The 125,602-nt window shown below is 38.2% G+C and overlaps 1 protein-coding gene across 6 annotated transcripts; it reads left to right on the top strand.

Annotated features, from left to right (window-relative positions):
* Nucleotides 1-4,508: 4,508 nt before the first annotated feature.
* Nucleotides 4,509-81,403, top strand: LOC126416070 (far upstream element-binding protein 1). 6 transcript variants are annotated; one of them, XM_050083550.1, is made up of 17 exons: nt 4,509-4,665; nt 15,354-15,426; nt 15,846-16,088; nt 18,692-18,821; nt 21,623-21,728; nt 22,011-22,181; nt 22,452-22,499; nt 22,634-22,747; nt 23,528-23,737; nt 25,288-25,504; nt 34,624-34,781; nt 39,338-39,399; nt 39,509-39,594; nt 55,315-55,652; nt 73,088-73,250; nt 79,844-79,959; nt 80,324-81,403. In XM_050083550.1, the coding sequence occupies exons 1-16, from the start codon at nt 4,582-4,584 to the stop codon at nt 79,945-79,947; spliced, it is 2,307 nt and encodes a 768-aa protein (XP_049939507.1). In that variant the 5' UTR covers nt 4,509-4,581; the 3' UTR covers nt 79,948-79,959; nt 80,324-81,403. The 6 variants fall into 6 exon arrangements, with proteins under 6 accessions (XP_049939507.1, XP_049939506.1, XP_049939505.1 ...); XM_050083549.1 differs by having other exon boundaries at nt 39,494-39,594; XM_050083548.1 differs by having other exon boundaries at nt 39,320-39,399.
* Nucleotides 81,404-125,602: the final 44,199 nt, after the last annotated feature.

Below are 125,602 nucleotides of genomic sequence, written 5' to 3'. Positions count from 1 at the left end.
CCTACCACCCTCTAGTTAAAGGACAGTTCATGAAAGTCCATGATTAAAAACTCGGGCGTTCGGAATATTCAGTCTACTTGCAGAAAGTAGATTAATTCTGTTTTTTATTTATATATAGGCCTGACGGGATGACGTGTACTACATCTGATGGTCACCTGATATCACTTAACATCTGCCTTGTTACAAGACTCCTATAGAGACAGAGGAGGAGCTGCTGGTATGAGATCCAGCTGTGCAGTAGAAACTAAGAGACAGCAGGTGGGATAGAGAGTGTGTACTGGAACATGCTTCGTACATACAATGTCTGTAACAACGTTGGTGGTCGCCACATCAAGGTGCCATTGTAATGCACCAGTACTGATGTGTATGTACTGTATGCTGGGTTCTTTTTTGCTTTGGATTAATGTTAATGCGTAATAATTATGTGGCTAAGTGATAAATGAATGTTTTCTTTCGAATTGTTACCTAATAATTGTACAGGATCACTCCTAACTCAATTCCTCAACAGAAGTGGATGAGTTATACATCTGAATTGAAACTGTCATATAATGGAAATAGTATGTTTCCAAGGGTTAATTCTAGTGTCCGATTCCACTCATCAGCTTTGAGTGATGATGTCATATCTAAGGTGGAGACGATACATAGGGGCAATCTTTGAAAGCAACTGGTCATATTCATAAACAAACGAATGTAGCATTAGATAAAATTACAAACAAGGTTCACATGATTAATTACTTAGCCACAAATTACACCAACAAGAATTAAAGGTAACGAAAATAAATAAGAACAGAAAAAGAGAAGTATATATGTCTGAAATAAAGTAATATCGTAATTTATACGAGTAAGAAAAGCACAAACAATTTTTAAATCCAGTACAGTATAGCACATGATGAAGTCATAACTTTTAATACTAATTGTTAAATCTAACAGGACCAATAAGCAACTAACAAACACTGACAAAAAGTAGAGTCTAACAAATACTGGAATCGATAACCGTAACTGACCTATATAGGTTAATTCTAGTTACCGATTCCAACCATTTCACTGTTTATCATTGAGGTCGTTTTAACATCGAGTGTGTGCAATAAAGTCTTACAAGATTTCTGCATACAGTATTGCCCTCTTCATTGCTATGAAAAAGAGAAAAATTTGGAAGCTGTACCTACAATATTTATTAGTTTTTTTAGTAGTTTTGAGATCGATAAGAGATCTAGAAATCCTACAAAAACAGATTTAATGCAAAAATGTCCAAAATTATGAACCATCGAATAGTTCGTGTCAGTAATTAGTATTGACCTCCTATATTTGTCAATTCAAATCGAATGGCTGGAATCGGTAACTAGAATTGACATATATAGGAGGTCAATTCTAGTTATCGACTGCAGCCATTCGATGATTTTTTTCATCACTTGTGTGCAATGAAGTATTTGTTGTCATTCGTTTCATTTTCCCGTTTTTCTGATACATTTTAGTTTCTCTCCACCCAAAACCGCAACTTTCCTGCGCTTCTCCTGTTGGATTCAATAATTAATAGTAAAATTAACACTATGGTGTAACGGTATGACTTCATCATGTGTTTTACTGTAATGCAATTTAGAGGTTCTCTGTGCTTTTCTAGTCGAGAATAATTACGAGAATACTTCTTGCCAGACATGAAAATTTGTTTTCAATTCTTGTTCTTAATTATTTTCGGTACCTTCCTTTCGCTTCGATATAAATCATGACTAAGTAAATAACTGAGTGAATGTGATTGTAATTTTATCATATGCTACATTCATTTAATTACAGTATGATACATTGCTTTCATTAATTGCCTATACGCAGTATCTTTGCCTTATGTATGATGTCACTGCTCAGATCTAACGAGTGGAATCGGACACGCAGAATTTACCACATTTCCAGACATCGGTTCCTATTCAAAATATTATGTACTCACTGCCCTCTGCGTGTCCTAGAAGTTTGTAGCAGAAATTTCCTAACACCCTGTAGACTATGGCCATGACCTTGCTGCAGTGGATACACCGATTCACATCAGATCACCGAAGTTAAGCGCTGTCGGGCGTGGCCGGCACTTGGGAGGGCGACCATCCAGGCCACCATGAGCTGTTGCCATTTTTCGAGGTGCACTCAGCCTGGTGATGCCAACTTAGCAGCTACTCGACCGAATAGTAGCGGCTCCGGTCAAAGAAAAAAAACCATCAGAACCACTGGGAGAGCGGTGTGCTGACCACACGCCCCTCCTATCCGCATCCTCAGCTGAGGATGACACGGCGGTTGGATGGTCCCGATGGGCCACTTGTGGCCTGCAGACGGAGTGTTGTAGACTATGAATCCCCATTTAGAATTCAGTGTAAATTGAATAAATGGGAATTTAAAATCCCCAGACACTCAGCAGTAAAGTAAAAGAAACCTTCTTGGCCACTCCTATTACTTGTTATTGTATATCGATTTCAAAACAAATGTAAAACTTTTAAAATATTATCTATAACTTTGCACAATTAACATATTACATAATTGAAATATTTTACATGTCTTCATGAAATCCTTCTCCAGGACAGTAAACATCGCTTAGCTTGTGACAGTTATTATTTAGCTAGGTACTCCTTTGGACATCAGCATCAGTGTCGAAAACTGCGAAACCTTTTAACTTCTTCCTTTTGTCAGGAGTCGGAATATCGTTATCAGTCGTTCATGTAGTGAAATTACTCTCCTCATACAAGTATTTTGCGGTGTTATATGAGGAATTACAGGTCTCAAAAGACAACTATAACAATCCATGTCCATTTGGAAATAATTTCGCCAGTCATCAGGTTCGCTGTGTAACTCTTGAAGTAAATTAATGTATGTATACTGCCGTTCATTTAAACCATTCTTTCCTCTTCCGATACACTGTTAGCATTCTTTAAGTATAGTTGTGAAAACAGCAGAATTACCTGCATTACGAGTTGAGCCGGATTCACATACACGCAATAAAAGTACCAGCACAGCTAGTGGCATACTGCAGTTGCAGGTGTGGGCTACCAGTTTTTAATGGCGCAGCTTAAGAGATGGAATTTATGTCATACCATAAAAAGTTCAACTTTGTTGTACTTTGTTGGGCCACTTTCCTTCCATTGCTGCCCCCTGGTGGCAGTATTTCAGAACACGAGCATCCTGTCACGGTACCTTGGAGTAATTGCTGTTGTACTCCATTCGATTTCAGCATGTTTTCATTTTATCACTGAAAAGAATAAAAAATGTTGGGCGGGTACACTTTCGCAACTTTTGGAAAGACAAGAACAGTAATCTATGTTTCATTTTCTGCAGCTGTATATGAGTGTGTATGTGAAATAAATAATCATAATACATGTAACCAAAAAGGTGAGTAGTATCAACTTTGTGACACCAATCGTTGAATGAATTGTGGATTATATGCAGGATATAGCTCCTGAGTGTGATGTAGCAGCTATTAAACTAAAAATTAGTCATTCGAAATGCCTATATCAACGAATGCAATAAAATTTTAAAGTCTTGGAAGAGTGGCGTGCCTGCAGATGATATTTACTCGGCAGCTGTTGGTTAGTTTGCAATGCAGACAGCAGTTTCGGCTCCGAGTGTTATTTCTTTTATAAATGTGTTTGTGGCCCCTGATTTCTCTGGGTGCAGAATCTATTTTCGGATCCAACGTTTGGTTTTCGTCTTCTTTATTCGTATCTCTTGTCTAATACCATAACCTTCACACGCTCATATGATTTCAGGTGACATCATATTGAAAGCTGTGTAACTACGTAGAATTTGTGGCGTCCTGTGTGAAAGGCAGCTGACGATGCCACTACAGAGAGCCACAAACTATGGCGCTACATTAGTTGCATGTGTGAACCGGGCTTTAACTCCTGGATGTCCTTTGTTAAACGGTAGCCACTGAAAGTTTTTTCCTGTACCAACAAATGGCAGGCCAGCAGTAGATTTGCACTTTACCGTTTGGTCGAACGAGATTCGCGATGATTTATTGCATGCACAGACTCCGGTAGAGATAGATCCTTACGTGTGGAAATGCCAATGTGAATCGACCTAAGTATTTTTATAATCGATGTGTGACTATTATCTCTGCACAGAATGACATACGTAGGCAACATATATATTCTGCGGGTTCCAAAATCAATGCGAAATACAGCGTAATGGCAGCTTATGAAAAGAGGAACTCTGAAATGTTTTTTAAAGTAAATGCATTGTAATATGTCACCTTAAATGAATTGTCACCGTACTGGAGTGTTTATGCCACTGTTAGAGTAATCTCCACAACTTCGCAGTGCCAATAAAGCATGGAAATACCGTTAAGCATTTCGATAATTGTGACTCACAAGCGGAAAAAGTCTTACACGGTATTACACAGAATGATAACACAACTAATTAGTTCTCGCTACGTGAGTCCATCAGCATGAAATGCATCGCATCATGTCGGAATTTGAAATGGGCGGCAACTGGAATGGCGGCTGATCACGTGAGGTGATGTTGGCGTCATGTTAGCGCCCCTGGCGGCAAACAGCCTAGATCGGTCATTGAGGAAGGCGCCATTTTCCCTATTCTGCTTCATGGTTCAACATGAGTGATTATTCAGCGGTTGCGCCGCCATCAAATTTCAGTCAAAGTTCAGCTTTTGCTGCCGCCCTTCAACGTGCGAGACAGGTACGAATTCAATATAAAAATAAGCAGTAAATGAATTATAATAACTATGTTTTTCGTTCGATCTTGTCGTTTAAAATGGGTACCAAGTGTGGCTGAGCGCCATGCTTTTGTGTTGCATTGTTTGCTTGAGTGTTATCGTAATTATTATGTTTTTCTGTGTTTTAAATCGTCTTTTGCCATAATCGTCTAGGAGTGGCGTGCAGTAATAATTATATTAATACTTATTCGTGTCGCTTCAGCTGGAATGGCCGGCCTTGGAATTTGTAATGGAGGACAGCCACCTTAAGGATGAGTGTAATTTGTCGAATGTGATGTAAGGAGTAGTGGTTCGGATTGTAAGTAGGGTTCACAGTTTGCAAGTGTATCACTTCTATGTATTTCGGCCGTCACCGGCCATCTTTCAGGTCTACTCGAGCAAAATCGATATTTTTTGCGTAGTCCTTACCGCGGCGCGAATACAGCAGAGCCATGGCCCTGCAGTACACGACGCTGAATAGTGTGTTAATGTACACTGACAAATTTCACTGTGATAAATAGCATTTTTAAGACTTGTTCGGATATTCATGTACTTCCGTTACACTGAAGATAAATGTAAGCTGTACCTTTGACTTGTGGAGGACTTGCACTAAATTCCGGCTCACAATGGAAAATGCGCTTCAGGTATATTACTTGCTTAGGTTGGTGTTGACGCGTAGTTTCTAATTGTTACAAATAACTAATACTACAGGGAATGGCTGATAGGGGGCGTTGCAAGTCTGCACCCAATCAGCTTACTAAAATTTACCTGAAAGTAATGTGAAGTTTTCATAGACTACATAGTCATTTGTGTGTTCCTGGTGATTTGTATTAGTTGTTTTCACATTTGAGCGTGTGTAACTAAGCATGGTAATCTTCGTGTATTTGAATGTGTAACAATGAGCTATGGTATTGCACTTCTCATTATATGTGCTGAATGACAGATTGAAATCTGCATGCTATCTCCAAATGTTACTGTTGAATTAAATGATTCCAGTCCCTAAAGTCGTTTCTTTAGTTAGGAGACTGATTAGCTTAATAATTTATTAAGAGATTAACCAGGCTGCATCATTTTTAGATGTAAACATGTCAGATATCCAGTTGTTTTGTTTTGATGTTTATAAGTGTTTAGTTTTCAACCTACTTTTATTATGGTCCTGGAGAGCGGATGTGCTTTCACATTTGTTATATTTTGTATATTTTTGTTGTAAGATGTCTAATTTTCTTAGTTTCTTATTTGGATGCTCAGTTGTAGGTGGCTGTTTAAGCAGTTGTTTCGTGTATGCTCTGAAGTGTAGAAGTGTTCTGGTGTTAGTTAAGACGTGGATAACTGAATGTAGACATTTTCCTCTCTGCAGAGCGTCTTTTTGCAGTTTACTTATAGTATTGACTACTATTTACACAATGTAACAAACTAGTTTGCATTGGTTAAAGGTTTGCATGGAAATGAATGGTTTGAAAGTTATCAACACACAGGTTGATCCTGACCGACAGAAATCGTCAGTAAGCATTGTCTCTTAAGAAACTGTTCAACAGTATATAATATTGAGGATGGTAGTGTAGTTGTGAAATCTTTGACTGCTGTAGATAGTGAAATTTTCATGCTCCGCCACTCTACAGATGCTGTTTGAGGTAGTGTCTGCTCTTGTTTCCCTTCAGTGCTAATGCTGAGTTAACTTGGGTGTCCTTGCTGATCCTTGAACTTCACCACTCGGGTACTTCAGTGCTGTGATGAGTTCAAGCTCACAGTGCCTGCACCATATCTCAATAGTTCTGACCACTAGTTGTGTTTTGGTCGGTTTATTGTTGTGATCGTGTGTTGCGTCATTAAGTTTTGATTTACATCTGTTTGTTACTCAGGATTTGTCTGTTTTTCATTTCCTATAAAGAAAATTAGGCATCATGGTTACACATGAAGAGATCATGGATATATGAACGAGTGTGACAGTCTGTATGTATTATTTGATGTTGACATGAGTGGTAACTCATCCATAGGTTCTGAAAGTTGCAATCCTAAATTGCCTGCATCAGCAGATGTGGTGTAGCACTCCTGTCTCAAGTTTCAACAAGTGTAATTAATAATTCTTGTGAATATGAAGACTCAAAAACTGATATAACTTTTAGAATGGAACACCAAATCTTGTTTAATTTACTGAAGGAAAAGCCATCTTTACATCTGTGCATTTGTAACAATTGTGAATTTGCAGCTTAGCTTTGAACTCAGAAATTGTTTGCCTCAGTGGTGGCATATCTGTGAAGAGACTTTGTGGAAAGCACTCTAGTGCAAAAGATGAGGGAGGGCTCTTGGATAACAACAGCCTGGGTAGAAAAATATACACAGGCTCCTATGCTGTCTGAAATAGCCTATTAGGTGATTGTCACAGTTCTCAGCTGCTACTGTAGCAAGCATGTTTGCAGGAGCCAAAGGGTAAAGAATTTTTCTGAATTGACAAAGTGCATTTAAGTGTGCTGCAAACCTGGAGTTTATGCTGCGTTACAGGTAACTTCATTAGAACCTTTATTTGGTATTTACATTTGTTGGCTTCGCCAACTCGCAGTTTGCCACCTTCCAATCTGACCTAGACCTTGGGCTGCTGTTCAAATTAGTCTGCCAACACAACCAAGATTTGGGGGGTTTGCAATATTACACTCTACCAACTGATTTTAATAATTTTGCATTTGAAGTGAATGACTTTCAAACTGTGGTAAGCATATGACAGGGTGCAAATTATTTGAGGGGAATTGAAAGGCTTAGTGAAGTTTGCGATACTGCCATAATGGCTTGACCACGGATGATGCTGTTGGCACTTTTTTTTTAAGAAGTTTGTGGTGGTGGTATGCAGTGTAGTCAGGTATCTTGTTACCGTGGAAGGGGGCATTTTGTTTAATGTGATGATTTGTGTGCATTGCACATTGTGTAGTTGTTACCATATGTGATGGAAACCCATAGTTTCAAAATGTGACCTGATATTTTCAAATTTTAATGTTTAAAGGTGTTAACATCCTAGGTTCCAAGTAATTTGATTTTTAGAATATGTTTGACTGTGCCATGTATGTCTGTATTTATGCTATGCCTTACATACAAATTACGTGGTGACAAGCTTTTTGATGGCTTTGCCTGTATACCCATGGTCTTTGACCTGAAAATGTGTGGTTGACACATTGAACATCGTTAGGGAGGCAGATTGTGCTTAATACTCTTTAAAGTATTCAGCTAACTGAGCACAGGAAAGAAACAATGAGATTGTTTTTGGATGTTTATATGTGTTACTACTTCTCATCTCATACCCAGCAGTAATAGGGCTCCCACAGTATTTGTATGCAAATAATGAGTGTCACATGTACACTATTTTTTTTAATTGCTCCAGGTGTTCCAGTTATACTTCAGTCATGTCTTTTCACTGCAGACCCTCAGCGTTAGGGGTGTCTGTTTCAGCACACTACTCGCATTTGGGAGGACAACAGTTAGTTCTCTGCAATTTCTCTAAATAGTTCCAGGCAAACAGAATGGTTCCTTTGAAAGTGCACAGCCAGTTTACTTCCCCACCCTTAACACAATTCAAGCCTGTGCTCCGTCTCTAGTGACCAAGCTGTCGATGGGACATCAAACCCAGTCTCCATTCCTTTTCCCATCTGAACAAGCCTCTGTAGTCTCACCAGTGCTGACCGACTGCAGTGTCACACTCGGCTGATACATCTGTCACTGGATGCGGGTATGCAGGGGCATGTGGTTAGTCTACCACGCCCCTGTTTTCATTTCTTGTGACTGGAGCCACCACTTTTCACTGAAGTAGCTCCTCAGTTGGCCTCACAAGGACGAAGTGCACCCTGCTTGCTGCCCACCACATCCAGTCTGTCACCCATCCAAGTGCCAGCCAAGCCTGACAGCACTTACCTGATCTGAAGGGAGCTGGTGTTAACCACTGTGGCCAGGCAATTGGCAGTAAAATGTTTAGTGACCCTGGAAGTATAATTTGGCATTGATATCTTCAATTATCAAATATTTTTTCATATCATGTCGTCCCACCCTCGCCATCATGCTGTGGGATGGTTGGGATATATTACCCCCAAAATATATTTACAGAAATAATTATTCAAATATTGATTCAAGTATATACAAAATTTCATTGCTTAACTCTAGAACTGGAGCAATTTAACTTCCACAAGTACAGTGATGGTAGGTGATTCTTACTCCCAAAGAAGCCATTATAATTGGGTGCATGGTATAGGAATCCATAGAAGATTAACAAACATGCATCAAAATACTTGGCGGAGATTTGTTCATTATGTAATACAGTTCTGAATTTACGTTGTGCTTTATTTATAATTGTCAAACATGGGGCGAAGAAAAAAATATTACATTTTTTAACCTATATGCTATACATTGATAGAAGTGCCGTTACAGTGAACAGCATTGTTGCTTTCTTTAAACTGCAAAGCACACAATGCTGTTGGTGGTACCAGAGGTATGTGACTGAAAACAAGGCATCTGTAAAGCTACAGCAACAATGAAGTTGCTTTACATGATTGGAGATGCAAGAAGCAGCTATTCCAAATTAATTTTTGTCATGGCACCTTTTCATGTACAGATTGCAGGGGCAATGCTGTGCCCAGGCCATTAAAATGTTACACTTGACATATGTGTTTAAAGTTGGTAGCGTAACAGGTTAATAAGTGAAGTACAAGAAGCACGAGGTGTTGGATGGGGGGAGGGGTCATGAACCAAGCACAGTGTGGTTATCTCTGGCGGTCGTGATGTCAAAGCTCGCATGTTTGCCGGCCTCCTTTGCTGTGAATATAAACTATGTGCATTGTGTATGGTTTCTACCGTGTTCTTGCGTTGTACTGTGCTATGTTTCACTGTGTTTTAGAAAATTACACTGAAAAAAATTAGTTGGCCCAGTGACAATCCTTTGCGTCAAGGTGTGCTGCTATACAGCGCAGCACCGAAGTTGCTACGGAGAACTTGTGAGCTGTAAAAGCAGGAGGAAGAATATGCAAGTATTCATGGACAGCTATCAGTTCCTGCTGACAAAGTTGTGGAACAAACATCAAAAGATCTTGGAATTAGTGCAAAAACAGTAGTAAGCAAGGGAATGTTATTGTAAAAGTAAAAAATATGTAGATGTGAGCTGTAATGATTCAGAGCCGTCCTGATCAGATAATATATTTTTAGCGAGCCCTGGAAAGTAGGAAAGGCAGCCTCGCCCTGTCACAGGCACGGATTCTTGCAAGGCTGATGCAGTTTGCAGGCATATTTATGCTTACTACAACATGAGAGTATCCTACAGTAGCAAAGTTAACTAGTATCATTAAAAGAAAGTGAACTTTTCAGGGGTGAAAAGTTACTGAAAATTGTTCTGTAACTGAAAATTGTTCTGTAAAGTACTGGCTTCTGTAACAAAACATTAAACAAATGCAAAGTCCTGTTAGAAATTGCACATATTGTTACACCTTGAACCATATTTTTGCACAAAATTGCGGCCAAAAACATTAAGTAAATTTTTGTTTTTAATGACCATGAATACGGTTTTGGTGCTGATTCCGACTACAGTGACGATGAGGAGCTGGATAGAATTGCACTATTGTCACCATAAAATGGTGAACGGAAATCTATGAATATCGGTTATTTATTCCATCGATGCCATTATAAAATGTAGTGAGATATTAGCATCTCGGTTATTATTTATTTTGTAAACTATGTACTGTATATTTTTTCAAGGTATCGGTCATCGTTAAATGTATATTTTCTGTTTCTTTATGCAGTTATCGAAACCGTGTGCTGTATTATGAATATTTCTGCATTGTTATGCAGTTGTTCATTTGCTGTCATTGTGGTACTCATAAATTAAGGATAATCGCAGAATGTGGCGCCACACAATGTGGCACTAAAAAAAACTGGCGTCAATAGCATAGGCACATAGGGAACACACACGACAGGTCTGTAAGTCCATGGTATTGGTGATAAGTTGAGAAAACAGTCACAAAACAAAAAATGCCACTGTTTCCTGCGCATGTACTCAGACATCAATATGGGATATGAACACCATGCACATGTATGCAGGCCGCACAACGGGTTGGCATACTCTGGATCAGGTGGTCGAGCAGCTGCTGGGTTATAGCCTCCCATTCTTGCACCAGTGCCTGTCTGAGCTCCTGAAGTGTCCTGGGGATTTGAAGACGTGCAGCGATATGTAGACCGTGAGCATCCCAGACATGCTCAATGGGGTTTAGGTCTGGAGAACAGGCAGGCCACTCCATTTGCCTGATATCTTCTGTTTCAAGGTACTCCTCCACAATGGCAGCTCAGTGGGGCCATGTGTTGTCATCCATCGGGAGGAAGGTGGGACCCACTGCACCCCTGAAAAGGTGGACATACTGGTGCAAAATGACGTCCTGATACACCTGACCTGTTACAGTTCCTGTGTCAGACATGCAGGGGTGTATGTGCACCAATAATAATCCCACCCCACACTATCAAACGACAACCTCCATAAATGTCCATTTCAAGGACATTAAGGGGTGGGTATTTAGTTTCTGGTTCACGTTAGATGAAAACCTGGCAAGAATCACTGTTCAGACTATACCTGGACTCGTCCGTGAACATAACTGGGACCACTGTTCCAATGACCGTGTACTGTATTCTTGACACCAGGCTTTAGGGGCTCTCCTGTGACCAGGGGTCAGTGGAATGCATATTGCAGATTTCTGGGCGAATAAACCATGTCTGTTCAGTCGTCTGGAGACTGTGTGTCTGGAGACAACTGTTCCAGTGGCTGCGTTAAGGTCCAAGGCTACCTGCTGTACTCCGTGGCTGTCTGTGGGCATTGATGGTGAGATATCGGTCTTCTTGTGGTGTTGTACACTGGACATCCAGACTTGCTTGCTTCACTGTACTCTGACATGCACTAGCACACCTCTTCGCATGTGGACTGCTGCCAGCATATGACGACCGCAGGTCAAATGCACCACATGGTCATACCGCGAAGTGATTTGAACCCGCAAACTGCCTACCAGAGCGTTGTTTCACTATGTGTCAGCATTATCGTTAGGTTATGAGCAGGAGTATAAATGGGACAAAAAACTGTATTGTCTGCTATGTGTATAGAGGCTGCAGTTGCAACATCACTATTCCAGTATAGCCATTGTAACTTGATGTTGTGTGAACTGTTAAGTTGAATGTTTCTCCAGTGAGGGTTTAAATACCAGTCTTCTGCTACAACCAAGTTTTCAAGTGACACTGCTATGCGAATTGTATACATGTGGACTAATGTTTTCCAGTATCAATATTTTGGAAACAGTGTACATGTGGTTAGCCTGCCATGTGATTGCCATTTCTAGTTCCAATGTTCAGCAAATTGACATTTCATTGAGTTGCGGCAAATACTTTCCAGTTTGTATGAAATGTTCAGTTGCCAGTTTACATGTCTTACTCCATTCGTAGTGGAGTAGGTCAGCATTGCATTTAGCCTGATAACAAAACTTTTTCTCATTTTGTAGCCGTCATTAAAAGTATTGATTCTTGCTGTCTCGTAGTTTTTATATGGATGTTGGAAGAATTTACTTTTGAGTAAGTATCACTAAGCTGTGTTTGGTCAGTTTGAGCGTATGAAATTGTTAAACTAAATGGTGTTAGATGTAATGGAAAGTTCATTTGAAGGAAGGGTATTATGTAAACATAAATTTGTCATTGTGCGAGGATTTCTTTTATACTGATCTGTTTCCACAATGGTAACAATTAGCAAGTTAGGTGTCATGTTAGTAATTCACACTATTTACACCAAATAATGTAAACCATGTTTGTTGTTACTAATGTTGTCACACACAAGTTTTTTAGGCATTCATTGCCTTGTATCTGAATTATCTGAATTTAATGTAGCTGTATTTCTGTGGCCTTCCTTGCATTTTCAGCAATTTGCTATTCACAAATCATTCACTTCCTGTAAGTTTCCAGTAGAGTCATACATATTGACTACACTGTCCTGTCACAATAATGTGATGACCATCTTTGTTAGAAATCGGTGTGCAATAACCACTAACAAGACTGCAGGTGTCAGCACAAGCTGTGGAGGGTATAAGAATGAGGGGATGTGGGGAAAAAATGCAATTGTCGTAATGTGGAAATGGAGTGATCTGTCTGACATTCTAAAGGGCATGAACATTGGCTTTCACACCAGAGGTGGAAGCATATCTGAAATGGCAAAGTTTGTAAACTGTTCGCATGCCATTTTGGGCAAAGTATACTGTGCCCGGCAAAATGGAGCTATCCAAAACTTGTGCTGAGGCAAGTGTGGTGCACTATGGGCCTTAGATGACAGGTGAAAAACATGGCAATCTGTATTTGCAAGTGGTTGTTAAATTCTTGAGTAACTGAGTGCCCAGGTGAAGTGAGGGGCTACCAACAGTCTCCTCAGTGACCATTCAGCGAACATTGCATGTGTGGGTCTCCAGAGCAGGTGCTAGTTTCATGCACCCCTGCTGACTGATGTTCATTGGTGACAAGGCTGGAATTGGCACAGCAATTCTGCAGTTGGCCTTTTTAGGTGAATCAAGTTTGATCAATGGACAGATTGCTGTTGGCATGTACAGCGTGAAATGCCTAAAAGTAAATGCCTTGCAACAATCGTCGGAAGGGGCCAGACTTGGGGGTGGCAATTTTATGGTCTGGGGAATGTTTTCGTGGCATTCTGTGCGTGATCTCACCATGCAGTGGATCAACATAAGTGCGCATCTATCCTTGGGACCCATGACCACCCAAACAGGCAGTTTGTTTTCCTTTGGCATGATGGCATCTGCCAGCAGGACAGTGCACCATAGCTCACTGTTTGAATTGTACGTGTGTTGTTCAAATAGCACCAGGATGAGTTTACCATGCTCCCCGGATTGAAACCCAGTCAAGAATCTGTTGAACCAACTCAATCATGCTGCATGCACCATGGATCCACATCCTTGTCAGTACATTCCAGAACATCATTGACATTCTTCCTGTGTGTGTCATGACAGTCAGCACTTGACCTTACGTAATTTATTCATATTGATACAACCTGTGTGTAGTCTGTGAACTTAAGGGTTAGTGGTGTTTAATGTATGGTTCTTTGATAGCTGTCGTAGTTCAAAATTTTTCACAATAAAGGATGGCAGCCAAAAACAGTTGCAGGATAGAATTTTTTTATTAAAATTCTTGACCAAGGTTTCGGTACATATAAATATACCTTCATCAGAAGTAAACTTCCTGAATAGAAAGACACATTCATTAGAAAAGCCATATCAACGAAAGTGAGAAACAGAAGCTTAAATAACGGTGAAATTGCTAAAGTAATACAGGCACACAATCTTTAGTACTTACTAAAATTACATCATGCACTGGAGAATAATGAAACAATTATGCCAAAAGGCGTCGTCAGTAATTAAAATATCATCTCCATTTGTACAACATGTGTAATGGGCACAGGATCAAAGCGAACAGTTTAACAATGTTACTTCGCCTATGAACTGTTGAGACACGAGTGTGAAGGCACTAGGTAGATTGTTTCGCCGAGAGAGGGCACTTGCATGTGCCAGACTCGCGCATATTACAATCCATAAATACATACATAAGCGCATCAAAAATTACACAGCACTAATCACACTATTGTATCCTTCTGGTCAAGAATTGAGTCAGCTTCATTTATGCAGTTAATAAAATCAGTGATCGGCTTATGTTGATAAGCTTCGCGTGACATTGCCTGAAGCAACTTTTTTAAGGCTGTCAATTGTGACTGGGACACTAGTCATAAATACGGAGCCTTTTTCTGTATAATGGTGTAGTGTAGTGCTTAAAGTATAAACATTGAGTAGAAGGTCAAAGGTTCAAATCTTGTCAAATACTGTGCTGCATCATTTCCATCATAGTACTGGTTTTTTAGTTGCTCTTCTTTTTCATTTTGTCGGTCTTTTTTGTTTGGAATCTACTTGTGTTGCCTATAAACAACAATCAAGTGACCACATGAACTGCTTATTGATTGGTGATGTGGAATTCCATGTAGCCAATGTGAGAACAGTTTCGTGTAACCAGTGACAGCGGGAAATTAGTTAGTATTTATTGCTAAAACTGAAATTCTGCTGCAGACGATGGCTATGCAAACAAACATATTGTGTTCATAGTCAGACATTCAAGTTTTTGTCTTGAAATTGTTCGTAGGGTTAGCTTTAAATTCCGTGAACAAAGTGAGCATGATTTTAATTCTGCTGCAGATTGTTGATTGCCATTTTCTTGGATAAATTGCACATCATGAGGCTGTGGTTAGTTTGGAACAAGAGTTTAAATTCAGATCTACAAAATCTGTCTGCCGTAGTTCAGTCATTGATCACCAAAAATCAGCTATCGACAGAGCATCTTCCATTTTCATCATCCCTTGTGATGGCTGCTTCCACCAGTGCTCCGTGTTACACATCAACTGCATTTGTGAAGTGACCTGCTGTGTGTGTGTGTGTGTGTGTGTGTGTGTGTGTGTGTGTGTGTGTGAGCGCGCGCATGCATGGGGATGTGCGTGCCTCCTGTAATCAAGCGGGCTTGGCAGGATATTTAGATATTGTTTTATCTTGTTGTAAGCTCTCAAACTAGAGCATGTAGGGTGGTGTTGTAAATAGCAATGGTATGTTAATTTATCTGTAAAATAAATCTCTGTTTACAGATTGCAGCCAAGATCAATCCTGGTGGCTCAAGTGAGAGCACTGGTCAAAAACGGCCTTTGGAAGAGGGGACAGGTAAGACTTTCCAAGAGTGTAATATCAAACTTGTCAACTATAAATTAAGACTGAAACATACAGTTTCATTCATGTGTAATATATGTGTATTGTTCCACTATAGCAAGTTTTGTTGAATGGAAACTCTTTCCTATTAATTTATCTAATCACCTCTGCATAGTACATATACTTTTACATTTTCATCAGCGGAAGTGTGTTAGCAGAACTAAATTTGCAGTGTGTTTGGTGCTTGGGTGATTAAATGGTACAGCAGGAAAGGAAAGCTGTACACTGTGTGTGTGTGTGTGTGTGTGTGTGTGTGTGTGTGTGTGTGTGTGAGAGAGAGAGAGAGAGAGAGAGAGAGAGAGAGAGAGAGAGAGAGACACTTAATTCTGTTGTGTGACTCTGTGGAACAAGTTGAATGGGGAAAACAATTGCAGGGGAGCCCGAGGCCAAGAAAGCGGCCACAACTAGTGATCCGCAGATAGCGGCACTTCGGGCACAGCAGACTACTTCACAACCAGTGAACAACGCAGCGGCAGCTGTTCAGGCGGCTGCCGTGGCAGCCAGGGTGGCGGCGGCTGCAGCAGCTGGACTCCCAGGCCTGGGGGGCGTTGGTGTCCCAGGCCTAGGAGCTGTTCAAAATGAAGACATCAGAGTGCCTGACAAAATGGTTGGCCTGAGTAAGTACAGTGTTAAGCAGTTGCTACTTATTTATTTTGTAAAATCTGTAGGACACTTGATAGTTTTTTTTGACAGAACAGAACTTTCCTAATAGTTAAATTACATGAAATGGATGTGGATATTAAATTTTTAAAGATAGATACATGATAAATGGCAAACTTATTTGCTGAGTTCGTTATGAATCTAAAGTTACTGTAATTTGAGAATATGAAATGGTTATTTCCAGTTTTTCCGTAATGTGATATACCGTAGAACCAATTTCGGTTTGAATGACACAATTTTTATTACAGTGTTAATTGTTCACTTAATAAAGGTAATGAATGCTGAGCTATAAAAATGAACTGTAAGGATTGCTTCCTAATCTCCCTCAAACCGTAATGTTAAAGACAAAAGACAAACACTATTTTCTGTAGAAGGGGAGATGGTTTTGGGTAAGCAGAAAAAGGCTGTGTGCAGGGTGGAGCAATTGAAAAGCAGCTCAATGGGCAGTTGGTCTGCATTGGCAATGGGTTGCTGACCAGCTGGCAACACTGCTCTGCACACGGGGCAGCGGCGTATTGGCTTGTTGCACCCAAGCATGTTCCTTTTACACTCGTCATGTAGAGGATAGATTCAGGCTCGGAGGAAGATGTTGTCCCTTGTTGCAAACTAATAAGGAAATGATCAACATTCTGGATTCATTGGTTCATCCAAAGAAATGTAAACTTCAGGCTATATGTAGCAGCCAAGGAGATGTAACAGATTAGAAATTTCTAGCTCTTTATAGAACAACTAAACAGTGCTACTGTGATTTGGTGCAGTTGATTTCTTGTGCCGTGACATAATGGTGGTTTTATAGCCCAAATATTGAGAGATTTATATACATGGAAATGTGCTGGTGGTTTGTGCTTATCAAGTCGGTTAATGTGAACACCATCGTATTTACATTTGTCGGTGATTTGTCTTTGCACTGTTAGTTTCTGCTTGACAGTGTAATTTTGCAGAATGATGAAGGGTATTTAGTCACATAAGAGAACACTATCGGTATGATTTATAATTCTTTTGCACATTTGCTTCCAGTGACGTATGGGTAATTTTACTTTAAATAGTGAATGTTTGGTACACTACATATTTAATATTATAAATTCCTTTTTCCATTTCACACCCTGCTTTGTCTGTCAGATGACTCCTACAGTAGCATAGGAGTTTGTAATTGCATAAAATGGGATGGTTTTAGACTTCTGTACACACCTAATGTTCACAGCCTGCTCGTTCATCTTGAAATGCTGCAAGTTTGAGGCGCCATGTCACGAATTGTGCGGCCCCACCCGCCCGAAGTTAGAGTGCTCCCTCCCTCACGCATGCGCGCGCGCTTGTGTGTGTGTGTGTGTGTGTGTGTGTGTGTGTGTGTGTGTGTGTGTGTGTGTGGGGGGGGGGGTCGGTTGGTCAGTCCTTGGCATAAGTTAAAGTAGTGTGTAAGTCTAGGGACTGATGACATCAGCAGTTTACTCCCTTAGAAATTCACACATATTTGAACCGCTTCAAATTAAACTGGCACACAGCTTTATTAGAGACATGACACAACTCAAATCTCGTGGTAACAAGGGCACCGAATCGCTGGGAACTGATTCGCAACAGGTTGGAAGTGATTGGCTGAAGTCGCTCCAGTCATGCAGTCTGTAAAGGTGCATTAAATTACACGGTTAAAGATTCACTGCCAGCTTATGCGGACAGTGTTGCTTTTGAATGACTCCTTGTTTGGAGGGCCTTCGTATCTTTTCTCCAATTGATTGGAGATTGGCATTCAGGATGAGGTAAAGGAACTAGTTTTACAGCTGTGTGGTCTGAAAGCCAGTGTGTTTTAGTAGGGGTTTTAACTAACAATATCAATACTGTGGTGATTATCTTCATCCAATTTTAGTATGCTGTTATATAATACGTTGTAGTGTAATCTTCTGTTAACATTTTACTGCAAAAACTTTCATTTTGTTTTTTGATCAAAAAGTTCGATGATATAACAGTACACCATCATGAAACATACATTTAATTGAAGTTTTGCATTATTAACATCACATTTTGATTCTGTAGCATTCTTTAGTTTGTGGATTGTCATTGTTTGTGAATATTTGTATTACAAACCATTAACAAGAAGTGTTCAGAAACATTAATGCATTTAGAAGCTCTTGTAGGGGATTATAAATTCATGAACTTCTTTGTTAATTAAAGATCCCTCACTTCCATGGCAATCTTTAGTGCCTCTCTTTTTCTTTCGGTTTTTTATGTTTTGAATATTGCTAGAAAGTATTGAGGGAGAAAGAAAAGAAATTTGATCAGAAGTTACTGTTAAGAAAGAATTCTGAAGGTTGTTGATACTGAAAATAGGTAGTAATTGTTCTCAATACATTTTTCCATTCAGATATTTCTTTAAATCAGCAGAATAGTTCTTATGTCTAATCTATCCAGTCTTATCTATAAGAAACGCCAGTTCTCTGATGTCATTGGTTGTGATGATTGTGGGATTTAAAGTAGACTTGGATTCAAGAAAAAATTTTCGTAGTTTGCTTTCAGTTCTATAACTATAATAACTTGGTAATCTAATATAACTTGTACTATTAATTTACAGTTATTGGAAGAGGTGGTGAGCAGATCAGCAGATTACAGAATGAATCGGGTTGTAAGATACAAATGGCTCCTGATAGTGCTGGTATGCCAGACAGAACATGCACTCTCACAGGAACACGGGAGGCCATTAAGTAAGTACTTCAGAACTATTTTGGTGCCCTTTGCTTGACTGGAAGCATAGTATGTGCTTATCAGTTTTCTATTGGGCAAATAATAAGAGATGAAATTTCTCAGGTGTGAACCAATTGTTCATTACACCTGTAGCCCGATTCATCACACACTAGTCTTTTTAAAGAATTGTTCGTTCAGGTACATTGTTCAGGGCCTATTTTCTTCAGTTTTGAGGCTTGTCCCACTTTTTGTCCCAACATATTTTTATTGAAGTGCTACAATGAGATGTATTTTTAAAGTATTTGTAAGTGTATTGTTGAGGTTGATTGGTCAGATATAATTGTTATAAACTTTTTGTTTATTAAACTCGACTATTTGAGCAGTGAGTTTTTTTTTTTCCCCTCTCTCTTTAAACTTCATCACATTGGTCATAGCACAAACCAAATTATTGTGCCACTGCAGAAGTAGCTTCTGCAAGTTAGTGGAAAAGAGTATCTCACCTTGCTGCAAGTAGTTGCAAGATGCTGGAAATTCTTCTCAAACTTGCAGTAGTTTTGTGTATTCAGTACTGTTACGAAAATGTGTCGAAAAGAATGGGGCAAAAGCAGTGCTGAGATAAATGCATTGATGCAACCCTTAAACATTTCTAGTTGGCCAATGCAGCTATCGAAGCTAAAATGAATTTACCATTTGTTTTACCAGAAGGGAAAGTAGAATGGCAGTACAGACATCTCTAAATTTGAGCTGAATTTTTAAGGTTGGCAGAAATATCAGTGTATTACAATCGTAATGAAAGTAATAAATACTGTTTGCGAAAATAGAATGTTTAGTAATATATTGGTTATATAGCATGCCTCACGTTTGGCTCCAGTTTTCGAATACTTGATGGTATAATAGAAATGTCCAAAACTGGACATGACATCCTCAGAAAATTTCTAATCGGTGTGAAGTCCACGGATTTTATTTCATTTAGTTATTGAAGCTGAAATAGGTATGCCTCTGTATGCATTTTCACCCAAACATTTCAATTTTTCCTAATTATGTTCTTCATAATAATTTTTCTTGCCAACGATAACTTCAGCAGATACACTTCTGCAAGTATGTGCAGTGAGTTCCTGAAATTAATTTGGCAAAAGAACTTGCAGAAGTGAGCTTCAGCAAGTTTTTGTTCTTTAACATTTCAGAATGTGGTTGCAAAAGTTACTTGCTACTGTACACTATACTTTTCTTATAGTACTCATCATTAATGGTAAAAAGGAAGTGTAAAGTGTTACACAAAGGAGCAAGACATTTAGTGTTCCCTCCCTCTCTCCCTCTCTCCCTTTCTCCCTCTCTCCCTTTCTCCCTCTCTCCCTTTCTCCCTCTCTCCCTTTCTCCCTCTCTCCCTTTCTCCCTCTCTCCCTTTCTCCCTCTCTCCCTTTCTCCCTCTCTCCCTTTCTCCCTCTCTCCCTTTCTCCCTCTCTCCCTTTCTCCCTCTCTCCCTTTCTCCCTCTCTCCCTTTCTCCCTCTCTCCCTTTCTCCCTCTCTCCCTTTCTCCCTCTCTCCCTTTCTCCCTCTCTCCCTTTCTCCCTCTCTCCCTTTCTCCCTCTCTCCCTTTCTCCCTCTCTCCCTTTCTCCCTCTCTCCCTTTCTCCCTCTCTCCCTTTCTCCCTCTCTCCCTTTCTCCCTCTCTCCCTTTCTCCCTCTCTCCCTTTCTCCCTCTCTCCCTTTCTCCCTCTCTCCCTTTCTCCCTCTCTCCCTTTCTCCCTCTCTCCCTTTCTCCCTCTCTCCCTTTCTCCCTCTCTCCCTTTCTCCCTCTCTCCCTTTCTCCCTCTCTCCCTTTCTCCCTCTCTCCCTTTCTCCCTCTCTCTCTCTCTCTCTCTCTCTCTCTCTCTCTCTCTCTCTCTCTCTCTCTGTGTGTGTGTCTGTGTAAGACTAGCAGCTGAAGTATGATGTGTAGGGCTGACGTAAGAATCATGCAGTGCATATCCAGTGAAGTAAACAGTTGTATTAGTGGAAGTACATATTTCTAAATTGCTAGGGAAACAGTGCCATTATAACAATGAAATTGGTGATATAGATCAGTTTGCAACAAAATATTCTAGTGCGTAAGGAGGCTGCATTGTTACAGTTAGTTCACACAATCACTAGGCATGGCCTTTATTGTTCAGTGAAGTTACATTCAGTGCATCAGTTTCAAAGTTATTAGCATAACTTTTATGGACATGTCAGTGTTTTCAAACATTTGCAAATGAATTACTGCTATACATATGATTCAAATGACAACTTATGTCAACAGTGAAACATCCCTAATTGCTGCCTGTGAATGGTATTTTTTGTGGCTAGCATGTTGTCTATGAAAACAGTGTTGTTCAGCAAGTGTGCAGTGAAGAAAGGAAAAGTCGTAACTAGAGACATTGATTTATTGCTGACTTCACATCTGGGCCAAGAAATTGATGATGAATTAACAATTGCTGTTGATTGTTAGTAATTTGACCTAATATTTTTGTTAATGAACAGCCCAACACTCTAGCACTTCAGAATTGGATTTTGATTTGCTACTAACTTGTCTAAGTTGGCTCCCATTACTTAAAAATATCGTGAAGGCAGTTGGAGGGCATTTTACTTGGTGTCAGAAATATTTCTTAAGTTCATTGTAGCTTAAATGGCACTTAAATTGTTCACTATTGCAGGATGTGCTGTAATGTCATTTGCAAAATGTTTGTCAATGGTGCGTAATTGTGCTGTATTCTTCCAGTCGTAATTAGAATTAACATTAAAAATATCCATTTTAAGTTCCCCACTTGTTGTGTCCTAGTAATTTCCTATTTTCTTTCCTATAGTCGTGCGAAGGAGCTGATCATGAATATTGTCCAACAACGCAGTAGAACTGAAGGAACTGGTTCTGGTATGGGTGATATGAACATGGGCTCATCAAACCATGCACATGTAAGTGATAAATCAAATTTAAAACAAAACACCACTTGTAACCAGGAAACATAGATTTATAATTTCATACTTTCTGCACTTTGCTGAAACAAGAGGAACATTTTTGAGGTCTCTTTAATTTTATGCCAAACTTACTTTCACCATTCATATAAAGTAAACTTACTCTATTAATTGTGAGCAAAATTTAAATTTTCATTTGAAGAAACAAGCTTGTAGAAATATTTTGAGAGAGTGAGAGAGGGTAGGGTAGTAGAAACTGGGGAAGACTATCATGTTGTACAGGTGGAGATCATGGTACCTGGTCCAAAAGTAGGACTGATTATTGGGAAAGGCGGTGAAACAATCAAGCAGCTACAAGAAAAATCTGGTGCTAAGATGGTGGTCATCCAAGATGGCCCTGCTCAGGAGCAGGAAAAACCACTGCGAATCAGTGGAGATCCTCAGAAGGTGGAGGTGAGCATTGCAAGAGTTGACTTGTTTAAAAATAGTTGGTGTGATGTTCACTGCTGTGAGATGTGTATTATTATCTTCAAATTGTTGCTTTTATTTTTATGTATAAGAACTATCAGAATGATGTTCCATACTGCAGAGCATGGAGTGCTTGAATTTAATCACTGCTGGATTTTATTACTTCAAATCATGATTAGAATTCTTTAAAAAATAAGATTCAAAATACAGCTGAATTTTGAAGACTCGGTGTTACATGAATTGGTTTCATTTCAGTATGCGAAGCAGTTGGTGTATGACTTGATTGCTGAGAAAGAGATGCAGGTAAGCATGTCAAGTTGCAGATTCGGACAGTGTTTGATATATCAGTAGTTTTTCTACTGGAATCACTGAGAAATGTCGTAAGAAATAAATTGTTTGTGAAGCACTGAGTGACTTGCAAGTGATTGACATGTCAGCAGGCATTCAGCCGCGGGGGCGGAGGGCAGCGTGGGGGTCAGGGGGGCAACCACAACTACGATGAATATGGTGGAGCTGGTGGGGGTGGTGAAGCAGGCGGAGACACAGCTGAGGTTAGTTTTGCCTTCACTTTGTCGAACCCTTAGTGTCCTTACTTAGAAGGCCTTTTCACAACCTGTGGATATGTGCCTCTTTTCAAATTGGTGTTACCAGCATCATAGGAGACCTAAATTTGTTCCTTGTTCTGCATTTATTTGGAGACCTCATTTTAATAATGTTCACATGGTTACAAGTGGTGCTTGTTGCTGGACATGGTTTTGAATGTGAAGAGGCCTCCTAATTCTTAATTTTCCATTATTCTTTAAAATTGTATTGTAATTTTGGGTGATAAGATTCAGGAGATATTTAAAGGACACTCATTAAGACAGTCTCTTGGAAGCATGCATCAGTTGGTTTAAGCACAATTCAATATGCTATCCCCAAGCGTCTGTATTTGTGTCGGTGCTAAATTTTGTGACATAATAAATGGTGTGCAAAAGTTTACTTATTGAAGTTCCCCAGCATGTGCAACACATTGCATCAGTACATTATTGTAACTTGAATTACATCAGACCTGGATGTTTTCTTTACTTTGACTATCCAAACCAACTGATGAAATGCTTCTTGAGGACTGAGCAGCTTGGTAGTGATTTTTGCGTTGTTTCCAGACACAAATATTCTTTAATTTCGAAGAATAAATAGTCCTGAATCATTAAATCACCTGCTGCATGTACTTGGATACTTGGGAATTTATAATGAAATCTGCATGGTTGGATTGAACTAACTCTTTTGATTAGTGAATTTAAAGCATTCAAGTAGTTCTGTATTGAAGGTTTGTTGATGTCTATTTTCAGGTTGCAGTGCCAAAGGCAGCAGTAGGTGTTGTTATTGGGAAGGGGGGAGATATGATCAAGAAGATCCAGAATGAAACGGGGGCTCGTGTGCAGTTTCAGCATCAGGGCCGTGACGAAAACCCTGGAGAGAGAAAGTGCCTATTAACAGGCAAACCTCACCAGGTGGAACAAGCTCGTAGAAGGATAGAGGATCTCATTGAGAGTGTCATGGTGAGAAGTTTCCTTCCGCTTCTGTCGTGTCTGTCAATATAGGCTGATTTGCATATTAGTACTGTGGCTTACCACTATGCTACCACTGCACCTATGCCACCCTTTAGGGACATATATTCATATTTGGCTCTGCATGTTGCTCTCTTCCCCATTTTCTTGGGATTTACTTATTGTCTTAACCTAAATTAATACATAAGATATCCATCTACAGTTTCAACATATAGGGCTCTAAATCGCTGCTACATGCGTCTAGTTCTTTAGAGAAATGATAAAGTAAATTTCAGCTTAGTAACATAGGACTTCTGCTCCATGAATTACAGTTAGCACAATGTTCTACATAAATTAATGTAATGCACTAATTCATGAAATTCTTAATTGGCTATTAATATTGGGCAGAGGCAAATTCCTACTTAACGCAGTAGTTTCTGTTGATGGAACGAATTTTTGAAATTGCGCATGTGATGAAAATGAAAAGCACAGCTTCAGACAATTGAGGTTTCTCTCTCTCTCTCTCTCTCTCTCTCTCTCTCTCTCTCTCTCTCTCTCTCTCTCTCGACATAACTGTTCTTAGTTATTGCTTCTGTTTTGTCTTCTCTATTTACCTTAGTGGGGAAAGTCCATGAAAAGTAGCTGATGTTAAGTCTGTCCTTGGATTAGTAGCAATGCAGCTGGATCTGATAAAAATTAGGTTTTGGTAGTTTTCCCTTCAGATTGCAGTTCTTGAATATGTATGACATAGAGGTTTAACATTAAAAATAATGAATTGACGGTTTATTCAGAATATAACACTTAGCTGTCTTGATGCAGGTAAACATTTGGAGAGATTGATACAAACTAAAATTGCTCTTTTCATACCGAAAACAGCCAATATCCTTCCTCAGTCATGTCTTTACTGGTTCCTTCATGCTTTTCTAGTTGGTAGTTCCTTTGCATTGCAGTACTTGTGAGCTGTGGTTGTGGAGCTTTTTTTGGCAGCCTTATTTCAAATACAAAAGGGTGGTATAGATTTGAGGTGCTGTTGATCTAATCCTTGGCAGGGCATAGTTGGATAATTTCCTTGTAGGATGCGAATAACATTCAATGCTCACAAACAGTTTATTTCTTCTGTGTGTTTTAATTTTTAATAAACGGTTCTTAGTATAATAAAGTTAGTTTATTGCTATAAATAAGTGGTAATGTAAGAAGTTTCTCATCAACATAGGGAATAATGTGCGGTGCTAATTAGTCTACATTAATGTAAGAACAGACGTGGAAGCTCATTAAATGCTTATATATATATATATGCCTATTTTGGCAATGACAGTGTCGGTATACTCATCTTAGAGAGCAATTTCTTACTGTTAAAACAGCATGTGCTATATCGTTTTTAAAGTGCAAAATTCAATAAGATAATCCAAATCTCTGTGAAGAGTTCAGTTAAAATGTTGGCGTAATGCCTGTGGTTATGCTAATTTAGGTATGTATATCTGCCACAACAGGAGCCATAGCTTTTCTTTTGAGTTTACAAATCCACTTTTAGCATCATATTGACAAAATATGTGTGATTACAGCGTCGTGACAATGAGATGGGTCGCGGGCGGGGCCGAGGTGGTCCAGGTGGTGGGGGCGGACCACCTTATGACAGAATGGGCATGCGAGGGGGGGGTGATTTCAACAGTGGTGGTGGCTGGGATCGAAGACCTGGTGGGATGCAGCAAGGACAAATGGATAAACAAGAGGCTACATTCAGTATACCTGCTGCAAAGTGTGGTATTGTGATAGGTAGAGGTGAGTGAAGTATTTCTTTTAATACCTATAAGAAATTGGTTTGTCTTAAATTTTAGTTTTTTTAGGGTACTGGTGTAATTTGAAATACTAGACTGTGTTTGCAAGTCATACAAGAAATAACTGTTAACTTGTTAAGCATAAGGAATGGAAGCAACAGGATGTGGGAAATGAAACTGTAAAACAGTGTGCAGTGAACTTGACATTCAGCTTTTTGGTTGTCGTCTAGTCAGTAATAGTTAACATTTGCACTTATGAACAATGATACGTATTTCAGTATCAAAGGGAATGCTTATCTGGAGGCAAAATGACTTGCCAGTAATTGGTTTAAGAAGGTGGATTCAAAGTACAGCCATCTCACGCGCGCAACATCTGCGTGCACACGTAGACAAAAATTGTCGGTAAGCCCTATCATCTCCAGATTGAAGCTGGACCAGTGCTGCCTCTGACCTCTGTCCTTTAGTCCTTTATATTGCTGTCTCACACCCCTAAGTCTGAGTGATCTGCGTGTCCTTAACCCCTTCCTGTCTCTCCTCGTTAATTACGTAATTATGAGAGTTAAAACTGTTCTTTGTGTTTGCATGTATGTCTACTTAAAATTTCACCTGCTGGAGATACTGGCAAGTCGTCTTGTTACAAACATGAACATTTTCTCAGGTCGGTTTCTCCTTCTATTGCAAGAGGAATGATTTTCACATGCAGATTAGGTAACTTTGGGAAGAGAATCGCTGTTTTTGTTGGTCCAAATATTTTTCAAATGATTTTTCTTCCTAGGACTTGAAGATTGTTTAGTACTGAACTACAAATTACACATTCACTTGCATAAAGATATTCTGGTTTTACTACTGTGTTGTAGGGCTGTATCTTCAAATTTTCAGACAGACACCTTTTGTTGTAGACATTCCTAGTTATTCCATAAGCTTCCTCCATGTTATATACTCTTTCTTCTATAGTGAATTTTTCTAAGCCATTTTCTTGGATAATTTCTCCCAAATATTTAAATTTGATTACCCTCTTTATCTGGCCAATATCTTTTGCTATGGATTCTGGAGCATTTTTAATATTTGTCATATTTTTTTTTTCTACAGATATTCTTAAACCTGCTTTGTTGACTGTTTCTTCTAAGAGATTGATTTGTATTCCAGCATTTGTTAGATTTTCAGAAAGAATGGCAAAATCTGCAAATGCTAAACAGTGAATTTCAATACCTTTGTTTTTAGTTCCCAGTTTTGATTGGTGATTGCTTCTCTTCTTTTAGTTTTTGTTTCCATTCTCTACTATTTTCTGTAGTACACAGTTAGAGAGGAGTGGAGACAGGCCATCACCTTGTCTTAACCTGTTTTTATGTTCAATGCCTTAGATATTTCACCCTGTAACTTCACTTTTGATTTGGTGTCTGTGAGTGTTTCACGAATAAGGTTTGTGCTAATTTAGATTTGATGCCAAATTCTCTGATCACTTCATCTAGTGTTACCCTATCAACTGAATCAAATGGCTTTTTAAAATCTATAGATGTTGCAACTATATCTTTGGAGTTTGTAAGTCTTTGGCGAATTATAGACTTAAGGTTGAAAATTTGTTGGGAGCAAGATTTGCCCTTTCTAAATCCACTCTGATACTCTCCCAGTTGGCTATCAAGTGGTGTTTCTACCTTGTTCAGTAGTATTGTTGAAAATATTTTATAACCCACTGGCAACAAAGATATACCTCTGTAGTTATTTACATTTTGCTTATCACCTTTCTTGTGCAAGGGGTGGATGAGAGCCACTTTCCAGTCTTCTGGTATCTTTTGTTTCCCATATTTCTTCAAACATGAGCTGAAGGTTAGCTATAAGTTTTGGTTGAGACCATTTAATAAGTTCAGCTGTAATTGAGTGTTCTCCACTGGCTTGCTTGTTTTTTTAGGGTACTTACTACTTTTTTCATTTCTTCAGCTGTAGGTGGTGGATCTGCTTCTGTATTTTCATGGGGATCTGAAAATTCTAGTTTATAGTTTGGTTCTTCACAGTACAATAATTTTTCAAAGTACTTTCTTAGTATTTCACAATTCTGGCTGTTGCATAGACCTACTTTACCATTTTCATCTGTGAAGCAAATGCTTGGAGCTTGGTAGCCCTTTAGATGACTTTTAAACATCTTATAGAAATTCTGGAAGTTATTTTTTACAAAATTGTTTTGTATGTCAAGAAGTTGTAATTGCTCAAAAGATCTTTTAGCAGTCTTTAATTCTTGCTGTTTCTTTCCTTTGCATTCTAAATGAATCAAGGTGTTCAGGCTTCCCAGAACATTTCCATTTCTTCCACTGCTTTGTTCTTTCTGTAACTGCTTCTTCACAGATTTCATTCCACCTGACTTTCTTCTTCATTTTGTTGTTCCAAATACATTTTTTGCTGCGCTTTTGATTTCTTTAGATATTTCTTCCCATTTCCCTCCTTTAATTTCTTCCTGAAAATTTATTACCTATTTGGTGATGTTGAGCCTGCCTGTATTAATTGAATTTTTGCTGTCTCTTGGTTGTTATTGGAAAAAAGATTGTTTAATCTTAGTCAGGTAATGATCAGAATCAAATTCCTTGTTTCTTGCTATTTTTACATTCATGATTTCTTTAAAATTGCATTTAGAAATATCCACGTGATCTAACTGAAACTTCTCTAGTGTTGGATTTGGAGAGATCCATGTTTTTGTCTTTTTTGTAATTTTTTGAAGGAGGTTGACATTACCTTCAACTGAAATGTTCTACAAAGACTCATTAGTCTTGTGCCATTTTTGTTTGTTCTTTTATGGGCTGGATAATATCCTATTTTTTGAAATGATTTTTCCCTCCCTATTTGTGCATTAAAATCCCCTATTAGTATAACAACATTTGATTTTGGAATTTTTGATATTTCTTCTTCTAGAAGTTACCAGAATGCTTCCACTTTACTTGGATTTTTCTTATGTCGTCATTGATTGGACCATGACAGTTAACAATGGTATACTGTTTATTTTTGCATTTAACTGTGAGAAGAGAGTCTTTCAAGCATGTAAAAGTTCTTATGGAATGATGTCATTTTTCTTCAGTTACGCTGTATACTAGCTAACCATGATCAGCTGATCATCAGTTTTTGACAACGGAGCAAAGAACGTCCTTTTATGAAGTCTCTGATTTTCCTCTCAAGCAGTGTGATTTGTACATTAGTAATTGTAATACTTCTATTGAGTACCTGATATTGCACTTCCTGTACACTTAGGAACGGAGAATTCTTCTAATAACAGCTTAAACACATTACTTCAAAGTTATCGGTATTTAGATTGAGAGATCAGCCCATAGATTTACTGCCTTTGTGCAAATATAGGCCACATGCAAATAGTGGATGCAGCTGAACTTTTGACACAATATTACAGGAGAAAAGTAAATCTTAAATATAGGCCCCACTACTTAATTCAAAAATAACTTCAATTAGACAGTATTTTTGAGTTCTCTCTCGTTGTCCTTTTTCAATGCTAGCATAACTAGTGTAACTATTAAGTTGGCAGAATAGAAAGGTATGCTAAATTGTAGCTTCATCTGCTCTGCTGCTAGATGGCAGGCTGTCTAAACTCGACACGTGTGTTGTGATACTACTGGATTTATTGGGAGGTGTGGTGATGACTAATTCAAGGAATAGTGTTATGCAAGTTGAAGATGAGTGAAAAGTTAAGTGACAGTGGGAAAGGAGCATATTAGTTATGTGGAAAAATTTCAGATTTATCAGCCATACAGAGGAATATGGAAAGTGGAAAGATGGACCCAGATACGATGTTGTTGAAAAATACTTTTGTCGGTGGTGTGCAGCTGAGCTGAAATTCATAAGTACTTCGAAAGGTTGGTGTGCATTTTGAGGCAAAAAGTGCAAATATCCAGAGGACTTCCTTGACTTTTTACTTCAAAGTAGGAAATGTGGATAAACTGTTATGATTGAAATGATTCAAATTGAAGGCTGCAAAATAGCACGTAGTAGAAACATTGCCTGTAGAATTTAAAGTTTTGTGTGGAAAACAGTTTATTATTTTTTCAGTGGTACGTAATCAGACTAAGATGTGAAAATTGTAATTTACTCTCCCACATAAGGAATGTAGACCAAATTGCTGGTATATTTTGATATGCCAACTAGCACTGTGGTACATAGTGTGCAAATACGAACATTGCTGAAAAGCAACAGTGCATAGTTACGTTAAACATTATGGCTGATGTTTGAAAATTGCCACTGCATATGGTTTTAATTGGAACACCCTCCCCAAGGGAGAAAGCTTCCCACCTGTTATCACAATAAGAGCTTGTGATGGGTGGCAAAGGAACTGGTCTTAGGTAGAATTTCAGCTGTTTGGAATAAGTGGGGTGGGCTCTTCTTTGCTCAAAATCCGTGCTTATGTTGGAGAATTTTCATGGGCACACTGGTGATTGAGTGAAACTGAATCTGAAAGAAGGAAACTGACTTAGCCTATTTGCAACGTGCTTGTTGAGAAGTGTGCCATTGGATTTTGGCTGCTTGATAGTCAGTATTGGAAGAACTTTGTGTTAAGTTCTAAATAACCGAAATCTCTAATCATTTTGTTGGGGCTGGGGATATCCTTATTTATGATTGACTCTGAGCAGCATTCTGGATCATCTAGCAAGGGTGAAGATTCAGGTGCTCTTGATGCTGATAAGTGATTGTGCTTAATTTGGGTAAACTGATACTTGAGTAAACTGGATGCACTATACTCCAGTAAATTGGATGCACTATGTAATGTTTCAATGTCTTCTGATTTAATGTGCTTGTAGTTCTATATTTTTGGCAAAAACAATAAAGTTTGTTACTGGTAATCTATTCAATGTTACTTGAATTTTGACTCCAATCTTTGTAAATTAGATTTGATTACAATTCTTAGTTTGTGTAGTCACAATGTGTGGAAATGCTTCATGCTTCATGCTTCTTGTGGGCAGTTGAAATACATATTTGCAACTGCTAAAAATGAGAAAGTGTATGACATCTCCAGATGTAAGTGGAAATAGGACAAAAATGCCACAACTGACGTTTGCAATTTGATAAAATTGAGTACTTGAAGTAGAAGATACACATCTTTAGAAATAGGAAAAGACTTCCAATTACCTTTAATATTAAATTTGACTTACACAGTAACTACTACATATTTTGTAGGAAAGAGTAGAATTGTTGAACACGTATCAGATTTAAACCACAAAAAATTCAAATGTATTTAACACTTGTGTGTTGTTATGGAATTTTGTTATGTGTCTGCTTCTGTTTACAAGCACATATTGAACACGCTGCCATCTGCCACCTATGGTTGGCTGTTGGCTGCAGTGAAACAGCTGTTGGTACAGACTGAGACCATTTGATTTATATCGAAACATCAACTTGCATTAGGTGCCGTCCCATGGCTTTTAAGAAAGTGACCAAGTGGTGCAAACAAGCTGACACAGTTTTGCGAAGCAGTCAGTTCTCTTTAAGGACAGCTACTGTTTTAGGTTTTTCAACCTACAAGATACGTGTACATTTAATTTTGAAAGTGACGATTGACCTGAGTGCAGAAAATCTTGATTGTAGGCTGCATCATCATTTTTCAAACCAAAATCCAGGAAAAAAGTGTGGCGTGTATTTGTACAAGAATGGTATGCAGATAAGTTCATTGGCCTCTCATCAGTGTTTGATGGGAGCACTGAGTCTCAACCATTGACCTTACATAAATGAAACTAAGCTCTTTGCCATTGATTAGTGTGTCTCGAGTAGTAACAAATTACAACTTCATCCTGTGCATTAGACATAAGATGCTGGTTAGGGAACGAGTTGCTGAGCACATATCTCCTAATGACGTATTATTAAATTGGAACATGAGTAAATGCTGATACCATTGGAGAGGGATATTCAGTGATTTCACGTTTACATTTGATTTAATATTCTGTTTTGCAGTAACTTAACAGTTCCCAAAAAGCAGCAAATTACCATGCTCCTAAATGTTGCATAGTTTTTCCTTTTTTTAATTGCTTTTCTGTTTGCTGTGTACTTTACCTGAGTTTTCTCTAAAAGGCATACCAGTAAAAAGGACATTCCCTGAATAGCAGAATAATTCAGTTGTTGGCCACACATTAGAGAAAGAAAACTTGCTAGCTTTCAGAATAAATCCTTTATCATGCCTGGCAATGTACATACTGCCCAAGATACCTCCCAACCCGCATTCTGTCGCATACCTGATCTGCACATTGTAGTCCATCTTCTGTGTCACTCCCAACCCCTTGCCACTGGTATCTTATACCAGGGGAAGACCCAGGTACAAAACCTCACACTCACCCATCACTTCCTATTCCATTCTGTCACAGGAGTAGCCTATTTCATTAGGCAGGGCCACCTATGAAATGAGCCATGGCATACCAACTCTGCCACAATCACTGTACAGCTTTCTGTGTTGGTATGACAATAAACTGTCAGCCAGAGTGAATGGCCACTGCCAGACTGGTAAAGAGCAAAGTTGACCATCCATTGTCACAACATGCTGGAGTTCAATGGCTGCTTAACACTAGACCTTTCAGTCCTCCCCTTCATCATCAGCTTTTCTGAATTAGACAAACTTGCAACACATCCTTCACTCATAACCCTCCTGGCCTCAGTCTACATTAATTCACTGTCCCCACAAGCTGTACCCAACAGTTTCCCCTTGCTCTGTTCTGTGAACTCCTTCCAGTTCATGCTTCCACGTCACCTTCATTGTGTGCCACACCCCACCTGCTCACAGACCGATGTATTCCCCCTCCCTTGCTGCATTCCAAGGCAGCAAACTGGCTACATTCCTCCAACTCACTGGCTATTAATTCCCAACCCCTCTGCCTTCCCCCTTTCCCCTCTGCCCATCCCAGCTCTACTCCACCTGCCAAAATAAGTTACCAAGTTTTCTTCCTCGTGCGTGTGCGCACCTCATGACGACTCAGTGGGTGAGTGGTCACCTTTACTCATAAATTATTTATGTAGAACAAACACTAGTAACACCACCTGTTTGTCATAAATCTTCATTTTCCCTTGTCAGTATTAACTATTTTTTCTGTTGTAACGATCACTTAGTTTGGCTGCAAGGATTTTAGTAATTATTGTGGGAGGAAACACTTCCGTGATTCACTGCTTGTGATTAGCATGTGACAAATGGAACATCATATGAATCCTTGAGGATATCAGTCATTAGTAATTAGCCCCTGTGTAGTTCCTAATATCTTTGTGCTTACATGGCTGTGTCATTGCTTATGAAGGACTTTGATACAAGGAAAGGCTGGACATGTACCCGGGGGTGATGAATTCAGATTACTGTCGGACCATCCTGATCGGAAGACCATGGTTTCCTAAATAACTTAAAACGGATTCTGGGAGGATTGGTTTGAAAAATGACTAGCTGAATTTCCTTCCACATTGTTTTGTTTCTAATACCCTTGTCATTGACAAGGTGTTAAACAATAATCTTTTTCTTTTGGAACTGGAGAGAAGGCAAGTTAGATGCACTGAACTGTGATGTCCTGTAGTTAGACAATTTTTTAATGAACAGTCATTTGACTGTATTATTGATTATTTAATTACAACCCAGGATTTGCCTTATTTGATTGAGTTCGTCAATAACATATATTGCTGGACATCCAGCTTACAATTCTTCATACTTAGTGGGTAAAAACTTTGGTGTTGCTAACATGTATTAAGTTGTTAATCTTGAGCAGTTGTGACTATTCGTGTCGCCAATTTGTCAGAAGATAAACTGAGTCAGGATGTAGTATGTTTGTAAATAAAAGTAAAGCTTAACTATGAGTTACTGAAATGTCGTGTTGTGACACACTTGAACGTAAGGTGCATGTGTAAAGAATTAGAGGAAAACAAACTTTGCCATTGATCATCTTTGTGGTGTGTGTGTGTGTGTGTGTGTGTGTGTGTGTGTGTGTGTGTGTGTGTGTGCACGCGCGCGCGCAATGAAAGTTGCTAGTTAATGTTGTAGTTTGTATGAAGCAAAAACTGGGTATAAGAAACTAGTGTGAGAAATTCTGCGGCATGTACAGGTGTTTCAGAATTTTTGCTCAATCCTCCAGCATACCTTGAACTCCTATTTTTGTATTACGTGCCATTTTTCATGGCTTGAGAATACTGCACAGTAAAATAGTTGATGTACTTCCATCTTAAACCCCCTTTCTTTTGAGCAGGAATTGAAAACAAAAATGAGAGGAAAGGTTTAATTAAAGATAGTGTACAAAAACACACTTCCGATTTTTGTTGTAACTATGTTAATAATTTTAACTTGGTGTTCTGAACTATGCAATAAGCATTGTTTAGTAATTAGTGGTGTGTGGTAGCTGCAGTTGTCAAATGGAGTGTAAAACTGTCTGATGACAATATAGTGCCATCCAGTGCTCCAGTTGCATTGAACTCTTGTTTGGATAATTGTATATTAACCAAAGTGAAAACTAAAAGTTAAATTGACTATATTTGAAACTACTACTCACAGGATAGTTACTTTTGTAAGTACAAGGGATGAACCACTGATATGATAGTTATTATAGTTGCAGTCAGTATTGGGAAGGTAACATCTTGTCTCATTGACCTGAACATCTGTAGTAATTAGACAGGACTGAGCTCCATGGAAAATTGGAGACTTTTAACTGATTGATTGCGTGTAGGAATGAGATTAGTAGTGTTGGTTCCAGTGAGGAATTTTATTTAGACATACACAAGCATAGTTCTCGTGTATTCTTCCATTGTTTATTTCTCGACAATCCACGTCACCAAATTCCTTACAAGAGGACATCAGAAATATGTCTCAAGTAGTTAAAATGATTGCAGGATCAGTAGTTGTTTCCAGAATTTGTGCATTTAAATCTGAAAGCCTTTATAATTTTTTGTTAGCTTCTTTGAATGTTTTGGTAATAATGAGTTGGAAATAAATAACATAACTTTATTGTCAGAAATAAATGCTTGTTTTTGAATATTAGGTTATAATGCAAGTACATTTAAATGCTGCTTTTGTCTATAAACTTGTTTGGAAGTAGGCCTATTTAGTTCCTTTATTTTCACTGGGTTTAGTTATCAATTTACTGAACTCTGTCAGAAGTTAAGATTTGTTCAGATAGCTGAATTTTTCAGGTGGTGAGACAATCAAACAAATCAACCAGCAGTCGGGGGCACATTGTGAGTTGGACAGGCGACCGCCCCCTAATCCTGCTGAAAAAGTGTTTGTGATACGTGGGACGCCAGACCAAATAGAACAGGCGAAGAGAATCATTAGTGAAAAGATTGGAATGGTAAGATCTACTTTCATAACATTTAGTTTCGTATAAAAATAAGATATAGAATTATTATCCAGGCACTGAGTGTTGGCTAAGGAAATGTGATCTTTTGTGTTGCTAGACACTGTGAAGTAAAATAAGTTGCTTGCCAGCTTGAAGCGTGGAATAGTTAGTTTTGTACACATGGTACAAATTGAATTGAGTGTTTTGTTCAGATAAAGAAAAACTAGTGTGCCATTAAGATTTACGAACAAATTAATAGAAATGGTGCTTGCTTGATGTGTGTAGATACTGTTACCAAATGAGACTAACTTCAGTATACATTTACTTTAACAATTACCCTTGTGAAAAAATGAGCATCAATTGATGGAAACTTTGAGAAAGTGCTGGAGTAGGTATTTGAAGTGTGATGAGCTTTTGACACATAGGGATGAAGTACTTAATGATAGCTATTTTGGAGAAAATGCAAGAATTAATTTCTGATATTGTGCCACAATCTATTGTGATTGAAATGTGGCTTTCTTTTAATGTTTGAAACAGTAATCAAAGCAGTGATTGGTGCTGCATCAAGTGTCTGGCAGAGAAGAAAATTATAATTTTCAGAATATCAGAAATGTTCCGCACCAGCAGCATGGCAGAACAATGAAATGTCCTCTTACTTAAAAAGCTTTCTTTAGGGAATACATATGACTGCAAGGAGTTACGCCAATGTGGATGATGAGATACTTACCGCACTAATTATTGTGAATCAAACAATGGAAAAGGCATAATAGAACGACAATATTGTGAACAGGATGGAATACTACTCACCATATAGTGGAGATACTAAGTCACAGACAGGCACGACAAAAAGACTGTCAAACAAGTAAGCTTTTGGCCAAAAAGGTCGTCATTGAAATTGTGCGTGCAGCCCTTCCTGCCTAGTGTGCAGATTGGTAACAACAAAGCAATATTTGTCGAGTGTAGTGCATAGATTTGTAGTGCACACACGGGAATTTTATGCACATAAACCACACAAAAAATTTCACATTAGCTTTTTGAATAGCTTGTAGTTCTTATAGACAGCTTAACTGTTGGAGACGTAATTCTTACAAAGAAGACTGGCAGAGGAAATAAAATTGTGCCAGTGTTTGTAACTTCAGAGACTTGCACCAATTGGGACTTCAATCTGTTGAAGTGAGATTTCTTGTGCATATGTGATTTTATTAAAATTCTTGTAACACAGTTCTTATAACTGGTGAAAACTGCACATTTTGCAAACTGTGAAATGGATCCTTGTTCATTCTCCATTGTTCTCACAAAAATGCAGTGTACGTTGAATGCAGTAAACGTATTTCTTACACCAGTCACAGCTGACAAAAAATTAATGCATTGAAGCACCTCACAGTAATTACTGCTTTTATTTAGACAGTAAAAATGGTCCTGGACATTGTTCAGCATACTGTGCTACATACCAGGTTTACTGCACCAAATTTCAAAAAAATGGCAGGGCAAACTGATACACACAAACAGAAGTTTAAGGATACCGTTCTGTTGACCTGAAATTACGAGAGCTATTGGAAGTTACACTGACTGAAAAAAAAAATTGGAAACTGAATTACAGTAGTTGTTTGGATGGAATTACTGTAGTTATTCTGGATGGAATCTGTCAACAGCCTTTTCACTGTCCACAAAAACGAGGCAGCATTATGGCCAGGCCAAGAGTTCAACAAAAACAATGAATTATTTTCTGTAACAGATGGGAAGACATTAAGAATGAAATGTTGAAAATTCTTTCCTATTTTTCCTGATTTTTTTTTATGTTCTTTCCCAGATTTTTGCAGTTTTTTTTTTTTATTTTGGTGCTAATTGACCTTGAAGTTGCTGAAGACAAATACAAAGATAGAGGAACAGTAATCCACACATATATGCCACTGACATTACCATGTACATCACAGCATTCATTGATTGCACAAGTGACTTTTTTTTTTTTGCCCCAAAGACAAATCACAATTTGCATGCAGTTCTGCCAGGAAAACTAACTTATTAGCATTACACACAGCAGCTGTGGGAATAACAGCGAGCTTTGTCTTCAAATGAATTTCTTTGTGCATAATATTGCATATTACAGTGTATCCTTTACATGTTTACTTGAAGTAAACTTGTAATTTTATTATGTACTGTTCTGTATGATCGCCTAAACCTGTTCAAGGCTAGAGCAGCCTAGAAATAAGAAATTCTCATCTCTTGCAATTTGGTGGGGCCAGTCTCCTAGATATCCATCAGTAATGGTGCATTCTCTCTCATGAACGATTCCAAATCTTTCAAATTCTTTTTTTCCTTTTTTACCATTGGTTTCATTTTGACATGCATTTCATGTTACAAATTCCTTGAATTTATACAATTCCCGTTTACATTTTACAGAACAGAACCACACTAACACACAGCTTAATCCAAAGCATTTTCTCCCATGTTTGTTCAACAAAAAGCTCAGTTTTTTGTCACTGAAAGTTACTGCAATAAATGTTTTGTTTAGGCTAGCAGGGTGTTCTTTTTCCAGGCTCAAATTTGCACAACTACCTTCGATCGAACCACAATTCATGAATCATCAGAATTATTTCCTATTTCTTCCACAGTCAGGTGAAATGTCATCATTCAAATGAATGTCCAAGGAATTAACTAGCAAATAATTTATACGGTTAATCAGCAGAAGTAGGCGATGTTTACTGGATACTATGTTTTTGGTATTAAGCTTTGCAAGATTGAGAATCTCATTTGGATTCCAAATTACAGTGAAACTCCAGAAACTGCACAAGGGTAGATGTTATTAGTGATTATCAACATTAAATGAGATATAAACTCTGGCAAATAATTTCACTAACAGATGTTTGGGCACAATGAACAAAAACTTAAATTCGCGTTAGAAATTAAGATTGTCATGTTATCTGTTTATCGATGTGCTGTTGACCGAGGCTGTGTGTGTCTGCTGTGTTGCACACGCACAGTGCGCTACAGCCATGGTAGTAATTACTATTAAAAACAGTCTTGATCACGATTTATTTAACAAGGTGACCGGTTTCGACCACTACTGTGGTCATCTTCAGACCATTGAGTAGGAACCTCATTCTGTTGGAGTATCAGTACTGATTTCAGTAGTGATTCTCCAACAGAAAGAGGTTCCTACTCAATGGTCTGAAGATGACCACAGTAGTGGTCGAAACCGGTCACCTTGTTAAATAAATCGTGATCAAGACTGTTTTTAATAGTAATTATTTATAAGACATTGATCACTGCTGTTCCCGTAATGCATTCAAAAGTAAGCCATGGTAGTGTTGTACATTTCTCCATTCACCTGGTGGTCTTCGCATTTGGCATTTTTGAACTCTTAATGCAGTTCTTCTTAACAGTTGTAAAATTTTGACTGCTTTCCTTTTGCTGTATTTTTCCAGGGGACTTTTTATGTGTTGAGTTTGACCCTTCCCTTGTTAGATCATTTTGCAAGGAACAGATGGATAGTCTAAAAGTTGGGAGTTTTTGTTGTGGCTTTGATTCTGTTTGATAGTTTCTCCATACTTCCATAGTTTAAAGTATCCGAGGAACTAAACCTCTCATATGAGTTAATTTGTTTAGGTACTTCGGCATCTCTTTGTGCTTAAAGATTCTCAGTCCTGCCACTGGACCTCTAGCGGTCACACTGTAGCCTTTTTTATGTGATACAATGAGGAGGATGCTCACAAACATTTGAATTATGCCTTCAGTAGCAATTAGTTTTTCAGAGCTGATCCAATATGAAAGGAAAAATTCTGTAATATATATAGATTACTGTAATTATGGCCTTGCTGTGCAGTATAAAAACAGAAAAACCTCATAACATGTTTTCACAAGATTGAGAATATCACTATTTGGTCACAGCACATGGTAAACATGTTTTTTTACTGAAAGAGTGCTTCATTTTTCATTCCTGAAATTCAAGACCTGACAGTTAATTCTATGCAAGGAAAGGTTAAGCCCGAGGAGCGTACAGGAAGTCTACCCATTAACCTTGGATATGATCATCATTATATCGTACAAATCATCACATAACATAATTAGAGTTGTGCAGCCTTTTAATTTTGTTTTTGTCCTTTCTGTTCAGAAAGCCTGCCCAAAACTAAAATGCAGGTAGTTATTAAAATAATTATTCTGCTTGAGTTTATATTGTAGATGTCTTCAAGTTATGCAGATATTTTGCTAGTTATTTAGTATTAGATTAACAATAGGTTTTTATTAATCATTTAGATTGTGGGTAATTTAAACAGATGTGGCAGCATTAATACATTACATATCTAACTATAGCTTGTTCCAAATTCGATTCCTATTGTCAGCAGTTTGGAAGTTAGATTAAAACCTTTATTTGGTATGGACTGACCATAAAGTGTCCTCATTCTATTCATTTATATTACTTACACAGTTGAGTGTATTCTAGAACCTTTGCTGTAGTGTTAGAAATTTAAAATTAATAATGTTATTTGTTTTTTTATTTTGCTTGTATACTGTAAAGTCTTGCACGACAACATTAAACTATTTCGAGACAGCCGATTTATTTGTTTCAGCCACCTGGTCCTGGCGGTGCGCCCCCAACGCAGTACCCCATTGGTCAAGGCCCACCTGGAGGGTAAGTTATGAAAATATAAAGAGCATAGTTATGTACTTACAATATCTTTAATCTAATAAGGTGGTGATTTAAGCCTAAAAAGAACTATTGGTAGGATGTATTATTCCAGGCAAGGCCCTCCCCAACACTTCGCCCCGCAAGGATGGGGCGGAGGCTATCAGCCATGGCAGAATCAGCAACATCCCACTGATCCAAGTAAGTGAAACGTATGTTACAATCTACATTACATATTTGTCATTGCAAAATGACAAATGGCTGAATTTTAATATGTATATTGCTTTGGAAGAATTTGACATTTAAAAATATGTAGATTATGTTCATGACATAAAATTGAGCAGTGGACAGGACTGGTACTTGTATTTCCTTGGATATAGAATTTTGTAGAAAAATTTCATTATGTATTGGGCAAAGTAGGATGATATGAAAATGGTTCAGCTTTTCCATAAGCTACATGATGAGTCTAAATGTTGAATAATTTAGTTAAATTTTCAGTCGCTAACATGGTAATATTTATTTCTGTGGTTTGAGGTCAATTAGTTGGCTAAGTTGATGATACCAGTGAAAATTCTTGTGTGCATAGAATAAGAGAATACAAGTGGTTTACTTTATTGGATTGTATGCAAGTTAGTTGTATTGAATACTGAATGGTACACACACACTGGTTTTAAAAAATAATATTAAGTATGAACCCAGTGATGTGCTGCACCTTCGTTAGGTGGTTATCACTAGAAGGTTTAGCAGCCAGAGACACTTGTCGTTCTGTGTGTGTGTGTGTGTGTGTGTGTGTGTGTGTGTGTGTGTGTGTGTGTGTGTGTGTGTAATTTAGGACTTTCGGCGGAGACAGTCTTTGTCGCATGTTTTTGACTCTGCATCTCCACTATATGGTGAGTAGCAATCTAGCCTTTTCATAATATGACATTCCATTCTGGATTTTCCATTGGAGGTTTGTCTTTAATTTTTTCTGTGTTGTAGAGTTACATATTTTAATGTTATTAAATGCAACTAACATCTTACTGATATGGGGAGAACCTCAACTGATTTGACTTCTATTTGGTAATTTGCTTGTGTACAACCTAAAATGAGACGCAAAGTATCTTAACACCTTCCATTTTTTAGAAAGCCATCCTCAAATTTCGTGATGCACAATCTCCTCAAAATTGACGAGGTTGATAGATGATTAAAAATTGAGCATTTTCATCACATATAGGGTGTGCAGTCCTCTATTCTCCTATGACCAGTGTAAAGAAACTTGTTACACAGCTGTCCCAGTTTGCACGCACAGAGTAATGAAAGCATCACTGGCATGTTGGCATAGTGACAGATGCATTAGGCTGGGGAGCAGGAAACCTGTGTTAGATTCCACAGCAAATTATGCAGTTCATTTGTACTTTTTGCACATTTATTTTTAGGAATAGTAGGGTTCATAAGTTAAGCAAACAAATAAGAAATACGGTAGGCAAGTAAATTTCTCTAACGGCTTTGATTATTAAAGAATTAAATGTTGAGCCCGTATCTCGTGGTCGTGCGGTAGCGTTCTCGCTTCCCATGCCCGGGTTCCCGGGTTCGATTCCCGGCGGGGTCAGGGATTTTCTCTGCCTCGTGATGGCTGTGTGTTGTGTGATGTCCTTAGGTTAGTTAGGTTTAAGTAGTTCTAAGTTCTAGGGGACTGATGACCATAGATGTTAAGTCCCATAGTGCTCAGAGCCAATTAAATGTTGAAGCCTCATGGTATGAAAACCATATCGAGTAAGACTGGTGCAAATTTAATAATGAGGCACCACAGCTGTGTGAGCTTCTTTAGTCAAGTGTGGTGCAGAATTTTATTCTGAGGCTTCAAAATTGCAATGCCCTTAAACCCAGTCGGAATTGGCCAATCACGTGGATGCAGTCACGATTCATAACATAATTAATGCTGGACTGTTAGCACTAATTTTTCAGGCAATGTTAATGTGTCTGGCAATTGTCAAAATTACTTCTCTAAAAACAAATATTTGAAACGTTACCAAAGTTACTTGTTGGTTCTTCAGATGAAACAGCATAATTGCTCAAAGATTGTATTTTAGATGTTCTTGATGCCTTGAGTAAATTTGCTTTGAGTGTTCATGGCCAAATACATCCATGCAGTTGTTCAAAGGAAAATGGAGATATGGAACATAGAGTGAAAAAAGTTGTAGAGGTCACCAGGATAAAATTTTAGTTCTTTACCAGCCAGTCATTTCAGAAATTTATTTGCATACTTTCTCATTATTCATTATTGTTTTACTTGCCATATAAATCATCCTATTCCCACAAAATTTGATATGGAAGAAATATAGTTAAGAAAACCGCAGAATTAATTTTGAAAACGAATTTTTTTTCCATTCCTGGCCAAATACCTTGGTCACTATGCTAGCAGTCCTTCTGCTCACCAGCTTGGGCTTATGGATACATAAGCAACAGTCATAACATTTTCTTTTTTAATTTCTATGAAGTTTTTGGACCCTTTATATTATGATAAATGTTCAGATTTCAATTATTTATTGATCACGTTGATTCAGTTGTGTGTGCTGAGCTTTAGAGGTGCTTTTCGCAAAAAATGGAAGGTGTTAAGCTAAAATATCGAGTCTTACAATGTAGGTTGTGCACAAGCAACCTGCAAGTGAGCTGAATCAGTTGGCCATGTATGAGGGCTTCCACTTATGAGGGGTGTGGTGGACTGGTGGGACATTCACACTGGGTGGGTAGTGTCAGTTAGAACCTTTTTCCCACTGTCCAGAATTTTGTTCGGTGTGTTATCTAAATTGGTTAAGGTTATGAATACCAGTGTTGTTCTTTTGAAAAGCATTACTGATTTCCTTCCACAATGTGAGGTTGGTCTGTCAGAATCCTCCCTACAAACTGAAGTGTATTGGTAAATTGTCCATTTCCTGAGTAGTTGTTAAGTAATTCTGTTTCCTAAATAGTTGATTTCTGGTCTGTTCAAAGGACTTGCAGTGTGTTCAAAGCCACTATGTTGTGATATGCTGATGAATTCTGTCAGTGAACAGCAATAGGTATATAATTCAGTGTTGCATTTTTTCAACAAAATCTCCATTCAAAATGTTTGATTCAATTACAATGTTTCGTTTTTTGCCATATCCATTCCTCTGCATGCCATACTGCCATACTTGCACAATAGTGGTGATACAGTGATTAGAAGACATCTAAAAAGTGACATTGTGGGAACTGTTTCTCACTGGTAGTTGAACATGTTGAAATGTCTTGAAGCATTGTGTATACTCTTTTGTTTCAAGTAAAAGAATCTACTAATGTTAAATAGGTAAATAGTTGCTTTAAGAGCTATTAAGTCCCACAGAATTAAATATATGGTGGATTACTGGGTGCCAAAAACTGAGAATTCGGTTGTTGAAATTTCAGCCTTAAACATTTTTCAACATTTGCTTCAAGAATGGTTTGTCGAAGTCTATTGATACACAAGTTTTTTACGTGCTGTTGCTGTATGTTCAAAAAAAAAAAAATTGAGGATTGACTTCAATTTAATGCACATACATTTAAAATTTCTGTCAAGAGAATTTGATGGAGCTCCCTGTGCAGCCATGACTGTCATGTTTTGTTGCATCTGTTGTTCAGAAGGTCTTGATTTGACTATATAAATTCAACAATAATGTTAGAGGCCACGTTCTGCTCCTCAAGGATAAGTATGGGGATACAGTGTTCCTCTCTAATGATTGTTTAACTTGTGTCTCACAGCTGTAGTGCCAGCACATAAAATTTTGCCCACTGGGCTTTGTAAGTAGTCAATAGGCAGCATATTGCTCACATACACACTTGTGCTGGTCATACTGCATCCTGGCCATTCAGATTAGTCAGTAGCACACACGTGGTTGTTGGTGCTTAAAGGTTTGACACTTTATATGATTTTGATACAGTTGCATTGTTACCGAATTTGTCTAGATACAATCTTCATGTGAAATAAGACAGAAACATAACACATATACATTTCTTTACTGCTCCAAACAAGCACTTTCACCTACTCCCTTGTCAAACAATAGGGTTTTTCCTTTCCAGAATCACTTACCAAAGCATGTGCATCATAACAAATCCATGCCGTTGTAATACCTGTAAGTCAGCAGAGTGCAATTTTGTAAATCAGTCATTTTTAATTTCGTTTCCAATGGTGCAACTAAAAATTGTGTGCTAGATAATTTAAATCCTTATCTCAAAATTAACAGATCTGCACAGTTCAGTGGTAACAACAAAATAAATTAGTAGGTATTTTAATGAAAAGATGTTCAAAAAATTTCCCAAACCAAGCTGCCTAAAAGGGGCTGTGTTCCAATGGCCTAACAAGGCCAATATATTAAAATAGGGGTACCTTGTGGATAGCAGACTGCTTTGCCTGCTTTTTGATGGGGAAGATGCAGGTGTCATGTGTTTTCATTCATGCCAAATTAGAAGATTTCTCATAAAATGCAGTATTTGAAGTTGTCTGGCCTTTCAGTACTAGTTTATTTTGGCATGCTGTGAGGAAATTTTTGACATTATAATTCTTATGCGAGTGTGAATGGGTAGCTTGTAGAGTTTCTTTATTCCATATTACATTATACTTCTCTGTGAACTTCATTTCTGAAAATCGTGTCCTTGGGCATGTTGGGCTAGTTCACAATGCAAGCTCAATAGGTTTTTACAATTCACTGATCTTTGACAGTTCTTTATCTCCAGCCAAGAAATGATTGTTGCTGCATCATTGTTTTGGTAAAGCCACCCTGTCTCTCAGAATAAATATTAAAAATTCTATGTGTTGACTTATTCTTTGACAATTAGCTTTTGCCCCTTACTTCTATAGTAAGTATTTTGTGGGCCTGGACATACTATGCCATATGTACAGTGCAGATGGAAGTGTGATGGAATTTCATGAAAAATTTTTTAATGTCTATTTGGTTTTCATAGTGGGAAAACTACAAGCATTATTGTTCGTTCTTCAGGAAGACCTGTTTCTCTGCAGTTACTTACAGAAAGTGATTTTACAAATTCTGATGAAAACACAGGTCCAAAGAATAAGAGACTGAAATGTGGTTTATATACTTCATGAAATTCTTTTATTTGCTAGTAAAAAATATAAATCCTGAGATAGTTTAGACTGAGCAGCAGGGGGGGATAGTTTAGACTGAGCATGCAGTCTGTGAGCCATCGGTAAAAAACATATGATTGTTGCCAGGATGTTATTGTTATGGTAATGGGAACAAAAGTCACAAAATTTCATGAAATGTGCAATTTAACGAGTAAAAGTACATGAATAGAAGCAAAAAGTATGAGGTCTATCCAGGACGTAAGTACCACTTCGTTCTATCGCCAACTGCAGCACTAGTGTCACAGTTCTCCACCTTCACCCTCATCTCTCTTGTTTGTTGTCTTTTCAGCTGATGCCATTACAGCAGGATTGTGCTGTTTGCATTTGTTAGTGATTGTTCAGTCTTTGATAGTCTCTTGAGTCTGTCAACTGTGAAGTGCATTCTGTTCTATGGTTTTTTTTTTTTAAGCAAAGAATGCTAAGCCAGCCGAGATTAATTGTAAACGTGTAGAGATTTATGGTGGTCTGACTGCTGGAATGAGGAGGAGGGGGTGAGACATTTCAGTGGCCAACAAGCCAATGTTCATGGTGCATGGAGTGTTTGGCCTTCTATTGTCAATGATGACTTAGTAGAGAAAGTTAATGAGAAAATTTTAAAAAACAGACAATTCACAAAAATAGTTCTTCTTGATGAATTTCCACAAATTTCAAAAACTGTCTTGCATGCATCACAAATTGCCAAAATTGTTACAAGTTATTCTTGATGGATTCCGAAAATGCTTCTGGATGTACACAAAATGAATTGACTTTGCAGTGCTTTGACATTTCTTATCCAATGCCGTGATGAGGTTGATGAATTCTTAACCAGAATTGTGAGTGGTGATGACTTTGGTTTGTCTTGTCACTTCAGAATCGAGACAAGCCAGTGGAGTGGAGGCACTCACTATCCCTCAAAAACTAAAGTGTGCAATTTAAAGCAAAAGGTATGCAATGCTTACTCAAGGCATTGTGTTGCTTCATAACAGTGCACGTCCCCATTCTGCTGATGTCACTCGAAACCTCATTCAGCAGTTCGGTTGGGAGCAGTTGGATCACCTCTGTACAGTATCGATCTTACACGTTTTTTTACCATTTGTTCTTGAACTAGAAATGTGATTTTTGGGGAAAGGTGCTCTAATAGTGATTATGCAAAAAGGTGTTCAGCAGTGGCCATATTCACTAGTGGCATCACTCTACTAAGAAGAGGGCAGAGAAAAGGTGGTTTCTCGCTGTGACAAATGGCTGAACGACGATGGCAACCATATGGGAAAAGGTTTTAGAAATGCTCTTTCTAGAAAAATGTTTTTGTCCAAAGTGGTATATACTTAATGGACACGACTCGTGCTGTTGAAGCTAATGGGAAGGAATCCTGTTTTCAGTAGGAGTTTTTGAGCTGTTTTGGTGCAATGGCAATAAGTCGCAACTTTTGACGAGAAGACCACTGTTAGCAGTGCAGACCAATGGTGACATACCTACTTCCACTGCATAATTTTTGACAGGCAGTCAGCTATAGTAATTAATAAACAAATAGCAATACTTAACGTCCACAAATATTCTGTATGTATCTGTGATAATCATGTAAGCAATGAGTCACACTGCCCTATTTCTTTGACCCAGAACTAGTGTTGGAGCTGACAGAAATGATCTCTCTGATTTGTTCTTCCAGTAATCCTTGATTGTTTCTCTATCTTCTTGGTATGGCTCATAAATGGAGACCAGCCTGGTGGGGCAATGTCTGTTAATGGCTTCTTTTGTCAACATTTCACCTCACAGAGGTTAAAATTCTTATTGTTTCTTGTGAAGTAACTTTTCACCTGGTCATGGAAATGTAGTAAGACTGAAATGAGTATGGCATAGAGGAAGCCTTGTTATTGTATTTGTTTGTCGATATGGTGTGTGCATATTTTGACTAGTACAGCTGTAAAAGTTCCATTGATTCTGCCTTGCCCATGCGAGGTTCAATTTTTGCCAGAGGAGAGTATGTTTTCTTCCTTTGCATTATTGGAGCATCATTAACATAACATAGTAGTATGGTTTATCGTCCATTACTACTATTGTTGAATTCCGGGGAATACTTCATAGCAACAAGTTAGAAAACCATTCAGCAAAACAGTGGTGTTCATTTCTTCATGGTGTAATCCTGCTCTTTGGAATGGAATAGAAAGAATGTTTCAGAGGAAGCCATGAGACAAACCAGCATGAAGGACAGTCGTTCTGCTACCTTGCTACCTTCCTGTGTGCGCTTCTCGGCTCCTTTGCCTGTGCAATGTGTCCAGACTTCTCAGCAGCATTAACTTAAATTTTGTCAAACAATATGCTCCTCATAGTGTATGGGAACTGGCATCTCCAGGCAACTATCTCACTTCCATCATAAAGATAAAAATCATTCGTGCTGGAAACAAAGCTTGTGAAGAAAATTTTGAAGAAACACCTTCCATCTGTTAAACAACACTGCCTTTTTCAGGTTAAAATGAACTATCTTTAATGTAGTGTAATCCTTGTGCTGATAAGAACCATGTGGATATCTTTGTATTATTTCCGGATAGGATGCATCCTCTGAATTGCAGGGTCCGAGGTTCAATTCCTGGCCGGATGGGGGATTTACTCCACTTGGGGACTGGGTGTTTGTGTTTTGTCCTCGTCATTTCATCATCACTGGACTGTGAAAAGATTGAGAATTTGTATGGATACTGATAACCATGCAGTTGAGTGCCAAACAAACCAAATATAATAATCTGTTCCTTAAAACATCTAAAATTGGATCCACACTATTGTAGTCCAGTTCAAAGTACTCAACTTATAGAGTACAAACAATTCCAATCTTATCTGCAGACTGGAATTCACCTTCCAACTGTCTATAACTTCGAAGTTGGGCTATGTGTTGTTAGGTGACTTACTTTGTGGCAAATGTCGTCTTCACAGAGATAACATTGTTACTGAACAGTGCGAATACAGTAAAGCTACTTCACAGCAACAGCTGCTGAAAACTGATCAGTTAAACACACTTTACAAAACGCTGCACTTCGCAATGGGAGCAGAGGAATACGAAACAATGTAGGCTACCTAGCACTTACTACTGTTTTGACAGGATGGTAACAGGATAATAACTGGTTAATGATGTTAGAGGCTAAATATGCTCATCATTGGTGATAACTGAAAAATGGTGTCACGTCCCACCACTGAGTCAGTGTTCAGTCACAAGTTAATTAGTACAGTACGTAAGGAACTAAGTGGTTTATCATGATGCGTTTGCTTTGCCAACCCAAATCACTTTCCAGTGTAATCTAGCTCTTGGTCTATGCAGGCGTTCAGTCACACAGCAGATGTTATCAGTCAAAAGTCAAATTGTGGCAAGTATTGCTAAGTTCTCCTCATGATGGTATGCTACATCAGTTCATTGACATGATGTATTACAATGTACGGAATAAGCCTAGTAATAATGGTCACAAATACCAAAGTAGCACGCTAAACTAAAAGGAAACTTGTCAAGATAATATAAAACTTATATTTAAGAGAACACAAAATAGAATTTGAAGAATATGTGGGAAGAGATAATGCCATGTTGTAAATTGCCAAAAAAGAATTCAGTGCACTGACAACTCATTCTGTATTGCCACCTCCTCCATACATACTCAAATAAGGGGGAACTGAATTTGTGTGCAGTGGAGTGAGTGCTTTGCAGCATACAATGTCCTGCCTTGAAATTTCCAAATTTAACAAGTGTTCACACAGATGCTTGAGATGCTTAGTCTTCAATGGAGAGACCTGTGACGGAAGGCAGTTGTAGGTAAGCATTGGTACATGGGTAATACTTCATTAGATGCTTTTAGCAGCACTTCCTTAATTTGCATTCCATCCCACAAATGAATCATGTCCCACAACCTCTTAGCCTAAAAACTGGGTATCCTGTGCCTAATACCCTTCCCCTAAGCTTAGATTAATCTATTTTGGTCAGTGCATGTTTGCAGCCCAACTTTTTCAGTCCTGTGATAGCAAGCAGCAGGACACAACGTACAAAAAATAAAAATCTCCTTCATATAATGAATGGTGACAATTTTCTTTCATGTGACTCATTTCAAGTTTGACAGGAAGTAGCTAAGTTGTGAAATGTGGGTTGTATGAGGAATGAAATGTGGGTTGTATGAGGAATGAAATGTGGGTTGTATGAGGAATGAAATGTGGGTTGTATGAGGAATGAAATGTGGGTTGTATGAGGAATGAAATGTGGGTTGTATGAGGAATGAAATGTGGGTTGTATGAGGAATGAAATGTGGGTTGTATGAGGAATGAAATGTGGGTTGTATGAGGAATGAAATGTGGGTTGTATGAGGAATGAAATGTGGGTTGTATGAGGAATGAAATGTGGGTTGTATGAGGAATGAAATGTGGGTTGTATGAGGAATGAAATGTGGGTTGTATGAGGAATGAAATAATGGGTTGTATGAGGAAAACAGAAATGTACTTCATTCTCTTAATTTTGGAAAATATTCCAGGTTTGCACGACTTAAAGTAAGACTGAGAATATACTTCACCCGAGAATGTTCTCAGCTTGAGTAAAAGGATAGATGAATTTTGTCAACAAGAACAACACTCAGATTTCATATGAAATCCTGTTTCTTGAAGCGAGCTGTGTAGCGTACTTAGTGCTGAGTAAGTTGTGTTGAGGTTGAGTTCTGATATTTATTTTTCCTTTCCTTTTTAGTAAAAATGATAGAATTCATGTTGCTTGGGAGCAAAAAGGATGAAGGTAGCCCCAAGAAATACCGAAGAGAGAAGCTATAGAAGTTAAACCGTATAAACGTTATTTGGTTGGTGAACTTCCTTCCCAAAAATCATGAGAGGAGGGATGAGCTTTCAAAAGAAGCAAAAATGAGAACACTTTTGTGCTATTTAGCAGACACAACTTTTCAGACTGATGTACAGAAGACCTAGTGGGTACACATCAGACAACTGTGTCACCGACATTTTCAGAAATTCATCATGTTTTCTCACAGTATAAATCTTACATTTTGTTCTGTTAGTCTGTTAACGAATGACTGTGTATTTGAATGTTGAGCATGCCGATTCTCTGGCATCATAGTGTGAACTAGCATGTTGGGGAGTCTTGCCATTGTGTGAAGCAGTATCTAGCTTGTCAGAAATGTTGATCAATGAGATTGCAGAACATAATCTGTCACATACATGCTGTTGCCCCTCAGTACAGAGCTGAAAACACGCTGTTAATTATGATTTTTTAAATAAAATTATGAGAACCATCAAATTCGTGGTTAAATAATTATTGTAACTTGTGTATTATGAGATTATACCATTTAAAGGCAATGGCAAATTATGAGCCATCAAAAATGCATTGTTTTTGGTATAATTTGCCATAATTAAATTCCAGTTAGTAACATAGCTACGATTAAAGCATTCAGGAGCTGTAACATGCTAGGTATACTTGTCAAACTTTTGGTTGTTGCTTTAGAGCAGTAGGTAGCCTCACAGACCCATAAGCAAAAGTGTGATGTATTGGTGGTTCTTGCCTCAGTATATCCAGTTTTTCTTTACTAACCTTCATGTTTTTATAGGTTCTGATACTTTCTTGTTAGTTTAATATTTATCTGTACTACACGATTCAATGTTACGTAAATGTAAGTGCACTCTTTTTTTTTGAGGAGTGGGTTCATTTGATTGGCTTAATCTACAGGACTGCTCGCACTACTCGCAGTAACATATTTTCCCTTTCTCCTTTTAAGTTTTGTATTTCATGCGTTGCAAAGATTCTGATGCTGAATAGGAATAGTGATAAAGTAAGAACGACCTTATGGTTTTACTAAGAAGTGAGAATGATGAAATAATATTTAGCTCTTGTGAAGAGCTATTGTAAAGTTCTTGCACTGTTTCTGTTAAACTGAAGTCTTCATTGACTGGACATGGTACTTTCTTTTTTGCCTTATAAGATTTTCATGGACATTGAAGTCTTTATTTATGTATACTACAGACATAACAACCTGACTAGCATATTGGCAAGCTAGGAAATGTTTGTTTTAATAGAGCTAATATAGAAATTTTACACTCATAGATTTCATAAACAGTGTTATTTATGAGCCAAATACTGACAACTGCCATTGGAGTGCATTGCAATCACGAATACCATGTTGGGGACATGTATTGTATGCACAAGTTACATCGTTTCTGAACATTCAGCAGCACATTGAACTCTACACAATCACCATTGACGTTCGAAAGCATGGTCTGTGTGCACACAGATTTGGAAATAAGTTGGCAGATGAGGAAAATTAAATGGTTTATTACAAACCTAGCGATCTGTTTCTCCTAATGAAACGGCACGGGCAACAGCTAAAGTGCTACACATACGAGCAATTATGTGTTATATTTAACCAAAATTATCTCATTATAGAGTAGATAAAAATGTCTTGTATTTTTCAAATTTTGTGTGCATAATTTGTTCAGCTAATTTCAGTGGCAAAAGAAGTTTACCTTGTGTGAAAATCCAGTTATATTGTAAGAAAATACATTTTTGTAAATTGTAATTGTCTAAATAATTTGTTGCCTCACATAGAAGTAAAATACAAACAGTGCAATTCTTCCAGTATACATTGATGCCAGTTCCATATTTGTACATTGAATAGTTTGCCTGTTTGAGTGAGTTGAATAAAATGTAAGATTATGCGTATGTTCTGTGCTTGACACAGCCGATGACACGTCAAGAACCATCTCGAGGAGGATGGGAGCTTCAGAGAAAAAATCTGCGTCGTTGAGACTATACTTCAAATTTTATATTCACATGAATTTGAGAACTTTCTCAGAGAATGTTCTTTTCCTCTGAGAACCTTCTCTGCAAAGTGTTCTCTTTTTTATTCATACACACCAGTAAGGACATAAAACATTCTCACAAAAAATTACACTACGGGGAAGAAACACGCCCCAGAGCTGATCGGGTTCTCCGCATCATCTTAATTACATATCGACCTGTTACATTCCTCTTGACAAGTTGCATTTAAAATTTTAATTCTTCTCAGTGAAACCAGGCCCCTTACAGTTTTTCGCATTTCTCGTGAACTGCAGATGACGCAAATATGTTCAGTCAGTTTCTGGTTACTGTATAATCCATTTAAACATTCCAAAGCCAACAGCCCACAAAATGTACACACCAGACTAACAGACAGACAAGTGAACAACTGAAAAAAGATTATCAGTGCTTGATCTCATTATCTTTGGACACAAGGGAAACATTGATAACTGCAGTTGCATAAGACCATATCAGTAAGATATGTTGTCTTACAGCATGACTAATGTAGATCACAAAATGACCTGCTGCACTAGTAAGTAAATTTCTGTAAAATATGATGAAAGCTTTTTGACATTACCATCTTCCCTTGCAGTCAGGCTAATCCACATTCATCCCTCTGATTGCAATTTCTTGCAGAGTGGATAAATGTGCACATTTCGCACCTTTAGTGCAGCTCAAACTGGAAACAGTTTCATGAATTCCTATTGAAGTAGTTTGTCACATTGCCTATAGTGTCATTCCATGCCAGGTGGTCTAGAGGTTCCCACATGACCATGTATTTTGATGAAATTTTTTTAGTGTACACAGTTCCCAATGAACATTGGTAAAGTTTCACGATCACCAATACTTTGGCAATATTTTCTTGGAAGAAACAAAATGAGGCCATATTTTAGAATTTTATGCATTCTCTTGAGTGGAAAAATATTTCAACACCAATTTTCGTATAGGTGGTTTGAGGTAATGTATGTTAAAAATTTAAAATTTCTCTTACTGTTTTCCAGTAGTTCATAAATTGAGGGCAAAGTTGACAGTTTTTGGAAAAATGCAAAAACTAGTATTTTCAAACTACTTTCCCAAAACAGTATTTCCTGCAAAATTTTTAAAACCATTTTCATTAGAAAAATAATGTTAAACTATGTAATAAGTAAGATACGTTTTTACAATGCAAGCAAATAAGTCTCTAGAAGCGGCGATGTGAAGGTGCAGTGACAATACACCCATATTGATATGACATTTGTCATGTTTTACAGTTTAAACCTAGAGTGGGTGTGCCTATGAATAAAGTGCACCAACCACAAATAAAATTTCTTGGCACTGTTCTATTGTTTCACAGTTGCGAGCCCATACCCATTCCTTCATTATTGGTTCAACTAACACAGTGATGGCGTGTTATACATGCAAGTGAGCAACAGCAGTATAAAATAAACAGTGAGCTAGGCGAGAAATTTAAGATACGTGCTAAACAGTTATGAGGTAGCAACACTGTTCCATGATGAGGCTGTTGTAATGAGATAATTAGTAATTGAATTAGTGTTTGGCTGGGATCTGATGCAACTGCATTGTAGAATGCTTTGAGGAGTCATAACTGCAGGGTAACTCCTGTCCATGGCAACAGTGATATGTTTCTTAAATGATTGGCGCTTTAGCTTGTTCTGTAAGTTTGTCTTATTGTCATTTAGCTAAAACTGTTTTTGCTCATACATATTTAGCTTGGTAACATAGACAGCCATTCTTTACATTTGTATGAAGTGCTGTGCCGTGGACCTGCTAGTGTTATGAAATAGGTAATACCAAAATTCCCCGTGAATAAAGTGAGCTAGTTGTTACAACACAAAGTACAAAAAATGATTTTTGTATTGACTCATCATGACATATTTCAGCCAGTTTTTGTACTGTGGTAACTACAGAATAACACTAGCTGTGAACTTCAGAAGTTAACCGTGTGTTGCTAGGGTGCTGGAAATTATGGTAGTGGAAGTGTTGCAGAACTGAAATGCATGTTTTTTGCCTTGAAAGTTTTACATCATTGTTCTGTGTGTAAATTTTGGTGAACTTCATAGCAATCTGCCTTACATTTTTTGGGAAAAGAATGTGTATAATGGGAATTTCAAATTTATTTTCTGATGCTATTGATGTGCTAACTTAATTCTGGTCTACAGTATAGCATATTTTGCGCGATGGAAATTGTATTCATGTGTTTGTGTAATCCATGGTACAGCAACTGTTGCTTGTTTATTTTGAAGTGAGAAAACCAGCATCTCTGCAACTCTTGGAGACCGGCCTGAATCTGTGTAACAGCAGACATGGGTGGGTTTCTTCTCGACAGAATCCCTAGCCTGATAAGGGTTTGTTCCCACAGGCTCTCGAGCCTCATAATTCATTTCTTTGAGTTGTAGGCCAAAGCTAAAGAGGTTTCTTTTATGATTTTAAGCTTACATTTAATCCAAGCTACATGAATTATTTATGTACTTCATTAATTTGCTGTTGGATATCACGAGGAAAACAATACTGTTAGCCAGATGCTGTTGCTCATGCAGCTGATGAAAGTCTGATGTTAATAATTTTCTTAAGTCTCATTATTTTGGCCAGAAAATACAAGGCATCATGTCTTCTGTTGACCTGGAGTTTTCATAAATTGGAAAAAAACTTTCTGATACTTCCTGTTAAAGTGTGCTCATGTTTAAACCTATCTTGTTGTGGTGCTTAATTTTCAGTTTCTTTTTTGCTGATGGAAACAAATTTAATGCCATTAATGCTTCTGGTGCACTAGCAAACAGACCTATAGGTGGAAGAATTGGCTTACTAACAGGGCCTTGCAATCTTGCTCTTCATGCTTCATGCTAATTACTTCGCTGTCCCTTCAATCCCATCATGAGATGACTTTCTGTAACTTTTAGCAAAAATATATTTTTTCAATTCCAAACTCTCAAATTTTTGAAAGTTCTGTACTGTGTGTGCTGGAACACCATTGAAATAATGGATGTGGAAAATGTAAGCAAGCTGTTTCTTATCTATTTGATCAGCTCCTTGATGAAAACATGAGTTGTTGTTCTGCTGTGTTACAGTCAGTCAGTGATAATGTGAGAAACTCATTGATCCCACCTTCTGATTTTGGAAAAAGTGACAAATGGACAGATTGATGCTTCTGCTTTTCCTGTGGAAACCTTGCACTGCATCCAAAAGGATAAAATAATAATTTTCAGCGAAATCCATTAGAATAATAATCTTGTCTTCCTTTGGATCAAATTTAAGGGCTTTAAGATGCAAACTTGTGTTTGTTTGTAGGAATGTTATGGTGGAATTATACACTTTTTGGATGAAATAGGCCATCACTGAAAAGCGGAATGTCGAGTTGTCAATAGGCACAAACAAAACTTGCTTTTTGAGTAATCCCTTTTCAAGTTAGTCTTGCACGCGCGTGCAGAGAGAGAGAGAGAGAGAGAGAGAGAGAGAGAGGGGGGGGGGGGGGGTATATTGGTAGTGTGGTGTGAAAGGCCGTTTCCCATTCTGCAAGGGGTGGGTGTGTTTCTTCGACATTATCTGAATATAAGGTTTAATCAAACCATTGTGCTATTAACATTGTTATAAATTAGTACAACATTACACATTTGTGTCACTACTCACAGAATGAGTGTAGAAATCAGGCAGCTGGAAGAACTTAAATTTCATGCACATGGAGCACATTCTGTGGAGGGGACGCACTGGTGGCAGTTCTGGAATTCGTAAAAGTCGCAGTATTAAAGTCGCAGTATTGATAGTCCCATATTTCCACCTTTACAACTCTAGGGCAAGCATGGTTTACCGATGGATGACACTTGGTGCAACAATAAACAAAATGCATAGCAGAATTAGTAACACAGTCAGCTGCCACAAACATTCTTACAGCAGCTTGATTATAGTACTCACTATATTCAGAGATGAAGGCTACACATTAAGAGAGCTGATTGTGTCTTTACAACAGCTGGTGTAATTTATTGTATGTGTACTTGAGTTTCTTTGTAACATTATAGAATTTGAAACTGTTTCCTTACAGGTGCTGGGGCTGGACAAGTTCAGGTTAATCCAGCTACTGGCCAACCTGACTACAGCATTCAGTGGGCTGAGTATTACCGCTCTCTGGGTATGCATAGAGAGGCGGAAATGATTGAACAGCAAGCGAAGGCGAGCAAGGGGCTGGCTGGCCCTGGTCAGCAGCAACAGGGTGCTGGGCCACAGCCTGGTCCTCAACAGCAGCCTGCTGGCCCTGGCCCTCAAGCTGCTACCACTCAGAATGGTCAGCCAGATTACAGTGCGCAGTGGGCAGAATACTACCGGTCCATTGGCAAGATTAAGGAAGCAGAAGCAATTGAGGCGCAGATGAAAGCTGGGAAGGTGAGTATGTAGAGGGAAACTTCGTAATAGCTGTTATTGACAGATGTTTTGCTGAAATAAAAACTGAAGTTTTAAATCATTTAGACGTTAATGCCACTTGTTAAATGCCAGTAGCTTTCTAATTTTTGTCCTGGAGTACAAAACAGTAGTTCAGAGTTGTCCAATAGAACAAGTTAGTTCTATTAAGTTTACAAATTTAACTTTCATATCGCATAGCTTATAATAGTAATAAGTAGTAAATAGAAATTGATTAGTCAAAAGTAATAAATGCAGACACATCAATAATTTAACTTAAACTTAGGCTTCAAGCTTTTATGAAGCAGAAAGATACACAAAACTTTAACGTAGGCAGCAGATCAAACTCAAATTATGATCAGATATGTAGTAGGAAAGAAGATATGACCAGACGAGTAGCCTAAGCAATGGTTGGTAGTGTTTGCCAAGAATGATTTACTAATTTTACTACAGTGGAAAAGGATGATCTATTAGCTACCAGCTTGTATTTCATTCATTTTGAAAAATTACCAAAGTTCCATGGAATTTAATGTTGCAGGTTGTGTAGTCCAATACTAACAATTTTCCATTTCAGGAATACTCTCCATTTCCATATTTTTTAATTTAGCATCAATATTGAATGCTTACTTAATATTGACTTTCAAAAAGAGTAACAGTGTTCTGGTATTGTTACTTCAATAGTAAAATGGCACAAAGAAGTTGAATATAAGTTTACCATTATGAATGGAATGAAGTGCAGCACTTCGTTGATGTTGAATATCAATGTATTGTTTTTGGCAAATATGTGAATAAAAAGCATGTAACTGACACTTCAAAAGACCATTAAGATGTAAGAGTGCTTCGGATGTCCCACTTGTCATTGTCTTTAGTCTAGGCCGACTTAACACAGATCTCTGTCCCAAAATAACTACCCCTTCTTTTTGTTGGGCTATGCCATAAATTTCTTTTCCCCACTTTTTTATTACCTCTCATTAATAATTTGATCAAACCATCTCACTCAAGCATTCTTCTGGAACACCACATTTAAAAAGCTTTCACTCTTGTTTTGCCTGAGGGGTTTCATCCATATTTCACTTCAATCTCTGCTTTTCATACAGATACCTCCCCAAGACTTAAAAACAGATTTTTGTTCACAAATTTTTCTTTCTCAGAAAAATTTTTTCATATTGCAAGTCTGCATTTGATATCCTATTTGGCCATCCTAACTCAACTTTGCTACGCGATTAACAAACTCGACTACTACAAGGGAACTTGTTGCATATGTCATCTTGCAGTATGACTATTACACAAGAGTGGCACTTCGTTAGAACGGAGAGAGTAGTTGTTCTGGGCTTCCTGTGCACATAGTTCTGTTGTGGTATGAGGTGCTGGTTCATCAGTGTCTGAAATAGTGCTGTAGATAAGAACTTACTACAAAGTCATGGTGCAGTGCGGTTCACATGAGCATTTCATCTAAGTTGCTCAGATTCTCTATGAAATGCTGCCGGTAGATGGAATAAATACTGTATGTACATGAAAAATGTGTGCATATTTTTCCCCGTATTTAAGGGTGAAAATGGGTTTGTGAATTAATTATAACGACGTCGGTACTGCCCGGCCCATCTCAAACAGTAGATTCCCATTAGACAGGGAGGGTGTACGAAAAAGAATAATCAATGAAATCTCTCTTTTTTTTTTTCCCATACCTTTTCATAGGTCTTAAATATGCCCCCCTTGAGATGCACGATATGTCATTGCTGTATTCAGATTGTTGCCACAATACAGTTAGCATGTCTGGAGTTACAGCTTCCACCATGTAAGGCCGAATCATTTGGACCAGTGCGACCATTCCATCTTGTCATACACCTTTTCCCGTGAAACTGCACAAAACACATTGTTTTGGACAGGCCCTCTCATGTTGTAAAACTTCATGTATTCCATATTCTCACATTGATGGTTCACCTTTCCATTTAAATGGATGTTGCCTCAGCACTACACACTAAGAGTGGAAAAACTGTCGTCCTCCAACTTGCCAGGGATTGAACTATAGAACTCCACACAATTTCTGTCACCTTCACAAAGAGCTTGCAGTAGCTGAATTTTGTTTAGTAACATGTGTAAATGTTGATGCAACACATGCCAGATGGACATCGGGGGCATGTTGAGCTGCATGGCGAAAGAATTTTTGCGGGCTCCTTGTGAAATTATGGCAGATGCGTTTGTTCGATGTCTGTCAGACACTCTGAGAGGAAGAAGGAGGTACAAGATGATAGACGACGTAAAGGGAAGAGAAAATTACGCAAATCTGAAGAGGGTGGCAGAAGACTGGACAGCTTGAAGAACTACCATGTGAGAACCTGCCTTTTGGCAGAACACATGATGATGATGATGATGATGATGATGAACAACTATGCTGTAAATGGTGAGCTCGTGTTTTCCTCCTGCAAGCTTCTGATGGGTGCTCGAAACCAGTGACAATCTCTTCCAATCCAAAATCACACACATTGTTACCAATGTTAGTCACCACCCCCAGTTGGCTGTACCCTGTGCTCTTCATGGCATCTGGAAGGACCCCGTTCCACGTTTGGTATGACACCACCTTGTGTTTACTGAGAGTGCACATTGGTTTTCTTCCTCTGCATGACAGCCATGTCCCTAATGGTCCCCATACCACACCTAACATTGGAAATTCCAGCTACCAATAACCACACTCCGTGATTGCACGGATCTTGCAGGCTGAGATATTTCCACTGGTGAAGGACAAAGGACAAGTGACTGCGTCTGGCCCCTGTGCATGCCTGGGGGTTAGAATAGGCTTGAGGTATTGGGTTTGATTTCCATTTTTCAAAATTTTCCTTAAGAGCGAGCCAATTGGGAAATGACCATCCTTCCAGGTGGCCCTTGCTGTGGCTGGGTGGCGTTCGTGGTGAGGCCCCCTGGTCAGAGTGGGTGACATCAGGGTGGATAACACACCATGAAGGATAGTACGTCATGTCTTGCTGGTGGTCCGCCACCAGCAGTCTCTAAACGGGCGAAGTCTAACTTCAATGCTAAGAAATACGACCGCAAATCATTCCCCTCCCTGGCCACACCATGGGAGGAACACCAGGGTATTCAACACGGTACCTCATATGTACAAGAGTTGATGGTGAATCTTACATATGTTCATGAAGTGTGTTTTTTGTGGAGTGTTTGGAGGAAAAGTCTTTATAATAACAGCATCCTCTGCACAGTCATGGGCATTACTCAGTTGTGACAAGTTGGGGGATCTTTCTGTTACTATCATGCCCCATAAGAGCTTAAATATCATCCAGGGTATTATATTCCACAGGGACCTTCTTTTGCAGTCTGATGACGAGCTGCGCGCCAATTTAGAGCAGCGAGGTGTTCATTAAATGTGCAGTGTCCAACGAGGTCTGAGGGATAATCAGGTTGCCATCGGTGTCTTCATCTTGGCCTTGGAGTGTGACACATTGCCCGAAAAGGTCAAGGTGATGGTCTACTGCTGTGCCGTCAAGCCATATATCCCTACCCTGATGTGGTGCTTTAAGTGCTGGAAGTTCGGCCATATGTCTTCCCACTGTACTTCCAGCATCACACGTCAAGATTGTGGACGTCCATTACATCCCAATACTCCATGTGCCCTGCCTCCCATCTGTGTCAACTTCGGAGAGCATCATTCACCTTGTTCACCAGACTGCAGGATTTTACAGAAAGAGAGGAAAATCATGGAATATGACACTGGACCGACTAATCTACACTGAGGCTAAGAGGAAAGTTGAGTGCTTACATCCTGTGGCAATGACCACGTCTTATGCCTCCGCTATGAGAACAGTTGTCGCCCCATCAGTTCATGTTCCTGTCGCCTCTCAGAACCAGTAGACTACACCTGCCCACTTGATGTTGGGGGCACTTCCTTCCCTGTTCCTCTCGCACCACATTCTTCAGGTGCTACACCCCCCCCCCCAACCATCAGAGATTTCAGTACCCACTTCTGAGCCAGAGAAGCATAAGTCTTCTTCAGCTCCTCTCGCTAGGAAGGGGTCCCTTGGGTGACTCCCTTCCCAGGTGTCTGCTAGTGGGAAAGATGACACCTGCCAGTGGCTGAACAGCCCACAAGCAGCTGGTCGTAGGGGTTCACCCTCATCCTCAGTCCCTGAGGAGACTGAATCAGTGAAGTCCTCCCAGCCGGGGAAACCCAAGGATCAATGAGAGAAATCCAAAAAGAAGGTCCCCAAGACCAAGGGAATTGTGGTGGTACCCACACCACTGCTACCCACAAGCTCTGCGTCTGCGGATGAGGTGGAGATTCTGGTGTCCGCTGAGGACCTAGATCTCGCTGGACCCTCAGACGCAATGGATATAGATTGCTCAGGCAAAAAGTCACTGGCAGTAGGTGACCCTGAGGCATAAACTGCCTCATTGAATGTCCCATGCCTTCCCATTCTCACGACGATGTCATCTTCCAATGGAATTGCGGTGGTTTTTCCACCACCTGGCTGAGCTTATGGTGGCTGTTAAGCTTTACACCTGCTTTCTGCATTGCCCTCCAGGAAACATGGTTCCCAGCAATGCAGACTCCTGCTCTCCGTAGCTGTAAAGGATACTACAGGAACTGTAGTAACTATAATGGAGTGTCAGGTGGAGTTTGCATTTGTCCTAAAATCAGTCTGTAGTGAAACTGTGCCCCTTCAAACCCCTCCTGAAGCTGTGGCTATCAGAATAAGCACGACACAGGAAATAACTGTCAACAATGTGTATCTTCCTCCAAATGGTGCAATATCCCTGAATGTGTTAACTGCACTGATTGATCAACTTCCGAAACCTTTCCTACTTTTGGGAGATTTAAACACCCATGATCCTTTGTGGGGTGGCACCGTGCTTACTGGCCGAGGCAGAGATGTCGAAACTTCACTGTCTCAGTTCGACCTCTGCCTCTTAAAGACTGGAGCTGCCACACATTTCGGTATGGCTCATGGTAGCTACTCGACCATTGATTTATCAGTTTGCAGGCCAGGACATATCCCATCTATCCACTGAAGAGCACATGACGACCTGTGTGGTAGTGACCACTTGATCTTCCTATCACTCCTCTGTGTCAGGCCCATGGACGACTGACCAGACAGGGTTTAAACAAGGTGGACTGGGAAACTTTCACCTCTGCTGCAACTGTTGAATCTCCTCCACACAGTAACATCGATGTGATGGTTGAGCAGGTGAATACAATAATAGTTTCTGTGGCAGAAAACATGATCCTTCACTCTTTCGGGTGCCCCAGCGAAAGGCAGTCCTTTGGTGATCACTGCAAGTTGTTGAAGCAATTAAGGAATGTTTGTGAGCTTTACAGCGGCATAAGTGGCACCCTTCCCTGGAGCACCTCGTAGCCTTTAAAGGGCTCTGTGCCCATGTTTTCCAACTTATCAAACAACGGGAGCAGGAGTGTTGGGAGAGAGAATTCTCGACCATTGGGTGGCATACATCACCTTCCCAAGTCTGGCCAAAGATCAAACTTGTTTTCGGGTACCAGACCCAAACAGGTGTTCTCAGTGTTAACATAAATGGCGTGTTACCCCCCCCCCCCCCCCCCCCCCCCCCTTTTCACACTCTCAAACGGCAGCTGGAAGGAAAAGTCCTCTTGTTTACTACACGCCACAGTGCATCCTATAATGCCCCATGTACAGAGTAGGAGCTCCTCAGTGCCCTTGCACAGCTCCTGGGCCAGATCGGATCTACAGTCAGATGATTAAACATCTCTCATCTGACTAAAAGCAACATCTCCTCATCTTTAACCGGATCTGGTGCGATGACATCTTTCCATTGCAGTGGTGGGAAAGAACATCATTCCAGTGCTCAAACCCGGTAAAAACTCGCTTGATGTGGATAGCTATCGGTCCATCAGCCTCACCATCGTTCTTTGTAAGCTGCTGGAATGTATGGTTTGTCGGTGGGTGGGTTGGGTCCTGGAGTCACGTGGCCTACTGGCTCCATGGCAGGGCAGCTTTTGCCAGGGTCGCTCTACCACTGATAATCTTATGTCCTTAAAGTTTGCCATCCGAACAGCCTTTTCCAGGTGCAAACACCTGGTTGCTGTCTTTTTTTTTTTTTTTTTATGTACGAAAAGCGTATGACACCCCCTGGCGACATCATATCCTTACCGCATTATATGAATAGGGTCTCCGAGGCCCGCTCTTAATTTTTATCCAAATTTTCATGTCTGTTCGTACTCTCCTTGTCCATGTTGATGCCTCCCATAGTGCCCCCCCCCCCCCCCCCCCTTCCCAATATCCAGGAGAATGGTGTCCCGCAGGGCTGTGTATTAAGTGTCTCTCTATTTTTAGTGGCCATTAATGGTGTAGCAGCAGCTGTAGGGCTGTCCATCTCACCCTCTGTGTATGCAGACAACTTCTGCATTTCGTACTGCTTCACCAGTACTGGTGTTGCTTAGCGGCACCTACAGAGAGCCATCCACAAGGTGCAGTCGTGGGCTCTAGCCCAGTTTCCAGTTTTCGGCTACAAAGTCGTGTGTTATGCACTTCCGTTGGTGTCATACCGTTCATCCAGGACCAGAGCTTTACCTTAATGATGATCCACTCACAGTGGAGACATATCAATTCTTAGGACTGGTTTTTGACCCTTGATTACTTGGCTTCCTTACCTTCGTCAGCTTAAGTAGAATTGCTGGCAGCACCTCAATGTCCTCCACTGCCTGAGCAACACCATCTGGGGTGCAGATAACTCCACGCTTTCACAGCTCTACAGTGTTCTTGTTCAATCCCTCGTTGACTGTGGGTGTCCGGTTTAAGGTTTAGCGGTGCTCTCAGAGTTGCGTTTACTTGACCCGGTGCACCCCTGTGGCATTCGCCTAGTGACAGGAACTTTTGTGATGAGTCCGGTGACCAGTCATTATGGAAGCTGGGCTCCCTCCATTGCAGGTTAAGTGTGCACAACTGCTGGCCAGTTACATTGCGCACATTCGTAGTTCTCCTGCACATTCGAATCACCGTCTGCTTCTCCCACCCATGGCAGTTCATCTCCCACATCAGCGGCCCAGGTTAGGGCTTCCAATTACACTCCATGTCCAATCCCTTCTTTCCAAACTGGAGTCCTTGCCTTTACGACCTATATTTGAGGTCCATTCACGTACATCTCCGTGGTGTACGCCTAGGCCACAGCTTCGCCTGGACCTTCCACACGGCCCAAAGACACCCCCCACCCCGCAGCTCTGCTGTTGGTTTACATCAACGGCTCGATGACTGATACGTCAGCTTAACGTATGTCCAGGGAGGACATATTGAACAGTATTCATTGCCGATGGCTGCAGTGTTTCCATGGCAGAGCTGGTGGTTATATCTCATGCTCTTGAGCACATCTGTTCGTGCCCTGGGGAGTTGTTTCTTCTGTGTACTGACTCCTTGAGCAGCCTGCAAGCTGTCGACCAGTGCTACCCTCGTCATCCTTTGGTAACGACCATCCAGGAGTCCATCTATGCCCTGGAATGGTCCAGTATTTCAGTGGTGTTTGTATGGACCCCAAGTCAAGTCGGAATCCCGGGCAACAAGCTTGCCGACAGGCTATGTGGAAAACACGTACAGAGATCGGCTTCTCTGCAACTGACCTGCATTCGGTATTACGCTGCAAGGTTTTGCGGCATTTGGTGATGAAATGGCATAACCTCAGCCACGCACAACAAACAGCGTGCCATTTAGGAGACTATGAACGTGTGGCAGTCCTGCATGTGGGCCTCTCATGGGGACCCCTGTGGTTCTCTGCCAGCTCCGCTGACTGGCCGATATCTTGGTGAGCTGTCCTCCTTTGGCTGCCCTGCGATGGGCTCTTCAGTTACCAGGTTTTAGCTGACACCACCTCATCGACTAATTTAGTTTTACCTTTTACTTGTGTCGGTGGGTTTTATCGTTCTATATAAGTTCTAGCGCATGTCCTTTGTCCCCTTGTGTTCTGCGCTCTAATGCTCTTAGGGTGAATGTTTTAATGTGTCGCAGAGTGGCTGGCTTTTCCTTTTTATTCTTGTGGTTGGCCAGCCACAGTCATCTGCTCTCTCTTTTTACCCCTTCTACCTGTTTCTTGCTTCTCTCTGTGGTTTTCTTTTTCTGTTTTGTACGTAATGGTGTTGGTTGTCCTCCTGTTGTTCTTCTGGTTCTTCCTTTCCCCTGTTGTTCTTCTGGTTCTTCCTTTCCCCTGTTGTTCTTCTGGTTCTTCCTTTCCCCTGTTGTTCTTCTGGTTCTTCCTTTCCCCTGTTGTTCTTCTGGTTCTTCCTTTCCCCTGTTGTTCTTCTGGTTCTTCCTTTCCCCTGTTGTTCTTCTGGTTCTTCCTTTCCCCTGTTGTTCTTCTGGTTCTTCCTTTCCCCTGTTGTTCTTCTGGTTCTTCCTTTCCCCTGTTGTTCTTCTGGTTCTTCCTTTCCCCTGTTGTTCTTCTGGTTCTTCCTTTCCCCTGTTGTTCTTCTGGTTCTTCCTTTCCCCTATTGTTGTGCTATAAATCTCCTTTCTTTTCTTTTTTCCATTGTGTAATTATTTTACTGGGAACAAGGGACTGATGACCTCACAGTTTGGTCCCTTCCTCCTCTTTTAAACCAAGCAAGCAAACAACCAACCAACCAGCTATATCTGGCTCAGGGGCAACGTCAGCCACAGGCAACACCTATAACCTGTTTGTCATATGTACCTCTTGGTCTGAAGGATCCTCCTGGCGGGGCGTAACAATACTCAGAACTGCCTCAGGTGCCTGTAATTGTTGTTTCCAAGCCATGTTCGTATAACAACTGCGAAAAAGATGCACAGTAAAATTAGTGACTTAACAGGTAAGGTCGGGTCAGATACGACCCAGAACACGCATAGTGAGCCAAGATTACTTACACGATAACTGCAGTCAGTCCAATAAGCAGAGCACGACTGGCTAGTAGGGCTCTTGGTCGACTCACTTCCTGCACTAAGCGGCTAGAACAGTGTAGGGGAAAATTGAACAGCTGGGTTGGATCTGACCCGCACCGTACCATTTGAGGGTTGAGGTCACCAAAAAGTAGTTCCAAAATTAGTTTCCTTATGCTCCAACTGTCTAGGAACATTTTGGTGAAAATATTAAGTGCAGTATCTTCTAATATTTCAGCGTTACAGCTTATTTTAAACAGTGTTCTCTGACGTGCCTCAAGAGCTCCCCTTCACCACCACCACCACCACCACCACCACCCGATGTCCTGAGATCAGCTTTTAATTTTCCTGGAGTCTAATTTTGTGTTTAGTGAAATTTGTAATCACACAAAATGTCGAAACTAGAACTTCTACTTATAGTCATCAGTTTGAAAGCTAAATGTCTCATACTTGCAGCCATCTTGTGTGAAGTAAATTGTAAACATTTGCATATGATATTTGAACAGCTCCTGTGTTTAGTTTAAGTGTTTTATGATTGATCATGTGGAAGAAGAAAGTATCCTATAAGATGATTAGTCTTTCTGTGGCAATCGGTATAAGAACATATATTCAGCCAAACAGTATTATGAAAAGGGCAGATAGCTACACGGACAGGCATGATGAAAAGACTGTTATGTATAAACTTTTGGCCAGAGCGTCCTTTTATTTTCTGAAGGAAGACTTTGGCAGAGAGCTTATATGTAACAGCCTTTTCAACGTGCCTCTCTGAAACTCAGCACGTCATCTTTTCGGTGAGTAGCAATCTGTTCCTTTCCTAATATATAATATTGGTGATATTCCAACCTAGAATTTCCATTTTTACATTAAGCCAAAGATATCTGTGAAAATAACAATGTATGTGCTTAGAAATGAAAAATTTATGAAACAGGATAACTATTGAAACAAACATGCTTCAGGCATTACTGATGTTACAGGCTGTGTTATTCTGGACATAAATGTACTGTTTGCTGAATTTAATATGGCTCTGCTACCTATGTGTTGGAAATATAAATTTTAATATAAACGATATATCAGTGTTCAATTGCAAAAATTGCCATAACACGTTAACTATGCAATGGTAGGCTCATTTCATAACTACCCTAGTCAGAGAAAAGGAAAAAGTCTACACTATTAATTGAAGACCAGTGTATGGAAGGATATGTTCAGGACAGGGTCCAACAAGTCTCAATATTTTGTTGTATAAAACACCTTCATCAACAGTAAAATTAATATTGATTCAGGGTATGAAGAAGTTATGTGTCAGTAACGTTGCAACAGAAGAAATTAGACTAAAAAAAGAGCACAAAACAAGTTATAAGTTTTGTGTGATAGTGAATGGTGTACAAGGGGACATCATTACATTGAGGAGTATGGTCTGTAATAGGAAGTAAATCTGGAAAAGTTATGAATGCCAAAGTGGTCACTACTTCTTGCAAGGGTTGCAAAGGTTGGAAAGATGGTAAAAATACTATGGCTTATGTGGAATTGTTCAGTTATCCATATGGGTATAGCATGTGCTACGTAACTGAAGGGAATCGAGAAATTTTTTCTGCAATCAGAGATCAAATGTGATGCACAGTATATTAATTACAATAGGTAATGATGATACCAAGTCCGTCAAGACATTCAGAATTAGTCTTAATGGGCCTAGTAACCTTATCACTAAACTGGAATATGTTGTCCAAAAGAGGATGATTGCGGAGTTGCAAAAAATACAGTTAAAATATAAGGGTAAAAAGATTTCCGATAGAAAATATGCATGTGGTAAGGAGGTCCTCTTCTGTTCTTCATCTACATAAATTATTGAGGAGATTACACCAGCAGTCCTTTTAGATTGTTTGCAGATGATGCTGTCACTTACTGTCTAATGAAGTCATTGGAAGATCAAAACAATTGCAAAATGACTTAGATGCAGTACTTGATTGGTACGAAAAGTGACAGTCTCTGAATAAAGAAAAGTGAGGCCATCCACATGAGTAAGGAAAAAATCCAGTAAATTTAGAATTACAGTTAGGAGTAGCTTTTACAATGGCCACCTAGATACTTTTGTGGGGAAGGCAATCCAAATACTGTTTTACTGACAGTACACTTGCACACTATTAAGAGTGTGGAATGGCAGGGAAATAGTCTGAAGGTGGTTTGAAGAACTGTCGGCCCCCTGAAGGTGGTTTGAAGAACTGTCTGCCAGGCACTTATGTGCGAGTTGCAGAGTAGTCATGTAGATGTAGACTGACAGATGCTGCAATAAATACAATAACCTCATTTTGTTGGAATGCAATGAGAGATAATTATGATTCCATTTTTAACATGAAAGCCTTTGTGTGCTGTATGATACTGCAAATGCTCTTCTAATTCCAACCAAATGCATTATGTTTGTCCCAAGGGCAAAGAGGCATGGTGTCTGTATCGATGTACAGTGTATGAAGGAACTGTTCACAGCATTAGGCACAAAAATACTTCACCACCTGCAGTGATGGAAGCTATTAAGCCTGTGCTAAATTTATTTGCCAGAGAGCTCGTAAAAAGATGTGTTGGAGCTAATACAAAATATGTTAATGAGTCACTGAACAGCAAAATTTGGAAACAGGATTTTGTGGGGAAATTATTATTATTAAAATTACAACTAATGATGCTGTAATTACATTCAATGAAGGCATGAAAGGTAAACAAAAGTAATTAAGTATGGAACTTTCTGTGAAATTAAATTGGACCCAGTGGATACAGTGTGAATAATCAGCAGAGAAAAGAAATCGAGAAACAACAAGAAGCAGAAGGAGAAAGCTCAGACTAAAGATGGATAATCAGTCATCATTTGATGGGACGATCTACTGTGTTGGCGGCTTTTGATTTACATTAAAACAACCAAAAAGTTCTGATAACCACGTTAGCAATGTTTCACTCATTTCCTGCACTTCATCTCAGTTGGTTCTTTTCCCTCATAACTCAAAAAGTAAATAACATGAAGCTTTTAAATTATTTGGGGTGTATGCAATTACGTATATCAACAGAAGGAAGCAAAATCAGGTCATTATGTTCAGTAGCTTCTTGGTGAAAAACGTATTGCAATCTTTAAAAAGTTTAAAAACCGAGTTCATAATTTTTAACATATCTAAAAATATTATTTATTGTTGTATATAACTAAAAGAGTTAAGTTTTGTAATGCTCGGAACAGTCCATGGGTGTACTGCTGGTCCATAGTGTCCAACAGGCACAATATTTCGGCGATCAGACATGTCGCCATCGTCAGGTGCGTTGACAAACTGAGCTACTGGGGGAGGGTGGCCATCTTAAATCCCCTCCCTGTGCGAAGCATTCTTTCCGCGGTCTGCGCCCCTCCGTCAGTGGTTGGTGAGATGTCTGCGTCTGTGGTGGTGGTGTCGGTGTAATTGCCTCTTCCACCCTAGTCACTCGTTTGTTTCCTTTGCTGAGTGTCTTTTTAATTAGACTCGGTGCTGGTTCCCATGGTTGTAGCTGCTATCTTAGTTGATGAGTCCATCCCTGGTGTGAATTTTGATAGCCTCTCTAACGACGCTGTCCCAGTATTTAGATGTCTGTGTCAAGAACCTGGTTTGTTTGTAGTCCATTTCGTGATCTTCGGACAAACAAGTTGGCGGTCGTCGAGCACCTAACAGTGGTACGAGGGAATTACCCATTATGACAACAGATGACTGATCTTAGCTTAAATCTCCTGTACCAGATGCAGTTCCAAACAATAAGTCTTGCACCTTTTCCCATGTGAACAGAACTTCCCAGTATGCTATCATCTGTCAAGTCATATCTGACTGAATGAAAGGTGTTTATCAAAGTTTCATCAGGCCACATAGTGTTTGAAAACTGCATTTTAATGATATTTCTTAAAAATTGGCAATGCCAAGGCTGACTCCCTCATAATCTTCCGTCCATTTTTTTTTTTTTTTTTTTTTTTTTTTTTTTTTTTTTTTTTTTTTTTTTTTTTTTTTGTATACTGAAAACCAAGGGCTCTGACAACCATTAACAAAGGAGTCTAGCTGCCACAGAATAACTCTACCTCAAGAAGAGTAGAGCACAGTTTTTTTGTAGTTGGATGTTCTTTTCCCTTGTAATATCTATATCTGTGACAACAAACAGCATCTTGTTGAAGAGAGTGCAAGTTTGTTACTAGTGTTTTTGTATTATTTTTACTGGATGTCCACAGTTTGGATGATCCAGGCTCTTCCCCATCTGCACAGTATTTTTCCTTACAATGGTTGATCACAGTATTTTGGTATATCTTTGAAGCGTCTGCAGTTCTCTCGACCATCAGATTGCTCAACTTTGTTTTGCATCCTTACTTCATTGCCCACTTCCACTACAAGCTTCAGACATTTTGTAGCACAAAATAAATTCACCACACTGAGAAACAAAGCATATAATGAAACGGATAACTGTTTAAGTTACTGGCCATGAGTGTCGTCTGCAACTGGCTACAGTAAAGTAGCTGCTCGCTGCTGTAGCAGAGAGATTGACAACAGTAAATGGAACAGGTGGTGCAGCCAAGGGCATTCTCTGATTGGCTGTTCCTATGGTAGCAGCCACGCAAACGGCTAGATGTCAATCAGTTTGTTATTCTGATCTGGGCATATGGTACCTACCTGTGCAAGCCACCTACCTCTGAAAGGTTCATGGTGGTATGTCCCAGTACAAACGAAAAAAAAAGTAAGAAAATTATCACTAATTGCTGAGTCAATCTGAGGGGGTTTGTGACTGGAACATTTCAGGAATGAAGCCTATGGCAGCAAAATTTGTTCCCAAATTGATTTCTGTATATAAAACTGTATCAAACGAATTTGCACAGAAATAGCTAACGTATGTTCATTATGTCTAAAACCATTCAAATTGAACATATGTGCCTATGAAGTAAGGATGTAGGGATATGATATTAAAACTAAGGCCACGTCATCTCAGTAAAAGCTTCCAGAAGAGCAATTATATGAAAAAAGAAAGTACTAACAAGGGAACCTCCCCATCGCACCCCCCTCAGATTTAGTTAGAAGTTGGCACAGTGGATAGGCCTTAAAACACTGAACACAGATCAATCGAGAAAACAGGAAGAAGTTGTGTGGAACTATGAAAAAAATAAGCAAAATATACAAACTGAGTAATCCATGTGTAGGATATCCAACATCAAGGATAACGTGAGCTGAAGAGCGCAGTGGTCCCGTGGTTAGCGTGAGCAGCTGCGGAACGAGAGGTCCTTGGTTCAAGTCTTCCCTCGAATGAAAATTTTAATTTTTTATTTTCAGACAATTGTGAAAGTTCAGGCACTTACACATAATCAACTTCGCTTTCCAAAATTTCAGGACATGTTCAGATTTGCTTGGACATATGCAGGATTTGACGGTCTACACACGGAAAAATTTGAAAACGTTAGAAACATATGTTGTGGCAGAGCACAGTGAAAACTGTGTGACTGTGAAACTGTTGCATTCATTTGTTGCAGTTTATGTGACAAACACTTATGTTTTCATCACTTTTTTGGGAGTGATTATCACATCCACAAGAAAACCTAAATTGGGCAAGGTAGAAGAACCTTTTTACCCATTCGCCAAGTGTAAAAGTTAGGTGGGTCGACAACATATTCCAGTCATGTGACGCACATGCCGTCACCAGTGTCCTATAGAATATATCAGACTTGTTTTCCTGTGGAGGAATCGTAAGACCTTGCGATTAAATGTTTTCGGTTCCCATTGGAGAGGCACGTCCTTTCATCTACTAATCGCACGGTTTTGCGGTGCGGTCGCAAAACACAGACACTAAACTTATTTCAGTGAACAGACACATCAATGAACGAACGGACAGATCATAACTTTTCGAAAATAAAAAATTAAACTTTTCACCCGAGGGAAGACTTGAACCAAGGACCTCTAGTTCGGCAGCTGCTCATGCTAACCACGGGGCCACGGCGCTCCTGATATCGCATTATCCATGATGATGGATATGTTGCGCATGGACTACTCTGTTTGTATATTTTACTTATTTTTTTGATAGTTCCACACAACTACTTCCTGTTTTCTCGATTGATCTGTGTTCAGTTTTTCAAGGCCTATCCACTGTGCCAACTTATAACTAAATCTGAGGGGGGTGCGATGGGGAGGTTTCCTTGTGAGCAGCAGATTGTGCATTTAATCAGATGTATTATCCAAAAGTTCTAACCAGCATGGTGACTTGTCTGGAAATGAGGAATTAACAGGGAAATAAAATTTACATAAAAAGGCAGGGAAATACCAACAATAAGATAAACTTACTTCCAACACAAAGAAATGTGTGAAGTCATTCTCTTGCAGACTACTGTGAGGTCTTACAATGGAAACAATTTGTTCGGAATTTGCATAAGGAAATACAAATGTGCAGGGAGCATAACATTTCAAAATTTGTCACATAACTGAATCTTTCAAGCTGAGTTGCTCATTTTTATTTTTTTAAAATATGCGAATACTGTAGTTACGCTGTTTCAAAATCTGCTGAAATGTAAAGGAATTTGTTTCTATTTGTAACAACTGCTAATATTGGGAATAGTTTATCAGACAGGGGGGGGGGGGGGGGTAATTAAATGAAGTAAAAATACTGTTTTTCTTTGCTGCAACAGTTGATTCTCATCGATAACCTGAAATTCTTCTGATCTACAGACTTTCATGTGTGATATGTATAATAATAAAGTTTACAGATGAACCATTTTAAATAATACTCTATATTATCACATTGTTAGGTTTGATCACGAACATATTCCATCTCAGAATCTGACTGAAGACTGGCCTGCTGGCTACAAAAATCTGCCGGTGTTCGTTGTAAACACTACAGTGGGTTAATTGTTACAAATGCTTTTAATTTTAATGCAAAGTTTTACATTCAGTTGACAGTTTGGGTGGCAAAATACTTCTAATTTGCAGGTACATGTTTTTAAATACAAAGGTCACTGTAATTTTTATGTATTGGTAGTGAAATGAGTTGTTCAGTTCAAGAATTCAATTACTTCTTTCTTTACTTCTGCAAAACGAGTTAATAGAGAATTTGTACCATATATTGAGAGATGAAATTAAAAATAGAATTTTGTGATGTGGGCAGAACTTACTTATTTGGCGTGATTATCAGAAAATTAGATTTGTTTATATTTTCTCCTGCTATCATTATGAATGAACATATTAACTTGTTTCTGTAACTGTGAACACATGAAAGCTTGAACATTAGTAGAAATACATTTTGGTTAATATTAAATTGAAGTATGATGGTAGTAAAGTTTGATGAATTATGTTGCATCACTCATTGTTTGTGATTGTTTTTGGGACTTATGAAAGAGCAAGATACTCTTATTCTACCAATGTCAGCAGTACAATTCAAAACACAGGGCATTATTACATAGTTATTATTTTCACAATATTACCCAAAGGCATTTAATCAGTCAGGTAGTTTGAAGTAATACTTCGCTAACGTTCTTCTGCTTGTAATGTGTGTAGGTATTGAAGTTTGGTGCCATGCTCCATTGACATCAGGTTGAAGCGTGTTCACTTGAGGATTTCTTACACATCTACTGGAGCAAGGTGGTGCATTGCTTAACACACTGGACTCTCATTCGGGAGGACCTCTGTTCAAACCAGTGTCTGGCCATCCTGATTAATGTTTTCCATGATTTCCCTAAATTGTTTCAGGCAAATGCTGGGATGGTACCTTTGAAGGGGTATGGCCAATTTCCTTCCCTAGTTCGAGCTTATGCTCCATCTCTAATGACCTCGTTGTCAACGGGACGTTAAACACTGATCTCCTCCTCCTCCTCCTCCTCCTCTTACATGCCTGGTTGTCTCACAGATGACTGTGTTGATGGAATTTCTAGTTAAAATTTAACTATAGGAATTGTTGCAAAAACCTTAAGATTAGTAGTATTTCTATACCAATTGAAAATTAGTTTTGTGTAAATCTTGATTTTGGTGCCAGTTAAACAGTAACAATACGGGACATTGCAAACCAAAAAAGTTGGCCCCTAGAAAACCTGCTCTTTTCTACAGCAAAAATTGTATGAATCTCAACCTCTAAATTGTGAAATTTTTTTGATCAAACAGTTGCCACCAGGCTAATCCTTTTCTGTGAAGCATTCTGAAGAAAATATAAAAAAAAAAAAAAACTAATAATGCATAATTGTGTTGGCTTACATTTCATTCTCCGTTCGTGATTTTTTAAAACACACACACACACACACACACACACACACACACACACACAAAACCTAAAGATGCAATTTTGCCACTATGAGAAGAATTAAGTTCACAATTTGCATGTTTTGCGTGCATTTAAATACAATTCCATTAAGCCTGATGTAATTAATACTTCATTTCAAAAACTGCAGTGAGAAATGAACTAAAGCTGTTAATAGCTTTTACATTTTTTAAACCTTACCGTCTAAGAGCCTTTGTTGAACACCCTTTGGAAATGACCATATTTTGAACTGTCACAATATTTTAATGTAGGATAAGTGTGTTTGGATGTGCTAATTGTTTTCTGTATTCACTTTAGGTTGGGCAAGCTGGTCCTGGAGGACCACAGCCTGGTCAACCTCAGCCACAGGCTCCACAGCAACCTGGTGCAGCACCACAGCCGACCCAGCCTGCCCAACCACAGCCACCATACGGCCAGCCGTATGCGTATCAGGCTGCTGGATACTACGGAGGAGCGCCAGGTAGGTGTCCTTGTATACCTCCCTCCACTCAGTATTCAGATAACGATAAGAGTCTGCCCTTATAGACAGATAACTTACAGACTTCATGATGTCAGTCAGCCTCCACAATTCATAAGATCAGGATATTTGTCCTATAGAATCTCATAAAATTATTGGTCTTTACGGTGTAATAAGTACGAATTACATAGTAAAACTTCAGGTAAACTATTAAATCGATTGTATGAAAAGGTCAGTAGTTTTCCCTCTGGTAGAGAAGCTGAACATAAATACTTATAACTTATGAAATATTACATTAAAAATCTGCTCAAAACTGTGAGAGCCCCCCTTTGTTTGATTTTTGCCGTTTATATCTGTAGATTAGCTTGATTGGGCCTTTGGTGGTGTACTTGTTACACTAATGTATACTGTGTGAAAGCTTATTAAAATATGGAGGATGTCTCATTTCTTGACTGAAAAAGCGTGATGTTGCTCATGAGTCTTAGCTCCTTCCTTTTAAATCATCAGTTTCAGGTCTTCAAAAAATGCTGATTTTGCTTATTGTCAGGTGGTTTCGATCTCCTCAGTAGTCAAACGAAGTGGTACTTAAGTACCTCTATAATCAAGCTTTACTATATACTTTCTCCACACATGTAGAAAACTTGCAATGACTGTCCCATGCTGAAAGTATCAGGAAGAAACAAGGCTATATTCCTGTCCATTGTGTATCATTTCCAGGGGCAGATGTGGATTCTGACCACAATCTATTGGTTATGAACTGTAGATTAAAACTGAAGAAACGGCAAAAAGGTGAGCATAAGGGAACAGTTAACAGGAATGAGGGAAAGAAATACAGTAGAAGAAGAATGTGTAGCTCTGAGGGATGAAGTAGTGAAGGCAGCAGAGGGTCAAGTAGATAGAAGACGAGGGGTAGTAGAAATCCTTGGGTAACAAGAAGTAATATTGAATTTAATTGATGCAAGGAGAAAATATAAAAATGCAGTAAAAGGAGGAGGCAAAAAGGAATACAAACGTCTCAAAAATGAGATCGACAGGAAGTGTAAAATGTATAAGCAGGGATGGCTAAAGGACAAATGTATGGATGTAGAGGCTTATCTCACTAGGGGTAAGATAGATACTGCCTACAGGAAAATTAAAGAGACCTTTGGAGAAAAAAGAACCATGCATGAATATCAAGAGCTCAGATGGGAACCCAGTTCTAAGCAAAGAAGGGAAAGCAGAAAGGTGGAAGGAGTATATAGAGGGTCTATACAAGGGCGATATTCTTGAGGACAATATTATGGAAATGGAAGAGGATGTAGGTGAAGATGAAATGGGAGATAAGATACTGCGTGAAGAGTTTGACAGAGCACTGAAAGACCTGAGTCAAAACAAGGCCCCGGGAGTAGACAACATTCCATTAGAACTACTGACAGCCTTGGGGGAGCCAGTCCTGACAAAACTCTACCATCTGGTGAGCAAGATGTATGAGACAGGCGAAATACCCTCAGACTTCAAGAAGAGTATAATAATTCAAATCCCAAAGGAAGCGGGTGTTGACAGCTGTGAAAATTACCTAAATATCAGTTTAATAAGTCACAGCTGCAAAATACTAACGCGAATTCTTTACAGACGAATGGAAAAACTGGTAGAAGCCGACCTCGGGGAAGATCAGATGGGATTCCGTAGAAATGTTAGAACACGTGAGGCAATACTGACCCTACGATTTCTTAGAAACTATATTAAGGAAAGGCAAACCTACATTTCTAGCATTTGTAGACTTAGACAGCTTTTGACAATGTTGACTGGAATACTCTCTTTCAAATTCTGAGGGTGGCAGGGGTTAAATACAGGGAGCGAAAGGCTATTTACAATTTGTACAGAAAGCAGATGGCAGTTATAAATCGAGGGGCATGAAAGGGAAGCAGCGGTTGGGAAGGGAGTGAGACAGGGTTGTAGCCTATCCCTGATGTTATGCAATCTGTGTATTGAACAAGTAGTAACGGAAACAAAAGAAAAATTCGGAGTAGGTATTAAAATCCATGGAGAAGAAATAAAAACTTTGAGGTTCGCCGATGACATTGTAATTCTGTCAGACACAGCAAAGGACTTGGAAGAGCAGTTGAACGGAATGGACAGTGTCTTGAAATGAGGGTATAAGATGAACATCAACGAAAGCAAAATGAGGATAATGGAATGTAGTAGATTTAAGTCGGGTGATGCTGAGGGAATTAGATTAGGAAATGAGACACTTAAAGTAGTAAAAGAGTTTTGCTATTTGGGGAACAAAATAACTGATGATGGTTGAAGTAGAGAGGATATAAAATGTAGACTGGCAATGGCAAGGAAATCGTTTCTGAAGAAGAGAAATTTGTTAACATGGAGTATAGATTTAGGTGTCAGGAAGTCGTTTCTGGAAGTATTTGTATGGAGTGTGGCAATGTATGGAAGTGAAACATGGACGATAAATAGTTTGGACAAGAAGAGAATAGAAGCTTTCGAAATGTGGTGCTACAGAAGAATGTTGAAGATTAGATGGGTAGAGCACATAGCTAATGAGGAGGTATTGAATAGAATTGGGGAAAGAAGAGTTTGTGGCACAACTTGACAAGAAGAAAGGACCGGTTGGTAGGACGTGTTCTGACTCATCAAGGGATCACAAATTTAGCATTGGAGGGCAGTGCGGAGTGTAAAAATCGTAGAGGGAGACCAAGAGATGAATACACTAAGCAGATTCAGTAGGAAGTAGGTTGCAATAAGTACTGGGAGATAAAGAAGCTTGCACAGGATAGAGTAGCATGGAGAGCTGCATCAAACCTGTCTCAGGACTGAAGACGATGAATGGTACCAAATTTATTGGAGGGCATTACAATTTGCTCACATTAAAGTGTTTTTCCCCCCACAGAAGGTGACATTGTGTACAAAAGCTGGGTAACATTTGGCTGACAGTATTACATGCACTCTCATCACCACACAAGAAAATACATTTGCATTAGCTTTTTGTTTTGACTGTAGATTAAATGCACTTGGGGTTTTGAAATTCCTGTGCTTACTTTCACAACCCGTGCAGGTATGATCGTGTGTTCACAAAGTGAGTTGAAGACAAAGAAATGCTGGATTTGTTTGCTTGTGCATAGATGTATATACAATTTTTACTGTGTTGTTGAAGTAGTGTGATTGTGCGATAGGAGTGTAGTCATAAATATGCCGGCAGATTTGTTAAATGTGTCGTTAGGTTAAGTGGTAATACTATTGTTGTTGCAGTAGTAACTGAACTTTATTCATTCTGAACTTTATTCATTCTGAACTTTATTCATTCTGAACTTTATTCATTCTGAACTTTATTCATTCTGAACTTTATTCATTCTGAACTTTATTCATTCTGAACTTTATTCATTCTGAACTTTATTCATTCTGAACTTTATTCATTCTGAACTTTATTCATTCTGAACTTTATTCATTCTGAACTTTATTCATTCTGAACTTTATTCATTCTGAACTTTATTCATTCTGAACTTTATTCATTCTGAACTTTATTCATTCTGAACTTTATTCATTCTGAACTTTATTCATTCTGAACTTTATTCATTCTGAACTTTATTCATTCTGAACTTTATTCATTCTGAACTTTATTCATTCTGAACTTTATTCATTCTGAACTTTATTCATTCTGAACTTTATTCATTCTGAACTTTATTCATTCTGAACTTTATTCATTCTGAACTTTATTCATTCTGAACTTTATTCATTCTGAACTTTATTCATTCTGAACTTTATTCATTCTGAACTTTATTCATTCTGAACTTTATTCATTCTGAACTTTATTCATTCTGAACTTTATTCATTCTGAACTTTATTCATTCTGAACTTTATTCATTCTGAACTTTATTCATTCTGAACTTTATTCATTCTGAACTTTATTCATTCTGAACTTTATTCATTCTGAACTTTATTCATTCTGAACTTTATTCATTCTGAACTTTATTCATTCTGAACTTTATTCATTCTGAACTTTATTCATTCTGAACTTTATTCATTCTGAACTTTATTCATTCTGAACTTTATTCATTCTGAACTTTATTCATTCTGAACTTTATTCATTCTGAACTTTATTCATTCTGAACTTTATTCATTCTGAACTTTATTCATTCTGAACTTTATTCATTCTGAACTTTATTCATTCTGAACTTTATTCATTCTGAACTTTATTCATTCTGAACTTTATTCATTCTGAACTTTATTCATTCTGAACTTTATTCATTCTGAACTTTATTCATTCTGAACTTTATTCATTCTGAACTTTATTCATTCTGAACTTTATTCATTCTGAACTTTATTCATTCTGAACTTTATTCATTCTGAACTTTATTCATTCTGAACTTTATTCGTTCTGAACTTTATTCATTCTGAACTTTATTCATTCTGAACTTTATTCGTTCTGAACTTTATTCGTTCTGAACTTTATTCATTCTGAACTTTATTCATTCTGAACTTTATTCATTCTGAACTTTATTCATTCTGAACTTTATTCATTCTGAACTTTATTCATTCTGAACTTTATTCATTCTGAACTTTATTCATTCTGAACTTTATTCATTCTGTGTTACAGATTTTGCCATTCCCTAGGTTTTACTTTTTCATTTTATTTGTTGGTATTATTTCCATTTTTCCCTGCAGTCCACTTATCTTAAAGAAGTTTGTAGCGGTTGCTGCAGTTTTACATTGTCTTAGTCATCACATGGTGTGTGGTAAAGTGTTTTCTCCATTAAACTTGCAGATTCTGTATGGGATGCATTCTTAGGGTATTGTAATTATGGAGTAACTGTGGTAACAGTTTATGTAGCTGTTACCATTCTTTTTATCGGCCCATTCAAATTTCTCATGTTAACAATGTTACTAACATAATTACAAAATTTTCCGCCCTCTCCATGTAATGAAACAGCATTCACAGGTGGGGGAGGGAATGTGTAATTAACAAAATGTTTCTTGAGCCCTGTTCTGAATTGGTAGAAGCATTTGGTCCGTGTAGATCTTGTCGCCTTTAACACTGGCACCCTGACAGTTATATTGTGTATAATGTTGCCAGTTTGTGAAGGAAGTGTTATTGGGCTGACTGAATGAATGAATGGAAACTTGGCATCCATAAACAAGAGCTATGATAGAACCTTTTGTAGGTATTAATGTGAACTACGTATAAACTGTTGCTGAAAATATAGGGACTTGGTTGGGTTTATTGGGATATTATTTAATTTACATATTGAAAGGAGACAATTGTTGAGTGGTATACGGTGTTCTTTTTCAGTATATAGTGATACAGTGAGTCATCAGTCTTACCAAAACATTACATACTTATGGTTCAAAGAGGCTTATTAATGTATAAAGAACTTTAAAGAGGTACATTAAGTTTCCCTACAAATCACCAGTATTTAAAAAGTGAAAGATGATCCCCATTAGAATTGTAACTGCTATACCCTCTCTCATATTTGTATTGGTTTTAGTGGCTCTTTAATCAGTTGCTTCTAAGATATTTGAAATCATGTTTTGAGATACTGGTAAAATAGTAGGAGAAGTGCATATCCAGCATTAGTTAACAAATTATAATTTCTAAAACATGCTGTTGGTTAATAAAGAATACACCCATAAATTCCAATCTCTTGTTCTTTCTAATGTTATTCCTATTGTAATGCAACGGCGTGTGTACCACACTCGCATCCACTAGTGTGGGTTTGTCCATCTTATGGCAATAGTGTGGCCTTGTGTAAACACTTCTGACCCAGAAATTGCATTGCTGCAAACAGTGTTGGGCAACAGTGGCTGGTAATGGCGCCGTACATGGGGCTGCAATGCTGCCAAACATTGTCGTGATATACTGTCTGTAAATTATTATTATTATTATTATTATTATTATTATTATTATTATTATTATTATTATTATTATTATTATTATTTGGGAGGGATCATAAGTCTTCTGCATAGTTTGATGTGTGTCAGAGTAGCATTTGAAATCTACATCCTCAATTATTTGCTGCATATATTCCAACCTCTTCTTTCTCTGAAGTCATTTCCTCATGTCCTTGCATCCTGTCCCTTCTAATTGCCAGTGTTTTTCACGTATTCCTTTCCTCTCCAATTCTGTGCAGAACTCATTCCTTACCTTACCAGTCCACTGTTGGTAACACAAAATTTCTGTGGCTTGTGTGAATGTACCTTCAGATTAAATATTGATTACTAGACACAGGGAAAAAGGATGCAGCATATATCCAGGTTTTGGGCTAAGCCCTTCATCAGATGTGAAAAACTCAAATATTCACAAAGCGAAACCTGCAACTGCCCACTTGTTTTATCTGAATGCTAAGGCTTGAGTCAGGCTGTAGTGCAAGGAAGTGGTAGTGGCCATGTATGTGAAATTTGTGCTTTTATGAATTTGTGTGTATGGGTACACACATACCTAATTCCTGAATCTTATAAAGGCTTTCAAAATCCATGTGGATCAAGATTGAACCTAAGGAAATTTCACATTTGCAATTTTACGTTAAATTTTCCCTCCATTCATCTACACTATTAAAATTATTTGTGTTGAAGATATTCCTGTGATATTTACTTAAGATATTTTGCAGTTGCACCACAACCTGCTCAGCAACCTGGTCCAGGACAACCTCCATATACTTACCCTAACTACGGAGGTTATGGTGCACAGCCTGGTGCACCTGAGAGCCAGTAATGGATTGGGACTGTAAGTAAATGTTTGCATTTCATGTCTTTTGATGTGTGTTCCATTTTTTGTTTGGCTTTAATCATAAGGAATTCATGTGTTAGTACAGATATATTGCCATATGTAGTCATGGCAGCAGATACTTATCAGTTCTTAATTCTTGCCCAGTGGCAATATTGATAAATAATGTTCATAATTGTCTGCCAGTAAATTTTGGTGTAATCACTGAAGTTGGAAGTAATTTCTTTGGTGTCAAACATTGTCACCAAAGGATAGTGTCTAGTGGAAGAGTTGTTAAGTAAGCATAATCGAATTTTCTTTCCAGGTACCTGAACTTCTTGTGAATATTGGATATATATGTTGTGTGTTTTACGTTTCCTTTCAGATTATTCTTCGATGTGGTTCATAGAAAAATAATCCGAGAAAATTGGCAAAAACTTTGGATTCGTGAATTTTTTAAGTGTTTGGTATTGTGCAAGGGTTTCTGAGTTTCCATTTCGCCTTGTGTCCTGTTTCTCAGATGGCAAGATCAGTTTGATGGCTATCGAATTTTAAGTCCGGTTCCCTATATTTTAGCATAAGCATTGATGTAACTGTGAAAAATTATGCCATTTTGTCTGATAGTTCTCAGCATTTTATGTTTGTGCATAGTGTAAGATTGAAATTATTCCCTAGCTCCTGCGACATGTTTGAGTTGATTATAATTTTTGTACTGAAAGTGTGTTGATTTTGACATTTGTTACTCAGATACCCATTGATAGAGTACCTTACTTATCACACTTGCTTAATGTGTATTTGCTTTTGTGTGATTCGTTGAGGAGGCATTTGTGGGAGGGGGGGACTTTCTGCTTTTATTTTGGGGTATGCCAAGATCTTCAAGAGGCACTTCAGCAGTCTCCTGCGGATGAAAGGTGACCATGGCACAGAATCTGGAGAGCCCTCCTGCACTGTATGGCTGTTCACATATGTGGCTGTCAAGAGAATCTTTAGCCACAGTATTCCATTTTAGTGACCTATCTTCAATGACAAATGGATCGAATAATATTGTCAACAGATAGTTAGAAGGTAAAATAGATAATAGTGTAGTATAAGCACACATGTGCCAGCTTCTTCATTTAACATTTCATAAATTATTTCTTACGAAGTATCACTTTCTGTTGAATTTATATGTAAGTGCACTTTGGTTTATACTACCAGTATAAGCCTGCATATTGTCAATATTTTTATTGTTTGAGTAAATCTTGTTCCAAAGCTGATAAACTGCTAAAGATGTGCTGTTTGTAGATGGGAATTCGACAAGAAGCTGGTACGTACTAGCAATGAATTGTAACTCTTAACAGACATCTTCTGAAGTGATGTTCATCCTTAAAAAATTGTTGACATTACTCTTTCCAATTTCTGTTTAGTGTAACTTGTTAACATTTTATATAAAAGAGAAAATTAAACATTTGTCACTTGATGAGTATATGTGCATGTGATGTTTTCTTTGACTTACTTTTTCCTGTCATGATGCAAATGTTTACAAGTACAAAATGTGTAAATGAAAGTGTAGAAAATAAGAATGTTTCTGTATTCAAAAAAGGGTTGAATTGAATGTGTGTTTTAATCCTTCCATCATGTGCAGAAAGCTGTTGGTGGTATAGATCCCATCCATCTGTATTTGTCCTGATATTGATGTATTTAAAGAAATGCAGCTTTTAACAAGATGATTATCACTGTATTTAGAGAAAAAATACATGTAGAACTACAAAATATCCAGTCACATAAGGAGCTTCATACGTAAAAAAAAAAAAAAATAATAAATAAAATTGACCAATTTTCGTGGTTTGCTGAGAGTCTGTCGTTATAGAGCAGAATGTCTTCACTAAAGTGATCCAGATGTACCTCTGGTAGTTCTTTTTACCTGATTCTTGTTTGCTTGACATATATAAAATGTTGGGATTTCAGAAATTATACAATCTCCGGTGATCTCCAGGTATTTAATCAAAGAACATAGTATAAAACTGCTTCAGTCTCTGAGAAAGGATACCCAGTGACCAGTGATGTATACTACGAGTGGAGGTAAAGATACACAAATCTGTAAAAGGTTGGTATTAAGGCGGCTCTTTATAAGTGATGGTTTGTACCATACAACGAAATCGTCGTTAAATATAAAGAATCATATATACAGAGATTTTGTGGAAATGAATGTCTGCAACATGTAATTTCTAACAAGAGGAGAAAATTGTGATGTGCTATAAAATTTGAAAATTGTGTAACAGTGTTTGCAGGCATGATGCACCATGAATTTTTTGGTTTTATTGCAGTGTTGTCTCAAATGTGCATGTACATTTTTAAGCACTTCACTCAAGCAGCTATCAGCCAATAAGATGGTTTTACTCTCATGTATCATTAAGATTTTAATACAAGGATTTGATCAGAGTTTTTCGTGCATTGGGTGTGGTAATGCAGGAGTAGAGGACAGTTTAGAAAGGATTTTCAGAAAATATTTTTGTACGTCATGTTGACTGTTGATTTTTGAACATGTCGCATTACTCGGGTATAGGTTTGGATAGGTTTTTACTGAAGGGTGATGAGTGACTCAATGAACATTCTTTTTCCTGCTGTGAGAGGGTGGATTGGTGCAGCTTACTTCCAGAATCTTCTATAATGTTCATGTGCAGGTTGATATTGGATTTTTATTTAGCTGAGGGTTTGGTGCAGGAAGTACAGCTCCATTTTTTTGATTAAAGTCTAGCTTGAAATAAGTTTATACTTTCTTATTACAATTCTGTCACAGTTATGATTTATTAAACTGGTGAATAGTTTCAAACTACCAGGTTCATTTTCGAGCTAAACCTGGCTCAAAAATGAACTTGTTAGTTAGAAACTAGTCGCAGCTGTGACGGAATTACGATAAAGAATTTGCTATTGAATTGTTGGTCTTGCCCTACTTCATGTTGGAAATACAGATCTTCATACTTGTAAGTAGACTAGAGCTTTCTCATTTCCTGCCAGAAATTAGGTATTTTCACAAATATTGCACTAAACCAATTTCAGTTGAGATGTTTATATTACTAGTTTCGAAGGATTGTTGGTGTCTCCTATGTGCATGGTACCTTTTCTTGAGTCCCATTTTTCACTTCTGGTGTGAAATAAGATTTGTTCACTTTTTCTTTAGCTCTGAACTTGGAGTAATAGTCTGGATTCTTCAGGCAGTATATGTAGTTTGGATTTTGCCAGCCTGTTGAAGAAACAATTTTCAGTGTTGATTGAAGAGTTGACAGTTGCTGGTCCGCCCAAATATAACCAACCACAGAGCAGACATCAGTGGTAGTCAAATGCTTCATTGAGTAAAAACTGCTTTTCCCAGTAATATATTGGATACAGACGAAGAACCATTAATTTGTATATGTGGTTGGCTATAAATTGGTGGAAACGGTAAGAGTTGTAATGTACTTAGGAGGAACTGCTCTGAGAAACTTAAAATGGAATGAGAGTCTTAAAGAAACTTAATTCATACACAAAGAAGTGCCTTAAGAAATGCACATTCCATCGGGGTGACTTATTGCTCATCTGTCTGGGACTCTTAGCATCTTTAATTGTAGGTCCAGCAGACCCAACTAAAAAGTGGCATGTATACAGACAGTGGTTTTTCAAGTGTGAGGTCATTATGGAAAAGTTAAGTGCTTACGTGGCATACAGTACAAGAAGTGCTGTGAATCATGAAGAGGTTTATTATTAATGTTGATGGAGCATACATTCCAAGAAGTTTGCGAACTTACTTCCACACATTTCATAAAAGGGCACAAGAAATTAGAAAACTATGGAGGCTTGTTGACAGCTGTTATTATTGCATGCCATTTGTGAATGGAGCAGGAAAGGAGAAATAAATGTTATCAAAAGTACCCTTAAGCACACAGTGTAAGATTGGTTAATGGAGTGTTGTAATTAGGCAGTTGATAGAGTAAACTGCCTTGGGGGGGTACTGAAAACTATCATCTATGAAGAGCTTAAGAACATTGTGCAAGAATGTGTATGAACTCCCAGTAAGAAGTACGTTTTCAGCTTCAAAACACATTATTCTGATGATCCATCTAAGTAGTTGCTTTCTGATACAAAATTAACTTAAAATGCCTTTTTTTGTCTTCATGAAACACCTGCGTTGAAACAGGGAAACAGATGACCATTGTTACACATCATTATTTTCAGTGAACTATAGTACTTTTTGGATAGTTCTAGAAAAAGTAGTTCTTTCCTTTCCTCCAGTTAGCATGAGACCTAGAAAGATTAGACATAAAAGGTTTTGACAAGTGCGTTTAAACACACTAATGTGGTCTCCAGTAAAAAATGTTGTTAAAGTGTACATCATATACTGAGTGGTTACATTTTATTGTGGATCTGAAACATATTGGGAAAGCAGGCACTTGGTTTCTATATCTGGACTAATCAATCTTATTTGTGAAAATGTTCTGCCTGAAGGCTGTAGTGGTTACACAAATCTTGCCAGAGCTGCAGTTTACAAAATTATTAACTCTTTCCACTTATGACAATATTGTTGACTGTGGAATTTCTCAACAATGGTAATTGAATGTAATGAACATTTCATTTTTCTGTTGGCATATTTATCAGGATGGTACTCAATATTTTCCATTTATTATGTTGATAGCCAACAAACATATTGCAGCAATGTATACATACATAATCATTTAAAGTACTTGTGACATCTGTCGGCAAATTTTAAACTAGTAGTTGCTTGGTGCAAAGTACAACAGTTACCATTAAAGTAACAGTGCTGCAGTGCTGAGTGAATGAGTTGGCTCACAATAAGGCAATGTTACACACTGCTATGCACTGTGTGTGGTGGGTTATCGGGGCGGGGGGGGGGGGGGGGGGGGAGGAGGAGATTAGCTGCACAAATCTAAAAGGTTGTCATGAGTGGTGAAGACAGTCTTAGTGTCTTGAAAAAGTGACACAGAGAAGTGCATATTGGTGAACTTCTTGAATCAAATGTTTGTTTTCACACAAACTTACAGTTTTTCCGAAATTCTGTTTTCTTCTTTCAGCTGTATGTAAACTTTTCAGCAAATGATTCATCTGTTTGAGAAACATAATCATTTGTAGCCAGTGAGCTTAACGTGTGTCTGATTTAAGGTGTTTCTCCACATTTTTCTTTTATCTCTCAATTCAATGACTTCACAATCTACAAAATATTATTTTCAGCCTCTTTTTTTTTCTGGAAATTACTATTGAAACGTTAGGGGCAGAATTTTGGCACCGTTGAAATATGTGACTGGTTTTGTTTTGCAGTCATTACAGTGCAGAGTGGGAACACCATATACTTGCAGATGGTTGTGGGCATAAAGAAAGTGGTATCTTGATGACCAGAGGGTAGAGGAGCACTGGGGGGGGGGGGGGGGGGGAGAAAGGCCTTGCCTCCCTCTCACAGTGCAGCAGCCTGCACCCATGTTCTGTGATAGACTTGACACATTGTTGGAGGGATTGCTGATCCGTTTTGGTGTTGAAGATCGTAATGGAAATCTGTGATTAGTCTCTTTCCTCATTTCGGAACAGGAAAACGATCAACGCACAGTACAAAGCCTTTAGGAACGGCTACCTCATAATTGCTTCTTGACATTCGCAGACTGTTATTAACAACATAGCTTGGGCCCAGTGTGGAGTGGTATTTGATGCAACCACAGTTCTAAATACCTGCCATCTAAAACTGTCATGCGTGTGCATCATACCAACTTCTGAATTGCATCTAACAAACAGATGTACACTTCCCTAAAGGTTCTAAGATGCTAGGTCCTTCAGCTGAGTACTATGTTGGATTATGTGGCATATATCGTATACAGACCAGCAAACCACACATATTTGGCATGACACTAGAGCATAGAGTGCAATGATGTGTTGTTGCATTTTTTAATTTGGGCATATTCTTAAGCATCTTACTTCTGAAATTAGGCTTCACCATATGTACAATACCAGTGACCAAAAATAGGTACATTTCTTATATTTATATGCAGAAAATAATACTGTTTGAAACTATCTGTAATAAAATGGTTTATATGCATACAGTTCACTGTCAAACAGTCTAAAGTAATTTCGTGTTTTCAAATTTGAGGCAGAGTTCGCATTTATCGCAAAATGTGAATTTTTCAGGTCCCTAGTCATTGTCTTGCATAAAATTTCCATCTCTCGTCTCTTTGGTTTTGTTCCACTATACTATAATGGAAAATGTTTTTGTTATCAGTTCAGAAAAGAATGTTTCGAATATCGTTTCTCTTGAATACATTTTTTGTTCATTATAAATGCCATGTTGATGACACCTTCTGTTGTGATACTTAAATAGAATTGTCAGCAAATTGAATGTTTTCATTAGAGAATTTTCAGCATAAAGCTTGAATTTGATAATTCTTCAGTTTTTAGACCACTGTAAGAATGCTTAATAGTAATTTGCACACCTTTGTCTTCACAAAACTCACATGATCTAGTAAACAAGTAATGTTTCAAAGTTTGGTGGACAGGACAGCAAATGCATTAGTGGGCACAGGGGGCTGAGTTAAAGGAGTAGTTGAAATAAGCTAAGGATAAAGGGAGGATAGTCATCTCACACTGGGGGGGGGGGAAAAAAAAAAAAAAAAAAAAAAAAAAAAAAAAAAAAAAAAAATTGGCAAATTTTCTTGAACCATCTAGTGCAAAATTCATGCACCATACAAAAGTATTTTAGAATACAACTTGAAACATTGGGTTTACAAAGATGGAACAAGTGTGATTATAAAATATACTGTAAGGCAAACAATTAGAGAACATTCTCAGTAAGAAAAAAAGAGCAAAGTGGGTCATTGCGGAAAAGAAACTGTAGCCAGTTGCTCATAAGACATGAAAAAAATTGAAGATTTAGGGGTTTTGCATTTGGAGAAGTGAAGGAAACTGATCTTCAAGCAAAATATCAGTTCACTGGGACAGATTTAATAATGTATGAATGAGATAGAGCCAGATTGCATTTCAGAAGTTCCTTTGACCTTTATCATTATGTAACACAAACCACGAATTAAAATGGTCAGATAATTAATGTAAATATTAGCAGTGTAATATAAATCATTTTAAAAGGAAGAAACAGTTGTAATAATGTGACATTTTGCATTTGTCAACTGGAGAAACTGTGGTGTTAAAAATCAGTGAGTGTGACAAAAGGACATGGTTGGGGGCTTTACTGAAGAAAATGAGGCACACTGATCAATAAGAGGTAGTATATGCCAGAACAAAGGGTGCCAAGTTGGAAATTTTATAGTAAAATGACATTTTAAAGCGCCTGTATTTTATTGCTGTTACGTAGCTTGTTAAAATTAATTAGGTTGAAGACAGCCATATGGTGAAGAGCTTCGTTCTTCAAACTAGAGGTGTGTTAACATTGATTTATTGTTTGTTGTGTGCTGAGTAAATGAAAGATTCGACTTTTACCTTAGGTTCATAAGATGGATCACATAAAAATTACTGCTTTTGTCTCCATCGTGTAATAGGCCAGAGGTCACTCTACTACCTGCAGACTCTGGAAGAGCTAAAGAAAATGTGAACAAGTGGTAGTAACCATTTCTTCTTGGCTATTTTAAATTCCATTTGAGCACTCCTATTGCTATTGTGCTGCATACATTTGAAGACTGGTAGTTGAGCAAAGGTGGAATTAACGGTCAACAATTAATCATGGAATATGAGCAGTACATATTTTAGGTAATTTCTCCAAGCTGACATTCCTGGTTATGAACAGAGTTAACAAAAAAAACCCTGTCAAAACTTGTTACTCCAATAAATTAACTCTTTCTAGATCAACTAATGTTAAAATTCTACAAACCAGAAATGACATGCTTGCGCTGATCTTAAAATCCCTTGGCAAGTACTTCTGTTATTTTTGTAGGATTAATGTATGAGGTTGGATTCTGTTTGTACAATGTAATTTCTTAGAAACCTAACACAGTACTGTTGGAAACGATATTTGTCCTTCTGCATACTTCAATGTTTTCGTTAGGTTTTATTTGGCATACAAGATCAGCAGTGAGACTGTGTTCGTATCTTCATCTGGTTCATTAATGGCAAAATAGGGAGCATAGCATGATGTAGTCATCAGCATAGGTGACCATTTTATTGCAGTATCTTGATATTTGCAAATTATATTTCACAAGTAATTATATCAGTTACAGAGATGTTTAATGAAGATATTTTTATGAAAAATGATTAAACCTAAGGTAATATTGATATAATTTATAAATTAGTTTTTCTAAAATTAGTATTTACGTGTGCTTAGGGAACAGAAAGATTACCTAGAATTTCCTCTTGTCATGTGTGTCATTACTAAATTAGAAAGGTGATGTATTTAACGGTATGTTGAAGTGTTAGAAGGTGTAATATGCATGAAAGTGTGTATACTAAACAATGTTAAGGCACAGTTTTTGTCCATCTATGTTGATGAATCTTGGAACTTGTCTTTAATCTCGAGGTCTCTGTAATAGGTGGAACAAGTCTCTAGATTTCTACTGATAAGTTCTCTGAGCTTGGTATTTGGAGGCAAGTGGTGTGTTTGTTTTGACACACATCAGTCATTTTGGTTCCTTCAAAATGTTCTCAATAATAGCTATTCAGAATTCAAGCAGATCCTTTTTCTCACCATTTATATTAAGTCTTCCACCAATAAAATTCAACAATGCTTAACAATATTATTCTTCTAATAATTATTTCTATTTTCAGTGGCACCAAGTCTACTATTAAGTACTGTTCTAATTTGTATGTTGCATGTAAAAATGTCAACATTTTATGCTCGAACTTTTGGTTAGTAGTTGTGGATAGTAGTAAAGATGTGCAAATATCTCTTACCTTTCTAGTTAATTGCAATTTTATTCTCCCTCTTGAAAGGCAATGACTTCACCTTTTTTCTGTTCCTTGCAACTAACATTCATGTCTCCTTCTGGTCGTCCACACACATACATGACATTTCTTTAAACAGACAGCAGACTCATTCTTTCTTCTGCTTATTTGATATCAGCCTCACGTGCCAATTTTAAAACTACTAAGCCATGAACATCAAGAATTCAAATAATACATTCTTTGGTTGTAGATATTGTTCTTATTATCTTTTTTGGTTGAGGATCATTCATAAACTTGTTTATATTTTGCTTATCTGCTGCAAAATGTGAGACATTTGTTATTTTTGGCTAGTCAAGTTTACGGGAGCACTTGCAGAACTGTCGTAACCAAGGAATATTTTAGTATAAAAAATCTGGGAAAACTTGACAATCTTTTGATAGCATAGAAAACACAAGCATTGCCTGTTGAAGCTTAGTGACACACAGAATTAGTATTCAGATAGATCTAACACAGTTGGATTCACTATCAGTTTTGCTCACCAGATAATTATTACTGCAGACACACAATCTCGCGACCACCATTTGTATTTGCCTGTGGCACCAAGTGTTGCTTTTAACCCCTTACTGTGTTACCTCCAGAGCAGTGATAATCTGATAGTGCTTTCATCTGACGAGTGAAACCAATAATACTGAATCAAATTGCATGCAATATGTGGCTGTATTGTCTGAATATTAATCTTTTGGAGAATTGATTGTATCATTCGTGATTCTGTTCAATATATTTCACATTGCTTTGAAGGAATGTAAACAGCAATGATCAGGATTAATTTTCTAATATAGAGATACAACCAGTGTCATAACCATTTGTTATTTGACTGCGTACAGTGAAATACTTAATCATCAAATTGTCAATGCTTTTTTACATTTGAATGACTTGCAGAAAATAACTCTTACGCAAGTATTATTAAACTGTCAGTAGTATTCATGTCACAGAATTATGTCAAATGGAGGTACTGGTAACAAACCTTAAACCTCGCACACACGGATGGATGGTTACAATTGACAGTGGTCAGTTGTCGCCTGTAAACACATTGTAGTAGTGCTTGTGATTGCCCACAAGTTATTCTGTTAATGACTTGCAGGGTTTACATAAACAGAAATCTCAGAGGGGCTGGCTGTTATACAGCAGCTGCATCTATCACATGCCACTACCAGTTATTAGTTAATCACATAATGAACTGTTGCTCTTTGACTGGGCTTAGGTTTTAGTGCTCATGGTTAACCAACTATGTAACATACATTAGATTGTGTCCCGTTTCAGCAAGCCGACTTATTCCCATCTTATGATGGTCCTCTATGAGGACACTCCTACATACATCTCGGGCCCGAGATCAATGGCAGAAGGATGTGGACATTTGGTAGTGCTCGTACAAAGAATTTATCATGATGCTGAGAACTCAACTTCCTTAAATATTGTACAAATGTTGCATTCATGTGATTCAGTACTTGTATTGGTTATATTGTCTGACAATGTAATGCCATTTTTCATCACTTCAAAAACCAAAGTTTGGTATCAAACTCAACATTATTATCCATCATTGACTGCAATTTGATGCTAAGTGGGCAATTTCAAGAACCAGCATTGATTATACAAAAGGTGTACCCTGGCAGGGTGGTCTCTAATGACAATAACTGCAACAGGAATGTAGCTGATACACTAAAAGGCCAAGTGAAATGTCATCTGTTCCAGGTTTTTTTAGTCTGTTTCATTTAGGGTAGTGAAACTAAATTGTTTCAATATTCTTGAGTTTTACTTGCTGGTGCTAGATTTCACAGTAACATCTACTGTAGCATTTTGTTACAAACCAAGTAAATCTGAAACACTTTCTCATTGAGCCTTGTAGTAATGGAATGAAGTACATTCTGATCTCGGCCCATGATGCAGTTAGGTACTGAGGTTCTCTCAAAGTTTGTCAAGCATGCTTGTACAACAATGCTATACTCCTAATTGTTTTAGGGTTTTCTTTGGTTTTCGAAAGCCATTGGATGTGTATGACAAAATTTTGTAGTCAACAAATTCACATCAGACTAACTCTCTTCTTTATATGACAAGGATCTTAATGTTGTACCACTACAGGTCTTCAAACAAATAATAATGAAGCAAAAATGGGAACATCTTAATCAGCTTACTTTCAGTGAGTATTCATTAAATGTTAACTTCTAATGAAATGATTTAAAGTAGATAATCATGTTTCACATATGCTTATAATTTGTTTAGTATAGCTATTTTTGGCTATTGCTAATGCAACATTGTAAACTTTTGCTGGTTTTCATTCACTGTTTTTGCTGATACGAACATGTCTCCACTATTTCAAATGCAAAGTCTGGATTTGGTTGTTAATTTGCTTGTGTGTACAGCATTTCAGTATTATTAGTTGAACTGTCACTTGTACGTTATTTTCATATATACATGCATTCATTGTATGCTGGTATGTAGTAATTTGCATTAGCTCAAAGGATTGGTGTCAAGTATGTTATGGATCGTAACTGTATTTGAATCTGTGCTGTAAGGATATTTCTTTGAGCGATTAATATTCCAGTTTGGCAGCAATTTAAAGTTATTTTATTGAAGGTAATGTTTTTTTAGTATCGTGGGCTCATTCGTAGTTCAATGAATTGTGAGTGTTGCTTCACCAATGTTTCTCTATGGAAGAACAGTGGAGAGCAGATGTAAAAGTTTTAAATTATAGCTAAAAGTTTCAGTAGTTCTTATTACATAAAACACGCAATTTTAATAATTATGCACAATGTGAAGCATATTTTGTGACATGAATCATCTTATATGGCTTTATTGTGTATGATTATTAACAGTCAGTGACACATTTATAAATTTTCTGTCCTACAACTTTTTTGAAAGTGGAAATGTACATATTGGTTATCCCATAACTGCGACCACAATAAAACTTTTCAAATGAAAGGATTGCTAAGAAAGAAAGCAGCTTATAATATGGTGCTTGGGGAGGGGAAACATCTTAAGCTGTAACCACTGTTACAAATGGGGAAAGAGAAGTAGTGTCACTGGTGGCTGGTGCCATTTAACACCTAAAGAATTATTCTCATTGAATTTTCATTTGTTTCAAACAACATAATTCTTTGTGAAGGGTTGAGGTAAAGGGGATACTGAACCAGTGTGGCATCCTTTTCTTAAAACAAAGTTTACTGTAAGATTCTAATGTGTTCAACTAGCAGATAAAGTAGTGCTGGTGTATTCTCTGGTCTACATGTGACCACTTGGAATTGTAAACTCACTTTCCATGCTTGATAAAGTGGTCCTAAGTGCAGCACAGCAGTCTTTTCAGAAAACACACACACACACACACACACACACACACACACACACACACACACACACACAGTCTTTGGCCGTGATAAAATCTGTTATTTACTGATGGAAGAAAATTAATTCCAGTTCCCTCAAGATCTGTTGTTGCAACAGTGCATATGGAGTACATAAAATTATTACATTTAAAGATAAATAGCATAAGTGGTTCTGAGGTACTAGTTGTTGTGCATGCTGAAACACTGATATTAATACATGGTGTAGCCTCCATTGGCGGTAATACAAGAACTGACTGGCATCCAGTCAATCATACAGATGGCAAGTACTGTCCTGTGACATGTTAAGCCATGCCTGCTTGACCTGTTCACATGGCTCTGTAAGAGTTATTGGTTGACACGTCACTTTTCATCCCATAATATCTCTCACATGCTCAATTGGAGACAAGTCTGGAGATTGTGCTGGCCAGGGGAGTTCTTGCAACCCTTAGAGCACATTGTTTCGTGGTCAATGTACGGACCAACATTATCCTGTTGCAACAACACATCGCATTCTGGTTGTAAGAATGACAAAAGAACTGGTCTAACAACATTCTGCATGTACCGAGCACAGGTTAGTGCTCCCTCCAGAAACACCAGAGGTAAAGACACTTTGGGCCACAAGCCCCCTTCTGTGCTGTAGTAGTTGTCTTTGTGGACATCCAGAATCTCGTCTACATATGTGAGAATATTCACGTGACCACTGATACCAGCATCGCTGTACAACTGATGCAATACGTCTAACTTCTGTGATATTTCTCCAAAAGGATCATCCTGCCTCACAGAAGACTACAATTTGATCCCTTTGAAACTCTTTTGGCTGTAGGAAGCAAGACTCTCTCTGCATGGCATAGTTGCCTGCTTGCTTCATACTTTTTCACCACATTGAGTCTTCTGGCTGTGAGCATTCCCTATTAAAGTGGAGAGATAGAAGGTGCAATTCCAGTATGCTGTCTGTTGACAGATGATATTGAAATCGTTATCAGTACATCTACTGTTCGCCAGGTGGTATATGCTGTCATTGGATCAAAACTGGTTTCTTTCCAGGTGTACAATTTTTTCTGTGGTAGTGTATGTTTAATTACAAATGATTGTTTTCCAGTATGTGAATAGAAATTGTGATAATTTTCTGCACTGGTTTCTATTGTTGCCGCTGAATTGTCATTCACTTATTGACAATATTATGGAAAGTATAGGTTGCTACTCAGCATATAGTGGAAATGTTGAGTTGCAGACAGGCAGAACAGAAAGACTGCTAAACAAGTAAGCTTTCGCAAATGTGACTCCTGTAGGAGTACTGTCTCTGGCTGCCATGGCCTTCATGGATGTTCCATTGTTTGTCACTTTATGAGATTCCTAGACCAGGCAAGTGCCTTAAGTACTCTCATCATTACAAGTGCTTTAATGGTAAATAAATTTTCTAGTTGGTTACAAAAGGTTTGGGAATGAGATTGACAATCTTAATAGTATTTAGTCATCAGATGTACGTCACAAAAAGTAGTTTTAAGTAAGTGAAACTACAAATATCTCTTAGTTTCTTTTTAAAGCTTCCACTTTTTGCATAAAAATTAAAAATCAAAAATCATGGTTTTTAGATTTGAATGTGTTCTGTGCTATGCAGACTTTCATTTGATTCTAAAGAGATTGTTTGGTAAAAGTTTTTTCCCCCTTCAAATCTTCACTGGTGTCCATAGTTAGTGTGATAATTCACACTGGGCGTATTTAGTCAAAAGTGTTCAGTGGAGAAGGTAGTTGTTGGCCAGTTTGTGTGGTGCATTTTAGTCATACATTGCTGTGTGCAAAATATAGCAACATGTAGAGACTGTTTTTAACTATGGAAAGAGGGTGATACTTATTTCTACTGTCGAGTTTGGCTGCTACATCTCACATGTTACTTCATTGCTGCCTGCTGTGGGGAGCTACCTATCGTTTCACTTTTTCATATGCTGCTGATACAATCTCAGTTCTTAGCCGATAATACTGACTGGATGTGTGTTTGTGCTCTGTGATCTCGGGAAACTTTGTGATAGACATAAAAGAAATTGATAGCTAAATTCCTGTTGTTTCTTTATATGAGGAGCTGGACACAATGCCAAAAAAGAAATCAGGGTTTTCCTTATCAGAGGCTTCTTCCATTCATTTCTTCACTCACTCTCCATCCCTATGCAGAGTTTGCCACCCTCTGCTACACCATAGAAGGTGGCAGATCTCACTTCAAATCTAGCAATGTTTCTTTTGAATTCTCCTCTAGCTTGGTGAAATTGAACAGCTGTAGAAATACTTTATTACTATTTGTAACTATTATTTATAGGTGTAAGGTGGTCCTATGAAAAAGTAAATTTTTCTTGGTTACATTTTAACTTCATTTATATACTTCCAGTAATTTGTCGTACTATAATGATCAGGTGTGTGTGTGTGTGTGTGTGTGTGTGTGTGTGTGTGTGGGCGCGCGCGTGCGTGCGTATCCAGTACTTCTCTTTGTTAGCTTTAAATAGCCTAATAGTGCCTTGTTAAGAAGAGATTATGATTGCAACTGAATCAGAAATGTCATCCAGATACTCGGGTTAATTGTTCTATCACGAGTTGTACCATAGATCATATCACATATTGTCATCTCATTGGGAACACAAGTGTAGCACTGATAGGCGTCATGTCAGACTGTTTTTGCAATACATTGTATCGCATATTGTGCTTGACAGTGCTTAATTGCTTTTCAGTGGTAAAGTTGTTTGGCAAGGAACTATTGCAGCAAACAAGTCATTACATCATTATTTTACACTAACAGAAAGATAACAAAAATATGTGTGAAATTATGGTATGGGTGACACCTGAGAAATGTCTAGGGCTTGCTAGGTTTTACAGTATTGAGAAGGTACAGCTACTTCAGCTCGTTGCATTCAGAATTGTGATGCAGTAAGTCATGTACAGTGCAGAAACAGGAGGAAAAACTGTTTAGATGTGTCTGAATGACAGTAGTAAGCCCATCCCCTTGAATGTACTAAGTTAGCAGGTAATAAGGAGAAAAATTCTGGATTAGTGAGGATTGACAGGTCAAAGTATTAAAAGGAAACATCCAAGTATGCTGAATATTTGAGGCGATAGTTCAGAGGAACACTTACTACAGTGACTGTTTGGAGAGAGGAACCACTGTTACTCTTGTAACATAAGGGAAATAAAAGGAAAGATCTGGAAATGTTGAATCTGTTAGCTGTATGGATTTTTCATTCATGTTTGAAGCAAGTAGATGCAGGTGGCAGACAACATAATTCTGGAGAAAACTTTGATGTGAACGGAGGACAGTGCTAAAGTGGATAGTGACTATAGTGGTAACAGATCAAGGCACAGTGATGTGAAGGCAGTGCTCTAGAGCACAAGATGTGATTTTAATTGAAAGTACACCTGGATGATAGTTTTAATGGTGGAATTGTTACCATTAGTACTTTCAATTGAATTGAGGGTAGTAAATGTAAAAAATTGTGTGGTAAGTATAACACACAATCATGCACTCATGATTCCTGTTCTATTGATAGTCATAGCAAAGATTGTTGAATAGTAGGTGCAATAGAGTTTACCGATGAGACAGGCAGTTTAGGTGTGGAAATTGTTCTTAAGTAGAAAATAAACATAAAGTATTTCAAGCATTGGCTGCAATGATGAGTTTGATTGAAATAGTATAATCCAGTAAAAATTTTGGCATAGAGAAGAGGTAGGGTGCTGGTATTAGTGATTCTTGTATTATTTGGTTACTTACGAAATAAGTTTTAGTAATTGGGCTTCAAAGTTTAATACTTCCTACTTACTGAATCAATTCTTGGGTGGTAAATGTGGGAGAAAATTCAGAATATTGAGAAAGAGCTTAACAAAGCACTGAATTGGAATATCAAGGCAACAAAAGGTTCTCGTTACTGACATAACTTTTTCTGTTGGGACATTTAATGGTCTGTTGACATGGTCATCAGATAATAGAGCATAAATCAGCTGGTCTGCAGCTCGTGGTCGTGCGGTAGCGTCCTCGCTTCCCACGCCCGGGTTCGATTCCCGGCGGGGTCAGGGATTTTCTCTGCCTCGTGATGACTGGGTGTTGTGTGCTGTCCTTAGGTTAGTTAGGTTTAAGTAGTTCTAAGTTCTAGGGGACTGATGACCATAGATGTTAAGTCCCATAGTGCTCAGATCCATTTGAACCATAAATCAGCTGGACAAGAGTAAAATAGGAGGAACGCATTTGGTTCATAATGTGTAAGAAAGCTACAGGAAAGCTAAGTGATGGCACAAGTTCATTTCAATGTAATTGCTGTGTGATTCCAGTGAAACATGGTATTGTTGGCTATACACACACATTTAATACAGCTCCATTTACTTAAACACTAGACAAGGCTTTAAAGTTTATTTTAAATACAAAGAGGAGTGCACGTTGAATCTAGATTTGAGTTTTGCTGGCAGACTTGCAAATTAAATGTTAGGTAGGTGCCTGGTTTTCCATGCATTTCTCCAATTTAGAGTTCGTGGAGGTGTTTCTCTTTTTGGCAGAGAGAAGTTTTGCGAAGACAAAGTTTGCTAGTTTTTGCTGTGAAAGAGATCTCATGAAAGTATTGTGAAGATTGCTTTACTATGCCCATCATCATCACCACCATATTCTTCTTTTTGGACAGTTACCAGCCTCTGACCGGGTCTCTATGGAACGTAGGCCTCTCCATGGTCTTCTGTCTTGCCACTATCTCCCTGTATTCACCTTGGTCCAGTCTTCTCCTTTCTTCTGGACACGTTTCTCTACTCCTTTCAGCCATCTGTCTCTCGGTCTTCCTCTTGGTTTCTTTCCTTCCAGTTTCATCACGTGTATCTTGCTGGGTATCCTCTTCTCTTACATTCTGTTAATGTGTCAATACCATATCAGCCTTGATTTCTCTCTCCCCTCCTGTAATGTTTCCACCTATATTAACTCTCTGATCCTCTCATTGCTTAACCTGTCTATCTTTGTCACTCCAATACTGTTTCTCGAGAATTTCATCTCACTAGCTTGTACTTTGCTTTTCTCTCTTCCTTTCATAACCTAGGTTTCTGATGCATATGTCAGGGTCGGAACACAGTATGACGTATATAACCTTTTTACTGTTTTGGGGTACTTCCTTGCTCCATTTCAGGCTTCTGACACTCTTCTGAAATGCTTCTGCTTTTCTCCTCTGCTCATTTATTTGTCATTTTTCCATCTTGCTTTATCAGGCTTCCTAGGTACTTCACTCTCCACTCTTCTCAGTCGTTCCCCCCCAATTGTTATTCCCATTGTTCCTCTCTCCTTTTTTGTTGTGATAATCATCTCACTCTTACTTATACTAAATTTCATCCCATATTCTTGTACTGTTCATTCTCGTACATCCAACTGCTCTTGTACTTCCTCCTCCTTATTCCCCCAGATCTTCAGATCTACAAACACCATAACTTTCATTGTCCTTCCACCAATTGCTTGTGCTACTGTACTCATTATATCATCCGTCACTACGATGAAGAGTAATGGTGAAAGTGCACTTCCATGCCTCAAGCTATTCCTCTGTTCAATCTAAGCTGATCTCTCTCCTCCCACTTTCACACAGCTCACACTCACGGTGCATTTCCCTTATCTACCAAATAATCTCCTCTGTTCTCCAGGGCTTTCCACACTTTGTTTCTACGTGCACTATCATATGCTTTTTCGATGTTTTGGGAAGGTCATTAGTAGATCTATTCCATAGTGCTGTTCCTGCAGTTAAAGTTTTGCACAATGACTCATCAGTGTCATCCCCTGATAGTTCTTGCACTCTTTTCTGTTTCCCTTCTTAAAGATCAGGGCAGTTATTCCCTTCTTCCAGTCTTTTTGGATCATCTTCTGTCTCCGCACAATTTTCATTACTCAATATAGCCATTGTATCCCCACCTCTCCTGCTGCTCTCACCATCTCTACACTTAGCTCATCCAGACCTGGTGACTTCTCTCCCTTCATCTTGCCCAAAGCCTCTTCCATTTCTCCCCATGTAAATAGAATGGGCCTCGGAAAGGACTATGCCCGTGTGTGAGAGAATTTTCAGTTGTAGGTGAATTATTTTTTGTGCGTTAATAGGCAAGTAGTTTCGCTATCTAATGTTGGAAGAATGAGATTAGATTACCATAACACATTGACTTGAACTTATTATTATTATTATTATTATTATTATTATTATGCATGCAAGTTTGCTAGGCATCAATGAGAAACGTTGACCCCATGTTGATGATTGTAGTTATGCATTTGTATTTCTTCACCAAATGTATGATCTTTTTTTCTGTTACATGCCTTACAGGAATTAGGTCTCCTGTCTTTCTGGCAATTTTTACTTCTCATTTAAGACATCAATGTTTTCTGGTCATCTTACGTAACTAAATATTTTGGGATGGTCACGTATTTATGGTGCTGGGGTTAACTACATTAGTTTGCATGAATAGTTCAGGAACCGGAAGAAAAGATGCTGACATAGAACATATGTTCTGGACACTTACATATGTAAGTGTGCTTATTAGGTGTTACTAGTGTTCGGTACTTTTCTGTTAGAAACTATCAGATAAATGCCAGTTTCTTTCAAGCAAGTGTCATATGCCTAGGGTGAGGGAATAATGTGTGCTTGAAGAGTTGCTTACCTATTAGGTCTTATTTTAAAATATTGCTGACTGCCACGAGGCTTGCTGTGGCTGCGAGCAGCTACATGGCAGCAAGCATGTAAATGGTGCAAATGTATGGAGACATTGCAGAGTGCTAAGGTTCTTTTTGTTATTTTGGAACACTGTTTAGGGATGCTTATAAATATTCTTGTAAATGTATACTCATACTTTGTTATATATTTCATGCTTCCGTGAAAACACGTCTTTTTCCAAGAATTGAAAGTTATGGCAGAGCTAAGTTTGTAGGGCTCATCCATAGGCCTGCCAGCTACCAAGTGTTGAGTGCATTACCTGATCTATCACTGCACTTGTTGGTTAGTATAAACGCAGTACAATGGATAACTCAGAAACACTGAATTAATGTCATGAAACAAGCATAGATGATATGGGTATAACCTCAGTTTTGACCTTCGTTCGTTCCTTATATGCCATTGTATTATCATTTTAAGGAAAAGCTTAATCCAAGATTAAGTAATTTTAGTGTTACTTGCACTCGGTGTTATGAGATCTGTATGCTTTTGTTAATTTTTCTTCCTATTATAGTAATTTTTCATTATCTTGCTATTTTAATCATTGATTTCTCTGTTGCAATTGTTCGTGTAATATTTGGTAGTTTATGTTCAGGCATAATTGAACTGAAACAAAATATATCTGCAAATGACAGATTTGGTCATGTACAGATTCTCGTTTAATCACTTAATAAATCGTTTTTGTGTGCTTTGTTATTATGTTAGTAAAATTTTCCTTCAGTCTGATTTTGCATGAATGCTTGTGATCATGAATCTGTACCACCTCTCCTTTGGGGTTGTTTTTACTGCAGAATGATGAGACTTGGAGAGAGAATTTACCTGCAAATTGTAAGTAGTACTTGCCTTTTGCCCCAAGCAACTGCACTTCAGTATGTTGTCCTGCAGATATTCTTTTTTGTGTGCAATAAACTGTTAAAATAGTCTTTATTTTGCTTTTCATAGGCAAACATGTGAGGCAGGAATACAGTTACATTAGTTTAAGACTTGGTGGTGTTATATATGTAGCCATTGCATTACAGTAAATGTTTGTTCCAGATGTGGGATTTGATTACATAATCATGAGTGATATTGTTATCCATGTACAGGTTTCTCCAATAATTTTCAAAGTTTTGTGTGTGTGTGTGTGTGTGTGTGTGTGTGTGTGTGTGTGTGTGTGTGTGTGTGTGTGTTCTCTATTAAATAACTAGTTTATTACTTTTTTATTAGCTGAAATTTTATTTCTTTGCAAACTGTGCTTCATTACACAATACTTCCACACTTCTGATACCCTCTGCAATCCAGCAAAAATTGTAACAGCTTCACCTGTCTCGTGTGTTCCCTATGGCTGTCATTAGCTCATGAATGATCGTTTAATGGAAATTTTCTTACTGACCAAAACTCCTGCCTCTAGTAAGTGCTAGATAGTGGCTTTCATTGTTGAAACTCTGAGATTACCTGTATAAACATCGCAAGTCAGAAGGGAAAAATGGCTTAATTTATAGAAGACCGTCAGCAATCCTGTTAATGTAATTGCACTGCAAAAGTTTTCAGAAATGAGTTCCTATGTCAACTTTCAGGATGCTGTTAACCATAATACTGCTTCATTTTTTCCCCTCATTGAGGTGAACATTCAACCATTCCTCATAAATTTGCTATCAGAAATTTTCTGCAAAATTGCCATTAATGTAATTGGTTTTCAGTGCTACAGGCTTCATCACATAAGATTCTATTGGCGGTGGTATGCACTTGCATACGAGAACTCCCAGTTCTAATGTACTGTGGATTATAATGTGTGATGTATCCTCCTATTTATTCAAGTTGGTTTTTCACACATTGAAATGTTAAAAAGGCGAGATCATATTAAATGCAAAAAAAGGGCTGTCATTTAGTGTAGCAATTGGTGTTCAATTTTGAACTATCAGACTACATTCTGATCAAAAGTATCTGGACAATCCTATGTAATGGTGAATTTACGACTACCTGTTGAGAGGCAGACTAGACAGTATAAAAGGAGGTGAAGAGTATTTTGTTGTCAGTAGAAAGCAGTAACAGCATGATGGGTTGGTGAGGAGAGCTCAGTAACTTCAGATGTGGACGACTCATTGGATTTCAACTGCGTACATGAGGTACATTTCAATGCTTGAAAAGCTGCCAAAGCTAACTTTTGATGTGATTGTGAAGTGAAAATGCGAAGGAACCACCACAGCTAAAAGATCAGGTAGAGATCTGTACTGACAAGTGACAGTAGAGTATTGGGGAGGGTGGGTGTAAAAATTAAAAGCAAATCAGTGGAAAGAATTACTCCTGAGCTGTAAAGTGCTGCCATCGGTACAGCCAGCACATAGATTGTGCGTAGGAATTTAAAAGATAGGCTACAATGGTCAAGCAGTTCCTCATAAACCACACGTTTCTGTTATAAGTGCTAAATAACATTTGAGGTGGTCCATTATAATCATTGGACAGTGGATGACTGGAAACAAGTGATGTTGAGTGATGAATCACACTACGCACTGAGACAATCTGATGAAAGGATTTGGTGAATGTCTAGAGGTAGTTACCTGCCATCATGTATAGTGCCATTCGTGAAGTATGGAGGATGTGTTATGGCATGGAGGTGTTTCTCATGGTTTCAGTGTGATCCCCTAAGTAGAACTCAAAATGTGAAAGGTTATGCTGAAAGTGTCTGCAGTAGAGTTGGAAGCTGTCATAAGGTGTCCACTAGTAGTTGTTTGGATACTTCTGATCAAATAGTGTGTTATGGCGCAATTTTCTCAGTTTTACTTACAGATAGGCAGGTTGTGAATGTTCAATAAGATCTCCTTAGTTCCCTTAACAAAGGAAGATTTGCTGGATTAGTTCTACATCTACATTTATACTCCTCAAGCCACCCAATGGTGTGTGGCGGAGGGCACTTTACGTGCCACGGTCATTACCTCCCTTTTCTGTTCCAGTCGCGTATGGTTCGCGGGAAGAACGACTGTCTGAAAGCCTCCGTACGCGCTCGAATCTCTCTAATTTTACATTCGTGATCTCCTTGGGAGGTATAAGTAGGGGGAAGCAATATATTCAATACCTCATCCAGAAACGCACCCTCTCGAAACCTGGCGAGCAAGCTACACCGTGATGCAAAGTGCCTCTCTTGCAGAGTCTGCCACTTGAGTTTGCTAAACATCTCCGTAACGCTATCACGGTTACCAAATAACCCTCTGACGAAACGCGCCACTCTTCTTTGGATCTTCTCTATCTCCTCCGTCAAACCGATCTGGTACGGATCCCACACTGATGAGCAATACTCAAGTATAGGTCGAACGAGTGTTTTGTAAGCCACCTCCTTTGTTGATGGACTACATTTTCTAAGGACTCTCCCAATGAATCTCAACCTGGTACCCGCCTTACCAACAATTAATTTTATATGATCATTCCACTTCAAATCGTTCCGCACGCATACTCCCAGATATTTTACAGAAGTAACTGCTACCAGTGTTTGTTCCGCTATCATATAATCATACAATAAAGGATCCTTCTTTCTATGTATTCGGAATACATTACATTTGTCTATGTTAAGGGTCAGTTGCCACTCCCTGCACCAAGTGCCTATCCGCTGCAGATCTTCCTGCATTTCGCTACAATTTTCTAATGCTGCAACTTCTCTGTATACTACAGCATCATCTGCGAAAAGCCGCATGGAACTTCTGACACTATCTACTAGGTCATTTATATATATTGTGAAAAGCAATGGTCCCATAACACTCCCCTGTGGCACGCCAGAGGTTACTTTAATGTCTGTAGACGTTCCTTTCAGATGGATTAGTTTCACGTGTATTTAATTTCCAGTATTGATTGGCTACCATTATACAGCAGAATCCTGATTCTTTGTCAATGTGGATGTGAAACTGCAATCCTAAATACATATTTATACTGGAAATTGCCATTTACTGTAATTACGAGACATGCTATATATTGAGAAACTTCCTGGCAGATTAAAACTGTGTACCGGACCGAGACTTGAACTCGGAACCTTTGCCTTTCGCGGGCATGTGTTCTACCATCTGAGCCACCCAAGCATGACTCATGACCCATCCTCACAGCTTCAATTCTGCCAGTACCTTGTCTCCTACCTTCCAAGAAGAGCTTCTGTGAAGTTTGGGAGGTAGGAGACGAGGTACTGGCAAAACTGAAGCTGTGAGGACGGGTCATGATCCGTGCTTGGGTAGCTGAAATGGTAGAGCACTTTCCTGCGAAAGGCAAAGGTCCCGAGTTCGAGTCTCGGTCTGGCACACGGTTTTAATCTGCCAGGAAGTTTCATAACAGCGCACACTCTGCTGCAGAATGAAAATCTCATTCTGTATGCTACATGTTTCATTTAAAAGGTCACTGCATTACTTGTATTGATGTACTGTCAACTGGCGCGCCCGCCCGCCCAAACAAACACACACACACACACACACACACACACACACACACACTCTCCCCCCCTTTCTTCTGTATCTTTGCTTTCAGTTCATTTTTGGTGAAATGATTATGCAATTTTTTTCTGTTTCTCATTGTCCTTTGTTGTCCGGTTCTCATTTTTTGGAGAATCAAAACTTCGGCATAGCAAAATGAATTTTGTCCTGCCTACAGGATCCTCAGGATAAAATGTGAGTAATCTAAATAATAGGGTTTTCTAAATAAAACATTCGCTGTAGGTGCAACGAAATGCTAAGGCTTAGTTTTTTATTTTTCAAAGATTACACAATTTTTTATATATGGAAAAGGCACAAACTGCGTATTCCACATCCAGATAATCAATAACTTGCTGTACTTGGAAGAACTTATTATGTTCAGAAACTGCAGATGCTTACACTACACTACACTCTACAGTGTAAGAAAAGATAGATCCTTACTTACTATAGGAAGACATGTTATGTTGCAGACAACCACAATTAAAACACTAACATAAAACTTACAGCCACAGCCTTCATCAGCAAAAGAGAAATACACACCATTCATACACACAAGCAAGCACATCTCATGCACACAACTGCCAACACCAGCAGTTCATGCCGCATGGTGAGTATATACTACCACTCTTAATCTTCGGAGGTATCCCTAAAATCTCTTTCAATAAAACATAATTCCTTTATGATTCACATTGTTGATAGGTAATTTTGGGTTGTGAAAAATTTGGAGAGGAGTCCTCTAGTGTTCTAATGTTGTACGTAGCGACATGATTTCTTGCCAAGAACTCTTTCACTGTGTTTGGTGTTCTTTAAATGTGACACACACTAAAGAGGTGAATTCTCTGATTTTGTACCCATTTTTCCAATGACATGGGAAATTCTGAGCAACTGTTAAGATGGCTGTAAACTTTGGTATTTAAATGCTCTTAAAATTTGTGGCTGTTAGCAGCAATGAACAGAGAAAACATGTTTTTTATACTTGACATTTTGTCTTAAGTCCCTGTATTTATTGAGCATATAAGAAGTTATTTTTCCCATGGGAAACTTTGAACATTAATTGAAAAGTATTTTGGAGATAGTAATGTTGGAAACCATCAAAAAATTGCTCACAAGTTTATTGCCGTATGAGAGTTACAGTAGTAGAGTGCAATATGATGTTAAGTATATATGAAGTTGCCCAATACTTAAAATTAAGGCAGCTTGGAGACAATTTAGAATAATTGGTTGGTCATCAGTACAGTGATGTGTGTGGCTTTCCATTCATGTGTAAATTTCAGTTAGTCCTGAGAATTCTACGGAAGTCACCTCAGCAACATGTGATAAATTTCTCATCAAAGATCACACATTCCCATACTGCATCAGATGGCAACTGCTCCCAGTTAAGATGAGATACACAAATGCATCATCTGTAAGGTAATCAGAAAAAAATGCTTACACAGAATGAAATAATCATTATTTGCAATACTGTGCAAGTAGGTACTGTGTGGGAGTGACAATTTGAATATGTTGTAAGGTAGATGTTTGAAACATGTATTGCATTTTGGCTCTCATTTCATAGTTTGTGACTCAGTTGATACAAAACACAATGTTTTGCTGAGGTTGTGTGTTAACTTCAGTTGGTAATGTGTACCTTATTGTGAGAATTTATGCGTCCATTCTGTAAAAATGAGTTTCCAATAACATGTGCATTGTGTGATTCTGCAGATTGATTTTTATCAAGCAGAGAAAAGGTTTTGTTTGCATACAGTTTTAATGCAGTGTCTGTACTAAATTCCAGTTTGGATAACAGCACTGAACACAACATTACTCACTTTGAGTGAAGCTGCTCAGAGACTGAAGTATCTAAAGAAGATTAGTAGATCTGGAGGTATGGCAGCGATAGTTAACATGGCAGGTAGGCACAAAACTTACACATGAATTTCCAGTTCGAAAGAAATAATGTATGTTGAAGATTGTGATTACTGATATTTGCATTACTTAAATTTTATTTCTATTACATCTGCAATTAGTTGATAATTCGATGTCACCTGATAGAATTGTGTTGGTTGACACTAGATACGTGGGATGAACAAAAAGGGCGGTGAATAATGCTTTTAATATTAAAGAAATTGTTGTTCTCATCTGTACAGAGAGCGTTATTTAAAGAGATTGAAGTTTGTGTGATGTTTTTAATGAAGTTCCTTTTGTTCACATGTTCAGAATGCGTGTTTAATTTCAATTTCTTGTTGGTTTGTAATGTTTTAAAATGGTAAGAAGTTACAGTGGGGCACAAAATTCCTGGGAAGGATGCAGTGTGTGGGTGTCCAGTTTGGAGTCCATGACCATATTTTCCTGCAAATACATGATGTGGCAGCAGTTCTTTCATTTTGAATTACATCCTGGGGGGGGGGGGGGGGCTTTTATTGTGACAGTTTCACATATAGATCTTAATAAATTAACGAGTAATGTGCTTCATTCGTGTAAGGAGAAGTGTGTTCATGTAGACAGCCTCTCTTCTTCAGGTGTTTAGGTTTCATGAGTACCTGTGCTGTATAAATAATGGAAACGAGTGCAAATAAAACATGAAACTTGTTACCTGTCATGCTATCTGTGTATTTGTGAGAAATATGTGGAGGTAGCCACAGAGCTACTCCACTCCCGACAGGAAGCATCAAATAAATGGCATTGATTTTAATTTATAACCATCAGCATCCCATGCCCACAGTGTCTGTCATGTTATATGTCTTAAAAATGGGCCATCACAAGTTACTAGCATCAGTGTTGATTTATTGACGTTTGCCGCCCTCCGCTCCCCAAAATTTAAATTCTCTAAATGAATATCATTTCTGCACATGGATAATCCAGTGACAATGGGGGCACCCTGCATAAGTGTGAGTGGAAGAGAGGATAGCATCCACACATACACCCCCCCCCTCCCCCCAAAGTATATAATCTCCCTTATCTGTCCACATTACAGCACGTGCTTTCTTCTAATTTACTTTTCTTTGAGCCATGATTGGTTTAGTCTCGTGCTCTCTTGAAATTATCACACGGTAGCCTTAAACAATGTTCATTTTGTGTAAATGTCTGTTGCTCTTCTGCAAAATAACTATTAAATGTGTGGCAGAGTTGATATGATGGCTAATTTGTGATCAAATAGTAATTTTGCTTTTAGTGATAGACGGGTGAGGAAGGTATCCATCAATTGGTAGACTGACAGTGTGTAGATTATTTTTAGCTCATTGTTTACTGTAAATGTAAGTTTCCTAATCTTTCATGCTATGCAGAGCATATATTGCTGTTTGTGGGAAGGAATCAGGTAATTACAGTTCGTCATAAGTGAACGAAAGGAAAAGTGGATCCACTTGTGCATTTAACAATCTTGAAAGGCATTAAAGCTGAACAAGGGTGTAAAAAAACTGCTTTAAAGTTTGGAATGAAAGAGAAGTAATCTTCTGCAAGTTAGTCACAGGCTGATCTTTCATTGAGAAGAAACAAGCTTTAGTAAGAGGAAAGATGCAGTTAATTTTCATTCTTTGAGATGTAACAGATGTGACATTTCACTTGAAATGCCTGTAATTGTTCTCACTGCTTTCTTGCTAAATAAATACAGTTGTTGCAGCAAATAGAATGTTTGTGTAAGTGAGAATTAAAGAAAGTGCAATAGGAAGATCGAAGCTGTTCCTTACTGACACAGGTTTTTAATTTATGTAGTAAGTAGATCACTTGTAATACTTAAATGCATAGCCGCTATATGTGTGCATCCCATTTTGGCTCCAGTGAGTATCCAGTAATGTGACAGATCACTGTTAACCAGTAATTTAGTTTATGGAGAAAAGTTTCAATGCAGCTTTTATTTACTATTAATTTTTGTGTAGCCACTGTGCAGAAATTTCAGTCAATGTCAGTGTTTTTCTTTTCACTTAGTCTATATTGGAATTGCTCATTACAAAGGTTGCATCATCTGCATATATCGTTGACTTTTCGGGCAAAGTACTATATTGTTCTTCCATCTATTTTAGAAAAAGAGAAGGGATCCAGCACGAAACCTTGTGGCACTGCTGTAGTAACAGGTGGGGCATGTGATCTGCGATATCTTACGGTGACAACTTGCCTCCTATCTAACAGATAAAGATTTATCCTTGATACCACACTTCACAAATTTTGATACTGGAATATCATATTATGGAGAGTCAAATGCTTTTCTCAGATTATTGAGCCTAGCACAGGTAAAAGAATGGCTTTCAAAATACTGCAGAACATCTGAAATGAGAAGACTAACAGCTTTGGTTGTGGGTAGGCCAACCTTAAAGCCACACAGTGAAGAAGTGGTTAACTTATTCTCCTCACAGTAGTTGCATAGTTGCTCTTTCATACAGCATTGATATCGTGGGAATAGGTGATACTGGCCTGTAATTTTGAGACTTCTGATCTCTTTCGTTGTATATAGGGACACAAGTTGTGGATTAGACCTTTAAGGGGTGTTCGGAACAAACTAGTCATTCTTGTTGGTGTGTTTATTACATAATGGATAGGTATGTGTCTTCATGATCTTTGATACTGTTTCTAGGAAGTAATGTGTGACCCTTGAGTAGAAATAGGATCTATAATGGAAACCGGAGTTCAAAGAAAACATGCAACAGTATTCTTTGGGGTGGTGCCAACACTCTGTATGACACTTTCCCATCATTGTGCACTAAGAAACCTTACAGTTGTATCCCATATCAGCTGCTTGTCTGTTGTCACTTTGTGTAGTTAATTCAGCAATGGATCCATATGAAGTAGAACAAGAAAGAGTGTGGAAGCTTCTGCAAGAGGCATTTGACGAATTTTCTGATGGAGAGGAAATGGACTGTTGTGAAATTCTCTCTCATCAAGGCAAGTGCTGTTTCCATCAGTATGTACTAAGCAAGTCTGCAAAATAGGAATTGAAGAGTACATTATATACTTCGGGCATGGAAATCTTATTTTGGAGGAAAAAAAAGGATCACTTCGCATTGTCAAACTCGTCTAAAGAGACAGTAAATTAACTTGTGCAGAAGCTCCTAGAAAGAATTGAGAGGGAGCTACTTCTTGAGTTTCTTCACATGAGAGGTCGTGAATTAAGAAGTAGAATTTTTTGGTCCAGAAAGGATAGTACCATGTTTCGTATGTGCTGAAGAAAGGGGAAGAAAATTATCCACCTTTCATTGTGATATTGTCATTGAAAACTAATACTATGGATGAGGAGAAACCAGAAATTATAACATGGCACAATAAGACCAGAAAATGAGTAGACACAACAGATGAAATGTGCTCTATGTATTCAACGTCAAGGAAAACCAGATGCTAACCACTTGCCTGTTTCTCCAAATGATTGACATCATTAACACCTTCATCATATATGCAAGTAAAACAGTGAGAGAATTTCCCAAAGAATGTTTTTATGTGAAGTGGGAAAAGCGTTAGTAAACCCAATAGTGCGCAAGAGAGCAGCCACTCATACCCTGTCTAAACATGTTACAGAGAGAGAGAGAGAGAGAGAGAGAGAGAGAGAGAGAGAGAGAGAGAGAGAGATATATATATATATATGCTACAGTGGTGGAAAACAGGTGGCAACAGTGTAGTGCCTTAACTTCGGATACTAAAGCTAAAAGTTAAAGCGTGGTGTATCTGATGTATAAAGCCCATGAAGATTGTATGTGAAAAGTGTTATCCGTTGCAGCCAGTGACAGTAACTGAACTCATAAAACATTTGTACAAGTTGTTAGTGATATGTGTAGTGATTTAACTCTCTAGTATAGACTGAAGAATACCAGAATATAATTATTTTACAAAAGGTTGTAATAAAATGAGAAATATTGTACGTGCCGAAAAATATAAAAAAATACTCACACAGTGAGGTAGCATTCTGAAGAAGCATTTATTCAGTAAATGTATTTATAATGATACACTTTACAGCTAAATTGTTGCGTTGCTTGTGTTTGGGATGTCAGCAGAAAAAAAAAAACACACACACACACACACACACACACACACACACACACACACACACAGTCCGACAAAAAAGTGGAAGTGCTCAGAAGATGCGGTCGGATGTCGACGTAACTTCATAAACGTATGTGCCATCGACAGGCATGTAAATTATTACAGTTTCAGCTCTCTCTGACTGGTAGAACAGCTACCAGAGTATGTCAATGTTGTTCGTGTTTAGTGCTGTCAGACCTGGGTATGTAAGGGTTGTGAAGAGCACCAGGTGTCACTGTGAACGACACAGGAGGTGCTGTGTACTCACATGAGAAAGTATTATCAGCACCTTAGAGTTTGAAAGCGGCCTCATTCTGGGTTGCCATTTGGCTGACAAGTTGAATTGTATATACCCAGGTTTGTGGGCATTCGGGTATGACAGCGGCCTGTTGTTCGACAGTAGGCAGACGGTAACCCTGTCATATGGGTACCTGCAGCCTAAGAACAAGTACTAGATTCATGCAACATTCAGTTTCAACTCACTCTATTGGTTGGAGACTAACAACAGCTGAACTAGCAAAGTAACTTTCCATGTGTAGGCTTCTGATAACACACCAACAGAAACGGCTGTTTGGAGTGATGCTGCGAATGGGAAGCGTGGATCGAATTGCATTCAGTGAAGAATGGCAGTTCTTCAATGCCCCAGATGACCATCATTGGTGGAGTATGGTGGCAGCATAGGGAGAGATATCCCATTCTTCCAATGTTTCGGAGAGGCACAGCGGTGTTACTCATAGCTTCATGGTCTGGGAATCATCAGACATGTCTTAAGGTTACAGCTGGTAGTCCTTGAGAGAACTCTGATGACACAAAGGTACTTCAAGCATTTTGCATCTTCATGTGTTACCTCTCTTGCTGCAGTAAGTGGTACCATTTTCCAACAGCATAATGTTGTTTCATACACAGCTCGTGTGATATGAGGTACTCCATGAGCAGCAAGTTCCCCGATCTATCCCGTATACAACGTGTGGGACCAGCTCAGATGTCAAATACATCCCAGTGTCAGTATCCAGAGTGTCAAGGACCAGTTCGAACAGTAATTTCGTACCCTCCTTCCGTTCCTGGTGCTTCACTTTGTGTGTGTGTGTGTGTGTGTGTGTGTGTGTGTGTGTGTGTGTGTGTGTGTGTGTGTGTGTGTGTGTTCTCATGCTGACAGAGCTTGAAGTGCATGCTTTACTTCAATAGTTTTAATGAGTTTAATTTGATAGGCAGTCACATACGTTTTTACTGACCAGATAATAGGGTACTACGTTGGTGCGTTTTGTGTTGCAGCATAATAATGACAGTTCTGATAAATATTGTGGCTGAAGATCATCACTAACGTAAATAATTCCGTACACAAGCCATTATATTCGTTGCTCGACTTGTAAAAGTAGTTACATATGTTTATTTGCTTCAAAATTAGCTCTTTTGCATACCAGAACTGTAACTTCAGTAAAATTAAGATAAAAATGGATATCTGCCTCAGTTTGTGCAAATGCATAGTTACAGTGCTTTATTCCAAGCATTGTAATGATAAAAATTTCTGAGTCGTATTTTGATAAATCATTCTATTGTTAAAATATGTTGTGAAGGGTTACGCATGTCAGTAAGAGGGTGTCCTTGCAGTCTAGTAATCTCAGTGGAACCTTAAATTGTTAGTATTTCTTCCTATTACATGTAAAGTTTCATAGTATATCGTGTTCTTCAGTCTGAATTTGAATATTTTATTTTGGAACTGAAACTGCTGTTACTCGTTTCATAACTGTGTATATTTCTGAAACAACGTAAATCACCACTTTCTTATATTTTGCCCCAAAAATGGTTTGTTCCTTCAGTATAAACCATTTGTATTTTGAAAGTATAGCTTCTCTCTTAAATTAATATCCACCTTGATGTTTTGTAATTCAGAAGGTTTAAAAATATTACCAGAGTTGTAGTAAATGTTTTAGTTTATAATTTAATTTGTTGATGGTCTCATTACAAAATATAAAAGTCAGATAAATCTTGAAGTTTGATAAATTAAGTTGGAAGTGGAAAAATGAGCCTTTGTAGATAATACAAAAAGTTATACTTTTTGTGCTTCTATTATTTTTATATTTTTTGTCCTGCATGCATTGATGTATTCTTAGATGTGGAGATGTGGTTTGTAACTTTGTGATTTTGTGATCTTCTTCCACTTTGTAAGCAGTGCATTGCTATTTAACTCTGATGGGATAATCAACTAGAGTTCATTTTTTAAAGATATATTTATTCACATACGAGAAACTCGTGCTCCAGTCTAAACTTGCAGAGAGGAACTTCTCTTAAGTTGAGGTTTATTACATTAAATATATAATATCACGTGTTACTTCATCTACTTCTTTCCCCTCCCCCTTTTTTGTGTGTCCTTGTCATGCAGTTCTGTTAGTAATTCTGAACATTACTACATTTTAGTTCTGTGAGTTTTAACTGAGTTAAATTCTTGCCTCATAAGAATCGGATATTTTTAAATGCGTTGCTCTGCTTTTGATGTATTTAGTTTGTTTGGACGTGTTGTGACGCATATTCAAGACTTTCCCATATTATTACACATATGTTAAATGAAGCTATGTCAAAGGTAGGTAGATGTTTGCTATTCCAAATCTACATGGGTTGGTGTGCAAACTAACTTTAGTGCATTCATATGAGCTTTTGTGAGTCAATGATACTTACCCATGCAGTCTGTTATAGTTGATTTTTTTAATCGGTACGAGTTGGATCTGCTCTCCACTTATTGTCCTCCTGTCTAATACCATTCCACCAACCCAGTTTTGCCCAGTGTGTAACTCTTAGACATTTCTAAATTCGTGCTTTCTCTAATGCACTTGTTTGTGCACAAAGTTGTTTTTGTTTTGTAGTATCAGTAGTTATCATCTTTGGCTACGGATTTTGTAATAGTATTTTAGGTTCCATATGTTGTTGGTTTCATGACACTGCTTGCTAGTAACTGTATACAGAAAGTTTGCCTGTGCATATGTCATTACCTGTTCTGCAAGGTCTGCAAGGAGGTACAGCATGAAACAGTTGAAATTCACTGGCCATAAATGTGCTAAATAGCTTGTATTTGTAATTGGTTCTCTGTGTTAAATGAGTGATTTTTAAACTACTTTATTGCTCTGCAGTTGTACAGTGTTTCATTAACAAGGCCTAAGTGTTATACTACCTCCTAATTTAGCTTCTACATTGGCCATATTACGCTACATGATATTCACTATTCTATACTATATTGTTTGTGTTTGACTTTTGAAGGGCAAGTGTGAAGCCCCTGTAGGTGTAGACATTGCATAAAAGAGGTGTCTTGTTGGCAATCTTAACAAAATTGAGTTTTTAATTCTTTCTTGCCTAATTTGTAGAGCTTTATCATACGCTTATAGTAGATAATCTGACCTTAATTTAATTTTGACCACTTTATAAGAGCATTTACGAAACTGTAGGGATTCATTCTCGACGCCAAAACTTGCGAATAGTTCACTTGAGGGTGGGTTCAAAACTCCTTCACTAGTGAGTTACAAAGAGACTTACCTTTAGTGACTCCTGGTTGAATAAGCTACGTCAAATGTGCATTTTTACTCACTTTCTTGTTTATAGTTAGTCATGGCATGACTCTACCCTAACATGGATAGACAAATGTCTCACTCACTTAATCCTTGAACACATTGAAGGTGATGAAAATGCTGAAGATTTTAGATTTTTGTGCAGAATGTTAGAGACTGTCGAGTGATTAATGTCTTCCCTTTTCACAATACTCCCTGTATTATCCAAAGTATGAAAAACCCTTTCCTCAAGCTCAGGTGTTCATACATCACATGGATTCCCACCATCTACAATTCTCTTCTGAAATGAGGTTGTCTGTTGCAAGTGTTGGTCGAGTTGTACCAACATTCTTGCATAAGGTAACTTTCAGTATAGAGTTGACTTGATGCATCTGTTCTCACATCAGATAGTCCACACATGTACTGCATACCCGTCATACCAGATGTTTAGTACATTTTTGTAATGTGTTATGATGGAAGTTACTCTAAAACAGAACAAACTACAATCAGACAGAATAAAAAATGGCATGGTCACTATAAAGAAGAAAGTGAGTGAAAATGCACATCTAAAGTAAATTACACAACCAAGAGCCATTACAGGGAATTCTTTCATAACTCCTTATTGAATTATTTTCTAATCCAAATTCATATTAACGTTTTGTAGTGATTGTTATTGAGAATGAATTCCTAAATCTTCTGACACTTTTTACACACACTGTATTTACGTTCAGTGTCCAGTTATCCCAGAAAACATAGACTGTCCGTAAGTATTTTTCTGGGCAGTTGTGTCCATTGCAAAATTGTTATTACTCCTGCAGTATTGGCAAGAAAAGCTTTCTGATGCAATGTTTCCTTAAGTTTTGATCACTTTAAGCTGCCAGCTATGTGGAATTTAATTGTATCATTTAAGAGGGCTGGTCATTTAATTATGCGCACAAGGTGTAGTGGTGTTTTATCTCTCCACAACATGGAGAAATATTCACTTCTTTGAAGAAGGTAGGTTTTAAATTTTGCTGTGGAATGCTTACCATTTTTGTCTTGGTGGAGTAATTGTTTAACTGGGAAAAAGAGTGCATAACTCCCAAAGTGAGTGTACTTCCAGCTAAAACTGATTGTTCTTGGAGTAATGTTTTATGGTTCATTAGCGAAGTTTGAGTTCACTTGAGTGTAACAGTTTCACTTCATTTTATTACGATATACTTAAGCTTAAACATCAAACGTCCAAATCTAAAAGTTAATATAATGTAAATCCCTACAAGATGGTTGTAGCTGGAAGCCAGTCTCTCTCTCTCTCTCTCTCTCTCTCTCTCTCTCTCTCTCTCTCTCTGTGTGTGTGTGTGTGTGTGTGTGTGTGTGTGTGTGTGTGTAAAATTCTCAGGGAAATAATCCTGCTGCCACCCCTCACCTCCTTTTCTCTCCTTGTGCACACAATTTCTAGGTTTAATCCTACCTGAGTACTACACTGTCATTGTGAGTACTGCTTTCTGACAATACTATCAGTGGTGGTCAGTCTGACCCCTAATGCCCACTAATGGGCATTCTAGCTTTCATATTGGGCGATGGGGGTTTCAAAAACATTTTCATTCGGTTCTCATGAAAGTTTGACAGTATTTGGTTAGTAATTATTATATGGTTTAACTTGTTGTAACTCTCCTTTATAAAATTTTTAAAGTAAATTTACTTCCCTTATTTTATAAATCACCATTGCTGTTTAACAAATTGGCTGTTGGAAAATTTACTGCTAACAGAGATACAAAAGTGGGCCCTAGGTAAAAAAAAAAAGGTTGGCTCTCAACCTGCTTTAGGTTGATATACAATGATAGCAATATTGATAACCAATTATTAATTAAAAAAAGACACTTTGGAGCAACAGATACTTTCAGGGTTGCCATCAGTTGCCAGAAAAAACTGACCCTTGTCAGGGAGGCTACATTTACTACACCATAGATGTCTCGTGTAACATAGCTTTTTGTTACAGAAAAATAATTGTCTTGCTATCTGCTATTGTTGACAATCTGTACATTGGGGTAATTGAAATAGTCTTTGGGAGGCTATGATTTTCTGATGCTTCTATTTAACAGTTTCTAAAGAAAGTAAAGTGCATGCATAAACAATTGTCAATTTTCTTGTTATGTCAATGTCTTGTATTGTTTAGGTACTAAGGAATCTCTGCAACATTTGTGACTTACTAATTTAGTCATTTTACTTAGCTGGGTTGGAAAACACATAAGTTAATAGTTACTTGATTCTGTGTGATCTTTAACTAGTTACCACCAGCTTTTTAATGGGTTTAATTTTGTTTATTAGTGCTGTTCTTGACTACTTTATGAAAAATCTTTTTAATCTGTGATATGCAGTTAAGATGTAGAAACTTGTGCACAAATTTGTTTCCAGTATTTGTGTCAAATGCTTCTGTTGTTTTGGCATTTAGTTATTACTTTCTAGCTTCCTTTCCAATATTATGGTTATAGAGAACAGCTAACAGAATTTGTAGAGCATTTGTCTATTAATGAATTTCAATTTATGTCTATGCTCACTGATGTCTAACAAATTCTTCATCTCTTGATGCTGACAGCCTTCTCACTTTCTTGCTGTATGTTTGTGTATGTATTATGTTCAAGCTGTAGGAACTGATAAAGTATGGTTACAATGAAGACACACTTAAGGCATAAGACTTTCCCTTCCCTGTCACTAAGTAATGGAAATGAAAGAAACTATGCATCTACTACCAGTCGTATTAATCAACAAATGACTATTTGCATACATGCTGTCATGTCCTTTCTTATTCTTGTGTTTTTTAACCTAGAAATGACAGGTAACAGTTAAATGCCAGAAAAAGATGTCACGTTTGCATTAGGATCTCCAGGGGACAAAAAAGATAGACTCAGTGATGGAAGTCAGTGAAAATAAATGATTGAAATGGCCTGTTAATAGTAAGTAGTTGCAACTAGCATAGTTCGTTGTAAATGTATGAAATAGGTGAATGTACTAATAGAATGCAGTTCTGTGTACAGAAAGTTTTGTGTGTGTGTGCGTGTGCGTGTGTGTGCGCGTGTGCGTGTGTGTGCGCGCGTGCATGGGGAGGGGAGGTTCCATGTGTGAATGTTACCATAAATTATGACTGTGATATACATATTTGTGACCAGATAATCTCCCAAAAAATAAAAAAAATACGTGGATCTCTGTGCCAGCAGTAAAGCAGGCTATTCGATACAGTTCACAGATGTTGCATGAAACTTCCATATAGTTGTCATTAATGATCTTGGGACACTGGAGTGTGAAGTATTATACTGCTTGGTATAATATTCTTTAAAGTTCATAATTTTGTTGCCCACAAACATTTTTAGGATTTGGGGGTAATTGTCACATTATTCTTTTTGATGCACCAGTAATATGATACAGATTGCTCTTTGTTCAGTCTGAAAGCAATTGTCATTGCTAATGTTAATTATCTGTAGAAAAACAATGATTTCGTTGGGCTTTAAAAATTTTTATTTAAAATTTATCTTAGTGTTCCGTGAATGACAGTTGCAGTGTCAACTATGACAGTTCTCTTTCTGTTAAACATTGTTTTCAGTTTTTAGTAATTGACTATTGTTGTCGTCATTTTACTGTTTTCATTTTCTGTTGGTGAGTTATTGCTTTTTCACATCCTTTTATATTTTTGATTGTAAAAGGTTTCCAGAGGAATTTTTGCTGCCACCAGTTCCTGTAAGCCTGTGCATGGCTGGTTTTTATTGGAGTAATACACATGGGCTGTTAGGCACTTCAGTGTCTTGGCCAAGATAATCAATTGCATATGGGCAGGACTTAATAATTACAGTTACTCAGTATTGTTTTGTGAAAGTGTGTGAAATTCAGTGAATGTGATAGGAACAGTACCATTACCTGTATCCAATAATATCGGTTTTCCATAATATGAAGAACTGAATGGAGCATTGTGCACCCAAATGAACAGTTTCTTCTGACACAACCCATCAGATGTTCATCAGCAACCATTTCGGTGACCACGTAAGTCATATTTTTAAATAATCCCACAGTTCTGGTATTTATTTGTAACTAAGGGGTACCTTCTTAGTTATAATGTGTCGTAGATAAAAGTGCTACATTTTCCTTGGGGTTAGGATCACAGTGGGGGGGGGGGGGGGGAGGAGGGAATGTTAACCATTTCTGTTCTGCTTGTCATACACAAAGATTGTGGGGAGCGAATTTATTTATAATGTTTGAGGTCTTTTGATGTATTGAATTTTTGGCTGTTGAAAATGTATAGCATTGCTGTTCGAAATAAAACTTTTCGATCTTGTAGCTGTTGCATGATTTATTTGGACTTAACTGATCCTGTTGTTAATTATGTCACTATGCTTTTCATCTGTACTCATTGTTATTCATATTCATACATTGATAGGCCTATTTTGGCAATTGTCCTTCAGGTATATATTGCACATATGATACAGTTTTTCATGTATTCATGTTCACTTGGTAGTATTATTTCCATTGGTTTAGAGAGAAATGGTTTCTGGCTTTCATATGTTTGAAAATAAATCACTTTTTTTCCTTCTGACCTAGAGTATTCTTAAACATTTGCATTTGTCAGCTGATTATTTGCAGATTGTTAGAATCCACTCATAAATACGATTTTTTGAAATTATGTGCATCCAATGAAGACACTAATGCAAGCAATTAAGTATCTTCGACTCTTGTTGCGGGAATCTTTAGTGGCCTTGTCATAGAGGGATGTAAAGGTCTTGGTTTCTGACTTGTTACAAGGAAACCTGTGTTTTTACAAGTTTCAATTGTTTCAATTTCAAAGTGTTAGACTACCTTAAATTGAGCCATTAGGTAGATGATGACCAGTCAGTGTGACATATTCCATGTGTGTTGAAATACTGGTTTCGACAACTGACATAGTCAGCGGTAAGTACTAGAAGAAAACTTTGATATGTCAAAAAGATGGAGATGATTTTAGCTCTTTCTCACTGTCGATATGAAAAGTTGACAATACGAAACGTCTCTGGTGACACCTGTAAACAGAAATAAGATGCAGTACACCCACAAGCTGTCTGAAATTAAGCGTGGTAAAGTGATCTGCTTTAATGTAGACCAAAGATACGAGAGCATGCCATGCCATACCCTCTGAGGAAAGCAAGCAAATGAATATTGTTGCTAGTGACTAAGTGAAGTTATGCTGAATTTTATTCTCGGGCATGTAGCTAGTTAGTGTCAAGTCTGACAATCATTGCAAATCCCTTTCAGCCCTCTTTTTTTCCGTTTCAGTTTTATTAACTTCTAGTGTTCATTTTAGTTATAGTCTACAGTTAGGTCAGAAAAACACTGTTTTTCAGTACCTTCATAAAAAGACGTACATGATGGTGCACATTAGGGTTTATTTCTAAATTATATGTTGTACGCTTCTCGAGTACATAAGATTGTGGTTGACATAAGAACAGTGTATTTGTATGTTGTCCATTTATAATTACATACTTTTTATTTACGTGTCTCCTAGGATATAAACGTGAATACGTAGTTCATAGGTTAACAATCGTTGAAAAATCATTAGTGAAATGTAGCACACTTACGTGTTACTTGTTTGTGTGAAACTGCAGAAAATACTTTCATTAATTCATGTGTAAACTAGAATATTTAAGTTTAAATAAATAATTGAAGTAATTGGAAAACAATCGTTGAAGTAATTGGGAAACAGTCATTGAAAAATCATGACTTAAGAGCATGTTACCTCTATCTGTGAAACTGCTTGAAACAATGTGTGTCAAGGCACACAGTAATTGGTAGCATCCAACCATCTCTCTGTCCTCAGTACAACTTAACATGTTTAGAGAGACGAGGCTCTCATCATCAGTTTGTGAAACTTAACTCATGGGTTAAAAAGAAACTAAGTTGCATTCAGATTAAGTAACTGACAAATCAGCTGTTGCAAGTCATGTATATGAAACAGGCCACCTCCTTCAGAGAATACTGGGAAATGTTACACATGGAAAAGAGGTGGGAGGAAATTCGACCTGCTGGAAGAATTTGAGGTGGCTATTCATGAAAAGAAAGTGCATGTGGGAAACAACAGGAAAGATCTAAGGGCTTCGTAGAATTATTTTAAGGTAGATACATAATCATAATTTTGTAATTGTGTTTGATGAGATAGCTAGAGGCTGAAATTAGGAAAAATAAGCAATCAATATGAACAGCATTATGCATGAGCCAGTAGCTGCACTCACAGTGATACCATGGACATGTCAGGACACAACCGCCCCTGGACCACCGCATAAGGATAAGCTTGACATACTTGCAACTTTCAACAGATCAGTAAGATATGACTTTTTGTGTGTGTGTGTGTGTGTGTGTGTGTGTGTGTGTGTGTGTGTGTGTGTGTGTGTGTGTGTAGGGGGGGGGGGGGGTGTTATACTCCATCAAAACAGGCCTTGAAGGCCCAGCAGTACTGACCAACTACTATTTCATCCTCAACGTCACTGGATGCAGATATGGAGGGGCATATGGTCAGTACAACACTCTCCCAGCTGTTAAGTTTTTGTTATCAGAAATGGTACTTCACAATCAAGTAGCTCTTGGCCTCACAAGAGCTGAATACACCTGCTTGACAACAGCACTCGACAGACCGGTCGGTCACCCATCCAGGTCTATATATATTTTAGCCACACTACACCAGCTATTCTGGGTGATTTCCAGAATATGTAGGTGCCATTACAACCGGATTGCTTTCTTTCCATTGTACTAAAACTATATTGTCATCATTGCCATTATCAACAAGCTGTACTGATTCTCGGATCTTGCTAATTACTAAATTGCAAGCAGTGATTTACGACTTTCTGCTACTGAATACATATTTGTGAATTCTTATGCTGAGGTAAAGTAGTCTTAAGAGAAATACTGAGACCACTACTACAAGGTGCTTTTCAGTATTACTAGAATTTGAAAGAAAAATTTTATTTCCTGCATGACATTCACTAAAATACTTTAAATAATTCATAGAATAAAATAACATGTACTTCACCTCTGTATTGGAAGCACAAGGAAGTAGAAAATGCTTCTCTACAAAATCCTTCTGCCCATAACCACCTACTCCACTGTAATCCTCAATTTTAGAAGGCTGCGAAGCCATTTTGTGGGTCTGCAGTGGTGTTATTGATGTCATGAACATGCACCAAGACAACTTTCTTCACCACTGCTTTCTTCATATGGTTTCTTTTACATCACTCTTGGGCAATTGTAGTGAACAATCAACGTTGGCTTTGTCATCTTGGAGACAAATTACTGACGTCTAACATTTCGTTCAAAATACAAAGTATTTCACTTTTGGACGAAATGCATTGACAAGTTTGCATCGTAAAAGCAAAACCAGTACCATCCCATTACAATAAATACTTTTTAATATGAAATCAATTCTAATTAATTAATATGTATTAGCTCAGAATTAATAACTGTTAGATTGTATGGGTGAATGATAAAATCTAAACAAAATACTAGCCATGATAGTGGTGGTGGTTATTTGGTCTACAATATCCACCATGGTTTGAAAAGAAATACACTGCAAATAATGGTGTACAGTTGTAGTTGTTACACCTCTTTTGATAAGAAAACATTAATATCATTGTTTATTGAAACAATATAATTAAAAATAATGAAATATCTTGCCTTGCAGTTGCAACAACTCTTGCCTACCTGGATTTTCTTTGCAGAGCAGTATGCTGCCAATATTGGAACCCAAACTGCAATCGCATCAGCTGGGATACTGACACAATTTAGGCGAGTGGGTATTAGCCACAGAATTAAAAATAAGCTAAGAAAATAATTTTACAAACTGACCCTTATGAATGTCTGAAAGCAAGACAGCGTCTCTCCCTCCAGGTTCAAATAATTGTCAGTTGTGTTGACAACCCAATATTGTGGTTAACTGCTGATATAGCAAAAGAGTACGAAACACTTCTGTTCCCCACATGCTGGTGCCATTGATGATTGATTCACTTTATCTACACATACATCATTACTCTACAATTCACAATTAAATGCCTGGCAGTGTGTTCATGAAACCATTTTCAAGATAGTTCTCTACTGTTCGACTCTCGAACAGCGAGCACTTACATCGGCTCTAATTTCTTATGTTTTGTCATGATGGTCATTTTTCACTATGTAGGTGGGTGCCAACAGAATATTTTCTGCAGTTGGAGGAGAACGTTGACAGAATGAACTGCCCTTCTTTGAACTTTCTTGATGTCCTCTGTCAGTCACATCTGAAGCAGATCTCTCACCGTGCAGGTTCTATAGGAAAGGGTAGAAAAGTATGGTGTAAGCAGTCTCCTTAGTTTCCCTGTTACACTTTGTGTTCTGCCAGTAAATTGCAGTTTTCGGTTTGTTTTCCTCGCAACATCTGTGCAAAGATCCCAGTTTAAAGTAATAGTAATTGTAATCGCTAAGTATTTATTTGAATATACATCCTTTACACTTCAGCGATTCGTCTTGTAACTGAAATTTAGCGGATTCCTTTGAGTACTCATGTGGAGGACTTCACACTTTTCATTATTTATAAGATCAGTTGCCACTTTTTGCATGTGCAGGTATCTTGTTTAAATCATTGTAATTTTTTATCATCTGATGACTTTACAAGGAAGTAAATTACAGTAACATCTGAAAACAAGCTAAGGGGGCTGCTCATGTTGTCTCCTGTGCCATTTATGATAATTAGGAACAGCAGAGGGCCTAAACACTTATTTGGGGAACACCTCATATTACTTCCAACAGTGTAAAATTCAGGATGGAATAATGACAATATTATGAAAAGGATATATTGCTGCTCACCATATAATGGAGACATTGAGTTGCAGACAAGACAACTAAATGCGTAAGCTTTTGACCAGAAGGCTGTCTTCTGAAATAGACAATGTACACACACACACACACACACACACACACACACACACACAGCATAGCATTAGACCACCGTCTCTGGTCGTTACGGTCAGACTGTGAGCAACTAAGCATGATAGGAGAAGCAATCGTGGTGGTGGTGAGGAGGCAGCCTGGAGCAAGGGGAGGGTGGGGAAGACGGAGCAAGGTATGGGTGGAGGATGGTCAAGTGCTGTTCGCAGGAGGGTCACCGGAGAGGGGGGGGGGGGGGGGCGTGTAGGGCAGCAAGGTGCAGTTGGGAGGTTCGACACAGGGTGCCTAGGGGAGGGGAGAACAGAAAAGGTCAGAAGTACTTAATGTTTTACCCAATTACTTTCGACCTTTCTGAGAGGAACCCAGGAATCGAGCTGCACAATTGAGATGATGCTCCATAGGCACACAATTTGATTAGAAGTCAAGGCATGGTGTCAAAAGTGAAAATCTAAAAATATGGAATCAATTTAGTGTTTCCTGTTGCTAGTACTTCTTACTTCATAAGAGCAAAGAGCTAGTTGCATTTGACCAGAGTGATATTTTCTGAATCTGCGCTGACTGTCAACAAATTTTCTTTCTTCGAGGTAATTCATAATGTTTGAATGCAGTATATGTTCCGAAAGCCTACAGCAAATAGACATTACAACAGTCTTGAGGAATGACTTTCGATGAGCGATGGTTGTTACATGGTCGGCTGCTAAAGTGGCCACTGTGAGAGCAGTAGAACCAAATGATGTATGTTTTGTTAGAATGATGTACTATAACTAGGATGTGGGAGCTGTTGTGGTCCCCAGACTTTCATCAATGTCTGAAGATTTGTGTGATTTAGTAGGAAGACACATTGTATATAGGAAACTGCTCCTGTTACAGTAGCAGTGCTGTTTTCACCAAGAACTGGTCAGCAATTCATGTGAAACTTTCATTAGTAGTATTGAAAATTTGTTTTGACCGCATGCCTCATTAGACAAAATTCATATGCCTGTTTATTGAGCTACTTATGTCCAAAAGAGTGTCTTCTGGAGCCATCAATATGTTCAGTTTTCTCTGTATCTAATATTTGCGAGGAGCTGTTTAATTTATCTCCTAAAATATTGTAATAAAGAAATAAATTTTATTTGGGTACATGTGTATTAACTACTCTTAACAAAAACCAGTGTGTTGCATAAAATGGCAGCAAGATGTTTCTATTTTTTCATTGTCTTTAACATGGGAATTAATATCATCATACGTACAAAGATCTGTGAGAGTATGCTTGATTGTTAAAGGTGCAAATTTCTTCAGTAAGTGACTAGAGGGTGAATGATGTTTGCTGATGGAAAGTGGAATTGCTGACCTGCCATTGCAGCGGTAACTGCTTAGAATCCAGTACTGTGGTGGAATAGTTTATGCTGACATTGTTACTGTTGATGAAGTGCATCGCAAGATTTATGTAATTAGAGACAGTGATTGTCATTGATCCTGATAAATTGGGCCATACAAAGAAGCTGGCATGCTAGGTCCAGCAGAAGCTGATCAACCAGAATTCAGACACTGAAAGTGTAGCCAACTACTTGTTGCAGGGATGTATTTAGCAAATGTGGTGAATTTGTTTCCTTAGATTTAAATGAACTAGAAAGTTGACTGAACTGGGATCTTGCTTGCAAAGTAGTAGTAATCCAAAACAGTGCCATCCACAGAGAATGACAGCGTAAATCGTTTCCGAAGACATGGGGCGACTGGTGTGTGTGTCACTCAGAAGTGATAGACAATTCTTTGCAGTGTCCTAAAGAAATTTATAGCACTGCCTCTTAACAGGCTCCATCAGACACTCTGGTGGTACAAAACCACACTCAAGTTCACAAACAGTGTGTGTGTGTGTGTGTGTGTGTGTGTGTGTGTGTGTGTGTGTGTGTGTGTAAAAAATAACTGGACTATAGAGCTCTCTCCATCAAACACATGACTTGGATGTACCTCTATCAAACTTACATGTGATTGCCAGTTGGACAGGGTAGAGATTTTACAATATTCCATACATTGATAGTTTGTTGAATGGAAAATTCAGACATGCCTGACTGTTCCATAAGAGGTCCCTGAATAAATAAAAAATAGTCTTTACAATGAATTGTAAGGGATCATTTTTACACGTCAATTAGTTTGACCAACTTGTTTATGGATGTGTCTAAATATTTAAACTAGTATATTTATGTAAATAAACTAGTTGTACAATGTCATTTGGAGATACCAAGTTGGACAGAAGTTGTGTAGAAGTTGAATAAATGCCCATGTATTGACTGCTGAACACGCAGTTGGTGCTGACTCACAACTCTAGTGGGGGGAATACTTGTGGATATTCTTGCAAAAGAGTTGCCAATTTCATACTGTTGCAAGGCCACATACTTTGCAAGTCTTGTGTAAGGGATTGTGAATGATGTGTCCTTTTTGTATGTATCTCTGTAGACTTTGTATGTGTTAGCATGTTGCTTCTCCATTTTAACAAGATTATTTTCGTGTCTTCGTTACTCTTTTTTCTCTTGCACAGTGGATGAAGCAATTGTCTGTGATTGTAATTATCAGTGACATCATCATGTGCATGACTCTGGGTTCAAAGTATCCAAAGTTGTTTGTATTATGGCTTCCAGTTTTTCTGGGTGGTAATGGATTTAAACGATTCAATGAGAAAGGTGTGATATTAGGTACTTACAGTGCAGAAATTTTATTTGATGCCAGTTTATCCAAGTGTGCTGCTTCTTTCACACTTGTTGGCAAGGACATTGTGTTTTTATGGTTGTTGGATGATACCTGCGTGAATTACACTCAGATGCTAATGTATAAAGCCTCCTGTACACCAAAGCAAATGCAAGCAATATGTAGGCATTTGCTTGAGCACACCATCATTGACATGTACCTATAAATAAGAATTTAAATTGAATGAGCAGAAGAGGCGGCGTACAATACGGGCTTTTTTTGGCTTCTCGGCTTATATTCCATACAATTTGATAGACAACAGAAACATACAACCTGGTTTATTTAATATGACAAGCACACTGTTGGTCATTAGGAAGTAAATGTGATGCAATAACTATCAATAAAAATAAGCAATGTAATGTAAAAATATGACAGACCAGCTGTATAGACTATTTCATATCTTGTACTTCACTCTGTATTGAATAAGACACATTATTATTATAGGGAAACTATTTTCACTTGTTCCGTTTCTGTAATTAAATTTCTAAAATAATAGCAAAACTGTGACAGTAACTCGGATACCTTGAATGTATGGCACGAGCCTTTCATATATTATTATTTTACATTAATGTAAGTTATCTGTTTTGATAATATTTATTTTTCTGATAGTGATCACATGAAACAAATCAAAAGTACGAAACTTCGTGGCAGACTGTGTGCTGGACGGAGACTAGATTTCAAAATCTTTACCTTTGCGAACAAGTGATCTATTGTGTGAGCAACCCATGCATGACTCGCAACCCGTCCTCACAGCTTTAATTCAGCCAGTACCTCATGTCCTACCTTCGAAACTTCGCAGAAGCTCTCTTGCAGATGCCTCCTGGAGACAAGTTACTGGCGAAATTAAAGCTGTGAGGACAGGTCGTGAACTGTGCTTGGGTAGCTCAGACGGTAGAGCACTTGCCCGCGAAAGGCAGAGGTCCTGATTTCTAGTCGCAGTCTAGTACAGTTTCAATCTGCCAGATAGTTTAGTACCAGTACACACTCCATTGAAGAGTGAAAATTTAATTCTGGAAATCAGAAGGAAAAAAGGGGGGGGGGATGAGGAGGTAATGAAAACATATTGATTGTGAACCACATCTGTCAGTTGTGTAGTTCATGCAGATGTGTTGATGAGAAAGGTGTGTATTGTCACTAGACAGGACATCCTGAGAAGAGCAGTTGAAACTGCTTTTATATGCCTGACGATTGTT

The sequence above is a fragment of the Schistocerca serialis genome, chromosome 8 (genome assembly GCF_023864345.2).
Source record: "Schistocerca serialis cubense isolate TAMUIC-IGC-003099 chromosome 8, iqSchSeri2.2, whole genome shotgun sequence".
NCBI lineage: Eukaryota > Metazoa > Arthropoda > Insecta > Orthoptera > Acrididae > Schistocerca > Schistocerca serialis.
This window is presented reverse-complemented; position numbering and strand designations above follow the sequence as displayed.

Excerpts from the sequence above, each read along its gene's own strand:
- LOC126416070 (XM_050083547.1), top strand. The coding sequence starts at position 4,582 with ATGAGTGATTATTCAGCGGTTGCGCCGCCATCAAATTTCAGTCAAAGT. Across the intron at positions 22,748-23,527 it reads CAGGCGGAGACACAGCTGAG|GTTGCAGTGCCAAAGGCAGC; the intron begins GTTAGTTTTGCC and ends GTCTATTTTCAG. Across the intron at positions 25,505-34,623 it reads TGGTATTGTGATAGGTAGAG|GTGGTGAGACAATCAAACAA; the intron begins GTGAGTGAAGTA and ends TGAATTTTTCAG.